Source organism: Chenopodium album, chromosome 5 (assembly GCF_948465745.1).
Source record: "Chenopodium album chromosome 5, dcCheAlbu1.1, whole genome shotgun sequence".
NCBI classification, from domain to species: domain Eukaryota; kingdom Viridiplantae; phylum Streptophyta; class Magnoliopsida; order Caryophyllales; family Amaranthaceae; genus Chenopodium; species Chenopodium album.
Window position 1 is genome coordinate 13,297,198 of NC_137838.1, and position 144,179 is coordinate 13,441,376.

The 144,179-nt window shown below is 33.8% G+C and overlaps 7 protein-coding genes across 7 annotated transcripts; 5 read left to right on the forward strand and 2 right to left on the reverse strand.

The window, feature by feature from the left end:
• Window positions 1-7,818: 7,818 nt before the first annotated feature.
• LOC145630480 (uncharacterized) lies at window positions 7,819-20,167 on the forward strand. The gene is made up of 24 exons (XM_081682741.1): window positions 7,819-8,117; window positions 10,200-10,257; window positions 10,636-10,724; window positions 10,800-10,855; window positions 10,938-11,013; window positions 11,270-11,336; window positions 12,505-12,571; window positions 12,799-12,865; window positions 13,888-13,971; window positions 14,340-14,381; window positions 15,335-15,487; window positions 16,491-16,568; window positions 16,676-16,744; window positions 16,870-16,935; window positions 17,026-17,154; window positions 17,457-17,513; window positions 17,887-17,976; window positions 18,091-18,156; window positions 18,501-18,569; window positions 18,789-18,893; window positions 18,986-19,111; window positions 19,311-19,369; window positions 19,486-19,522; window positions 19,629-20,167. Exons 1-24 carry the CDS (start codon window positions 7,869-7,871, stop codon window positions 19,869-19,871), a joined length of 2,202 nt encoding a protein of 733 aa, XP_081538867.1. The 5' UTR covers window positions 7,819-7,868; the 3' UTR covers window positions 19,872-20,167.
• Window positions 20,168-21,807: 1,640 nt separating this feature from the next.
• LOC145631937 (diacylglycerol O-acyltransferase 3-like) lies at window positions 21,808-23,704 on the reverse strand. The gene is made up of 2 exons (XM_081684170.1): window positions 23,209-23,704; window positions 21,808-22,681 (listed from the first exon to the last, which is right to left on the reverse strand). The coding sequence occupies exons 1-2, from the start codon at window positions 23,638-23,640 to the stop codon at window positions 22,010-22,012; spliced, it is 1,104 nt and encodes a 367-aa protein (XP_081540296.1). The 5' UTR covers window positions 23,641-23,704; the 3' UTR covers window positions 21,808-22,009.
• An 11,530-nt stretch (window positions 23,705-35,234) lies between these two features.
• LOC145631938 (uncharacterized) lies at window positions 35,235-46,384 on the forward strand. The gene is made up of 17 exons (XM_081684171.1): window positions 35,235-35,736; window positions 35,863-35,960; window positions 37,089-37,208; window positions 38,797-38,886; window positions 39,001-39,116; window positions 41,031-41,130; window positions 41,489-41,560; window positions 41,659-41,706; window positions 41,790-41,867; window positions 41,943-42,062; window positions 43,601-43,706; window positions 43,868-44,031; window positions 44,110-44,244; window positions 44,704-44,834; window positions 45,267-45,329; window positions 45,578-45,656; window positions 45,882-46,384. Exons 1-17 carry the CDS (start codon window positions 35,457-35,459, stop codon window positions 45,933-45,935), a joined length of 1,854 nt encoding a protein of 617 aa, XP_081540297.1. The 5' UTR covers window positions 35,235-35,456; the 3' UTR covers window positions 45,936-46,384.
• Window positions 46,385-71,780: 25,396 nt separating this feature from the next.
• LOC145630481 (protein TRIGALACTOSYLDIACYLGLYCEROL 4, chloroplastic-like) lies at window positions 71,781-77,406 on the forward strand. The gene is made up of 5 exons (XM_081682742.1): window positions 71,781-72,226; window positions 74,090-74,336; window positions 75,932-76,286; window positions 76,467-76,804; window positions 77,119-77,406. Exons 1-5 carry the CDS (start codon window positions 71,964-71,966, stop codon window positions 77,314-77,316), a joined length of 1,401 nt encoding a protein of 466 aa, XP_081538868.1. The 5' UTR covers window positions 71,781-71,963; the 3' UTR covers window positions 77,317-77,406.
• Window positions 77,407-78,280: 874 nt separating this feature from the next.
• LOC145630482 (uncharacterized) lies at window positions 78,281-81,332 on the reverse strand. Its single transcript, XM_081682743.1, has 6 exons — window positions 81,175-81,332; window positions 81,005-81,095; window positions 79,694-79,833; window positions 79,246-79,608; window positions 79,058-79,120; window positions 78,281-78,635 (listed from the first exon to the last, which is right to left on the reverse strand). The coding sequence occupies exons 1-6, from the start codon at window positions 81,235-81,237 to the stop codon at window positions 78,399-78,401; spliced, it is 957 nt and encodes a 318-aa protein (XP_081538869.1). The 5' UTR covers window positions 81,238-81,332; the 3' UTR covers window positions 78,281-78,398.
• Window positions 81,333-116,037: 34,705 nt separating this feature from the next.
• Window positions 116,038-119,848, forward strand: LOC145630483 (wall-associated receptor kinase-like 8). The gene is made up of 3 exons (XM_081682744.1): window positions 116,038-117,045; window positions 117,571-117,744; window positions 118,507-119,848. The coding sequence occupies exons 1-3, from the start codon at window positions 116,136-116,138 to the stop codon at window positions 119,691-119,693; spliced, it is 2,271 nt and encodes a 756-aa protein (XP_081538870.1). The 5' UTR covers window positions 116,038-116,135; the 3' UTR covers window positions 119,694-119,848.
• Window positions 119,849-139,870: 20,022 nt separating this feature from the next.
• On the forward strand, window positions 139,871-143,980 carry LOC145630484 (wall-associated receptor kinase 5-like). Its single transcript, XM_081682745.1, has 3 exons — window positions 139,871-140,878; window positions 141,815-141,985; window positions 142,592-143,980. The coding sequence occupies exons 1-3, from the start codon at window positions 139,978-139,980 to the stop codon at window positions 143,776-143,778; spliced, it is 2,259 nt and encodes a 752-aa protein (XP_081538871.1). The 5' UTR covers window positions 139,871-139,977; the 3' UTR covers window positions 143,779-143,980.
• The last annotated feature ends 199 nt before the right edge of the window (window positions 143,981-144,179 follow it).

Consider the following 144,179-nt stretch of genomic DNA (forward strand, 5'->3'; position numbering starts at 1 on the left):
ACTCCCTTAGTAATGGCATTTATGTAATTTTTTACCTTTTCTTTTTTTACACTTTTAACAAAATACCCTAAATCTTAAGGTTATTCTTTTCACTTTCTCTCTCCTCAGCACATCACTTTCTCTCTTCTCAGCACTTTCTCTCTCCTCAGCATCTATACATCAACAAATTGGGTAAGTTTATTACTTGTTAAAGTTTTTTTTTTTACCGATTTTATTGTTTTTTTTTTTGCGATTTTGCTGTTATATAATGTGTGATGATTACATTTGTTTGTTTAATTTTTTTTTTCCAAAATTTTTTTCGATTTTTTCCTGTTTTTCTTTTCGATTTCCAGATTTTTTCCAGATTTTTTTTTTATTTTTTTATTTTTCGAGTTTTCGATTTTTTTTCGAGTTTTTAGATTTTTTTTTCGAGTTTTTCGTTTTTTTTTTTTTTTTTGAGTTTTTAGATTTGTTTTTCTAGTTTTTCGATTTTTTTTTCGATTTTTTCCAGTTTTTTTATTTTTCAATTTTTTTATTTTTCCAGATTTTTTTTCCAGTTTTTTTTGTATTTTGTATTTTTTATTTTTCCTAATCATCTTTTTCCAGTTTTTTTTTATTGTTTTTATTTTCAATTTTTTTTATTTTTCGATTTTTTTTTGCTTGAGTTTTTCTATTTGCTTAATTTTTTTTGGATTTTAATTTCAGATTGTTTTTTTTGCTTCAATTTGTGTTTTTGATGATTAGGTTTTTGCATATTTATGGATTTTGATGATGTTGAACATAATTCTCCCTCCTCTGTTACTCATTTAGGTAATTTTAATTGTTTTAATACTTTAATTTCAATTTACTTATATGTTCTAAACTTTACTTACTTGCATGTTCTAAAGTAATTTTGTGAATTTATTGATTATGTTCAAAAGTTGTTTTAATGTTCTAAATTATTTCTGGTTATGTTCTAAAGTAACCTATTATGTTCCAAATTTTTCCGCTCTATGTCCGTGATTTGTTATGTTCTAAATAATTCAGCTAAGTTTAATTGTTTTAATGCTTTAATTTCAATTTACGTACATGTTCTAAACTTTACTTGCTTACATGTTCTAAAGTCATTTTGTGAATATGTTGATTATGTTCAAAAGTTGTTTTGATGTTCTAAATTTTTCATGGTTATGTTCTAAACTAATTCATTATGTTCTAAATTTTTTCACTTTATTATGTTCTAAATTTTATTATGTATGTTATAAAGTAATTTACTATGTTCTAAAGTTTATCCTTAATATTCTAAATTATTTTGTATGTTCTAAAGTTTTCTACGTATCTTTCTCTTTATGTTTTAAAGTTTATTGTTATGTTATAATATTTTCTTCATATTGTATGACTTTTATTGTATGTTCTAAAGTTTACCTTCTAGTTTTAAATTTTACTTTTTATATTTTCTATTGCAGTTGGTGTTATTTATCGTACTCCTGAGGTTGTTGGATCATTTAGCCCTGGTGGTACCACTAAGGAATGGATTCCAAGTGTTCCCGAGGAGTTAAAACCTCGTTTGGGGATGATATTCAAAGATCCTGAAGAGGGTCTTAGCTTTTACAAAGCATATGCAAATGCCGCTGGGTTTACTTCTAGGAAATCTACGACTACAAGGAAGAAGAATAACAAAGATATAATTGATTTTCAATATGGAGTTTGCAATAAGTTGTTTTTATGTTTTAAAATTTTGTGTAATTTTTTTATATATTTGTTTTGTATTCTTTTCAATTTATTAACATAATATCATATTATTTTTTTGTCCAATTATTCTTTAAAAATTGTATCCAATCCATAGATTGATCCACAAACCACCAATTTGAACCCACCGATTTCAACCCACCAACCTACCATTGACAAACCCCGCGATGTGAACATATCACCTACGAGGCTACAACTTAAAATCATGACGAATTAACATTCCACACCGAAAGAACGGAATTCACCATGAGAATGGGGTTGGATGAGTAGAAAAGAACAATTTTTTGCGAGTAATGTGAACCCAATTTTTTTTTTTTTTGGCGAATTAACTTTTTGATTGCATTTTTGGGAGGGTTTGCGGAGGCCAAGGCAAATTTTCCTAAGCATGTTTAATGAAAGATAAGGGTATAAAATTAAGTATTAATCAAGGAATAAAAAAAAAAAAAACAAATTCAACCCAATTAATCAACCACCACCAACCCAGCCACGACCACCAAACCACCGACCCTAGAAACCCAACGACCCCCAACCCACCGATTCCACCAGCCACGACCACCAGAAACCCAACGACCCCCAACCCACCGATTCCACCAGCCACGACCACCAGAAACCCAACGACCCCCAACCCACCGATTCCACCGGCCACGACCACCAGAAACCCACTGACCCCAGAAACCCAACGACCCCCGAACCCACCGACACCGAAACCACCAACCCAACACATCGGAACCACCAAAACCGAAACACCAACCCCGAAACCCACCGATTTGAAACCCATCAGTTTTGTAATTAGGGTGTTTAAAAAAAAAGTAAGGGTAAAATGGTAATTTTATCACTAAAAAGTTACTAAAAAAGGAAAGAAATGGGAAAGTTGCAAGTAATGTGGACCAGCCCAAAAAGGAAATAGTTGCAACTAAAGTGGACCGGAGGTAGTATAATGTATTTATATATATATATATATATATATATATCAAAAAAAAACTTGGTGAGAGCGACAACTAATTGAAGCTTAGAGTAGAAATATCTTTGTGTCGTTTTTGGAGGAGTTGGTGTCTTTAGTGTGACCTCATTCCTTTCCTCTTCCTTCTTCATTGTACGAAAGAAAAACTTAAGCTTATTCCAAATCAGAAATACTTTAGAACATTATAAAAATAATGTTTCAAATCAGGTTAATGTTTCAAATGATATTAATATTCCAAATGATACCCATGTTCAAAATAGTCATCTCCATATTTGTACAAAAAATGTACTATATATTGTTTTAAATATATGTCTAAAGATATAAACTTAAGATTTACACAATCATATATCAATTTTTGTTCAGCTTTGACCACTTTCTAGCCATCTTCATCACTCTTTTCCGTTCTTCATTTACTTCTGATGTTATAATCTTCCCACAATACTCCACTCGTAACCTTTTCATTTGCTCAAACTGCAAACAAAAAAAATACAAACACGTTAAAATTAAAATACACATGTAATTCAGAATATAATAAAAAATACTTTAGAACATTCCCATGTAATTTAGAACATTCCCATGTAATTTATAACATAATCAGATTAACTTTAGAACATAGACATCTAACTTACAACATAATCAGAATTACTTTAGAACATAATCAAGTAATTTAGAACATAATCAGATTAACTTTAGAACATAGACATTAAACTTAGAACATAATCATAATTACTTTAGAACATAATCAGATTTACTTTAGAACATAGACATCTAACTTAGAACATAATCAGAATTACTTTAGAACATAATCAAAGTAATTTAGAACATAGACATTAAACTTAGAACATAATCAGAAATACTTTAGAACATAATCAGATTAACTTTAGAACATAGACATTTAACTTAGAACATAATCAGAATTACTTTAGAACATAATCAGAATATGGAGATGTAATTAGAACCTAATCAATCATATGTCTTGACACTTACATTATCCTTCTCTAGCCCCGAATTCCATTGTTTTTGACATTGTCCTTCATAGGTTTCCATGTGCTTCAACAAAAATACTCCACAATCATGTTTGTTTGCATTGCTCTTCCATTTCATCTCAATGTTTCTTGTTTCGAAAGTGGACAAAACGGCACTCTTGTTATCAATTTCTTCATAAAATTCACCAAATGCCTTCAACTACAAAATATATATAAATTAACCTTGAAGAAGAAAGGAGGGGCAGTAGGCAGAGTAGAAGAGGCTGTAGTAATAGCCGTAGCAGCAACAGATCTATTGTTCGAATACACATACACAAAAAAAATTCAAAAATTGACATTAATTTGCAAAAATCGAACTAATTCGAACAAAAAAAAAATAATCGACAGATTTAATTTTTCGAACATAAATATTTCACAAAAATCAAACAAAAATAATTCATAAAAGTCGAACAAAATAATGAACAAAAATCGAACGAAATAATGAACAAAAATCGATCGAAATAATGAACAAAAATCGAACAAAAATCATTCGCAAAAATCAAACAAAATAATTCGCAAAAATCGAACAAAATAATTCGCAAAGATTCGAACCCTAAATTTGCTAAACTCGAACTCAAAATAATCAAACTCCATACGAAAAATACAACTCAAAAATCGCACAAAATAATACGCAAAAATCGACTCCTAAAAATCGCAAAAATAGAACCCTAAATCCGAACCCTAAAAATTGCAAAAATCACCAATTAAAACTGCAAATTCACTTGAACATCATGCTAATAATTTCATGAAAATTTGAACAAAATCGAAAAGAAAAACATACCTGAAGCGAAAATCCTTCAAATTGCAACTTCTATCAGATTTTTGGGGGTTTTAGGAGAGAGAAAATGAGAGAATCGGGAAGAAGAGAGAGAAAGTTAGAGGAGAGAGAAAAGGTTGGGAGGTGGGTAAGGGGGTTGAAAAAGTTGGACACGTGTTTTAATCTTAACCGTCTAAAACAACTTGATCCTACGGTTGAGATGGATTCTTATATATCTAGGGGTTCTTACCGGATCCCTCCCCTATATATATATAATTTGTTTATTTTAATTTGTTTATCATACATAATTTGTTTATTTTAATTGACACATTTTGCTTTGCACTCTATTCATTCAGTTCTTAAAGATTATCTTGACATCTTTTGTATTTAACTTTTCAAGTAAAAAACATAGTCATCAGAAATCTTTAGAAGATTTGATCAAAACCTATCTTTCAAATATCATAGTTTTATATTGTTTGTTTATAGCTAATTGAAGACTTTGTTATTTAGAATCATGAGTTTACAACACACACCTAAAAGAAGTAATGAAATATGCCAACAATAATATAGGAGAAATAATTTTTGTTTTGCTTATAGAAGAATTGTTGTTTTAGGTAGAGTAATAGTGGGTTTTTAGGAGGGGGTTTAACTCCACAGTGGGTAGTGCTATTGGTGATGGTGGCAAAGCTAGTGCAATTAGTAATGAAGGTGGGGTAATAAATAATAATAGAGAATGTAATTTTTATTTAGCATATATCCTCACGACCTTTTTGGGGTTTTGTTATTTGGTTTTAGTCTTTGTGTTATTTTCCTAGATTTGTAATACTTTTAAAGGAGAAAATACAAGTTCATATCTAATATCAACATAACATGTTAATATCACTTTTTTTTTTTTTGGTAAATTCTTAAGCAAAAATCTCTTTTCTCTCTCCTTTATCACCATTAAATCATCACTGGCATCGTCTTCTAACTACCGCACCACCACTAACACCATCATCCGACCATCCGACCACAATACGACCACCACCACCACTAATCGACCACTACACATCCATTAGTACCATTGGTATTGGAGGCTAGCTTAGTAAGAATAATGTGAGGGCTCTGTTTAGAAGAGGATTAGTGTTGTAGAAGTCAAGATCTTTGGATAAGGTGTATGATGGTTTTAAATCAGCAAAAGAGATTGAACCAACAAACAAGGAAAATGGGAAGAAATTGGCAAGATGGGAAAATATTGTACTTAGGAATCTTAATGGTGAAGAGATAAAGAGATAAAGGTTGAGGAAAGTGTGCATTTTCAGGGTGTTGAAGATCAGAGAATCCCAGTCAATGAAAAGAAAATGAACCGTGACTCAAGAATGGAAGGGTCTAAGGAAGAGAAGAATGTGGAGGCTACTGTTGATAAGTCAGAGGTTGAAGCTACCAAAGACTATTCAAATGGTAGACATGAGTTATATAATATGGGAGATAGATCTCCCATGGATGTTGACAACTTGAAAGGCTCTGATTCAAGGTGTTGTTCAAATTTTGGCCCTCATAGTTTTAAGGTGGCGTTCGTTAATCAAAAAAATTTATCTTGCTTGAGAATTGCCCGTGCAAATATAGATAAGTTGAGGTAAGAGATTGAGTTGTGGCTTTATCAACCACATTCATTGTCAATGTTGAAGGTCAGTACCTTCACCCCAAAAGATCATATCATGAATTCATGATGGAGACCCCCCACAAACATGGTTTGAGGGAAGCTGTGGTCTTTCACTCGATACCAACTTCGAGTGTGTTCCCAGATGATGACATCAATCAAAACATGTCATCATCAGTCAATGATAATAAAAGTTTCTCTGTCAATGAGGAAATAGAGCATGTTCACTCGTCGCATGAAATTCTTACAACAAGAGTGAGTATCAAGTTCATAGTCATGAAGTGAAAGATAGTAGTTTACTAGCTCCAAGGGGAAAGCATCAGTCATCCTTCATCATTCAAGAGCAAATTGAGGAGGAAAAGCTTCTCCAAAGCCATGACCAACACTCTCAATCATCAAAATAGGAGAGTTTGCTAGCTTCTCTGAATCCATAACCAACACTTTCAAGCTTGAGTTTGCAACCTAATTTTGCCTATACTATCATTAAATCTAGTTTTCATACAGGTATGAAGAGGAAAGGTGGTACGTTCGGAAATCTCTTCGATCATCTAAGGAAGAGGCTTAACAATAGTTTATGTGTTTTTATTTCTAATAATAAGTATTTTTGCGGTAGTTGTATCTCATGTAAGACTACATAAAATCTAGCAAGTATGACTAGAGATAAGTAGTAGTCTTGTGTTTTTTTTGTGCTTCCTCTGTTGTAAAAAAAAAAAAAATGCTAACATAGAATAGAGGAAGCCCTGGTTACTCAAAATGATAAACTTTTTTTGTTAATAAAATGGCAAAGAAGTAAATAAGTTGCCTCGTTTTCCGTAAATTGTATTTTTATAATATATTTTCTCTGACTTGCTAGCTGACATTTATGAATCTTAGTAACAGCAAAGTTAACGTGACAGTAACTTCTAAAGCAACATCTCTTCTTCATCCTTCACCTACTTACTGCTCCTCCATTTACTTTCACCATTCATAGCTAGTGAACACCATACCACTTTCACCACTACATTATCGACAATTTTGATCTAAACAAAAACCCTAATTGAAAAGGGTGAAAAGAATGGTATGGTTAACCATTAGTGGAAAGGTTCGAATTTTTTTAGAAATTGTACAACTCCAATGATTTGAGTTCTCAAGTAGTTGTGGGCTTTGTGGCCCACCTCCAATTGTCTTTAAAGATGGATGGTAGCTCAACTCGTATGAAGTAAAGAAGAGAGAAAAATTAGAGGAGAGAGGAGAGAGAAATTAAAAGGAAGAGAGAGAAATATTATGACAAATTTTACCTAACGTCGTCACCTAACAACGTTTATCTTTGATGACACTATTGCCCCTACTTTATCAGATGAAAGTACTACTTTGTCCATTAATAAACAACTCACGTTTCTCATTTTGATAAACTTGAATTTGCTCTACAGAATACTCCTTTTAAAAGTAAACTTGTTTAAACAAGTTGAGTGCGTCATACATACTAATGCTTTTGAGGTCATTTTTATTACTAGGGCGTGCCGCGAGCCATCAAAGTATTACCCTACACAGATTAGACATAAAGCAGAGAAAGAAAATGTCTAATCGTTGCACATAACCTGTAACGGAGGTAGTATTTCACTATTTGGGATAGCAAAGCATTTAACAGGGGTTACACTTTTGAAATGACAAAAGAAGAAAAAGACGTCGCAGTTTAAAGCGTCTACTTCTTTAAAACACTCTTCATTTGAATAAATGAACATTGCATAAACAACTGAATAACAGCAGAAGCAGAAGCAGAAGATAGTGAGAGAAAGTGTAAAAATGGAGTTAGATGAATGGGATTTGAGTGCTGAACAACTCGAATCCCTCGAAAAAGACGCTCTTCGTCAAATTGCTCTTCGCAAAAACTCCAATTCCAATTCCAATTCTACTACTAATTTTGCATCAACGACTACGACTACGACAACTCCTACCGTTTCCGGCGCTAATTCGCAGCTTCAGCCATTACCAAATTCTCTCCCCTCTTCTTCTACTCAGTCATTCAAGGATTCTTCGAGGGTTCAAACTCAGGTAATTAGTTTTATCCTCAATTTCTTGTAATTTTTTGGAGTAGTGGGTGTTTCAGGGTTTAATTGTACTGAATTTCGTTAATAAATTTAATGTTGCTAGCATGAAAAAATTTAGTTTAAATTTGCTGAATTTCCTTGATTTTTTTTTTTTTAATTTTTTTTTTGGAGTAAGGGGTGTTTGAGGGTTTAACTGTGCTGAATTTTGTTGAATTTTTTAATTTTGGTAGCATGAAAAAAAAAAGTTAATTTGTTGAATTCCCTTTAATTTGTATTTTTCTGTGAATTTTGGGTTTGTAATTGAATTTTCTGCTTTTTGGGAGAGGTGGGTATGAGTGAAGTCAAGATATTAGTGAGATGATCGCCCTTAAGCTCATAAGAGTTATGTTACTTATTGTATATATTTTGTTGTAATTACTCTTGATGAGTGTTATGTAATGTTTAAATTTTGTAGCAATCACTCCTTCTGTTGCTTTTTGTTTGTCCCATTTGATAGTACTTATTGATTAAACGAGGAGATTCATAACAATACTGTTTGAATAAGGGTTGTTTTGGGTTGTCGAAATTTTAGTAGTATATTTGTTATTTGAAAGGGTTATATAGATGATCATGCATGTAATTGTGAAAGAGAATACACTAGTTTGTTAATTATATACGAAGTACGAGTAATTGATTTTTGTGAATAGTTGGAATGGAGCGAAGCCTAGCAAGTAAAACTTTGAATAGCTTCATAACAATAGTGCTAGTAGAAATAGATATTTTTGTCATATCACCAGGTGCATCATACTTATAGGAGTTATAGGAACTTCTATACTAATGAACTTTCTTGTAAAGCTTCCTAATTTTGGTGGAATATCATGATGAGTTATCTCTTGAAATTTTTCTGGAAGAAGCAAAAATGTAGCACATAGTGAAAAAAGATGTTTGGATCCCTCAATGACATCAATGAAATTCTTGTAGTGATCGAGGTTCTTTGACCTTTTTTTTTTTTTTAAAAAAAATCAGTAAAATAAAATTTCAATGTATTTGTTGAAAGAGTATATACTCCCTCCGTCCCATAATATAGTTCTTGTTTGTGTTTTTTCACGGTATTTAAGAAATAGGAGGAGAAAGTGATAAAGCACATTTAATAAAAATGAAAAGTACAATCATAAACAAAAATTAGAGAGAGAAAGTGGAAAAAAGTACAAAGCATGTGCAAAATTCAAGGGTAGTTTAGGAAATACAATGAATAAAGTTAAAAAAGTAAGGGTATAGTAGACTATACATACTATCCAAAAATAGAAACAGGAACAACATTTTGGTTCTCCAAAAATAAGAAAACAGGAACTATATTATGGGACGGAGGGAGTACATGATTAGATGGATGCTTCATAGAACAGAAAATTGGATCTGGTAGAGATGTCATAAGTCATCTTTGACGAGGCTTTTTCATCAATATTAGACTCTAGGAGAGGGGAAGGTGTGAATTGTGTGCTAGCATATGTTAGTCTCTATCCATTTGTGCTCATGACAGACTGAATTGTAATACAGATTTTGGTTGTCAAATATGTAATTATGTATTTTACAAATGTAGAATGTTCGCATTAAGCTAAACTAGAATTAGTACTGTGCACAAGTAGAGAGAATAATGAAATGAGAAGACTTGAGTTGAGTACCAGAATAGAACATTGGGAAAGGGAAAGGAAAACATTGTAATCTAGAATGACTTGAGGAAATGTTGTAGATTATTCTATAGGCCTGACACTTGAGTTTGAATCAGATGAAAAAGGGAATGGTGGTGATGCATGTCTAATAGAATAGTAGTGATGGTAAAAAGCTGAGGATGGTTTATAGCTAAGTTTGATGCTACTAGGTGATGATTCCACTTTTCATTTTTCTTACAATGTGCGGTGGAAATAAAAGAAAACGTCTACGCTACCGGATGATAATTCCTCTTTATTCATATAACTATAAGGTGGAGAAGAAGAATGAAAAAGGGTAGGATAATTAGTATTTAAAATACTACTATTGTGCTTTATTACTGCTAGTTTCACCCTATCTGTTGCATAAGATAATGCACTTGTGTCAATCTTCTGATATCCAGGCGGATGGTCCTTCAGGGTCCAGAGTCTTGCCATTGTCCGTTGCACCAAAAACAGCTGGTGAGTTGCTATAAAAAATTCGTCCATGCTAATTCAATTTTGTTTCTCAAGCACATTTTCCACTTGTGATGATTTGCATGGGCTGAAACCTGAAAAAAACAATAGCTATGCTTAAGGTTCAGAGTTAAAGTTCTATGGTTACTACAAGGTGAATAATAGCTCAGTGCAGCAGAATTGTGCAAATCAATAAAGTACAAAGAGTATATACTGCCTAAATTACGCTCATAATGTGGCTGTGGCTTGCTGGAAGTGGAGTTCCACAGAAAATTATGGCTGTTTTATGTCACAACACGAGCTTTTTAATCTACAGTATATATGAGCATTTTACAGGCTTAAGAACATACTTCGATGTTGCTTTAATTCTTGATGTCTGATTAGATGACTCTTCAAAGGAGGAACCAAAGCATTCTGTCAAGTTCTTTCTTCATGCTAGTGGAAATATAGCTATCAGGTTTCCGTATAACCAGGTATGCTGGCCATTATTCGTCCCAGTTATTTGCTTCATTCTCAAGGTTGTATCTGACACTGCTATTGCTCACAAGGTTCTTATAAATGCTGTCAAGAAGATTCCTAAAGCTACCTGGAATGCAAAAGAGAGGTTTTCTCTTCTTCTTTATGTGTTTCACTCTTTTTAAGGACCTGGTGCTTACTTGCTCTATGATATGGTGCTGAAATGGCAGGCTATGGATAATTCCACTGTCTTCTTTGTCAACTGCTGAAGACATTCTCAGGGAAACTCCAGGGTTGAAAATTGAGGTGAAGTATTTCCTCTATGTCTGATGTATTTAGTGGCTGTTACAAAGTTCAAACTGTAAAGGAATATTGGTCTCGTGGTTCTTTTTGTTTCTGGCTTATATAAGTCATTAGTTTTTCATTGTTGTTCCCTTAGGTTAAAGGTGTCCATTAATAAAGTACGAAGTATATTTCTTTCACAATGGATATCTATTTAGAAATGCTATAAATAGGCGAGAATCAGCTAATTTTTTATGCACTTTCGTGTTGTGACTTCTAGGTGGAAAATCTGGACCCCTTAGTTCGGAGAGCTATAACTGCTGCAACAGCTGCTCCGGATCTTCAAGGTGAATCTTGATTGGCATTGTGCTGTGAAATGCTGTACTCTTTTTGCTCTCTCTCTCTCTCTCTCTCTCTCTCTGGTGAGAAGCATACTTAGTGGAGAGATGAGAGAAGCGTAATTAATGTGAGAAGCATCAGAAGTCCAGATACATTAAAAATATGTTACAGATATTAGCGAAACCACATTCTAGATGCATAACAGTACAATGCAGATGCATTAAAATTCTAGTTTAGCTACATCAACTAATCACCATAGGAGAACTGTCAGGATTCTTATTGCAAGGGTACAGCTAAATAAAAAATATAAAAAGAATAGTGAGCCCTGCATGAAGCTTTTGAACCAAGATAATCTCTCATTGAAGGAGGGTTCATGTGTCTTTCATGATGCCGTACTTTCCCAAATATTTAGCACAATTACAAACAAAATTGAGATTTAAAACCAATGTTCACCGGTTTCTGGTTGATATGGCCAGCAATGATTAACTTTGTTGACAATTTGACATCACATCATAGCCTATAAAATATATTTGTCCTCTTGGTTGAAAGAAAATAACTTACAGTATATAGGGAGAAAAGCCATTGCATGGTTTGGTGCCGAGTGAGTTTTAAAATTTAGATAATCTTTCATTGAAGGAGGGTCCATGTGTCTTTTCCTAGAAATATGGATGGGTTTAATCTTTTCAAATATATTATAGCCAACCATTTTAAAAGGTTTCTTGGTGACTTCAGGTCTTCAGCCCAATGGTACAAGATTACTTGCTGCATTAATATAACGATCATTGGCTCATGTAATTAACATCTTTCAACATATTTGTGTGAGTGTCATTGTAGCCTCTTTGTAGAATGTTTGTGATTGTGTTTGTCTACCGTCTTCTCATTTAGTAGGGAGGACAAAGGGTGCCGGTCTTGCCCCTGTTTTGAAGAAAATTAATGATTTTATCTCTGGTTAGTTTCCCCCTCTTGTTCTAGGAACTGGGTAATTGTGCATAAGATGATGACTCAAGGTATATTACTGCTTTGCTGATTTCAAGTGTAGAGAATGAGAAAATCTCTGTGGATTGGTTGTCTTTTATCTGTCTATGCACTGGAAAGACATTCTTTATCTTTTAGCTCATGTTTCGGGTGTTATTTAGTGCGCATTATAATAATATACTTAATCTTTTACTTTGCAAGATCGATATGACAATATTCCAAGCTATATAGAAACGAAGCTTCTACCATTTCAGCGGGAGGGCGTCAGGTACTTGCAGACTGTAGATGACTCTGATAATGCTCTGTGTAAACCTATATGAAGATATTATGTCCATGTAGTACTGCTTAAAGAAGGACCTTTTTCTTATTACAATTTTACAACAGCTTTGCCGTCTGTCTTTTTTCAATCAAGTTTCTTGCTCTTAGACCTGCTAAAGACCCTGTACTACTGTAGTAAGGAGCTGATTTCTGATTCATAATGCTATTATTTATCAGGTTTGTGTTGCAGAGGGGAGGTCGGGCTCTTATAGCAGATGAAATGGGTCTGGGTAAGACTTTACAGGTAATTGGAGGTTTCATGTAATTTGTGTGTGAACTCTGAAGGCTTGTAATTTGTATACAAACTGTTTTTATATGCTACTCTGAAAATGGATGAAGGCATGACTTGTAGTAATTCCATCAATGGGCTTTATATTTCTCAATATGCTGATCGCCTTAGTATAGCTCCCACTTTGACAAGATAATTAGAAGCAGCATTTGTTTTCAAGATTTGATGCCGATTATCACTTTTATGTGATGGGAACAATATTGTTGGTCATCGTGATAATTGCCTGAGTGGTGTATTGATTTCACTGATTGCTGTTTTCCTTTCTCATCTCGACCTAAATGTGCAATGTCCACAGGACTCTTAAGTTGTAGTATGCTAATACTAAAGCTGCCTGCCTTATTCACTAGATTGTTTTGACTTTTGAATGATGGTCCTTGGCGATATGCATCCGTTCTATTGGACAAAAAGATTATAATATGGTTTAATTCGTAAAATTAATCATTCTCTCAAGTTAAATTGCTAAAGCATTTTCATTGCTTTTATTTCCTTCACAATTTTTAAAAACTGGGTTATAAACTTCAGGGGGAGGGTAAACCAACATTCCCTGCAAGGACAAAGCATATCACATACCGTTACACTTTCCGAATACTAATCAAAACTTTGTTGTTTTAAGCTGCTGAGACAATGATGTCATGATGATACCTTTAATAAATGAATCTTTTATGTTGTCTGAAAGTCATTTTGAGGGTAAATTGTTATGCGCACATATTTGATATGGCCGGAGTCTGTTTAACAAAGGTTGAGCATGGATTTGTAATTTACATGAACATCAAGGTGCGCAAATGTTAGTGCATAGTTCAGTTATACATGTTTCATGTTTGTTATGGGTGGGAACTCTACTTTGATTACCGCATGGTATTGTTTTACCTTTTATTGTTTGAAAGTGAGCTTCCAAGCTGTGTTAACGTTGCAAAAATATAGAGTTAAGTGGTTGCTAATTATTCAAAATATTAATGTTTGGATGCCATTTTCTGCAGGCAATTGCTGTAGCCTTATGTGTCCGTGAAGCGTGGCCTGTTTTGGTGCTTACACCTTCTTCTTTGCGTTTGCATTGGGCTTCCGTGAGTACTATCATTGGTGTTTTAGTATAAACTGAAAACTGTATTGCACTGCAGATACATTCGTGTCTTCATCAAACTATAATAGCATATTATAACATACATAGAGCTTAACTACAACTACTGTAGCTACTGTATGTATGAATGTATAAATCCATATTATAACAACTGGATCTCTGTTTAAAAGCAATAACTTTTCTCTGTGGCAGCTATGACATATTCACAGAATTTTCATTTGTGTATGGTAGTCTTACTGCAATGGCCTGTTCTCACTTTGCAGTATATCCAACTATAATGTAGCTGCACTAGCCTAATGTAGGCGAACTCAAAACTGAGATCCTTTTTTCTATTGTGGTTCTTCTTATTGACAGATGATACATGAATGGCTGAAGATTCCTCCGTCAGATATTGTTGTATGTATACTTCTTATATACTTCTCTGAATTTTCTTGTTTGAATCTCCTACTTTTTGTTGGTGAGGGAGGTAGAGTATCCTGCAGCTGGTTTCTTGATAATTCTATGCGTTGGATGTTTGGGTCGTTTGCGCTTTTCTTTTACATTGAATAATCACATTTCAAGCTCTCAAAAGAGGCATTTGTGAATAATAACATCTCAAAAGTTATGCAGTGTTGGCCTGTAATATCAGGAGAGCTAAAGTGTGGAATAAGCTTCACCAGGTCTCAAACTCAAATGTTATTTAGGCTTCACTTGTTTTGGACATCATTTTGCCCTTGCAGTTTGAAACAATGTATTGGCTTACCAATTTTTGTAGATTTGGGGGGGGGGGGGGGTATTTTACATAAGTTTCAATTGGGGACATGTTGACTCTATTTCTTACAAAAACCAGTCCTACACTCTCTTCCTCAGAGGCTCAGAACTCAGAAGACAATTTTTCAAAAAAGGGACAATACCTGCTATCTACATAGATGTTATCCCACCCCTCCAACCTCTCCGTGAACGAGAGTGAGAGGAAGAGGCTTCCCTATAGGAATAGAAGGCATCAATGATACCTAAACTTGCATACTCTAATTTATGTTTTGGTGAAGATAAAATGAATTTCTTTTGTTTGATTGAAGATTCTTGTTCTCCGTGTCTGTATGGACGTATATGTGTGTATTGCTTTCTAAATTTGCTTACTTGTTTCTGATTTGGTTGAGAAGGTGAATTTTTCTTGTTTATTTATGTATAACTATATCATCCTATTGTTTCATCATTTTCATGTTATATTATGTTTTCTCAATAAGCTTGCATTTTTTCATCAGATTTTGACTGCTCTTTGGTTGCCTGTTATTGTTTGTGATTATCCTTGTTGGGGATGGGAAAATGTGTGCCTCTTTGTTTTGGGATCTGACTTGAATAATATGCAGGTGTTATTATCTCAATGTTCGGGATCAAATAGAGGGGGTTTTTCAGTGGTGTCCACAGCCAAGGGGACTGCTCGTCTTGATGGTTTGTTCAATATTGTTTCCTACGACTCTGTTCCCAAGCTACAGGGGACTCTTATGGCATCAGAGTTTAAGGTGAATATATCTGTTTTTTTTTTTTTTTTTGCGTATGTTGAAATATGATATATGGTGCCTTAATTTCATAGTATTCCCCTATCCTCCCCACTCACGCCTTCTTAAAAAAAAGCTTGCATGTGGTGACTATATTTTTATTTTTAGTTACTACGTATAAACTGTTACTCTTTGATGCACATGTGTACAAATTTTGTTAAAGGTGGTGGTTTTTACAGTAGTTTTTAATATGTGTTGGCAGTGTTGGTTTATTTTGCATCTTCTTCTTCTGTTTTTTTTTTCAATCAATGAGCATGGTGTTGCTGGAGCATGGGCATAGTAAAGCCATGAACTAAGAGAGCAGACATGAAAAACCAGTGTTATTTTTGACAGCGCAAATGAGCCTACAAACCTATTTAATCAACACAACAGGGTATTGCTTGATATTTCTTGGTGCCTAGGGAATGTGTTTCAGGAAAACCTATTTTAAAAGCTTGGGAAAGTTTTGGCAGATAAAAATCTAGTTTTCTGGAGTTGACTGATTAGGGTTTCATAAAGAAGTTTCTTGGAGATCAAAATCCTTCCTAAGCTTATTTCTGGCATGCGCAGACCTCTTAATTTACTTTTTGAGGAATGAATTGTAGTTTAGGGGAATATTTGCTTGTGACATTGTTTAGGAAAAGCTAGTTACTGTACATATTTAAGTAGTTTTTGTAAAGGGTTTTAGCACTATAGATACAAAGACTATGTATTGCACAATTCATTTGAGTGTACTAGTGATTGTGAGTCTCACTTTTGCTCATTATATCTGGTATTGGTTTCTTAGCTCCCTCTCTTCCCTCAGCCTGAAAGAATAAAATCATTGATGTGGAATTGGGAACATGTAAAGCTTTCTGCTACCCTTGCCTTTGATGAAATTTGTATTTTCTATTCTTTCATTATTTGTGGTTAATGAATTTACCTTATTATAAAAGTTCAATAAATAAATAATAAAGAAAGCACCTCTGGAATTTATGTATTTATGCAGGTTGTTATTGCAGACGAGTCACATTATTTGAAAAATGCTCAAGCAAAGAGGACAGCTGCCTCTCTCCCAGTTATAGGGGTCTATTTCTTCCCTTTAGATCAATTTTATAGGAAGAGCTGCATTTTACTCCCTGCCCGTGTTTTCTTTCTGTTTTTGACCTGTGAAACTTCTATGATCAATTTCAGAAAGCACAGTATGCAATTTTGCTTAGTGGAACTCCTGCTCTGTCAAGGCCAATCGAGCTATTCAAGCAGGTGATTCTCTATCTACCCATGCTTGATACTTTATCTTAATTTGGCTCTTTTCTTGTTCTATCGAGTTTTTTTTAGTTATTTTATTATCTTAGTTTTATAATTTATTTATTTTTATTTGGATACAGCTAGAATCCCTCTATCCTAGTGTTTACAAGAATGTCCATGATTATGGAAACCGATATTGCAGGGGTGTAAGTGATTCACTTGTTTGCTTAACACATGCCTCAGCATCCGAATTTGTTTACTTTGATGAGCCATGTAAATTTCTCCTTAATTTTCAGGGAGTATTTGGATTATACCAAGGTTCAAGTAACCATGAAGAATTGCACAATTTAATGAAAGCAACACTCATGATACGCAGACTGAAGAAGGATGTTCTTTATGAGCTTCCTGTAAAACGTAGGCAGCAGGTAATGCTGCTGTCTAGCCTGCACCACACTGCTGCAGTGCTGCCAATGCCTTTTGGTTTCTGATGTTTTTTGCCCATTTAATTAATTATGTGTTCAAAAAATCCTTTTGATGGATTGCTCATGAAGACTTCTTTTGGCTTTTCTATAGAAAAGGGGTTAAATTTGGTACTGGTGAATGAATTTTACATGTTAAGCTATATAATTCAGCTATATCTTGTGTATCCTTTTATTGGACTCTGATACAATAAATGATCTTCAATTTACTTGTAAATGACTGAAGGACCTTGCATGGTGATTATTAGGTCTTTCTGGATCTGGCTGAAAAAGACTTGAGACAAATTAAGGCGTTGTTTCTTGAGGTAATGCATCATTTCATGGTGTGAATTAGCTTTCAAGCTTAAATGCACAGTGATTATTTATTGTTGATTTAGATACTTGTCGCAAATGAATTTTGAAATTTTGGTAGTGTTGTATGTTACATTAGATGCACAAGGACTCCTCTAGAGCCTTGTGCCATCCTCCCCTCCCCCCACACCACCACCACCCCCCCACCCCCCCCCCCCCCCCCCCCCCCAAAAAAAAAAAAAAAAAAAAAAAAAGTACCCTTCCCAAGGACCCTAATAAGTAGTGAAGTACATTGTTCTTACCACTTCCTCTGTTTAATGCTTTAGCAATCAAGTGAGAAATTCCAATATTCTGAACACTGCAAAACTTTCATATCTTTTCTTATAGCTGGGGGTGGTGAAAGACAGGATTAAAGCTAGCAGTTCCAAGGATGAACAAGAGTCTCTCAAATTTACTCAAAAGGGTTTGATTAATAAGGTACATTTTTTGCTTTATTCCTACTAGGATTCATGAACACAGTCACATTTAGCTGCATCTTTTAGCTATGTAAAGTAACTCTATGTTTTTCGATCTAACCTTGCTATTCTACAGATATATACTGATTCTGCAGAAGCAAAGATTCCAGCAGTTAAGGAATACCTGGGAACAGTCATTGAGGTGAGTTTATTATTGAAATAAGAATAAATTAAAGGAGGGAAACAAGGATCAGGAATTTACAGGATTACTCTAAATTTATTTATTTTGCTAATCTGTGTGATTTTACTTCTATTTACACAATAAATAAAAAGATGCGTTATTCTTCAGTTTGTTTTGGCTTCTCTTCCATGAAGCTATCACCTTGTGGGTATTTATTCCCTTTGGCCATTTTCAAGTGTTTCGTTGTAGTCCTTTTCTTTTAATTTTCTCGATCTCTTATCCTTTATCATATATTGGGTATGTTAGCTTTTGTGATGATTCTTTCATATTGCTTACATATTTTCCTTTTGGATTAATTGAACCAGGCTGGATGTAAATTTCTAATATTTGCGCACCATCAACCTATGATTGAAGCAATACACCAGTTTTTACAGGTAAATCTTGACTCCTGTTTTCCGTAATTTATCAAATTCATTGGCCTATATTCCCCATTCCTTGGAGCAGGAGGATTTCTAATAGAAATAAAACCACAAGACCTCATTCTGAGGAGAGGGGGGGGGGGGGGGGTGGAGGCTCTTATTATGTACTTTGTATGTGCTATATAATTATATTTTGTAAGTTGACATGTTCTTGATTCCTGGTTGAACTTCCAGAAGAAAAAGGTTGGCTGCATTCGCATCGATGGTGGTACACCAGCAGCATCAAGACAATCTTTGGTTACAGAATTTCAGGAAAATGAAGCAATCAAGGCTGCAGTTGTATGACAACTCTTAACTTTTTTTTTTTTTTTTTTTTTTTTAATTTTTAAAGGCTAACTTGTAAGATTTATTTTCTTGTTTTTCTCTTTCAGCTGTCAATTAAAGCTGGAGGTGTTGGTTTAACTCTAACAGCAGCTAGCACAGTTATCTTTGCTGAGTTATCTTGGACCCCTGGTGACTTGATACAAGCCGAAGATCGTGCTCATAGAATCGGCCAGGTAACTAATTCAGCAAAGTAGAAGAGTTTTTTTTATTTTTTTTTATTTTTTATTTTTTATTTTTATAAATTCTCTGTATTCAACCAGCCTCACATTTCCTATAATAGTCAATATTCAGTTATTATTGCCTTATATCATTAATGTACTTTTAGAGCTAGCCAAAACTTCCTAATCATGGCCTTTTCTCCCATTCTGCTAGGTCTCTTCGGTCAACGTATATTACCTTCTAGCAAATGATACTGTTGATGATATTATCTGGTATGATGTGACTTGCATTATAATATGAATCTTGAATTTAGTAGAGTTATTAAATGATCAAATGACGATGATGCTAACTAATGTAGTACTTTTTTTTGTTTGTCTTTATATTGAAGGGACGTTGTTCAGAGCAAACTAGAAAATCTTGGACAGGTTTTGTTTTTCTGCCAATTGCATGTCTATTTGTATCTCCTTAGCACTTTTTGCTTCTTGTTGCTAAAATGAAATCTGGATTTGTAATTTTTCATGGACATATTAGGTTCTTGACGGACAAGAGAATACCATGGAAGTTTCAAGCAACCTACCAAGATCTAGCCCTGCAAAGCAGAAAATACTTAGCTCACACAGATCACCTTCTTCTAGCCCTCAGAAGCAGAAAACACTACACAGCTCGCCTACTTGTAGCCCTATGAAGCAGAAAACACTTGATGGTTACCTAAAACGATGCGGTACCCCAGATACAACTGATGCTGAGCCTAGTTTGAAACATCCGAGAAACTAATTTTTTTTTTTTTACTAACAAGGTTATGTACTATATATCTGTATAATTAGTCCTTTTGTAAATGTACATAATTCATGGCGACTTTGTAAATTGGAGAAGCCATCTGTTGATATATCTGTATCCGAGAACAAGCTTGTGCATCTCAGAACTGTACTTCCCTTCTTCCCCTGCTACTTGTCTAGTTTGGGAATTGGGATTGTTGAAGGAATGAGTTCCTTTTGAATTTTGATAACTAATCACACTAATTGAAGTTCCCATGTAATCACCTATTGAAAATTCATTTCTAACCACTCATTGTAATTTGAATTTGTCTTTTATCTCAAAACATCTCCATTAAATATTTTTTTTTCCTCCTATGTACTGATGATTCACATAGAATAATCATTTCTTTTTAATGTGTACGACGAGGGAGGGAATGGGGGATGTGTATATACTGGGTTTTGTGGGTAATGAACTCAAACTGAGATAGAGAACCTAAGCTAGATTTTGATTCAAACGGATCAAAACCAAGTGTGCTCAATTAAATGGATCGAACAAACAAACTTAGTTCATGTTTGCTGCAAAGGAAACCCAAAAGCTTTTTTTCAAAAAAAAAGATGCCTGTTTTTTACAGGACAGGGTTGCATTTGCCCCAAGGCCGCAAAAACTTCCTCCAAATAATGCCATTGCAGCACGGCATTGTCTTCCAGTGAGATGATCGAATCCACTATGTCAAGAACATCCGAACAAGCATCAAAAGAGGACTTAAGCAAACCAGTATCTGTTTGTGCAACTGTGCACAGGCCACAGGTGCATATATTAGCTATATTTAAAAACAAAATTAAATAAAGGATTTTTTTGTAAATAACCACCCCTAATTGTACCCTATGTTGATTTAACCACCCTTTTTTTTTTTTAAATTAAAAAATACCACCCCTAATTTACAAAACCAGTAGGTTTTACCACCCCTACCACTATTCCGACCAGTTTTCCGGCCAATTTTTGAGTTAGTATTTTATAATAAAAAAAAAATACAAAAAAAAAAAAAAAAATTGAAACCCATCCATGCCACCTCCGGTGGCGCAACAGCCCTGCCATCTCCGGCACCTCTCTTCCCTTTCCCGTCTCTAGCACTCCCTTCTTTTCCCGTCTCTAGCACTCCTTTCTGTTTCCGGCCTTATTTTCGGCCCCCTTCCTTTCCCCCTCAACAATTTCAACCCCCCTCCTTGTTTTAGGATAGTTTCGGAGTTAGGGTTTCAGGTGAGGAGTTTCAGGCTATTAGGGGATTACAGGGCTGTGGAGGGTGGCTTAGGGTTTCGATTTCAGGCGAAGGGTGGGGATACGAGTTTTAGGCGAGAGATTAGGGATATGTTACGGTTTTCAGGCGAGTGAATGGGGAGCGATTGGTGCTTCTCCGGGGGTTGTTCAACAAGATGTGAGTTTCAGGGTGGAGGAGGGCCCGAGGCTGGGGTTTTTAGGCGATTTAGTTTGCCAACAGTTGGGGGAAGATTGGTTGCCGACAAAGAGGTTGTGTTACTGTTGTAGTGAAGGCGGAGGGGGAGAGGGTGGTGCTGGTTGATGTGGGTGGTCCAACAGGATGGTGGCTGTCCCGGTGGCAGGAGAGAGGATGATTGCTTTTTTTTTTTTTTTTAAAAAAAAGTTTAAATTTTGTTATTTTAGACCAATAGGATAGTGACACATGAACCCTCAATCAGAAAACTGGCCGGAATATAAGAGGGGTGATAAATCTATAGGTTTTGTAAATTAGGGGTGGTATTTTTTAATTTTTTAAAAAATGGGGGGTTAATTCAACATAGGGTACATTTAGGGGTGGTTAATTACAAAAAATCCTTAAATAAATTAGAAATAATAAGTGAAAATTACTAGTGGTGAGTTGAGTAAATAATCACTGTTCTATTCAATTTCTAGTTTTCTCGTTTCTGAAACACAATCAATACACATTACCATGTAGTATATATTATACAATGAATTGGAGTTTTATGTACAATAGGTTTACCAAAAAGAAGAAAACCTTAATAAGAAATCAGACTCTCCAAAGTAATAATTCTACATTTCCAGAAATATTACAGCTTCATCTCAGTAGTCTCCTCTTTCAGTTCAGACACTGAAATAATACTTGTAATGGCAACAAAATTTCTTCAGGAAGAAACAGCAGCAACAGCAACGCGCAATTGATCCTTAGCCTCTTCCTCAAAGTAGTTTGCAACGATCAACTCCACGTCTTCTAAACCGACACCAATGTAGAGAGGGTTACTAGTTTTCACAGAATCAGCACCTACATTACCATTCTGAAGCCTGACATTAGGTGCACTTTTACACTTGCCCATGCACTTGCACCCTTCAACAACTCCCTCACTGCCTACTGCTCTTTGAAACTCCTCCATCAATGCCGGGGCACCTAATTTCTTGCACTTCCCGCCCATACAAACCTCGATCTTCTTCCCTATACTTTCCACTCTCGGCTGATGCAGTTTCAGAGTTTCTGAGTCTAGAACTTCAATTCCTACATCCTTGTTTAAGGTCAAATCAAGGATCATATTGCTGCACTTCTGCTCTGAGTTTAGAGGAAGTTGCTCACTCATAGATTGAGATAAGAGTGTGCTTGGTGTAGTTGTTTGTGGTTCCTCGATAACTGAATGAATCTCTTTTGTTTCAATAGGTTGAACAACAGTCTTGTTTTTCATATCAATCACTTCATCACATTCGCTGTCACTCGATTCCGAAGAGGAAGAGGAAGATTCACAATTCTTCATCTTTTCTTCTTCTGCTTTTAGAAGCTTCAATTGAGCTAACAGTGTCTCTGCTGCTTGCTGCAAATTTGTCCAAAAATTAAACCAATAAGTACAACAAAACAAAGAGAGTTTAATAATCAGGAATTTAATACAATGATCAATTGCTTGAGAAGTTAGAAAAAAAAACTTCTAAAACCCTTAATAATTCATTAGAATAACTGATAAAGCTACTTCCTTTCACAGCCTAGATGAAAAAAAACTGAAACCAATTAAACCCCAATATACAATCTAATTGCATATTCCTATTTAACTCAAACATATAATCGCACGCAAAAGGTCTTGTATACAACGAGTGTATTTTACACGTAAACACAATCACCTCGAATCACACAAAAGTTTACCCTAATCACTTCAGGACCGAATTAACATGTTACATTCAATACACCCGTGGTGTATAAGTTTTAGCCAAAATAAAATTATGTTCTGGATTAACGTATACACTTGTCAATCAAATTAACATACAAAAAACAAAATAAATTTAAGGCATGAACATATCATCAAATTAGCATAACAAAACAAATCAGAAAGAAAGAAAGTGAACTTACAGAAATAGTTCTGGATTTATCATCATCAACAGCAAAACCCAGATTATTATCAGAATCCAAATTCAACCCAAACCCTAACTCAGAAAAAGTCGACAAATCCTTAACCAAACCCTTCAACAATTTCATCCTCTTTTTCACCGGAATCCCATTCCACCCTTTTTTCCCCTTTCCCTTTTTCTCTCCACAAACAGGGGAAACCGAAACCCCAACTCCAACCCCAGAATTATAATAATCTAAGTGTCCTTCATCTTCAAACCCATGATTCCCAACTTTTAATTTCAATTCCCTCAAACTGGGTGTTCGATTCCCTCTTCTAAAACAAACTTCAGAATTCAAAAAACATGAATTTCTTGAATTCCCAGAAACTTTTCCAATCTGGGTAGTGTAACAGCAAGAAGAAGACTTGAAAACGACGCCGTTTAACACCGCCATTAATGATTTCTCAAGTTTTTAGGATTTTCTCTCTCCTGATTTTTCGAACTCTAGAACGGAGAAGGTGAGGGTTGTGTGTATAAGGAGGATTTATGGGGTACGTGGCGAGAGGTGATTGGTTGGAGGAGAGAGAAAGTTGAAGTGGGAGTCAAGTTTGTGGAGCGATTGCTGTTTTCTGTTAAGCACGCGTTAGCTTGTTCCCGCCATGCGTATGGGATGAATCTTGGCCGTTGGATTAGTTGTGAGGGATTTTAATGGTCTGAGATTGATCTGACGTGGATGCCATGTTGGTTGCCATGATGGATATTGTAATAAAGTTTCTATATAAAAGGGAAGGAAAAGCAAAACTGTGATTCTTATTAATTTTTTGGTTTTTTTCTTTTAATTATTTCTAATTTCTTTTACATTTTTTTTTAGCCCTTTCCCCAAATAATGCTAGCAAAACACCCAATTCCCAAATTACGGTCAATCTTTTATTAATTCCCATTATACCGTCCACGTAAGCTAAAAGAAATAAACCGATTTTTTTTTATCGGTCTAGCTATAAACCGCTACTTCTACTCAGAAAACAGCCACTTGAAGTAGCGGCTTTCAAAACTAAAAACCGCTAATTCAGGGCTTGTTTGGAATCAGTTTTGGTTTTCACTTTCCTTTTAAAAAAGACTAAAAACCAAACACAGGAAATAAGAAAAAGGTGTTTCCACTTTTCTGTTGTCAGTTTTCAAAATTATCATAATTTTATTAAGTTTATATAATTTTTTATTCATTATGGGACTCATATCATATACTTTTAGAAACCAAAAAACAGAAAACCATAACTATGCCAAACGAACCTTCAAGTAGCGGTTTATATCAAAACAAAGCATTGCTTTTTAACATGAAGACCAACCGCAAGTTTTAATTCTTGCTGTTCTTGCTATAAACTCACCACTACTGTATATTTATATACAATCTCCAAAAGCAATGCTTATTATTTGTCAAATTTATTATGTGAATTGAAATAATTACAAAATTAACTAGTTAATTAGGTAAAACAAAATTAGGGTATAATATGCCGAAAATGAGGAAATAATCCTTCATCTGCATATCTGACCCCTAATTTACAGCAGTACCAAGACGAGGTTGGGGGCGAAAACGACGACAGTAGGGTGGCAAGAAGCCAGCGGCAGTAGGGTTGTAGGGGAGGAGCATAGGTGGAGGTGTTCGTTCTTCGTAGTTGAGGCAGAAATCCTTGCTGGTTGAATAAATGGCAGGGGATGTTTATTAAACAAGAAACCGCTACTTGAGGTAGCGATTTTGAGTAAATATGAAGTAGCGGTTTTTCAATGTACACCGCTACTTGAAGTAGCGGTTTTCCATTCAAACCGTAAAACAATAAAATTCTCTTGAACCGGTGACGTGGACGGTATAATGGGAATTAATAAAAGATTGACCGTAATTTGGGAATTGGGTGTTTTGCTAGCATTAATTAGGGAAAGGGCTCTTTTTTTTTTCCCCCCTAACCGCTATCACCGTTAGCGGTTCTTCTAATTGAGGAAGTGGAAATTAAGAGGATTATGAGTGTGATATATTTTAACATAATGGGTGCGGCAATGTTACGTCATTCGAGACTCAAGAAAGTATCAGATAATCGTCATCTTCTTGCGATGAAGAACAAGTTTCAACCTGATGACAAGTTGGTGGTGGTTACGACAAAGGAGGAAAAGAGAGAAAGCTTAAGATTCTCGAATTATTTGAAAAATGCCCAAAAATCGAATTGGGCCTTTCTTATGTGATGCATAATTGTTGAAATTGATTATCTCATATGATTGTATGTTGAATTGTTAGTATATTGATAACATATGCATGTATTTTGGTTGAGAAATGAGCAAGTTGTGTTATGCCCAAGACCTTAGTACGAGTACTTCAATGGAGGTTCCACCATTGTTATACATATTATCAAACAACTTATACATATCTTCAAACAAGTTATACATATCCTTCATTGGCTGGATGATATCCTCTAATGGCTATCTGATATCGTGGTTGGATGATATCCTCTATTAACAGTATGATATCGTTTATGATTGTGTCTATGATATCCTTTTATTGGCTGGATGATATCCTCTATTGGTTATATAATATCATGGCTGGATGATATCCTCTATTCACTATATGATATCATATAGCCAATAAAGGATATATTATCCTGCCAGTAGAGAATATCATCTAGCTAGTAGAAATATCATCCAGCCAATAAAAGGATACCATATAGCAAATAGCGGATATCATCCAGCCAATAGAGGATATCATTCAGCCAGTAGAAATATCATTTAGCCGGTAAAGGATATCATATAGCAAATAAAGGATATCATCCAGTTAATAGAGGATATCATCCAGCCAATAGAAATATCATCCAGCCAATGAAGGATATCATATAGGCAATAAAGGGTATCATCCAGTTAGTAGAGGATATCATTTAACCAATAGAAGATACCATCCAGCCAATAAAGGATATCATCCCTCCAATTGAGGATATAAAAAATTCGCAGACACAATACCTTATCATATTTTAATTAGAAGAACCGGTAACGGTGACGGTGATGAGATTTCTTCACTAAATCAAATTTTTTTAAAAAAAAATATAATAATAATAATAATAATAATAATAATAATAATAATAATAATAATAATAATAATAATAATAATAATAATAATAATAATAATAATAATAATAATAATAATAATAATAATAAAGCTACCACCAAGCCTACATAGACACTATGATGGGAATTAGTTTTAAAACCGACGCAAATATAGAATTATTTTATCTTTAAGTAATTTTTAGGGAAATCGTTCCAAATACATTTCTATAATAATTGAAAATTCAAATATAGTCCATATGACTTTTGAGTACCACAATTTTTAAAATGGATGGTTGAGATTATTTGTTTTTTGATTAATTTTTTGAGTAAAAATAAATCACTTTTTTCTACCGAAAAAACTAATTTCAAGAATCAAACCACTATGGTTTCCAAAAAAAAAATAAAAAAATAAAAAAAATAATAATTACAACGCTCCCTACTAAAACCACTCTCCACCCTCTTCATTGTTCTAAAGAATCCATCACCATAAATTTCTTCATCATTATTCACAAAGGTTATTTAATTTTTTTTGGCTATTAAATTTGTCTATTTCGTTGTTAATATGAATATGATATATGTTCTAATTCTACGAATATTGTAAATAAGTTAGACAATTTTTTTTCAAAAATAAAAGTTAGACAAATTTTATGAATATAGTTTTTCGTTTTCAACTGTTGTACTAAAAGTGGAATTTTACTCTTGCAATTAGGTGATTAATTGGGTTTCAATTGGTTTGCCAATTGAAAATAAATTTTATCTTGTTTTGAAAACTGCAGCCTGCAAAGGGGTGGAGAAGAAGGTGCGGGTCGAGATTCAAGGAAAAAAATAATATAATTGTCTTTGACGATAATTTCTGGAAGTTAAAAATATATTTAAAGTAATTAAAAATAATATTTAATTAAAATTACTAATAAAAACTAATCAAAAAACAAATAATCTCAACCGTCTATTTTACAAAAAATTTCATAGTCAAAAGTCATGTGACTACAATAGAGTTTTCCCTACAATGACTTCCTCATTGTTTTACATGCATAAAAAAAATAAAAAAATATATATTAAAAAAAACTATGCCTAATAAATTGAAGGGCAACTAATGGAAGTATTTGGCATAAGGGGTAACTAGGTATTTAGATTGGCATGGATAAGGTGGAAGAGAGATATATCAATTAAAAACAAAATTAAAAATTTAATGATCACAATTGACGTGAGTAAAGAATGACTTTGCTCTAAAGTATCATAATTTTTCTCTCCTTTGCCCATGTGGTTCCTCCTTACTACAACTTTTTTTGCTCTCATATGCATTCTCTTCCCTTATTGATATTTCACTCTCCTTTTCTTAGTGTCATTACGTACATTTCCTCTATTAAAATAAAAAAACCCTTAGTGGTTTACACAAGTCCAATTTTGACAAAATTATCCTTATATGTACATTCTTCTATCAGTAAACAATTAGCATATGCCTTCATATAACAAATTTACAATGGATAAGATTTTATTTGATTTTTTATTTAATGTGTATATATTAGATTATTTGATATATGAGAGCATTAATCTCAAGTTTTTATAATCCCAAATTTCTTTTTATTTTTGAATAATCTTTAATTTGAAAAAGTTGTCTTGTCATATTACTCTCAACACCCAATCACAAATTTACATGTTACTACACTCTTAATCTATGTTATGATTAACATGTCACTTGGTTGTTCTTAATTTTCTTATACTTGTATATTACAAGATATTTTTATACCCTACTCTCCCAATCCTCTTCACATATTATCATCATGCCTTTTGTTACCTCCAATTTGTCTGAAACATTTCCATCACCATCTACTACTTTACCATAATAATGCCACAAATTGGTTGTCGGCTAGTTTGATTGGTTGTTTGTATTGGCTTTTTATTAGTTTAAAACATGTTTTGGTTGTTGGATTTTATTATTAGTAATTTAGGTAGTCAAAAGCCAAATACCTTATTTTCCAATAAAAAATAATTAATAATAATAACTATTAATTGTTAATTATTAATTATTAATTATTAATTATTAATTATTAATTATTAATTATTAATTATTAATTATTAATTATTAATTATTAATTATTAATTATTAATTATTAATTATTAATTATTAATTATTAATTATTAATTATTAATTATTAATTATTAATTATTAATTATTAATTATTAATTATTAATTATTAATTATTAATTATTAATTATTAATTATTAATTATTAATTATTAATTATTAATTATTAATTATTAATTATTAATTATTAATTATTAATTATTAATTATTAATTATTAATTATTAATTATTAATTATTAATTATTAATTATTAATTATTAATTATTAATTATTAATTATTAATTATTAATTATTAATTATTAATTATTAATTATTAATTATTAATTATTAATTATTAATTATTAATTATTAATTATTAATTATTAATTATTAATTATTAATTATTAATTATTAATTATTAATTATTAATTATTAATTATTAATTATTAATTATTAATTATTAATTATTAATTATTAATTATTAATTATTAATTATTAATTATTAATTATTAATTATTAATTATTAATTATTAATTATTAATTATTAATTATTAATTATTAATTATTAATTATTAATTATTAATTATTAATTATTAATTATTAATTATTAATTATTAATTATTAATTATTAATTATTAATTATTAATTATTAATTATTAATTATTAATTATTAATTATTAATTATTAATTATTAATTATTAATTATTAATTATTAATTATTAATTATTAATTATTAATTATTAATTATTAATTATTAATTATTAATTATTAATTATTAATTATTAATTATTAATTATTAATTATTAATTATTAATTATTAATTATTAATTATTAATTATTAATTATTAATTATTAATTATTAATTATTAATTATTAATTATTAATTATTAACTATTAACTACTAATCACTAATTAATAATTAATAATTAATATATTAATCACTAACTATTAATTAATTATTAATCACTAATCACTAATTATTAATTATTAACTACTAATCACTAATTATTAATCACTAATTATTAATTGTTAATTGTTAACCAGTAATCACTAATTATTAATTATTAATCAAGGATTAAAAAAAGTAATTTGTTTAATGAAAATCCAAAAGCCAAAACCAAAAAACTAATAAGACTAGCTTTTTGTTTTTGGCGGAAAAGCCAGCTAGCTGAAAAACCATTTACTAAACATATATTTTGGCTGTTTAACCAAAGAAAAGGTCAAAAGCCATGAAAAAGCCAACAAAAATCCATTTACCAAACAAGGCCAAAAGCTACTCCAAGTAGTTTTTTCATTTTGGCCATGTTTGGTAAATGGCCAAGTAGTTTTTTTCATTTGGCTTAAAAGCCAGCTTTTTAGCTAGTTGAAAAAGCCATTTACCAAACACAAATTTTGGATGTTTGACTAAATGAAAAAGCCAAAAACCAATGAAAAGTCATTTACTAAACACCATCTAATTTTAAGCACCATTTCATCACCATCTTATCGTATAACATTTTTATTCATTTGAAGAACAATTGGGATGGGATGAAGTATTATGTTTAAAGTAACCCAAAATAGATATAAAACTTATTCAAAATTAGAAAAAAGCTAATTACCCTAAAACTATTCGAGGTATATTACTATTATTGTTCACCACCTGATGTACATGTATAATTAAACATATGCATTGTATTTAATTAAAACATATGAAGTACGACATTATATTAGATCGTGAATATTTTCTTTTGGTGTTAAATTAGCTATAACCACTTGATATAATGTTGTATACATAATTATTAAAATTGTAATTCAAATCTTAAAATCTTACGATTTTACGATCTTGTATGACCACATGATTCGATTTACAATTCTACCCAAATTTACATTTTTCTCTTACAAAATATATATTGTCAATTATTGGCTTTTTAGTAAACAATACAATTATTTTATATCAATAGTAGGTTTTGAACTTATAACATAAGTATATAACCACCTTCGTATTTTCAATAACCATCTCCCCCTTCTCCCTCTTCTACTCCCCTAGCCTCCATTACTGAATTCTTGGGAGCTTCTACGAATTTACTAGTGCAAAGCCCTAATAATCTTTGTTATTTATGTGCTTAGTTAAATTTTTTGTTTTAGGTTTAAATAATTTCCCTTCCTTCTGTGAGTATTTTTCCTCCCTTGAAAGATAGAGTTTTTTCTCCAGAGCTTACTTTTATTTTATAGGATTTTATATGATGAAGTATAAACTTCCAACAACACATATAAGTATCTCACATGAAAAAAGAAGAGAAAATTAAACACTTCATAAGATTAAGGGGCTACTCATTTTATTGCCATATGGTTTTGGGATGGAACCTCCTTTGGCCTTATAAGGTGGACTTTTTATTTTTCTTCAATATGAGACACTTACATGTGTTATTTGGGCAACACTCTCCCACACATATAGGGTACCTTAAATTTCGTCGCATGTGATGTTTTATCGGCTAGAGTTCATTTTTTCATTAGATCTTTTAATTTTTAGGTTTCTATGCATGGAGAATGTGATTTGCATTCAAAAGGGTTTAGAGTTTTTCGATCCGAATAATTATTGCATGGAATCGAAATATGAAGCCTCTACTTGGAAAGATGCAAATTTGTAAAAACATCAGAAAACATTTCTCGAGTCAAGCTTGAAGTGGCGGAGACAGAGTTGTGGGCAATTTTCCTTAAAAGGTTGTTTCTCACAAATTTTCCTTAAAATTAAAAGGTTATTTCTTGCAAATTTTCCTTAAAATTACTAATTATTTGATAACCGTAAGCTCTCAAGCCGGGGGGGGGGGGGGGCACAACCCTGACCGCGTATGAAAGTTTTCTTGATTCTCTAAATATGCGTTTAACAAATCTTGATAATCATTGTAAATGTAGCGTGACTTATTATTAACGATTTTCCTTTACCCTTAAAAAAAAACTTACAAGTATAATATAAACACATTCAATGAATCTACATTCGATTATATATGTACCTTTCAATTTAAAATAGAATCTCAATTTTGATAACTTTGGTCATATAGAGTAGACGTGATTCAAACCTTAATGGACTAATCTAGTTAGGCATCAAGGGCCTGTTCACATTTACTTAGGTGAGCTGAACCGAACTAATTATTTATCCCTAGACTCTAGTGTATGTAGCTCTACCTACACTCTTTCTCAAACGATGCGTTTAGCCTCATACTAACCCCAATATCTAACACGCGTCATAAAACCTTCGAGATTGCTCGTTGACATTGAGATTTTTAGCAATTAATGATCTCACAATTGAACGCTCTCCAAACTATCTCCATGGTTCTGCATTCCTAAACCTCCGACGCTAGAATACTTCATAGTCGCCGATAGTCGCCGTCGGCGACGATGGCGGAGATGAATAATCGTGTGTGTGACTTAGAAGTTAGAAGTGTGTGATTTGTTCTTCAACTAGCTAGTCATTTCCATGGAAAATTCAATCAACAAATTAAAATTTCGTTGATTGAATTTCATTCCCATCAACTTTTGTGCCTCTTAAATTTTTAGTCTCTAATTATACTTTCTCTTTCTAATTGACAATTATCATAAGCACAACTGCTTTCTTTTTCTTTCACAAATTAGGAAAGAAGATTTATTAAAGTAGTTTTTTTTTTTTTTTTTTTTTTTATTTTTATTTATTTATTAATGTTCATTTTCATTTTGATAAATGTTCATTTTCATATTGATACATGATCATTTCATTTAATATATATTTTTTTGCGATATTGATATATACATGGTGTATGTTCACGTATTAATAAATGTTCATTTTCGTATTGATAAATATTCTTTTTTATTTTGATAAGTTAGTTATTTCAATTTTGATAGACATTCATTCACATTTTGTAAATAATGTGCATTGATTGTTACAAATACTTTTTTGTTATGTACAGTATGGAGTAGTAAGTAATTAAGTATATGTAGTACTTACTACTTAGCTTGCTTAGCTTGTATGTCACACCTAACACAAAAATATATTTTATGTAAGACTAAAAACGTGAGCAGAGCTTTAGATGTTTAACCACATATATTTCTTAATCATTAATTTTTATGCCAAGTTCTTTATCATTCCAATATATGCTCATTTATATATGAGTAGATGCTCATTTACATATTTTGTTGTTCATGTCACTTTCTATACTTTTTCAGGTTCATTTTTACGTTTGTTTTTTTTAAAAAAAATAATTTTTCATGTGTTATTTTTCATATCATATATGTATATAGAGCGTCAAATGTTCAAATTTACTATATTTAAACTACTTATTATAAATAAATTATTTGATGTTCTTATCAAAGTCTTGTGCTCATTCTCATATAGATACATAGCCACGATATTAATAGATGTATATTTTGAATTTTTAGTAGATGTTTATACAGATATTATTACAATTGTTCAATCCCATAATTTAAATGCACAATCAAGATATTTGTTAAGTTTTTGTTTGAATTTCATACTGACACTTTAATAAATGTTCATTCTTGTATAGAAATATTATCATTTAGAAATGGATGCATGTTCATTGTCATATTAATTGATACATGTACATTAAGTTATTGAGTTATAGATATATTGACAATACAGTTAAAGCAATAGCCATAGGAGAACAAAGTAATTGCACAACCTATAGTGTATCTATTAAAATACGAAAAAAATCTTTTTGTTGAGTGTTCATTTTCAATTTGATAAATGTTCATTATATATTAGCATATGACCATTCACATATTAATAGACAATCATTAGAGTTCTGATAAATGATATTTTCATATTAAAAATATGATCATTTCTATATTGCTAAATGTTCATTCATATATTGATGGTTTGTACATATATTGGCTAATGTTCATATTTATTCACTTTAATAAATATTTATCTAAATTTTTTATTAAATGTTCAATTTCAAATTTAATGATATTCATCCAAATTTTAATACTAGTTGAACTTCAAATGTTAATTACTTTCAAACATCCACATTTATTTATTTCGTATATTATAAATATATAATGACCCATTTATCCTAAGATATAAGTACATGTGCATTTTTAAAGGCAAATATGTATATATTAGAAGCTTATTATGTTCATCTTAGGGAAAGATGTCCCAAATTGCCAGCCAATTCGTCAACAAAAAAAAAAAATTATTAAATTAATACTTAAAAATTTAAATTCTAAGAGTGAAATGGATAAAGTAGTGATTGAGTTAGTGACACACCAACCTTTTATGGGATGATCTCCATCCTAAACACTATTCATATTAGGAAAGTAACATGTTCATAAATAAAATAAAAAATATTTAGAAATCTAAACAACTTGAAGTAATGATTTAACATTTTTTTTTTAACATTTTCTTGAACAATTGTATAATCCGAATATGTACATTTTTAATATACTAGGATGTTCAATTTAAAAGACAAATATATATGTAAATTTTGGAAGCTGATATTATGATTATTTCTAATTTACAAATTCCTTCTCATAAAGTTTTTAGAACTCCTGCAAACAACCTTTCTAAAAAATTTATATAAAAAGTATTGAATTTTTTTTTTATTATATACAAATGTTCATTTTCATATTAATACATGCTCATTTTATTTTTATTCATGATAATTTCATACTAAACAATTACATGCATTTTATTTAAATGAACATTTACATATATTTAAAGGTTCATTTTGATACTAAAACACTTATTTCATCATGTACTGTATTAGTTATATTTATAAAATTTATTATATTATGTAACAATGAACATTTACGCATATAAAAATGAACATTAAAATAATACATATTCATAATACTAAATCTTCACTTGCATATTATTGAATATTTTACAATTAGCATATTTTATTATTTTTATGTTATTAACTTTTAGATATGGAGTACTTAGTTTTTAATTGAAAGATGTTTTTTTTCATTGGTCAACGAATAAATTTGCAAGTGATACGTTAATCGCTATAGGTTATTTTAATGCTCCGATCCATAAAAAAATGTTCATTTTTACAACCATTAAAAAAATGTTCATTTAAAAAATATTAAATGTTCAATAATAAAAAGTTTGCCAACAATTTCAAAATTCCTCTGTTCGATATTCTAGCCCCATCACCAAGCCAAATCAGTTTAAGCTGCCATGCTTTCTCAGTGACAAATGATCCATGGTGGTGGTGATGTGATGGAATTTCATCTTCCACATCTACTTTTACTCAATCACTCCATGTAATCAAAACCTTCTTTTAATTCTCTACTTTCAATACGCTTACCGCCGCATAAACCACAACTACCACCATAACCACAACTGTTGCCACTAGAAGCACGGCTGAAACTGCCACTAAATTTAATTTCGAAGATCCGAGATTCTTTTTACAAATCGAGTGTTTTAAAGTGATCGATCTTGAGATTTTACTGGAGCTCATAGTGCAGACGAGACGAGTTATAGAATGTCGTCGAAGAAGAAGAGAATGGCGGTGAAATCGCCAGAAATGGACGGACTATGCTATAGTTAGAGTTGATAAAGATCGATAGATATATAATTTGGGGATAAGATGCGTTGATAGTTGCAATAATTTGTAAGAGGGGGATAAAGGATGGGAGAGATGTAGTGGGGAAGAGTATAGGGTTATACAGTGGGGAGGGGGTGTAGGGACTTCTACCTACCCTAGAGTCTAGGTAAAAATTTGTAGAACTGAATTGAGAATATTTTATGAGAGACGGAAATTAAAAGCTAAACTGAACTAAATTGATTGGAACTGAACGGAACTAAACTGAAATTAAAGTGAAGTGAACAGCTCCGTAGACAATAAATACTCCATTGTCCGTACTTCATCATTGACCTCTAGTCCACAATAAACCCACCATACTCATGCCTGAATTCTCAATGTCACATCACCTTAGATATTTTTTTATCATTATCAAAGCATAAGTAACAAATGCAACCAACAAAAGCATAAAAATCCAGAATTTAAAGAAGAGAACATTTTCAATTCATCTTTACCAAATCCCAATTATTCCCAAGTAATACTACAAATTTCAAACACTACTACTCCAAATCCCAATCTTTTTAGACTTTGAAACAACAATTTCTCAAATTTTCTGCCATTACCAAAAATAATGCAAACTCCATTGCAGTGGCAAACTGGTTCTTTCCAATTTACCAAGTTTTCCCCACTTACAACAATGGTGGCATCATCATCCTTTACTCCCATCTTTTCTCCGTTCACTGCATTTTCAGCCAACCCCAGAAAGCTGACGCCTTTTAGGTGCGTTGCCGGGGAGAAGGCGGCTGTTACGACGGGCCCGGCTTTCTCTGTCACGCCGAGTAATAAGTCTGATGTTGATTATTTAGGAGAGAGCACTAAAGGGGACTTTAATGTCAATTTTGACAATTTTGGTATGGAATCATACTGATTTAATTCAAGATTTTAGGGTGTTTGATTGTTTGTCTTAATGGGTTTTTTGCTGTTTTTGTTGTTGGATTATTGCTGAATTTTGAATTTTGAAATTTGGGGGTTTATAGGTGGTAAAAGACAGGCTGGTATGGAAGGTCCTATTGAGGAATTAGCTAAATTGGAAGCTGATGAAGCTGAGAGGTTGCTTCGTGACTTGGGAATTCCGGTAAATGTTTGCTCCTTTGTGTGTGTATGACCTGTATGTGTGTATGTGCGCGCGCGTGCTGTGTTGATGTTTTTGTTAATTGCTGTATTATTTTGTGTGGGAGGTGGGTGAATTGCATGATTTCAAGTAGAGTAATTTAGTTGGGGAAGTGATGTTTGTGCAAGAAACTCGGGTTTTTGATAGCGTGTGCATCTATAGGCGCATTTGCCTTATCCTGAACCTTAGAAAGAAAGAGAAGAAAAGGCTGCATAGTTATGATTGTGCATTGCAACTTGGCATATTGGCAATTCTCTGAATTGAAGGTTTCCAAGCTGACAGTAAAGTTTATATTTGTTCTTAAACAAGAGTTTTCCAGGTTTGATAAAAGTGTATTAAAAGGTCATGAACAACATGTTCATAATGTTTTTGAACCTGGCATGTCTAAGAATTGGAGTAGGAACCGGAAAGGGGGCAGGTAATCTGATTTGTAGACTTCTTTTTCTGTTTTGGGAGGAAGGTAATCAGATTTGTAGGCTTGTTTGTTCTTTTCCGGGAGGAAGGATGGGGTGTGGAAAGGGGTAAATTTGAGAGTTACATGAACTTCATCCTTGTTTACCTTTTCCGAGATATCTGTTTCTTCTGAATTTAGGATACAGTAGGTGCTGCAAAGCGTTAGTTACCCATATGATGTGTTATGATGATGCTTGGAAGCATTTTCTAATTCCTATTGCCATGGACTTTTAAGCTCTTGTCAGTAGTTTATACTATATTTGGGTGAGAAGAATCTTTTTATTTCATGGCTTGGGCCCTAAGCCTTTTTTTGGTTGCTGCATGGGATATTGATGCGTATCCCTCTTAACATACCTAATATAGTGTTCATGTAAAATTGTTGTTACTGTACTAGTATTGATATTATTGACTTATGAGACAAGTATTTCTGTGATATGCCACTGTTTATTTGTAGATATTTTTATAATTCATTGTCCCAAGTACCCCTTCCCCTCTTTGCTAAGTTTTCCCTTGTCTTCATCATCAAATTTTCTCTTTCCTGGAATTCTTAGAGAGCTATTGAACCATGATTTCAAATATTTGTTGGAAGGTCTTACGGTGCATTGGTGCCTATAAACTTTCTCTGTGGTTATTTTGCAGGCTCCCTTTTCTGCTACACATTCTCCTCGTGGTATATTTTGCACGCGTACATTGAATCTTCGGTCAATAAGTGCTATTGGATATGACATGGACTACACCTTGATGCATTATAATGTCATGGTACTCTCTACTAATTTAAATCATCTTCTGCGCTCTTAGTAGAATTAGCTTATCAATTTTGAGATGTTTTGTCCACCTCAATTGTATGTGGTTGTGGAATTGCATTTTGCTGCAAATTACTATGCGTATGTATAATGAGCATTAGTTGCATCTTAGTTAGCTCTTATAGTTATTTATATTTCCTCACATCTGCTTGTACTGTTACAGCTCTTTAAGGGTTTTTTAATTACTACTTCTGGTAACCTTTATTATAGTTTACTTAGTGAGCTTCTCTTTCTTGAATTTTCTTTTTGGCTTTTTTTTTTCCCTAAAATGGGCTTTGTTATCAGTATTTAACTCGTTAACAGTAAACCATGTACTCTTACACCTCTCTTGCCAAAGCTGGGATCCATTCTAGTTAATTTTCAGCTTTAGTTGACTTCTTAGGCAAGTTTATAGAAAATTTGGGAGATAATTGGCCTCGCCTAATAAACTTGCTTCTTCCTCTCTTTCATAATCACAACACATGGAATTTTGCACTATTCACACAAGCTCCTTTTGTGATTTATATGTTAGGAAAATATAGTCATGTGGGATCTTGTTAGATTTGTGTTAACATATACTTTCGAAATATCAGCTTTTTTTTTTTTGTATTTTTTGCTAAAAGGTAATTAAAGAAATTATTGGCACTAGCAAGCGTGAAACTCCCAACGTTGCATCAAAAAAAGAGAGGAGGAAGTAATTTTTTATTTGGAGTGACTAGCCTCTCTCAAGCAATCCCCCATTTTAAAAAAAAAATATGAGCCACTTCATTCACATGGGGCATGTATGTATACTCTGGCTCTATTTGTAAAACTTTGTTGCTGCTGTATTCTTAGGCACATCCAAGCTCTTTTTATTTCTTTGCTAGCTTTCCTACGTTTGGTGATCAACACTCACATTTCTGATCAGGTTGGGGCTTGTGATGGTTGTGGGGTAGGGGTACAACCTATCTGTTTCTTAGAGGAAGGAACAATTTTATTGAAAGGAACATATTCATATTCTTCCATTGCTAATTCCTTGAGTATCAAGCTATGCTCTTAACTGCATACAGTAAACTACATTTGGCACAATAATATGAACTATGGAAAATATATGTTTATGTGAATGATTTTGCATAGGCTTGTCTCCATTTCTGATTAAAGAAGTATGATAAACAACAATGTACAGGTATTTTATCAAGCCAATTACTGCTTAATAAAACATGCTCTTACAAAGCAAAAACACACTCCCACATATGTACATGTGGCCATGTGTACATACATACATAGACACACACTGAGAAATGTGGAGTGTGGTTGGTACGGATATCTAATCTAGGCAGCAGTTGGGATTTTGTGGAACATCTGAACAATAATAGGTGAAGTCACTCTTTCAGTTCTTTGGGTGTTCTATTGTGCTTCAGAATTAGGGGTGTTTGGATGCCGAGCTTTCACTGATAGTATGGAGATTGAATAGCATATACTTCTTATTTGGCATCAAGTTTTGGCTCAACATATTTTTGCTAGACCTTTCCTTGTATCAAATTGATAGTCAGCTCTAATCCTACTGTATGACTTTTGTGCTCTAGGCCTGGGAAGGGCGAGCGTATGATTATTGCATGGAGAACTTGAAGAATGTGGGGTTTCCTGTTGATGGTCTTTCCTTTGATCCAAACTTGGTAAGCCTTTTTTTGGTTATGCAGAATAACAGATAAGCTATTATGCGTGATACTAATCAGATTGCATCTATGGATTGTGTGCTTTGGCTTGCATCATCTTTTCGTTCTTGCTAGGTTATCAGAGGCCTTGTCATAGATAAAGAGAAAGGCAACCTAGTTAAGGCAGATCGGTTTGGTTATATAAAGAGGGCTATGCATGGAACAACAATGCTATCGACAAGAGCTGTGAGGTAACCACAAACTTTCCTTGAGACTGTTTCTGTTGAAAATTGAAATAGTTTTGAATCTGTCTTCTTTATTCACTTGATTGGAAGGGATTGAGAATTGGTGTTAATTTTGTTTCTTTTTTCTTTTATTGTTACTTCCTCCGTTTCTTTTTACTTGCATCACTTTCCTAAAACAGAAGTTTCAAATTAGTTGCATCACTTTCCTTTTTAATTAATAAACTCTTTATCTCTCTCTTATCACATGGGTCCATTTTTTATTATCTCATCTCCAAAAATTGCCTAGGAGTTCGCAATTTGGAAATGTGAAGCAACTAATTTGGGTGGGAGGGAGAGGGAGGTTTGGGTAGAGAGGAGGAAGGGGAGGAATGGGGGTGGCTTTTATATACATTTCAATAATAATGTATACACTGCACTACTTTGTGAGGAGTGAATACTAGTTTTTTATTTTTGTTTTTTGAAAGAAAGGAAACCTCTTTAGAGCAACGATTTACCCATACTTGCTCAATACCAATGGCCACTAGCTTGGTGAGGTGGTGGGTGCAAGGCACTCGCACACACCACCCGTGATGTTGGTTTATAAAAGAAGGCAGAAACAGAATCAGCAATTGAACAACAACAACAACCTGATTTGGCCAAGGCACAAGGAAGCAGAGGACCGTTGATGTGCAGCAGGGGGACAAGATGCTTTAGTCTTTTGTTTGTATTGAAATAAAGTAGTTAGATGCCAATAGTAGTAATGGTAGTAATTAAGGCTTGTTTGCCATTTATATACATGTATTGGTAGTATAAGAAGTAGTAGTCTAGCAAGTGAGAGATCATCCAGAAAATTGTAAGTGAAACTTGGAGAGTCATGGCCTAAAGCCATGGAACCCCTTTTGTAAGCTTTGAGCTTTACTATCAATCAAACGCACAACCTTACGCTTATTCACACTTGTACACGCTAGTCCGTTGCAGTGGGCAGCATGATTCTCATCCCTATTAACCTGTATCCACTTAAGATAAGTAAATTTTTTTGCTAAAAATAGAGAATATCCTCAAGAACTAAATCTAGATGTTCTATGACAAAGATAGAGCTTTAGAGGTGATTCACAATAACCTGGCTATCAGACTAAAAAACTACCTTCTCCGTTCCTTATCTACTTGCCAAGTTCACAGCCATAGCCTTGCATTTCACTACCTCAGGCGGGCATCTGGAACTTTAGATATTAGTATCTTTGACGGGGTTCTTGTTTACATTGTATGAATGAGCTACTGCTGATTAATTTGAGTCTAGATCTTATCATATAGTGATGTCATAGTGATGTTTCAAATAGCCTTTACTTTGTGGCATAAATTGCAATCCTCCTTGCCAAGTGCTAACTAATGTTTGTGGCCTGCTACTTTGAAGTACTTGTAGAAGCTACTGATCAATTTGTTGGCCATAGCTTCTTGTGTTCTACCTTTGAAATTTAAACTCAAGTGTTGGGGGTGTTGGGGCTAAGGATCTTCTCTGCAGGTTGGACTACTATGTTTCTGTTCTTGTTCGTGGCTGTTTGGGATTGTGTGGCTCTTTAGACTTCAGTTCTTATAAATTGGCTGCAATCAGATTAGCTCATAAATAATTATGAAATTATAAAGACCGTGTACAAAGAGCTTAGTGCGTATTTTTTGTATCTATATAGAACTGTGTTTCTGTTACCAGTAGGTAGTTGGTCATGGTTGATTACTTTGAGATGCAATCTACTTAGATTTTGTGTATCCATTTCTAATTGATAAGATGCTAACTAGCGTACCTAGAGTCGAGGTAGAGCTTATACTGGCAAGTGTATGTTGCACACTGAAGCTACATATTCCCTGTTGTGGTTTCTGCTAACTATATTATGCATTATTCTATGATGTTTTTGATTTTAATGGTTTTTATTCTTCCATGCAAGGAAGTGAAATATACGGGAGGGAGCTGGTTGATCTAAGGAATGAGAGTAGATGGGAATTTCTTAATACACTCTTCTCTGTTTCAGAAGCAGTAGCTTATATGCAGGTTTTCAATTCTCTCTGATCTCAACTGCTACTCTGGAGTATATTTCTTTTTTGATTGGCTCCTGCCAAGTCATTATATTGATAAGACCAATCTTTTGTATGCAGTAATTACTTTTTCTTCACTTTGCCTCTTGACTTAAGTTTTCATCCTCTGCTGTCCTCTTGATTAGTTTGCTAATATTTATGTCAATATGTTGCTTGTTGGATACTTCAATACGTGAAAATATGATTCGTCTTTGTAGTCCTTTGTCTCTCTAGAGGGATGAGCAGTGTGCCAATAGAAAGATGATTTATTTTTCTATGATATATTTGTAGCTATTAGTTTTCAATTTGTTGATTGAAAATATTTTTGAATGCAGCTGGTTGACAGGCTAGATGAAGGTGCAGTTGAAGCTGCGATTGGTCCACTTGATTATAAGGGGCTTTACAAGGTAATATCCTGCTTAATTTTGTATTTTCCCCCTTTTTACTACTAAGGCGATTTATAATAATTTTTTCACATGTTTGACACTTAGTGTATTTTTTACAGGCTGTTGGAAAGGCCTTGTTCAGAGCACATGTCGAAGGACAACTTAAGGTGGTCATGTTCCTGTTCATCTATTTACATCTTTCTGAAAATGGCTATAGAAATTTCAGCTGAATCCGTAAATTTCCTTGCAGAGTGAGATTATGTCAAAGCCTGAACTCTTTGTAGAGCCTGATCCAGATCTGCCTTTGGCTCTCCTAGATCAAAAGGAGGTATTGGTTTTCTTAATTAAATTTTATTACCCATTGTGAGTTGTGATCTAATAATGCTCTACTTAATTTAATCAGGCTGGTAAAAAGCTTCTGCTGATAACCAACTCTGATTTTCATTATACCGACAAAATGATGCGACATTCCTTCAACCGATTTCTTCCTAATGATATGGATTGGCGAGATCTTTTTGACATGGTATGCTTATTTGGGACATACCTTTGTATTTTGCTCTCTTAGTATTTAATGGTGCTATTGCACATAACTCCTTGAAAGTTTTGGATAGCACTTGCCTTTCCTTGGAAAATTAAGCCTTTGTACTCCAACCATCTTTAGTTCTTTACTGTATATGTGGTTGACTGTTGACATTTATCCAACCCTGAAGAAATTGTCCACTAAAGAAGTGCTTGTTGAAATGCTGATTTTTATCGAAGCTCTAGATTTGTATTATTTTTGCTTCATTTTTTTCAGGAGACTATGTTTCTGTGAGACTAATGGTGTGTTCTATTCACCCGATTTTCAGTTATAGAACTTAACTGAACATATATGAACTTATTAGACGTACTTTAGCTGTTTCTATAAGGCTTAGGGTGTGTTCTGGTCATCCGATTTTCAGTTATGGAACTTATCTGAACATATATGATCTTATTCTAACATATATTAGTTGTAAATTAAACTTGCCTTATACTTGGTTGTGTTGTGTACTCATTTTTCCTACCCTTCCTTTCTAAAGACTATGACCAAATTTTCCATGCACTATGGCTGAACATTGTGATATCTTTCTCAGGAGCATAATGTATCATTTTTGCTGCAGGTTTATTATATCCTCTTATGGTTTGATGCTATTATATTTAAAACATGTACTTCCTCCCTTTCACTAAAATAGCAACAATTTGACTTATACGCTATTTACATACTTTGTTCTGACTAACTTTTGTGATTTATATATAGTCATGTGGGATCTTGTTAGATTCTCCTCAATTTATACTTTCACAGTATCAAAATTTTATAATCTTCACTTATTGATAATTACAGATATTAGTGATTGATATAATGCATTGGCAAGCATGAAGTGAGAAGTGTTGCAATTTTAGTGAAATGGAGGAAGTATTAAACTAAAAATGACAGCTTAAGTAATTCGTAAAACTGCTCCACCAAAATATGTTCTGTCCTATTAAGTCAAATTTCAAAATTCAAGCTAAGAGTATATGCCTTCTTCGTGGTAGAATTCATAAACCCGTAAGTGTCCTATTAATTAAGTCAACCTGCAAACTAAAAATATTTTACAACCACCCACCAAGAGAACACAAGAAAACTAAATGTTTTGATGAGAAAGCTTCTAGGCAAATTGAACTCTTGAATAGTGGGTGAGCGATGATCAGTGGATCTTTACTGTCTAGATCTGTGAAAAAATAAACCTGGATCTTCTCCAGTGAGATGGTAGTTGATGTAGTGATATATATGAACCTGAAATGCAGATTGCAGCTTTTTGTTAAATTGTACTAGGCTGTAAAGCATAAACTGAAACTGCAGAACTGGATGCAAATCATGCTGCGTAAGTATACTTTGGTGCAGTTGGTTTGTGGCTTAGGCCATACATTTCTTTCCTCTAAGTAAATTGTTCAATTTGAAATTATTGCTTGAAATGCTGCTGTGATGGATTATCTTCTTTGTTTGTGATAGAGCTCTATCATAAATGTGTTCTTTCGTAACTTTTGCTTTATTGTCCTCTGAAGGTGATAGTCTCTGCCAGAAAGCCAGAATTTTTTCAAATGTCACACCCAATGTATGAAGTGGTGACTGGAGAAGGCTTAATGCGTCCTTGTTTTAAAGCATGTACAGGTGACGTGTACACTTTATTTTGTTATACATCCTGATAAGTGACATGGATTTTTTTTTTTCCTTAAGTTGCAGTATATAAATTGTTTGAATATGATATAATCTCGTGTATTCTATATATATTTTTTATCTAACTGCTTGGTAATATTTCGCTATGTATGCAGGGGGTCTGTATTCAGGTGGTAGTGCCCAAATGGTTGAAAGCTCTCTTGGTGTTCAAGGAGATGAAATATTATATGTTGGTGACCATATATATACAGATGTAAGCCAATCCAAAGTTCACTTGCGGTGGCGTACGGCATTGATTTGCCGAGAACTTGAAGATGAGGTTAATATATAAAAAGTCCCTGCCTTTTTTTATTTATTTACGATGACAGCTTAACTGATCTAAAATTCTCATTTGTAGTATACTGCATTGATTGGTAGCCGAGCTCATCGAGCCTCTTTGATAGAGTTGATAAATCAGAAGGAAGTTCTTGGAGATCTTTTCAACCAACTTCGCCTTGCTCTTCAGAGGCGAATGAAAGATCGACCTGCTCAGGTATCTTTTCGTCTTTATTTGTTGCAATTTTAGCATTTCAAACACCGCTTCTTTAAAAAGAGGGAGGAACATGGTTAACAAATAGCTCAATAAGGGAGAAGGGCTTACACGTTGTGGCCAATCGTTGGGTGGGTGAATAAGTGTTCTAGAGTTACTGGATATGCATAGCTGATGACTTGATGTCATTGGTGTTCTAAATGTTTCTTGCAAACTCTTGCAGCTTCTATGCTAAAATACTCACTGCCTGAACCCAGCATGGGAAAAAAAAAAAAAAATCCTGTGCATGTTTTTGGCTCTCTCTGGGTTGCAACTATATAATCAATTTCAAGTGTAATTAAGGATACTTTGTTAATTAAGGATCATGATGAAGTTGAATGCCCGGAAATTCAGGCATGATACAAAGTAAAACCTTTATCAAATTATCAGTCTTATTCTAACCATAAATTTATGGCCTTGCAGACATTTGCTGCAACCAAACTGGATGATAAAGAACTCACAGAAAGCATGCAGAAGCTGCTTATTGTCATGCAAAAACTAGATGAGAAGATTGCACCGATGTTGGAAACGGATGGAGAGCTTTTTAATAAAAGGTATAAAATCTCAAGAGCTGTAGGATTTAGTCATGCTGTATGTGGGGTTGGTCTTGGTGGCTGCTGGCTGATTAGGGCTTACTGTATTGGCCCAGCTCACCAGCGCAAAAAAAGAAAACAAAAGAATCTGACAAATGAGATTTAACCCAGCTTGTTTCAGGAAAAAAAAAAAAAAAAAAAAAAAAAAAAAAGAAAAAAGAAAGAAAAAAAAAAGAAAAAAGAAATAAAAAAAAAGAAAAAAAGAAAAAAAAGATGTAACCCAGCTTTCACGATATGCAAATTGGTTGTATGATATGATTCCTGCAAACATATTAGCTTGACTTAAGCCTTCACTCATTGAAATAGTGCTATTAGTCCATGCCCTTTTATACTAATGCAAGCGTATTTTTCGGGACTTTGACATGAAATTAACTTTTTAACCCCTTGAATCAGGTGGGGTTTTCTTTCTCGTGCAGGCCTTTGGGATAAAAGCCACTTAATGAGGCAAATTGAGAAGTATGTTTCTCTCCCTGTTGATTTTTATTTTTAATTTTTTCAATTAAACTGGTCTATTCCTGGGGGAGAGGGGTGAATAAATGTTCCTGTCCATAGGCTTTATTTTTGTAAAAAGATGGAGGTTTTTTTTTTTTTTTTTTTATTTTTTATTTTTTATTGTTATTGGGGCAGCTGTTGTTCTTTACTTCGTATCTTGTTGGCTTTAAGTGGGCTGACTTTCATGTTCCTTGTTTAATTGCCAAATACAGATATGCTGATATATATACATCTAGAGTCTCAAATTTCCTTCACTACACCCCGTTCATGTATTTCCGCTCACAAGAACAGGTAATCCTTTATTCCTTTCCCGTCTGTAATATGTTTTGCTGTGTTTGCATGTTTGATAATCCTGCATTCCTGCTGATTTGTCTACTAAACATTCTTTCGAGCTTTCAATTCAGAGTGGCTTTTAGCCTTTTACGCAATTCAAATTCTCTGCAATATTTGGGACTATTTTCTTGCAAATGTGTCCTAAGAAAACGTTCTGATTTCAAGTATCCCTTTTTGCTGCAGAACCTAGCTCATGATTCCTATTCTTTCTATTGTACACATTCTGACGAGGAATAGAACAGCATGTTCTCATTGTAACAGTAGTATCCAATCTGACCAAGAACTTGATGCACCTTTGCTTTTTACTAGTTATGGAAAGCGACGTGGAAAATGTAGATGATGTAACATTATTGTATCCATTCATATCAGATATTGGACAGGCAGCCAGTCATTATAAGCTTGTTAGTGCATGAATAGGTCGGTCAGTAGCATTTGGTTATGGCTTTAGCACATAAAATTATCAGTTCGATCTGTGTAAACTATAGCTCTTCTTCTTTCCATTAGTTCTGGCTCTCCACATAAGTTATAGATCGATCTGCATAGATTCAGCCCATCTTTATCTCCATGCCTGGCCCTGTATGGGATCAGATGTTCAGTCCTAGAAAGTAGTATTTATTCACTAATCAAATGGAGCTGCACTCTTCTGATATAAAATTATACTTGAATAAAAGAGGGAGATTATATGATGGCCGAGTTTTCTTTAGTATGGCTGCTAGTTTGCAACTTCCACAGGTATAGTCGTGATGGGAGTTGCTCTGCGGGTGCTGTAATATATATACAATATCTAAGGACTTTTGTTTATAACGTTTTTGTAACACAGCATGTCGTTTTATAAGTTTACTATCGCAAATTTTATCTTGTGTAAAAGAAATAGGCTTGCACACACCATTCACCCTACTGAAGTTCGGAGTTCGGATACTTCTATAAGTCAATTCAATTACCTGGTGCAATGGCTCATAAATTGGAGGAGAGATTCCATGGAGTCTCTTTCTTGCCATCGTCTCTCAAAGTCTCAATTCCGACGGTTAATTATTGAAGTTTTAAGCTTCCACACTAAGTCATGGCTACCAATCTCAAAAATTAGAGTTAAGAGTACAATTAGGTACTCAATTCTTCCTTTTTTCACCTTTTAGGTACTCAATTTTTTTTGCTTTGCTTTTGGGTACTCAAAGTGATTTTCAGGTGAACTAACTCATCACTAACCATACCTAATTAAAAAATTAATATTTTAAAAAAAAATTCTTAACTTTGACTCATAAATTAGCCGTTATTACTCTATTTAAAGGGGGCATGAACTTGGCCAAAAAATGCCATGAAAACACCTGCAAAACACTAGTAGCACACCATGTTTTCTTAACAAAATTCATCCAAAACGATTTTCCCTGATTCAATTTCAATAATAATAAAAAAAAAAAAAACAAAAACAAAAACAGCAACGTAGAAGCTGTAGCAGTACACCAGCAACAAATATCATCAAAACAGGTTCATTCACCATGTCTATTTAGGCACAAATTCTTCAACAAGGTTTTCCCAGATTTTTTAGAAATAATAATAATAATAATAATAAAACAGAAACAGAAGCTGCTGCTAGGTTCTTCCCCTGCTGCTGCTAGCTTAATCCAACAACAAACAACAACAAAGCAACAAATTTAACACAAAAAACACAAGAAATCGACATCATCAATTTGTTCAAAAAAAACCCCAAAAAATCGAAAACCCTAGGTCGCAAATAACATTAAGAAATGGGCAAAAAATTCAAAATTTATATCAAAATATCAACATAATCCATGAGGAATTGAGATTAGCTCAAAAAAATGGCGGCTTTTGGTGTCGTTTTCCCCATAATCGAGCCCAAACTTGCTCGTATTTTTCGACAATTACGCAGCAGAATTTCCAGAAAAGGAAAGAATAAAGGGAGCAAAAAGGGGTAATAAAGAATAAGAAAGGGAAAAAAATTAAGGGTGACCCACGAATTTTTTTAATCGGGTGGGGCCCACTTTCTCTTAACTAAGGTACTGAATTCTTTAACCAAAGGTACTGAATTCTTAGGCTGATTTATTTTTTTTTGGCCGGAATTCTTAACTCAGTACCCAAAATCAAAGTAAAAAAAATTAAGTACCTAAACGGTGAAAAAAGGAAGAATTGAGTACCTGAATTTGTGCTTAACTCCAAAAATTAAGTAAAGGTAATTTTTTATCTTGTTTGATTTATTAATGTAAGGACATAAGGTAACTTCTTGACATTGCATTTTAAGATGGAGCTGCACTCTTCTGATATGAAATTATACTTGAATAGGAGATTAAATGTTTTTTTTTTTAATTTTTTTTTTTTTTTGAGGGAAAGGAGATAAAATAATTTAACCATTATTAAATTGGAAAATTTGGTAAAAATAATCTCAACTTTTGTTGGTTCGCTCAAAATAATCTTAATTTTGGATTATTTCTAATAATCTAAACTTAGAGGGTTATTCGCTCAAAATATTCCCATGTAACTTGTTAGAGTGTTTTTTTTTTAGGTACACCGTACACGTTTCATCACATGATTTGTTGAAAAACTTATAAAAAAAATAATAAACTTAAAAAAAAAACCAAAAAACAACCTCATCCACCACCAACTTCCCAACAGCTGCCTCCTCCCACCGCCCGATCTCTCGCCCTAATCGCTTCCGCGCCCAAAACCCCTCACCTCCGCGCCGACTTCGGCGCTGCCACTCCCCCCTAAACCAACAAAACTCCCACCGAAATAAACCTTCTAATTGGCTCTCTCCCACTCCGAAACCCTAGCGACTAGGGTTCTAAGGGTGGGGATGGCCGTTTGGAGGGTTTTGCGGTGGGGCTGGGTGGTTTTAAGGAATTCGGGTTCTAATAATGGTGGTTTTGTGGTCGGAATAGGTGATGGTAAGGGAGTGGAGTGCCGGCGTCGGCACACTAGAGGAAGGGTCTGGACGCCGGTGTGGGGATTTCAGGAGGCGACGGAGGTGGGTGGTTCCGGGAAGATCGTGGCTGGTGGTAGGACATTGGTTGTGGGTGGGGCTGGGTTTTTGTTAATTATTTAAGTTTTTTTTTTTTAAAAAAAAATTTAAGTTTCTTTCTTTTTTATTTTATTTTATTTTTATTTTTCAACCATTCATGTGGTGACACGTGTCACCGTAACCTGCTATAACAAGTTGGTGATCGGTTTGGACCATTTTAAGCGAATAAAGCTCAAAGTTCGGATTATTTAGAAATAATCCAAAGTTGGAATAATTTTGAGCGAACCAGTGAAAATTGGGATTATTTTTATCAATTTTTCCTGTTAAATTTGTACTTACTAGTTACATTAATAATTAAACACCATCATTTTTTGTTTTTTATAAAATAGTCATCTCATTAGCAAACATAAAATTTATTTGGAAAATTCAAGAAAAGGAGATTGGGATCGGTCTGATTTTGCTCGAAACAGAACTGAACTGGACTAGCAAAACCAGTCCAAAAACCCGTACCAGATTGGTTTGGACTGATTTTTTATTTTTTCAATACTATTGATACTATTATATCCCTACCTTATAAATATATAAGAAAGCTATTATGAATAGTGTATGTACAATCATATCCCTAAAAAATTTCTTTTACATATATATTTGCCCCTATTTCAAAAGTCTTAAAGTTATCTCTTGAATCACCAAAGATGATTAATTATTTGTGTTTATTAATGTCTTTTTACATATTTGCCCCTTTTGAATTTAAAAGCCTTAAAATTGTATCTTGATTACCAAAGATGATTAATTATTTGTGTTTATTTCAATATTTAAAGCATTTTTTAGTCTCTCCATTTTTTTTTTTTTTTTTTTTGGTTTTCCCATTTGGAATATAAAGAATAATTAATACAAAATATTCTAAATTAATTTTAATATATGGAATACAAAAATTACAAAGAATTAGAAATAATAATCCCAACTTTCATCGATTTTGGAAGAATAATCCCAACTTTCGATTATTCTGGAATAATCCGAACTTTGGGGGTTCCTCTTTTTCTTCAATCCCAAACCGGTCAACGAAAGTCAATGACCTATTATTTCAGGTCACTTGACACATGTCAAGTCTTGATTGGTCAAAAACTTAAAAAAAATAAAGAAAAACAAAAACAAAAAATTAAAAAAAAACCAACAGCCTCCCATTCCCCCACCAGCCTATGCCACCTTCGCCACCACTTCCCCCCACCAGTTGTACGCCGTCGAGTCTCCCCTCCCACACAGAACCGCCGTATCACCCCTTGCCACCTAGGACCGCCAAATCGACGTTTTCCCCCCTCCCCGAAACCCCCTCCCACAACCCCCCATAACCACCAATGAAACCCTTCCCCACTGCCAAAAATCCCAAATTACTCCTCCCACCACCTCGAAACCCTAGCGGCTAGAGTTTTCGATGGTGGGGGATGGGTTTTTGGTGATTTTCGAGGGTAGGGGAGGTGGTTTGAAGGGGTTTTCGAATAGAGGAGGAAGAAATTTAATTTCAAGGGAAAGAGTGGTTGCCGGAAAACGAGAAAGGGAGAAGGAGGGAGGTTGGGGGATCGCAACACCAGCTCATAAGGAAGGGAAACCGGCGGAAAGGAGGGGAACCAGCGGCGCAGGGGGCGGGTAATAGCAGCAGCCGGTGGTTTTTGGGGTTTAGGTGGTGACTGAATCTGGGTTTGGGTTTTATTGGTGGTCGGGGTTGGGTTTTCAGGGAGAAGTTTTATTGGTAGTTGCGTAGGGTTTTGGGGACGGTGATGTAGAGCGGACGCTGGAGCGGCTACTCTACTGGTGGGGGAGAGACGACGGTCGGCGAGGGAGGTGGCTGGCTGGGCGGGTTGCCGAACTGGCTGGGTTTCAAAATGGGTGGGTTTATTTTTTTTTTTGTATTTTAACCAATTAAATCGCAACACGTGTCACTTAAACACAAAAAAAAAAAAAAATCAACCCATTCAACCGGTAACCGGTATTTGGGATTGAAGAAAAAAGAAGACCCCCAAAGTTCGGATTATTCCAGAATAATCGAAAGTTGGGATTATTCTTCCAAAATCGATGAAAGTTGGGATTATTATTTCTAATTTTTCCTACTATATATTAAAAGGCGTTCCTTTTAAAGGAAGGATTTGGTAACAAAATAAATAAACTATGGTTTAATCTAGATTCGAACCCGTAACCTTCAACAAATAAAGGTTATACACTTACCATCTCAACCAACTTTTATTAGTGTTTTAAATTTCATAAAATTAACATTATATATTTCTTTCAAATTAGAGGTTATTTAATTTATTTATTCTTCACAAGATTAGAAAAAAAATGCATATCAGGTTAAAAAAAACCGCAACATCCGAGACAATGCCCGAATCACACACTAGTTATACAAACAGTTGAATATAATTATCAAATTAAAGAAGTACAAAGTACAAAGTACAAACTAGCAATTCGGGGCATCGCCCGGGACACACACTAGTTATTGTATGATGACTTGTATAATTTATTCAATTCGTCTCAATAAGTAACTATAAATTTACCAAGCCAATAAATATAATAAGTTTCAGGTAAATATGCACAAGGCATAAATGCCACCAATAATGCGCATAGGAATCCCTAGTTATAATAAATAAATAAAGGAAAGCGATTATTTAAGGCTTATTTAAAACGTTTAAAATGAAATAATTGATATGTCCATTTTATATAGTTTTTTACCCCCATCCCTTGGTCATATTAAGGAGTATTTTTGGCTCTATGGAGTCACTTTTATTACTAATATGCGTTTTTTAGTGTTTTCGTAGATTTGATATTGTTTTATAGAAAATTGCAAATTTGGAGTTTTTTTCCCGGACTTAATGGAGCCACTACGAGCATTGGAGTCGGAGCGCGTTAATATGACCATTTTTAGTAGCCCAAGACCGATCAGAGTTATCAACCCGGTGATTAAGGGCTTAACAAAGAGTTCGAGGCATTGGACCGAGTGGTAAAGACCCAAAGAGAAAATCCGGATTAAGCCAAGAAACAACCCAATTGAGAAGTCCAAGTTGCCCGAGAGCTCGCCCGACGAGTAGGCCCTCGCTCTGAGGCGCGCCCGTCCGGGCAAGGCATATGGAAGTGAGGCACCCTCCGCCCGGAGGCGTGCCCGACCGAGCGCGAGTGATGGATGCTCCCAGCGAAAAGGCGGGCCCGACCAGGCGAGATGGCACCTGACCGAGCGCATGTTTTTAAGTGACGTTTAAGCGTCTTTTACTTCGCTTAAGCTTAGGATTTTCTAGCTTAGTATAATACGCTTTTGTTAAGCGAGTTTTCATTACGTCTTTTTGAAGGAGTTGTGTCTTCGACAAGTGCAATTACTAGATATATCAAGGATCACTATTATGGAGATAATAAGTTCGTTCTCTTGGGGCGTCATCATCTGTTGCTAGACTATGATATATAGATGATCTTTGGACTAGTCAAATAGTCCAAAGCCCGCTAGAATGGATCCTATGAGGTTACACACAAGGGTATTGGGTTAAGCAAGTTAGAGGCCTCATGAGCATTTAACTAATCATGAAATAGATTGGGCTAGCATAGTTAGATTAGAATTAGGTTTTGGGCTTTTGACATGGGCTCTTATTTAGAGATGAGATCTAAAAATAATATTTATGCCTAGGGTTGTTTAAAAAGCAGTCACTCATAATTCACACACAGTGTATTTTGACATCAAGGCAACCAATCCCAAAACCCTAATTCCTCTCTCTATCTCACGGCTATCTCTCTCCTCCCCTCGTCCGTACGGCCGACCACCCTTGGTGGCGCGTGTGGTGGTTCGTTTCTCGCTCTTCTCCGTAGAAGGTCAATTGAAGGGTTCAATTGCAACTAACTAGCATTAGTGGAGGTCTTAATCTGTGCCCGTGGACTAAGTAGAGGAATCACGCTTGGGGTTCTTTATCTCCCATTGTTCTTGCTCGATCGCACGTGGAATCACGCTTAAAAGGTACAATTACATGTTCTTTATGTGTTATGCATTAGATCTTGGGATTAGGTACTGTATGAATATGATTCATGTTTATTTCTGCAATTAGTACCTATAATTCCCTACAGTGGTATCAGTTAGCCTATTGCATTTATGCATATTAACTATAATTTTTTTATAGTCCACAATTTTAATTCAATTAGGAGGGAGAATATTTAATTATGGGTCAATTATTATATTAAATGTGATTTAAATCTTGAAATTGATTAAATGTGATTTAACTCGCTCAAAATAGCCATAAAAAGGATCGAATTTTGCCCTATTGAATTTGAATATTTTCGAACCCTAACCCTAATTTTAAGATTGAATGTTGATTTAATTTTAATTTTTGGACTGATTTGATTTAATTATAATTAAATTGAAAAAAAATAGTTTTGAGGCCGGCAGCCGCGGCTGGGTGGCGCAGCCACAGCGGCTGCCGGAGGCAGTCCAAGAGGAAGGGCGGGGAAGGCAGCGGTCCAAGGTGGCTGTGGGCAGCAACGTGAAAGCAAAAGTTGATTAAATGACATTATTCTTCATGCATTTCATATAGAGTTAAATAGTTAATTAAATGAGATGGGAGGTACAAACCCTCTAAAAGACAAGTATAGAGGTCCAATAAAATCTCTTATTTTCAATATGATTGAATATAAGAAAGTGATTGAAAATCTCTATGATCAAAAGTTGATCAAATGACATTATTCTTCATGCATTTCATATAGAGTTAAATAGTTGATTAAACTCTAATATGAATAATGATTGAATAGACTTAGCAAAATCATGAAATGTGCTTAAAGTAGTTAAGCAAAGCATCATTTTGAACCTAAGAGAAATGTTCTAAGTGGCTTAAATGGTAAAGGTTTAGGAATATATGAGGATTGCATTAAGAAGTCATAGGCCAAGAAATGCAAACAAGTTGCTACTTCTTAAACCTAGAACTACTTACATGCTAAAAGTTGTTATGAACAGCAAATGTTTCAAATTAAATGGACCAATTCCAATTGATTAGAAACTACCTCATAACAGTTGGAAGGTAAAAGAATGAAAATGTTCCAAATTTAAGAAGTATATTATAGAAATTGATTTAGCTCATTGCTACTTCTTGGACATATGATGTCTTGTTTAGTTCTCTCTCATTGAGAATGAGGTTGAACTAAATGAAGAAGTATGGCTAAAGGAGAAATAAATCTACAAGTTTAGAAGCAAATGTTGCTACTTCACAAGTAGAATCTACGAGTCTGGAAGCAAAAGTTGCAACTTTACAAGTAGAACCTATATTTCACCTTACCTTGTTATTGGCTATAATTAAGTAAATGTTATTCATTCTTGCAATTAACAAAACACCATTCAATGTTAGTAGTGACTAAGCATCAAAGATTCAAAAACGTGGAATAAATGTTATTCTGTGCTTCATTGAGTCATAATGTGTTTTGAATTGCTAAATAGGTTCAAAGTTCTATATGATAGAATGATAGGTTGCGTACACCTGTCAAAAATAAATTCCTAACAAAACCAACTAACAATGTAGTAGGGTAAGTAGGGTCGAATCCACAGGGAGATGATATTCAATCTAACCTCTAAGAAATTGGAGAAACTAAACTATGTCACGAAATTGGGATAAGGAAGTAGTCAAAATTAAAATAAGAATAAAACAATTGATAAAAAGACCTAGGGTTGTGGTTCACCATTATAGTTCTAAATCTATCAAATATCAATAACAATTCAATCAATCAATTATCTAGAGCAATTGCTAAGCCTACGGTCGGGTCTTAACACTCTCAATTCAACATATGTAGTTCGGTCGCTAACATAATCAGAATTGCTAATTGTAGGTAAGCCTCTAAAAGTAAGATCTTTCGATTCAAACTCTTATTAACAAAAATTAATCAAACAATTGATCAGGTTGCAAGATTAACAATTAAACACTATCAATTAGAGAGATCAATAATCAAAATATTAAAATTATCAATCAAGATTCATAATATAAACATGGATTCCCAAAGCCTAGAAATAAACTACTCAAACATGGATGAAATAATTAAAACTAGATCTAAGAATAAAACATAATTAAAAATAAGAGATATAAATAAAATACCTCAATGAATTGAAATAATAAACCCAAGAATCATCCATGGAAGAATTCATGGAGATGCCATGAGAAACTAGGGTTCAAGAGAAAACTCAAAAGAACGTAAAATAAAAAAAAAAGCATAAAAAGGCATAAGGGAAAAATAATATCCCTTGAGTATTTATATTATCCTAAAACTAATCTAAAAATAAATTTAAAAAAATAAGAAAATAAAGATTACATAGGTTGAATTATTATTGGATGATAAAAGATGACGTGGCATAAAACCGCAAGCAAAGTCGACAACATGAGCACCTCATGGGCTGCTTTGGCTCGCCAGAACCTGCGGGCGTAGGCTGGTGGCTGCGGGATGGCAGTAGCTATGGCTGGTGTCGAGTGGTCGCGGGACAGGGGCGCAGCAACATCCCGCGGGTGGCTGACTGCATTGCTTAGATTCAAACGTCTATAACTTCTGTTCTAGGAAGCTTCTTGAGGCGTGCGACCTATCATTGGAAATAAATTCAAGTCTAGTTTCCAACGTAATTTGAATCGATTCAATCCGATCTGTAGAGCTCAAGTTATGATCAAAAGAGTGACCAAATGTCTGTTTTGCCACTTTGTAAAACATCGTTTAACTTCGTTTCTAACTCAAATTCAATTCCGAAAAGTGCATAACAACCCTTGTGGATTCTATATTCATTCCTCATGCATATAAATCTCAAAATCAACATCCACGAACGTGGGATCTTTGATTTATAAACTCAATTAATCGACTTCCATCCAAATATCATCCGAATCAACTCCAAACACTACGAAAGCGTCCAAATGTCTATCAAATCACCTGAAACATTAAGAAAAACACAAACGGAGCGTAATAGAGTACAAAACAAACAACTTATGTATTTACGACCTAAAAAGCGACTAAAAGACCTAAAAAGCAACTATAAACTTAGCATAAACGTGCCTATAAAACCTATATAAATGTGATTCATCATAGAAATAATTAAACATTTCTATATCTGAATTGTTTCTAAAATGGAAAATAATTCAAATGAAAATGAACATTGCATGCGAAATATCCAAAGGGATGGACTTTCAATATCATTAGATTATGAATCCATTGATATATGTAATTATCATTCTAATTTGAAATTTTGAAAAGTAACCATTTAGAGAAATGATGATGTGAACTCAAGGTCGAATACGTATCGATGTAAAAAAAACCAAAGGTTCAAAGGCTAGAGATGGACAATGAAACTTCATTTGTGATACGATCACTACTTGTGCTTAGTTGAAGCATAAGAGTGAAAACTTTGAAAAGTTCAAAATGTTCAGCATGAAGTTCAGTATCAACTTGATAAAATAATGTTTACATTACAATATGATTCTAATTGTGAAAATTTAAGTCAGGACATGTACTTGGCAATATATTCAAAATATTGCGATAGGATCGTAATAATGAGAATTTAAGCCAATACCTTGATAAACATCCAAGAGTTGTGAAATCGTTTTACGAAAAACTCTGAAAGAAAACCTTGTGAAGTGTTTATGAAAGGAGATATCAATCTATATGAGATATATTTTGATAATGGATGAAAATTACCTATCTTCCAACCATTGTTCAAGGGATATACTTTTAAGATAAGCTACAAAACTAAACAAAGAAACATAGGTCAAATCAAAATGTAGCAAAGGTTTCATATGTGATATGGATAAGAAAAGTTCTTATAAAGTCTTTCTACAAAGCAAGGAATAAAAGTTGTATTAAATCGTTTACTACACGATCAATTCCTATACAGAGCACGGGGTACTACTACACAAATCATACTTAGCACAAAATGTTGTTGCTCAAGTAGGTGCCCTTATGGAAGTTGTTCCAAAAGGTCAAGTGGGAGTAGTATAAATCTTGAAAGAGTTCGAGAAAAGCAACAAACAAACGTGGTTCAAACCATGATTGTTTCACCCTATGCTAAATGTGCCTCCTCAAAAGGCAAGTGGGAGTATAAGAATCTCAAAAAGTTTGAGAGCCTTGAAAGAGTTCAAGAAAAGTGATTTCGAAAATCTTGAAGAAATTTGAGAAATAATCGAATAAAAGCAACAATATGAGCATGATTCACCTCATGTTACAAATGACAACGCGTGGTCTCATTAAGTGTAATGGGAATAATAATCATGTGTCGAAGGTAGTACATTCTAAGTGCACATCCTCTATTGTCGTTTCTTATTGAAACTAAACAAAGTTGTTGTATGAGTTTCAATTGTTGCATAAAAACCCACAATGATGACTAGCATATGTAAAACTTAGCCAAAGAAATATGATTTCATATTGACTAAGAGTTTTGAAATATTTATTTTGGAACATGATGATTATGCAAGTAACAAAGATGATTTGACAAGTTATAACTCCAAGTGGTTTAAAAACCAGGAAATCTAAAATAGATTCTTAGTCTGTAAGCAAGTGTATGACACTTGATAAATTTGCCTAATTGGGTGAGACCCATTATAAGCAAAGCAGACAAGAAAGAAAATGTTTTCTAAATAAAGCAAAGACTTGTTAAAGGTTCAACATATTCATAGTATGACTATGACTACGATGAAACCTTTACATTAGTCATCTTGCAAAGATCTATTAGAGATATTTTAGTGATTACTACCTTATATTATGAGATTCGGTAGCTGGATTTCAAAACACTTTCTTGAAATTGTTCATGAAAGAAGATTTGTATACGATACAATCAGAATGGTTTTGAAAAACAATAATCCTATGGATGCATAAAATATCCTTAATGGATTGAAGTTAGAATCATGGAGTTAATGTTCTTAATTTTGTGAGTTAATCAAATCGTTTGAGGTTCTCGTAAAATGAAGAAAAGGTCTTGTGTGTACAAGATGTTTAGTGGGAGCTATGAAGTCTTCTTGGTCTAGTATAAAGAGCAAATTATTCATTGCTTGAAGAGTCAAGTGGTGGGTAGTGCATTTTGTATGAAAAACCTTGAAGAGGATGATGAGTACATTAGGGATTCAAGATCTATAGAGATAGGTCTCGAAGGATGTTTGAGTTTAGTTAAGAAGCTTATATTGATAAGATTCTTATAAGGTTCAACATTATATTGAAAGGAGTTTCAATCCCATGTAACATGACACGTTGCTTAATGATTCAATGCTTTGAGAAAGGTTGATGAAATTAAGGTTTTGAGTGATGATCCTCATGCAATATGCAAAGGATGCATCATGAATGTCATGGACTATACTCGTCTATTTGATTCACGCGTTTTAAAAACAAGTGATGATAGATTTCAATCGAAATTCAATGTTACGTTGGAATACAAATTAGAAATTCCTAAGTTCCTTGTATAAGGACGAAGGAAAATCCTTAGTGAATGGAGATGAATATGATTATTAAATTTAGAAATTGCAAAATTCATGTTTATGAGAATGTCTCATGAACTCTACTTACTAAACCCCTTCCATGACCAAGGTATGAGATTCATACTAAGATTCTTGGATTGTAGCAAGTTATGTAATTTGAGTTGTGTATGTTTTGAGAAAACATGTCACATAAGTAATACATTAACTTGTAGAATTATGTTTATCAATTGTTTCAATCTTATTTAATTATGGTTTTTTGATATTAAATAAAATGTCCAAAATAATTATGAATTGATGGGCTCATCAGGTTGATGACCTGGTGAATGGAACCCCACAGGTGAACTAAATTCATATATTATTTAAGTTCCTAGTTCGGAATCATTAAACTGGACATAAATGATTTCAATTAATGGACTAGCATGTTAGATTGATTGGATAACGCAGTTTCATGGGCTATAGGAGCGTAGTGAAGCTCGGTCAATCACATGGGTATGCATGAATGATGCATGATTGAACTATAGACCTACTTTGAAGTTCAAGTATAGAGCTTCCGAATACATTAGTGGATTCCTTTGACATAGTGGAACATTGATTTCATTCAATTGATGTTATGGCTGTGGTGCACTCAAACGTCTGCCCGTAACTAGAGATTATAAAGGGTGTGTTCCCGGTCACTTCTAAAGTTGAGTGGGAGCTTTGGTTGCCATAAGATTTGATTGAGTCTACCTATTTAATTAGGAATGTGTCTTGGCCCCTTGAAGAGGGATAATTCAGAAAATGCATGGCCGTGCTCAAATGCATTACACAGTAATCATTTGTTCTGTGAATCTAACTCAGTTTTTCAAGAAAAGATTTGTAGATTAATATGATCACGACATGAGATGCAATCATATTATCAAATCGACACAAATTAACTTAAGAAATTTGAATATTGCGCACTTGTCTCAGACAAGTGGGAGATTGAAGGAGTTGTGCCTTTGATAAGTGCAATTACTAGATATATCAAGGATCACTATTATGGAGATAATAAGTTCGTTCTCTTGGGGCGTCATCATCTGTTGCTAGACTATGATATATAGATGATCTTTGGACTAGTCAAATAGTCCAAAGCCCGCTAGAATGGATCCTATGAGGTTACACACAAGGGTATTGGGTTAAGCAAGTTAGAGGCCTCATGAGCATTTAACTAATCATGAAATAGATTGGGCTAGCATAGTTAGATTAGAATTAGGTTTTGGGCTTTTGACATGGGCTCTTATTTAGAGATGAGATCTAAAAATAATATTTATGCCTAGGGTTGTTTAAAAAGCAGTCACTCATAATTCACACACAGTGTATTTTGACATCAAGGCAACCAATCCCAAAACCCTAATTCCTCTCTCTATCTCACGGCTATCTCTCTTCTCCCCTCGTCCGTACGGCCGACCACCCTTGGTGGCGCGTGTGGTGGTTCGTTTCTCGCTCTTCTCCGTAGAAGGTCAATTGAAGGGTTCAATTGCAACTAACTAGCATTAGTGGAGGTATTAATCTGTGCTCGTGGACTAAGTAGAGGAATCACGCTTTGGGTTCTTTATCTCCCATTGTTCTTGCTCGATCGCACGTGGAATCACGCTTAAAAGGTACAATTACATGTTCTTTATGTGTTATGCATTAGATCTTGGGATTAGGTACTGTATGAATATGATTCATGTTTATTTCCGCAATTAGTACCTATAATTCCTTACACTTTTCATTAGTAAAAAAATCTCAGATTTTAGTTTTAAGCTTTTGGTTAATACTCTTGTTCTCTCTTACACTCTTAGTTTATGCAATTCATTATTTTCGTTTATTTTGGTAACGATTTTCCCCCTTTTATGTTCAATAATTTAATTGCTTTGGTTGATCATGTCTTGTTTATTTGCTTTGCTTAGTTTAGATTTTAATATGTGTGTAGGGAATAATTTCAAGCCTTTAAAAATCCCACTAGCTCGAACCCCACTGTGATCATACACTAAAGTACGGTGGCGTCCAAAAGGGAAGAAGATAGAGCAAAAGAGTCGCCAACAAGTTTTTAAGGAACTTGTAAATCATCACGAGGTGAAGGTTACACCCCTTAACGATCCAAGAGATCGTCAACTCCATAAGGTCATGAACCAAATAAGGGTCCGGGGATGAAGGTCCAAATCCAACCTAAAAGAGATTGAACCTGCCCTAATAATAGGCCTCTACTTTATTCTGATCATATTCATGTGCGCTTTCTGACTAACATACAATCAATAGATTAACCCTAAACCTGTTTAATCTATGTTGGTTGAATTTAATGCACAAACAAACTATTATTGGCGATCACTTGAATTATAATCAAAGTTAACCTAACAAGATTATTAATTATCTTATTAAGCGTGATTACAAGTACCAAATTCCCTTTAACATGCATAAAAAGGCGTGATCAAGCAATAAATATAAATATAATCAAGCAACATAATAAATAATAAATCATTAGAATAAACATGAATAATAATAATAATCATCAAAATAATAATAATAATAAATTGTAACAATTATAATCATAATCATGTTCATGTTAATATTAAAGCATAATAAAAATAGCAAGACCCTAGGCATGATACTAACAAGATAAATAACAAACCCTAGCATGTCACTAAGCGATAAAAATCAAATCTTTAGCCCTAACATGATACTAACAATCATAAATATTAGGAAGAACATAGGAAGCATCATAACAATCATATTTAATATTATAACCTTTTCCCTAAACATGATATTAGGAATCATAATAACAATTTAAACATGATTTTTACATCATAATATCAATAAATCAATAAAGTACTTACTTTGATGCCTCGTACCTCTTTCTAATAACAAAATACACACGTTAGTAACTTCAAGGAAAATAATAAACAAACAATTAAATTAAATAATTTAAATAGAGATTTGGGACCAAACCCTCAGAAATTAAACCTTTCACATCTAGGGCGAAGGCAACTTCGAATATGGCTAGGTGTTTCTAGATCTTGCGAATGCGGAATTTTGTATGTGAAAACAATAAGAAAGAATTGAAAGAATGAAAGAACGCTAAAGAATTAATGATTGTTGAGAATTTGTGAATGAAAGATGATGAATGATGAGAATTGGTGAATGAAAACGGAGTTTTTGATACGATATTTATAGAGAAAATCAGCCAAAAAAGATAATTTAACAAAATAGAGTCTGACGCACGCAAAACAAGGTTGGCGCCAACCCTGGCTAGCTGGCGCCAGGCACAAGTGGCTAGCGCCAGGCGCCAATGGCTAGCGTCTGGCGCCAAGCCTGGTTCCAGGCGCCAATGCCTGGGGTTGGACGCCAAACTGGATTTCAACGCGTTTTCAAAAATCTGATAAATTTCCTGTACTGGAGGATAAAATAATATAATTTCTTCAAAAATGCTATTTGATTTTGATTAAAACTCTGAAAAGTCAACTTATCAATGCTAATTGAATTAGGAATGAAAAAAACCTTCTAGAAGATTCTAGAAGACCAAAACCATTCCTAATTGCATTAGGAATGATAAATCATATTAGGCCCTCCCCTAGATCATTGGGCCGCACATAAAGCTCAAACCGGGCCCAGTTTAGTAAATTGGCCATAATTTCCTCAATATTCATCGGAATTGGGCTTATAATATATCGTTGGAAAGGTCTTTGTAAGCCCCATCCAACTACACTACTATTGGACCCATATCATGGACCAACCAAACTGGATTGACTGTTTTCTTAAAATTAAGTTTTCAAAAACAGAGAGAAGAGAAAAGAAATAAAAACTTCCCGCAACACTAGACCTTTCCACACTTTCGTTTCATTCGATTATGATTCGACGTGAAAGGTACTCATCACTGGGTTTGGTTTTGGGGAGACACAAATGGGTGTCTACAATGTGTGAGTAGTTTTTTTAGGTTATGGGGATCCATAAATAATGTAAAAGGGTAATTTAATATTGTTGATTGTCTATGCTTTGATTGATTTCCTATTGATTAATTTAATGCTTTGCAATTATATTAGGTTTGGTTTAATTGTATGAGTTATGCAATATTGATTCGAGATTCGAGAGATGAAAATTGATGTTTAGACTTAGTTTTAATAAGCAGGTTAATTTATAAATAGTTAAATCAAGATTCGAGAGATGCGATTTAATACCGGTAGATTAATTCCGTGATTGTAATACGTAGCGAAAGTCCTTTATGATCTGATTGATTGATGCATTGATAATTGATTGTTGTGATTTACCCTGAAATATTATTTATTGGTGAACTTATACCCTAGCCTTTGATTTATTGATTTCTCCCTCATTTAATTTGCTTTAGTTTTCTCCTTACTTAATAATTTAGATTATATCAATTATTTAGGAATAGAAAGACTTCTTTCCCTATGGATTCAAACCTACTTCCCTATTGAATTTAGTTAGAGGACTTAGGTAATTCTTTTGATTAGGAGATCGGTACGACTTTATCCTGTCAATAATTTATACTACCTTTGTTTCTTATTATGTTCAACAAAGGAATATTTTATGTCTCACAAATAATACCCCTTTGTTGCACATAATAAGAAACGGAGGTAGTAGTACAATTCTTTTTTAGCATATAGAATATAAACAAACTAAACATTGCTAATATTTTATTAATAAATTTAGATTTTAAATAAATGTTACAATCCAATATCAATTTTAAGGTGTTTTATAAAAGAGCACTGTATTATCTTATTCATGAAAAATTGGCGCAGTTTATCGGATCTACTCGCAGATACAATTTTAATGAAACTAAAAACACTAGTGAAAGTTACAGCAAATTGGAGTAAATCGAATATTAATTTTTTAGATTCTCGAATCGGAGAATGAACCAGTTTCTTCAGTCTCCACTTTTTGTATCACCTTTTTTGGAGTTTAGAAAAGAAACGGGGCAGAAACAATCAAAGTCTCGTATAATCCAATAAAAAAAACAAAAGCAAAGAACACTTCCTCCACTTATTGCGACAGAACGAATTACTAGCTTAGTATTTAAAAAAGGAAGAAAAGAAACCACTTTCTTCTTCCTTAAATGTGGATGATCCTTGTGTGGGAACACTCACTTCTTACAAAGTGGTAGCTGAACCAGATATTGAACACTATTACGCCTCAATTTTGTAAAGTTATTAAATAGTAATTAATTAAATTGAAAATCACGTTACTAGCAAATATAATTAGATATCTTTATCTTCCAAAGTTTTTGGATAATGAATTAAACAATCTAGAAATATTATTGAAATTAATGGTGTATACAATTTTTCTCAATTTGATTCACATAATATTAGCAGACATAAAAACACCAACGAGAGGTGACTGAATTTTGTATTGACTCTGTATTCACTCATTATTAAGGTATAAGTGCTTAATTAAAGCGTAAAATGAAGTATAAAGAAAAATGCAAGATAGAAGATAGAATGGACATAATTATTTAATGTAGAAAAACCATGTTATATAAAATACAATTATCAAGCACTGCGAAATTAATAACACACTATTGAGATTTTAGAGGTTTAGTGGATTAATACAAGGAAGATGGTATTGAGTGTGCAAGTAAATATATGGAAGAAATAGTTTTGTTTTGATAATGGCCAAAGCAAATGTTTAGTACTCATATATATAGTGAAGTTTAGGCGGTGAATTAGAGCTCAAGAAGTGTGCAAAAGCTTCTACTATTTACTGACATAAGACGACTCTTGATGTTTTGAAAAGAGTACACTGTACACATTGTCACATACTCCAAATAAACAGTCACTTTGGTAAATTTAGATTGGTCGAAAATTTAGCCCCATTTTGACCCACCTTAAAAATTTCTGTTTTTTCACCGAATGCACTTGAACTTTTTAAAAATTCACCAAGTACACTCAAGTTTTTCCAAATTCACCAAATACCACTGACGTTTGTTAATATTCACACCATGACCTTAAAGTATCCTTGACGTTAAAGTTCCGTTAACAATAAAATATAATTCACCAAATGCCTTAACTTTGTTAAATAATTACACAAAGTACCCTTATTTTTGGAGGTACAACGTCTAGTTTGAAATTAAGGAAATTAGCCGTTAGTTTTGAATCTCACTCTTTTTTTGCATAAATACTCGATACATATAGCATCCCTTTAATTTGCTTAACCACAAATTTCTAACACCATGAGTTATCAATCTAAATCATCCTCCTCAATGTATGAGTACTTTTGTGTAAGAGTTGCAAACAAATCTTGTTGTTGTAGGAGAAAATTTGCAGTAAGAAGTTATGAGTTCGTTAGCCCACGGACTACCCCGGACTGCTTACTAGGGTGGGTATAGATAGACTAATTGTCAAGCCGCATAAAAGGGGCTTGAGTTTGCTATATATTAAGTCCGTTGGACAAAATATGAACTATAAGCCCGATTCGTTTTCCGTCCAAGCCCGTAAGTAATCATCTCTATTTCATTTGGCCATCTTTTTCTCCGTTGCGAGGTCTGCAACACTTCTTTTTATGAATAGAAGATGTTTGCAACTCTTATACTAAAGTACTCATGATTTAGATTGATAACTCATGGTGTTAAAAATTTGTGGTTAAGCAAATAAGAGGGATGCTACGTATCGAGTATTTATGCACAAAAAAAAAAAGTTGAGAATCAAAACTAACGACTAATTTCCTTACTAGATGTTGTACCTCCAAAAATAAGGGTATTTTGTGTAATTATTTAACAAAGATAGGGTATTTGGTGAATTAAATTTTATTGTTAACGGAACTTTAACGTCAAGGATACTTTAAGGTCACGGTGTGAATATTAACAAACATTAGTGGTATTTGGTGAATTTGGAAAAACTAGAGGGTATTTGGTGAATTTTTGAAAATTTCAAGGGCATTTGGTGAAAAAACTGTAAATTTTTTGAAAATTTTCACTTTAAAATATTTCAGAATTGAAAATTTAAATTTCAAAATTCAAATTTGAATGTCAATGTATATGTGACACTGAATGAGAGTTGAAGTAAGGTGTCATTTAAGGAGAAAGAGGTGATCCAAAAGGGGTAAGCGACGACGGTGGATGAAATCAAGAGAGTGATCGAGGTGGTTTAGAGAAGAGTAAGGAACAACGGTGGGAGGAATCAGAGCCAAACTATGGCGGGGTTGAGCAGAAGAAACGACGGAGTTCAGGTGGTTGAATGTAATGGGTCTAGTGATCATTTCAGCAAAAGAAACTTGGGTTAATTATCTATTTGTATATTGTTTTAGTATGAAAAATAAAGTTGAATTTTATAGTTTTTAAATGCATTGAGTTTTTTTAGTTATTAAGTGTCATTAAGCGTGTAATAATTTATTCATTATGCTTTTTTTTTTTTACAAGATTTATTCATTATGCCTTATGCAATGTTTTTTATTAATAAATCACTTAATTTAAACACAAACTATTGGGTGTGGGCATCTGCACCAAATGTTTGTGTGTCCGATCTTCAAAGACAACGACAACGATGAAGATGACAATGATGGCAATGGTGGATGACGACAACAACGATGAAGACGACGATGACGATGATGGCGATTGAAACCCTAGATTTGATTTAGTGGTGCGATTTAATGAAAGTTGTAGGTTTTCGGCTGGTGTGTAATCCCCCGTATTGTTTTAAATATTTTATAAATGGAATTTTATTTTATTTATAATATTTATTTGTTATTTTCCGGAATTTAATTTCAAAAGTTTCAAATTATTAATCTGGATCGAAAATTATTTGAACAAATTATTTTATGCACCTTTATTGTACAATTTATGTCCAATCAAACAAGCCTAACCCATTTGTTTACTTAATTGACCCATTATTTTTATGAGGCCCAATCTTCCTATTTACCCTACAATTCTCTCCTATAAATACCCCATGAATCCCCAAAAATTTCCCACACAAAAAGGTTAGTCTTATTTTCTCCTTTGTTTTATTAATTTGTGTAATTATAATTATTGATTTATGGGTTTTGATTTAATTGTTTGAAATTAATTTAATTAGTATCAAATTGTATTTTGATGAATTTTCAGATTTTATAAATGTCATGATTTTTCAGATTTTGTAAATTTTATAACCTAGGGTTTTTAATTATTGAAAATCATGATTTTAGGGTTTTTATGAACAATTAATTTAGGGCTTTTATAGTAATGATGTTTTGAAATTTTGGTGATTATAACTAATGATTAGTTTAACTTAATTCCAGATTATTTTGAACATGTAAATTCGTGTTTTTAATTTTTAGATTTCCGTTCATTAATATTAATCCCGTTTTAATCCCGGTCAGGTTCTGAACTCATCCGATTTTGATAAAAAAAAGTACAGTAATCCATGTAGAAACAACGTTTTAAGAAAGAAATACTACCTTTGGTAGTGAGCACCACCCTCTCTCGGCCAAATTCAGCCTCTAAATATGATTTTCGGGCAGTTTTTGATTTTAACGAAGTTTTTTTATGCTTAAAATATTATCCTTGAGTTTGATTAATAAAATTAATTATGTTTAAAGTTAATTAAGCATAAATATATGTTTTTATTGAAGTTTTAAGTGCTGGAAATAGTTTCTTAGTACTACTTTTGATGTTTTATAAAGAGGGTTTAATCCCCAATTAAAAAGGGAGATTATTAGGGGTTTTTAAATAATTTTAAGATTTTTATTAAACTTTAAACTTGAAGGTGATTTCTAGATAGTAAAGTGACATACCAATTCTTTTATTCAAGGTACGTACAAGTTACGAAACCTTGCTTTTAGGTGCATGTTTAAGGACGGATCGAGAACTTAGTATCATGTATAGGGATGACTGAGTTAAATTGTTTGGTTATAAATTTTGAATTTCGTATGACGTGCACTATTTTATATTGCAAGTATTATTTGTGCTCTAATTATGCAAGGTGCGCTTAGAGGCAAAGGTATGTGATTGGTGTAATGATTAATTTATTACTCATTCATGATTATTGAAATAGGATGAGTAAAGGAAGAATTCAAGTCTTATAAGACGAGGTTAAGGTTTTGGGGTGCCTTATGCACTCAAGGTGTTTATACACCGAGGTAGTTAAAGGAATAAATAATAAATGTTGTTTGTCACTAATAAATCAAGAATTGAAATTGGAAAGTTGTTTTACTTGATTGAATTGATATTGGATTGATTGTATTGTTTGCATATGAGTCATCACCAAGTCTAAATCTGTAAATCACGTAAAGTGCAAGATGGGTGAGAAATAAAACTCTGGATTGGTGCACTTCTGGAGTAATGACAATCAGGGGTTGGGGTACACGGGGTATTAGCCGTGTACTTTTCTCGAAGTCGTCTGATCTACGAGTCTCTTATTTCAAATATTTTTCAAAACTAGGAGTTAGGTGAGATCTCATACTAACTACGGTAACGGAGTCGCGCCCGTGGTCGTTGGATGTTTATTGATGTTTCCGAAAGGAGGCATGGGGTTTTCTTTATTGATGTTCCAAATAGAGCATGGGTTGGACAACCTTGTCTATTGCTTAATCCAAAGAAATAAATAAAATAAGTTTGCTACTATTAACTAGTGAAGTCTTAATAAAATTGATAATTGAGTCGTGTGTTGAGTCTATAATTTAATGATGCATGATGATTGATTATTAGTAGCATGTTATGGATTTCTTATTTGTTTTGCAGCTTGTATGTACTCAGCTTTGCTGATTGCGTGTTTTGTGTGTCTTTCTTTTGTCATGGCCTTTGCCTTTCAATGACCCTGTAATGATCCAATCTTTACACTTGTAATATTGGGGAGCAGACTCATCACAGGTGTTTACATAGTTTGGACTTGCATCAAGGTGGTGGGATTTTGAGTGTAGAGTTAGTTATTGTTCGCAATTTATTTCTTTTCATAAGTTTGAATTTATTTAAACTCTGGTTTTATTTATTTACTACTTTTGTTGGGTTTTGAATAAGGGCCTTAATGGTTCCAGCTTATATCATTTAATTTGGTTTTGGTTATTGGTTTTGAAACTTATTTATAACTTAGTTAGTTTTTCCGCTGCTATGTTCTGATAAAGCCTTAACGTTTGAACACGTGGCGGTAGCACGCCAGTAATTCTCTTGAATATTGTTCGGGGTCCTCACAGGTTTAAAGAGAGAATTATTGAGGTGTTACATGGTGGGTTCGGTGGTGGTGGTTGTGGTTGGTGGGTGTGGTGGAGGAGGAAATTAGGGGGAAGTGAGGAACGAATTGAAGGAGAAGGAGTGAGGGGATTTGTGAGGATTTCTTATTTTCACGTGAAAGAGAAAGAGAGGAAGATGGGAAAGAGGAGAGAGACTGAAATAAAATAATATATAGGCTTATTTTCGGCTATTGGCTTATACATTTTGAGTTTTTGACTTATACATTTTTGGCTGTTAGCTTATATATTTTGGGTTCTTGGCTGATACATTATTCATATTAGCCATTCAAATGAATATATTAGCCAATTGATGTCTGATATCAATCAACATTAGGAATATATCAGACATTAATAAAAAAAAAAATGTATCAACAACAAAAAAAAAAGAACATGTCAGCCAACAAGAAGAATATATCAGCCAACAGAAGGAACATATCAGCCAACAAATGAAGCATATCAGCCAACAAAAGGATGTTTCAGCGAATTAAGGCAAAGGGCAAGCCAACAAAATAAATATAAATGCCACAAAATAAAATACACTTCCTCCGTTTTCTTTTAGATGCAACACACACTTTTTCACAGTATTTAAAAAATGTGGGGTTCACATGATATAATACACTTTAAAATGGGATGAATGGTTGTTAGAAGTGTAATTTAGTGGGTCATGTGCTTTAAATAAGGGAAATAGTATAGTTTTTCCCTAAAGTAACTTTCCCTTTATAGTGTGTTGCAAGTATTGTGACATTTCCTTTTTAGGGAAGTGTTGCAAGTAAAAGAAAACGGAGGAAGTATAAGCTAACAATTAAAATATACATATCAACCAACAAAATAAATATATCTGCCAACTAAAGAAACATATAAGCCAAATGATGTCTGATATCAGCCAAAAAAAAAAAAGAAAAAAAAAACATATCAGGCAACAAAATGAATATATTAGTCAACACAAAAACCATATCAGCCAACAAATGAAATATATCGGCCAACACATAAAGCATATAAACCAACAAGTAAAACATATAAGCCAAAAAAAAAAAAAAAAAAAAAGCCAAGGCATGCAGGCGCATGGAACTTTATGTGTGGACGTTCACACGCAATAGCTTCTCTAATTTAAATTAAATCATTTATTTTGATATATTAAATTAACTCCATAAGACATTTATTGAATAAATCACTAAATTTACTAAAACACTCAATTGAATCTTTAACTCCATAAGACAGAATGAATAAATGCAAAAACTGTGGTGCATGTAGAAATCATTAAACACGTTTTTAATATATTTTGATTACTCCCTTTGTTGTATAAGTGCTAACGCACAACTTTATTATCAATTTTTGTAATTATTTATTAGTAAAGAATATATAATGAAAATTACATTACTAAGTACTCCGAACTATTTTACATGATAACATATAATTTATATTTGGTAAATAATATAATCAAAGTAAATATATGAATAGTGTCAAAATCAAACTGTTGTGATTTTTATAAAACAGAGGTAATATAATCAATCAATTACTCTGCTTAGTTTAAATTAATCACAAACCGTAGGCATTGATCAAAGTTTTAGGAAAATGATAGGGTGAAGTTGGATTTACCTCATTTAATTCAGTAGTTCGAAGTAATCACAAACCATTTGAGTTGTCATGACTCATGATTGATTAAGTTATTTATGATTAATACTTCTTCTATCCCTTTTTTTTTTGCACCATGGATTCACTTTTTATGAGAGTTTTTTTTGGGTCAAATGGAGCAAACAATAAGGAATGGATGAAGTATCATTCTGTGTCTCACTCTCCTTAATTTTTTTTTTACCTTGTATCAATTAAATAAATTTATTAAAGTTTTATGTCCATTATATATATATTCACAAATTCTTATATGTGGATGGCCCCAGATTATGGGCTTATTTCGTTAGTACTATAAGGGCTACTCGTTCAACGTTACAAGGATTGCTTTGTTAATGTAATAGGGCCATAGGGGTTTCTCTTATTGAGAAACATGCTGTTGAAACCAAGAAAAATAATTAGATAATTACAAACTTCACTAAGACAGATTCACCATACTTGAACTATGAAGGATTCGATCACTTCTGAAATCAAAGACATGTTCTCCTTTGGTTATGCCATGGTTTGGGACTCACTGATTTAAAAGCGAAATACGCCACCACCAGTACAAGTTTCCTAGTGGCGCACGCCCCCCCAAACTTTACACAACGATATATGTGATTCGTGTAGCCAAACTCGAAGGTTGGAATTGCTCAAGAACAGTTCAGATCTCTAAGGGTAGATTTGTGTTTTTGTGTTTAGGTTGCAATGATAACAAATCATCATCTAAATCATCATCTTTATATAAAGGCTAAGAAGTACTCTCTCCGTCCCATAATATAATTCATGTTTTCCTATTTTCGAGACCCAAAATAGTGTTCTTGTTTCTATTTTAAGATAATATATAAAGATCATTATATCTTCACTTTTTTTAACTTTATTCATTTTACTTCCTAAATTACCCTTAAATTTACACATGTCTTTTACTTTTTTCCAGTTTCGATCTCTATCTAACTTTTGTCTATCATTGTACTTTATTTTGATTAATGTACTTCATCAACTTTCTCCTCGTATTTCTTAAATACCGTGAAAAACATAAACAAGAACAATTTATTAGGACGGATGAAGTAGTATTTATAGGAGAAGAAATAACAAAGCCAATAATAGCCTTCCACAGTTCCATGCAAAGCTCGCTCTCGCTAGTCCCTGCCGCAAATGCGAGCGAGCTATTGCTCGCTCGCACGCGAGCTATAGCTCGGCCTTGCCGCAGCTCTTTTGCCTTGAGAGCTCTAGCTCTCTTGCTAGCTCGGCATTGCACAACTCACTTGCCTTGCGTGCTACATTGCTCTTGCTAGCTCCTTGCACACAACATCACTAAGACTAACAATACTCACTTAATAACACTCCAATTTGCATTATAAGTATAACTCCAACAACTTTGTCAGTGTTTTAAGGGTTACTCGATAAGTATTACATCCTTATAGGGAAAACTTAACTACTTCCTCCGTGTTTTTTAAGTGTTACACTTCCCATTTCCGGCCATGTTTTTAAAGTGCTACATTTTCTTTTTTGGCAAAAAACTATATTAAAATATTATATCTCTCTCCTTTTAGGGTCCCCACCCAAACTCACTACTATTTTTTTATTATGTCTTTCCTCTCACATTCATTACTTTTCAATAAACTATTAACCTCACTATCTTTCTTTTACAATTGTTTAATACTCCAACTACCATACTTACCTCTTATTTTATTTAAGTCAATTAAATTGCCTAAAACTATGTGGCGGTTAAACTGTAACACTTAAAAAAACGCAGAGGAAGTATAAATATTACTATGTTCTTTTATAAGCGGTCACATGATGTGGTAAGCCGCTCACAAAACACGCCGTTTCGACTATTTCGAGAGAGTATTGAGTTAGACATTTTAAGTGGAGTTGATTTTGTCAACTCTATCCCTTAAAACAAAATATTGACGGATGGCTAGATTGGCTACAATAGAATCGAGCAAGCTCAACTGCACAAGTAACTAGCATCACTCTCTTCCCCTGTTCCTTTGAATTTCACTCTCTTCTTCTTCACCACTCCAAAAATGCCTTCATCTCTTTAAACTCTTCTTCTTCTCTCTTTCTCTCTCCTGCTATTATCAAAATCCACAGGAAAAAATGAACAGATTAAGATGGGTAATGGAAGGAGGAGAATTCTGGGAATTGGATGTATCAACACCCATTACAATGGATGGTGTGGCCCGACCCTTACCCAATGATGGCCCACTTCCATTGGGCCTTTCAAGGGGTACCCGGCTTTCCAGGCCCAAACAGATCGATTTCTTTCAGAAATTCATGGCTGCACTTGTTGTTCCTTCTTTTTCCGCCGGCAATGGTTTCTCTATTCAACGTGCTCTCACTATTCCTTCTGGCAATGACTGGTAATTTTGGTTTCTACCCACTTTTTGTAATTTTGTTATTGTTCTTAATTTATGGGAAATTTTGGGTATTTTGAATAATTATGTTGAGAACCAGAATCATGGAGTTTTTGTTAATTGGGTTTTAATTGGGGATTATTTTTATTTTGTATATGAATTTTGTGATTTTTACTATTGATTTTGTATTTAAATGGCTATGTTGTTGGATGAATTTAACTTCTGTATGAAATTGTAATGAGCATGAAGTTGCATTTCTTAATTATTGTATTTTTATGTGATTCTTTTGCCCCTTTTAGCTGTGGGTAATGTTGGTTAGCAAAGAAGGTTTATAGGGTAATGTAGACGGATTTAATCGAGTTCGAAAGAAGCCCCAGCATTCCTAAGAAAATTGTTGAACTAATAATTTTTATGAGCAATGTACATTGTGTGGAGGAGTATTAGATATTAGATAGGAAAGGAGGGAAAATGGTGGCAAAGCTATTGATGTCAGTGGAGAAGAGTTGTTCGTAGATCTTCGTGTGATGGTCTGATCCAGTGTTTACTTACGAAGGGAGAATAGTTGGAAGAGTAGGGCTGAGCAACTGTGGAATACATATCAACTATTACATTTCTAGTTTTCCTAGTGTAGAACAATGGAATATCTAGGGAATTTGATTTAACATTTAAGTACAATGCTTATGTACACTTTATATAGCTCTGAATTTGGTCAATTGTTTCGGTGTAACCTGATGTCCTTATGTCTTCCTATCACTGCTTTGCCATCTACAGATCATTTAATGATTTATTTTTTTGGTATGAAGTGGAAGTGGTTGTCCTAATTTGGTTCCTTTATCCTTCCAAAGTTCCAAATACCAAGAATAATATATGTTTGCATGACCTTTGATGAGTTAAAGTAACATCAAATGCAGTTGTATTAGTTGTGCACTTGTGCTTCAGTTGGGAATGAAAATAATCACATTAACTAGCCAAGGATAGTAATGCCTGCTGTAAGTGTGCATTTGTTAAAGGCTAGTAGTACGCCTACTGGCCATGCAATGCTCATATATTTATCTCATTTTATTTTTGTAGTCTGTGTCTCATAATATCTTAGCATATTCCGAGTAATATGTATGCCTGCACTTCAAGATGTAACCATAAGAGAAAGTCTTGCTTTCTTTTGTGTTCTGTACTAGCTTTCTCAGAGTAGTGCCATCATGGTTGAGCTGTAGGTCAACTTATTTTCTTTCTTCTAATGACTCTTTTTCAATCATGCGTTCCAAAAGCCTGATGCCATGTTTTGCAATTTGGGTTCTTTCTGTATCCTGAGAGTAGTTTGTCCTTCAATACTTCATTCTAGGGTCCTGTTGCAACTTGCCAGCAACCAGCCAAAACAATTCAGCTTGTGGAAGTATAAGATATATTGAGTCAACAGTAGTGCATGTACAGTACTAAAATGCTAGTTGTAAGTGATCCTTGAAATGTTTATACATGCATTGTGTTTCATCAATTTTTGAAGTAAAAGGCTTTTTTCAGGTCCGATTCCTAGGAACTGAATAATATTCTAAGCTAGTTTGCCGCTGTGGCATTTCAAATCCTAGTTCTGTGAAGCTCTTTGATCTATTAATTCAGAGCATATCTTAAACTTCAATTTGGTTTGAGGTCTTGACTCTTGAGACTTCCCTAGTTGTGTGAAAAATAAACCAATATATGGACGGATTTAGTTAGAGTCTATTATAAGATTAAGTGCATAGCTTTCAGAATCTGAAGGAATTATACATGCTTAAAACAACCTGTATTTTATGGCATAGAAGCTGCTTAGTAATTGGCTTGTATGCAGAGTAAGCTCAACTCTGCAATCTAATTGATACATATGTCAAAGATACGCAGGTTTACCACTTTGTTGGGTCAGTTCAACTTGCAACAATTTGTGTCTTCCGTCAGAAAGGCAAAGTTAGAGGAGCGCTCAGAATTATCCTGGCTGCAAACTATCGGAAGGCACTTATCTGAGAAATCGTTTTATGCATATGGTTTTTGTTCAGAGTTCCTTGTAACACCTGAAGATAAACTGCACTTTTCTTATGAAGCAAGAGGTGACAGGAAAACTGCTCGGAAAAAGGCAGTTTTTAATCATAAGGCAAGTATGTTGGCCTTCTAATAATGTTTGAAGCTTTTTTCCATTCCTTATTGTCTTATTTGTTTGGCATTTGGAATATGGTCTATCATCTCTGAAATCTTTTGATTTCCCTACATATTATACTTTGGGGGACTCCTTACAAGAACAATGAGAAGGAACTTTTCAGGAGAGGGAGAGGAGATCTATGTCCTGCTTATTTTATGCTCTTTATCTGTATCAATGCAATTAGAATCTCAGTAAAAAAGGCTTAACCTTCAAATTAGGTTTCATGCAAAATCTTAAGAGTTTTGTTGTGAAGAAAAGGGAAATCTGGCAAAGCCGCAAAATTTTTGAAATCAAGTAAAGGCAATAAAAAATCTTGATATAGGATCTCTCTCTCTCTCCGCAATAATTGCAAACTTCTACCCCAAATCACGATTAAGTCTTCAGCCTTTTACCCCTCTTTGTATTCAATAATTATTTGATTGTCTTCAGGAATTTAAATCTCTAAGAAAGCTGGCACTCTCCAGAGTCCAGATATTCCAAGTTTTTTCTGTTTTTCCCCCATCTCCAGTGGCTGTCGATTCTTTTTGCAAATTTCTGTATGTAGACATTAGACAATGAGGCTGATTTTTTCAGTATCTGCGGCCTGCCCTTTCTATGTCCTTTCTTCCTTCATTTTCTTTATGGTTTGATGTGAAAGAAAAAGAGGCATGGAAGTGAATAGAGCCAACAGAGAAAAAGGAAGGATGGTGGACCTGGTCAGAAGTAGGGTTCAATTTATTTTTGGGCGTTGAAAATATTAAGTTCAATCTTTGAGCTTCAATATTTTTACCTGTTCTGTTGGTTGTTATTCAATCCCGGGGGGTGGGTGGAGGGGAGATCTTAAATGTAAAGATATTACATTGTAAATCACTAAGATATTACCTTTAACTCATATAGTGGTAGACTGGTAGATTGCCACAGTGGGAAATCAGTCTTGCATTGGCAAGAATGTATGTAATGATAATTCATGTATTTCACATTATTATAAAAGCAAAATTATCTTGAGAACCTTTATGTAAATTGTTAAACCATCATAGGTTTTTAAGAAGTAAATATGTAAAAATCAGTTTTAGACATGCCTATTAAGGAGTGTTAGAAACATTAAGGGAGGAAGACAGTATTTGAGATCATTTTGGAATCTTTCAGAATATATCCAAAATTTTGTCAAAGAAAATTTTGGTCAGTAAATATTCTAGTAACTTAAATCTGTGATGTCAAGTTACCGATGTGTTCTATTTGTGAGTTCTGGTTGTTAAATATGGAATGTGGAAGCATGGGTTACTTATAAAAATTTTCTTACTTTATGGTATCATATTATATTTAGTAGAAATATTCAAATATCCCATGTTAAAATGGAGTTACACGATAGCTCACTCTTTAACAGATACTTAGATGTAATGTGTCAGGTTACTTGGTCTTTCTACATTGAATAGTATTTAATCAGCACCTGGATAACAATGTGTCTCATTTCTCTAGGCATCAAAATAGAATATTTATCCTATTATTATTCTTGGCTTGAATAATTGTTTCCTACTGAATACTGATATATGGTATGTATATTGATTTTACAGTTTCCTCATCTTGATTTGACAATGGAGGGAGTTTGGCCTGGACTTTATATTGACAAGTATGGAGAATACTGGGAAGTACCAGTTACACTGGCAGCTGATCTGGCTTCTGTCACTTCTGACTCTGGTGCTAGCTACCACTTGTGTTTGCAGCATATATCAGGTTTGGCGATGCCAGTTGAAGGGAACAAGTCCACTGAAGTTCCTGCCAATTTACTTCCTGGTCTCTATCTTAAAAGTGCCTTTTCCTTCAAGAAGAATATAGACTTCTGGAGAAGTGAGGCAAAGAAGCTAAAATATGTCCAGCCCTATGATTTTTTTCTATCAGGTCCCCATATCTCTGGCACAGGTCTTATTGGTAAGTCATAGCCTTTAACTTTATGCTTCCTTTCATATTGTCTGAAGCGAATAATCTGGTCATCAGATGTGACAGATTATAAATATATATTGGGACCTTGATCTGTGAAAACTTGCATGGCAGTTCATCTTACTTTTTGGATTTATTGTGTTTTATGTGTCCATCTGCTCTTTCCTTCAGGTGTTGTCGCAACTGCATTGGTTGGAGATAACTCACAAAGATCACCATTGGATGATCAGCCAAAGGATTATAAGCGCTTCGACCTTTATGCATCTATGGGGAGATCTGCAGTCCTTGCAGACTTGTTTGCGTCTTTAGCATTCTCAGCCCAGTATGGAAACTTCCAAAAGAAGGCTTTTGATCTTACACAGATCCATGGCCGGTTAAATTTTCCTTCAGGTTCCAAGTTCTTTTCAGCTGCGACATGTTTGGCCCAAAACCTTTACAAGTCTGAACGACCATCCCTTGAAGCAGTACAGGCGGCTTGTCCGAATGCCACATTATCTCTTCAGCAACAGGTGTGCAATTTGTTACAGAGATGTTTGTGCTAATTCTGTTACAATGCTGATTTAGTCACAGACCTCTCAAATGTATTTTGCTAACATATTTAAGTTACTCTTTCCGTGTCTAAAGCTGAAATAACTTGAGCTAGTGTGTATCAAAGATTTCAAGCATATTATAGTTCTAGTCAGCTAGGCTACTGTTATTGTCGCAGCTTTTCTTTGTTAAGTACCAATTCCAATTTAAACTTTGATCCTACCACTGTGGAATATGCACTCTCTCAATTCTCACTTACTGTACTGATTGAATTTCTGTGTTTCCTGCTTTGCAGATTGTAGGACCCTTCAGCTTAAGAGTTGATTCAGAACTTGCTGTAAATTTAAAGAACGAGGGATGGAAGGTAAATTTGGACAATCCTGTAATTGCAATCGAATATGCTTTATATTTACTTGGCTCTGCAAAGGCCGTTGCTTGGTATGCACCAAAGCAAAAGGAATTTATGGTGGAGCTTCGGTTGTTCGAAATATAAATCTTCCTCGTCTGTTAGACATCTTGAACTCCCGATTGTATTGACTTTACAGTTTTGGAATGAAAAGCAAGTGGAGCTTTCTTTTGGCAATTTTTTTGGGTGAGTGGTCAGAAATTCATAGTTTCAAGAATTATATGAACAGTGATTGGTATTCAAAAATTGGTCTGGATCAGGAAAAAGAACCGGTCCAGACCAGTTACTGTAGAGAACTGATCCGATCTCCAAATAGAAATAATTAATTTTCTGGTCTCTGGTCCGAACTAAAATCCATCAATATGTTTTAAAAATAACGATAAGTTTTTATTTATAATATCAAAAATAAATTAATGAATACTTAAGAAAGCATAAAATAAGTCCGGTATAGGTTTTGGACAAATTATATCGATCTGATCTAGATTTGGTCAGAGCATAACCGCATTCGTTTCCAGGTCTTATTTTCAAATTTCAGGTCTCTGATTTTGAATTGAGCCTACTTGTGATTGTATTTTAAGTTGCACTTGTAAATTTTATTGTCTAGTTTGAACTCCGGGAATTTTTGTTTATTGTCTAGTTTGAGGATGGTTTGATCTCCAGAGAAGCTTTAGGGGTAATCTAATAAAGATACTTCGATTCAAGATGGCAAACAATTATTAAGCGTTACAGCAAAGTGGAAAGATTCAAATACTACTTAGATGGTTAAATGTGTTTGGGATGCGCAAATGAAATGCTTCTAGAGTTTTTCATCAACCGCAAGGATGGATTTAAATGACCTCAGAAAATGGCACAACCCTTTTCGTCCTCCCCCCTCCTCGCTCCCACACAACCCCCTTTCAAGCACCCAAGGACTTTTGCTGGAGAATGAAAAGTTGTTGAAAATGCAAAATGTTTGATGGGCTGAGTGGAGACAACAGGAGGTCGGATAGGAAGAAAAAGATGGGCATAAATCAATATCTACTCCGTATATCTCACATGCATCAAGACTAGATTGAAATTAACAGCCTTGCTTTTACTCTAGTAGCTCATTGCTCAAATCTGCCATGTATCAATGGAATGAACAAGTAACAGGTTATTCTTGTACCTATTCAGTTGATGCAGCAAATGTGCTAATAATAAGGAAGTTTACATTTGCTTACAGTACTACGCCTACCCAAACTAACTGGAGGACAGTTCGATGGAAGCTGCAGATGCTCTTCATTATAATTAACTGATATTAGACTAAGCCCGTGAGGTGGTGCAGATAAGGCATATTTAGCCAATTCTTTACGATCTCTTGTTTCCAAGATATCAAGGATTATATCAGGTGGAATTGCCTCCCTTCCAATTTGAAGCAACAACGCAACCTTCAATAAAGAAAACAAGTAGGTCAATAAATTACTACAGCTCCTTTAGAAAATACACATGTCTAATAAACAATGGAGGGATGATAATCCTATTGCCGAGATGAACAAGAATCCAATCTTCGGGGGGTTCTATGCCAATTGTTACTCCCTATTTAGGCAGGAAATCCCTCAACACTAGTATGTAAGTCAGGCAGCATGTATATAATGCCCTTGAGACTGGAACTTCTTTGCTTATTTCTAAGATGGATTCATCAACCCTCATAAACAAGGGTGAGTCTACATCATTTTGTGCTGCTATCATCCTTGGGCAATCATTCAAAAGGACATATTGACAAATTTAAAGTTCTCAAACAACCATACAATACTACATGCTCATCAATGAATAGAAGAGTTAACAAATGACAGTTAAGAGCTTATCATACCATGTTTCGAACTTGTCTATACAAGAAACCTGAGCCTTCAACTTCTAGCTCCAGAAGAGGTCCCTGTAAACCAACAAAATGTCTTATGGAGTAAACTTCAAAAACCTTCGATATAAATACCAAGACATTTGATAAAGACATAAAAAAACCAAATACATCAGTCTACTTAGGTCAGTTTTGACAATTACCCTTTCAGTGACATCAAATCGGGATATAGTCTTGACAGGATCCCGTACTCGGTCATTACGAATTGCATTAGCAAAGGCTGTGAAGTCATGCTTTCCAATAAAATACTTTGCAGCCTCTGCCATGACAGCAACATTGAGCTTATATAAGCTATGATATGCATAAGTACGAGCAAATGGATCCATGACAGCACCATTATAAATGCTGTAACGATAAATCTTTCCCTTTGCAGAAAAACGGGCATGGAACAATGTTGACGCAGGGCTTAGCTCCCTCACACGTATGTCAGATGGGAGAAGACCATTTAATGCTGCATGAACTTCATCCAACGAATCATAGTTGAAAGGTGTGACAAAATGTGCAACCTGAAACTTTCTATCAAATGTAAGCTTCCATTCAACTTAGGCCGTCTTTTCAATCTCCTTAGGAATAAGAAAGTGAAAATCAGACCTGGCCCAAAGCATGCACTCCAGTATCAGTCCTGCCTGCACCTACTACATTTAGATCCTTCCGGTCTAAATTTGTGATTCTGATCAAAGCCTTTTCTATGGCACACTGTACTGTAGGTGGTGATGCTTGATATTGCCACCCTGATACAACACAACACATGTTATTTGTCAATTTCAAATTAAGTACAAAGTTTTTTCAAGGTAAGAGATAAAATAAAATACTTTATAAGCCATTTCTAAAGAAACAGCATTTATTTTGACATAGCCATTACAAAAATCCTAAACATCATCAACAAACTTGGGTTTTCTAAATTATCAGCTCAAGAGAGATATAAGTAGGGTAAACCTTTATTTATCCTACTGAGTTGCATCATCTAGGAATGCTCTAAAACACAATCTGGATCAAGTTGGACGGTTGCAGGTTGCAGCGAAACACAAAGAATAGAATAATTTCACATTGCAATTATTAAACCCAAGAAGCAAAAGTATTACATTTGTGAGTGAAATCAAAAGTCACTGCAGTTTGTCATCTTCATACTTCAGTACAAATGCTATAACACAAGAACAAACGCTTCCCACCACGATCAATCTGTACAGCTATTGTGCAACTAAGTTAGTGACTCAACTAGTTGAACTTTTCATGGAAGAAATCCCACAATGCAAATCAATGTTGAGATGCATTAAGGTAAGGAGATTCCTCCTAATGAGTCAAAATAACTATTTATATTTGGTTCGTTCTACACTTCTACTCAAATTCCAATGAATATGTCAGATGAATTTCAAAAGAGTCGAAAAATAGGAACTAAAACAGAATAAGTCTTTCTATTAACATATTGATCCACTTACAACGGAACATCACATCCCTTCCAATGGTGCTTAAGAGAGTTAAATGAAATTCCTCTGAATTATTTTCTAACTAAAACCATCCTGTTCCACAATTATGCAATTATCTATCATTTCTTTTGTATAAAAGATTTTTCTAATTTTCCAGCAAGGTAGGAAATTCAATTAGAAAATACAAGTTTCGGTACTAATTAGTTTTAATCCGGGTTGATCGCGTCTAATCAGGTGTAAACCTAAGGTGAAAATCAGGGTTAATCAGGTCTAATCAAGGAAAACCCTCCATTTATAGTTTTTGCAAATACAAATACATTCATCTTTCCATGAATTTTCAATCAATTTGCAGACTTTACAAGATAAAAACACAAATAATAAAGAAAAAATTATCATATAATTTATCTATAGAACAATACCATAAAACTGTAATTAAATAATGAAAGAGACAAATTAAGAGCAAATGAAATCTACTAACCAGCATAATTGGTGCCATCATAAGCAATGAGAAGGCGCCATTTATAGGTTGGAATTGTCGGGTTTAAAGGCAAGATTTGGCAACCTGAAATCTGGTAATTGGGTCGTAAGAATTTCAAACAGTCGAGAGAAGAAGAGAGAGAGAAAGAAAGAGAGAGAAGTTGGTGTTACCGAAGAATTGGAGGAGGAGTTGAAATGAAGTGGCAATGGCGGAGTTGTCACTGCGAAGCTCATTCCCTGGTCGGTCTAAAGGTGCGACTTGCGACCCAAGCAGATAAACTTCCACTACTCCACTAGTACTTGTATACCCTTTTTCTTCTACAAAAGTAACCATTTTTTTCACAAAAGTGACTCTTTTGTTTCACAAAAGTGACCCTTTTTATTCACAAAAGTGATCCTTTTTTTCACAAAAGTAACCCCTTTTATTCACAAAAGTGACCCTTTTTTTTACAAAAGTGACCCTTTTTTTTCACAAAAGTGACCCCTTTTATTCACAAAAGTGACTCTTTTTTATTCACAAAAAAGTGACTTTTTTTTTTTTGACAAAAGTGACCTTTTTTTTCAACAAAAGTAACTTTTTTTTTTCACAAAAGTGACTTTTTTTAACAAAAGTGACATTTTTTTCAACAAAAGTGACCCTTTTTTTTTCACGAAAGTGACCCTTTTTTTTCACGAAAGTGACCCTTTTTTTTAACAAAAGTGACTTTTTTTCACAAAAGTAATTAAACTACATATGCAAAACAGAGTATCAAAATCAACTAAAATAAACACAAAATTAACAATAGTGACCCATATTTACTGAAGTAGGAGAGTGTTTCAGAAGACATGATAAACCGCCTATTATCGGCCGTTGAGAGCTTGAAGATGATGATTGCGAGCTCGTTGAAGGAGATCTACCGCTGAGATCGAAATAATAAGAAGATGAATGAGAATTGATTGAACATGGATGCGGTGTAGAACACACGCTACTCGGTGGACTCGCATACAGCGCAATCGTTGAAACCGCCATTAATGGAGCTCAAAAAACTCAATTGAAACCGAATTTTGAGCTGAAATTCAAAGATTCTTCTACTAATTTTCAGATTTTCGAGCTCAATATATACAATGAAAAGATTGAAATTAGGTAGATCTAAGATGACTAATCAAAAGAAGATTAGTACAAATCTGAAAATATGTCAATGTGATGCAAAGTGAGGCAAAATAAATGCAGGAAAAATAAGAGAGGTAATGGCTACAATATCGCCATTCAATAACTATTATTGTAAACCGGCTTTTTTTGAACTTTTGTGTTGTTTAGGATGAGTATTTGTGATTTTTTTATTGCTACAGTGGTATTTTTAATGTACCATTATGCTTACAATGGAATTTTTAATGTATTATTGGAGTATAAACTGTTTTAATGGTACTATTTATAGCTATTATAAGTATCAGTAGTACAAATATTGTACCACTAGAAAAAAAGAATTCACCACTCTTTTTGTCATATAGCTGCTATTTATTTGGCATGTAAATAGCAGCTATGCGCCAATACTTAACTGGTCATGTTCGTGTCAATATTAAACGGGTTACTCGGTAATCTTTTATTCACTTATCCTTACTATGAAGTAATAAAGACATTATGGACTTGTGTGGCTTGGTTGTTGGTTGCTTGTTGTTTCCTTTGGCTAGTTTTATTTGTTGTTTCTGTTGGCTTTTTATGATAGTTGTTTAACGATTGACTCTTAAATAAATACTCCCTTTGTTTTTTTTTTTTTTTTTTTTTTTTTTTTTTTTTTTTTTTTTTATATATATATATGCATCAGTTTGACCATAAATATCTTTAATTGTGTATTAGTAAAAATTGTAACAAAATTATATTATGAAACTAGACATTATGACGAATCTAATGATATATAATATAATATTATTTATTCATTTTTTAGAGGTGAAAAAATTAAGTCAACCATGTGAATAGTGCAATTGTCAAAGTGATGCATATAAAAAAAAACGGAGGGAGTATGTTTGGTCAAATTGATTGTTGGGATAGTAATGTAAGTCTAGGTATAAAAAGGCATCTGCCAACGTAAAAAAAAAACTTAATTGTTTTTGACTTTTGGTGGAAAAGATATTTGGTCAAGTTGATTGTTGGGATAGTAATGTAAGTGTAGGTATGAAAAATCAACCCCCAACGTAAAAAAAAAAAAAAAAAAAAAAAAAAAAAAAAAAAAAAAAAAAAAAAAACCTCATCGTACTAGCCAAACGAATATTTGATCACATGTAAAAGCCAAAAGCTAAAGAAAAAGTCAATTATCAAACAAGTCAATAGTTTAATACATAATAAACTAATTAATATTCATATTAAAAATTATAAGATAAATATTTTATTTTTGTAAATAAAAGACTATAATAAGAGATCATGGTGGAGGTAGAGTTGCGTGATAATTGAGGGTGGGTGACTAAGGGCAAGTCTAGACTATATATTGGAAGAGTTAATAAAATTTGTCCACCTGAACCAATCCGTTAAAAGTTTTGGACAACCACCCCAATCTGTACCTGTATATGAGATAAGATGATCAACGTTGGATTTGTACAAATGGAGACCAAGAGAAAAAGTTCCCTAAATGTAGCATATGATACGCTTGAGAGCACTCATATGCTCATTGTCGGAGCATGCATATGAAGACAGATCTAGTAAGGCACTGAAGAGCACCTACAAGACTACGATACTTAGGGCCTGTTCTCTTACGTTGAAATTCGGTTCAGTTCAGTTCAGTTCAGCTCCTAATTTCCTTCTCTTATAAAATATTCATTTCAGTTCAGTTCAGCTGAGTTCAGTTCAGTTCAGCTAAGTTCAGTTCAGTTCAGTTGAGTTCAGTCAATGAGAACAGGCCCTTAGTCAGATCATCATAAGGAGCATCCTTGGTGGCACTAAGTTTCGACTTGGTGTCAACAGGAGTGGGTGATGAGTACGGCATTTGGCCTGGACATATATTTCGGCACGTTTGATAACATTTGCAGCATACTGTTTCTGAGATATAAGAAGACCATGGGCATGACGAGTGATAACAACACCCAAAATAAACTCAGAGGACCAAAAAAGTGGCCAATGCAAGCATGAGTACTTGACCCCACTTGAATGAACCACCAATAATTGAATGAAATTTTCTTCCGGGAGGCGGATTCACCATGCATGGTGCATCCACCTCCTAAACGCATGTTTTTTTTTTTTTTAGAAAAAAAGAATCTCTGTTTTTTGGATACTATTAATTACTTGATTTTTGGATCTTCTTTCTATATATATAGTGTCTAAACTAGGAAATTTATATTCAGACTTCAATTTTCAAATTGAGTGAATTTGTAGAGAGAGAAATAGGGAGAAATCAAACTTTAAGAGAGAGAAGCTAAAGAACATGGTCAATCATGGCGAATTTCGACGTGATTCAGATCGCCGTTTTGCGTTTGATGATCAAGATGATGATGATTTTGGCGAGACTGAAGACATTGTTACAGAAGGAAAAGGTAATGTAGTTTTATTTTTTTGTAATTTAATTGAATTTCATGATTTTCTTATTGATTTTATAATTTCGTTGAATTTGATTGAATTGATATCTTGAATTATCATTTGATTGAATTAAATTATAATTATTTTTCACAATGATGATTTATTGCATTGATTTCTTGAATTATTAGTTGATTGCATTGATTTCTGGAATTATTAATGTATTGCTCTGTTTTTTTATTTATAGTTTGTCACGTTGAAGATGATGAAGATGATGTTCTTTAAAATTAGCACACATGTTCATTATATTATATTTTAATGTTCTTTAATGTTGCATATAATGTACATTACATGAATCTTATATATAATGTTGTTTTGTTAACCAATGTACATTTATATTAGATACAATGTTCATTATGTCTCTTTCTACACCAATCAAATTTGAATATGATGCTCATTAATTTTGGATACAATATTCATTTATATTTTGGCTAATGTTCATTTAAGTTGACTATAATGTTCATTTATTTTGACTACAATGTTCATTTATTTTGACTATAATGTTCATTTATATTTATGAGAATCCACAATTTTATTAATTGCTATGTACAGGCTTTACAAAATCTACTACTTCTGAGCTACTATTTAGAAAAATAATGTCAGACAAAGAAGCATGTGATTTGTACAACTCATATGCTTTTAAGCATGGATTTGGTACACGCAAAGCACTTAAAAAGACAAGGGAGGATAAAAAGACAATTCGAATGCGAACTCTTGTTTGTAGTTATGCTGGCTTTAAGAAAGTGAAGTCTGATTCTGTGTACCAAAAAAAGGATTACCGTACCGGTTGCAAAGCATTTATCCAGTTTGATGTTGATAAGAACACTGGTTTGTATCATGTTGTCAAACATGAAATGGAGCATAATCATAGCAGGGTTCCCGTTTCAAAGAGGCACTTGATAAGATCTCATAGAAAGGTTGGTCGACATTAAAGAACATTACTCATATAGTAAAAGAACAAAGTACTGTATTTTAATGTACATTGTATTATTTGATAAAGAACATGTATGTGATAATGTTTTCATTACAGGTTTATGAGGATCAGATTCAAATGGTATCTACCTTGACTGAAAATGGTATTCCTATTGCTGATGCGTATCGTGTAATAAGGAACCAAGTTGGCGGTGAAGCTAATCTTACCTTTCTTCATTCAAAGAGATCTTTACGTTGCATTAGCTAGTGAGAAAAAAAAGAAGTTCGACGGTTGTGACACAAAACAGCTTATTTGTTATTTTAAAGAAAGGAAGGCTTTGGAGTATGACTTTTATTATGATTTTGATGTTGATGAAAAAGGGCATCTTCAGTCATTTTTCTTTCGGGATAGCAGGATGAAGGTTGATTATGATGCTTTTGGTGATTTGCTAGTCCATGATACTACGTATCGTACTAATAAGTACGGTATGATATGTGGTCCTTTCGTGGGTATGAACCATCATAATAAGAATGTAATGTTTGGTATTGGATTTCTCATCAATGAAAAGTGGGAATCTTTTCAGTGGCTCTTCAATACTTTCTTAAGATCAATGAATGGCAAACATCCAATTACCGTCATGACTGACCAAGCTGCATCAATGGCCAAAGCTATTAGGATTGTATTCCCTAACAGTCGACATCGATTATGCACTTGGCACATTGGTGAAAATGCCAAGAAAAACATCAAAGGACTAAGGGCAAAGGAAGGCTTTACTGACTTATTTGACATTGTCCTAAAATACACTGATACAATTGCAGAGTTCGAACATTATTGGACAAGGTATGTCTTTGAATTGTTTTTAATTATTTTGCTCTATTTTTTTTTTAATTTATAAGTTCATGTTCTTTATTTTTATTGCAATGTTCTTTACTTATAATTTCAATGTTCTTTATTCAGTGTTCATGTTCATTAAAATTTTAGAGTATGTTCTTTTTATTTTATAGTATGTTCTTTTTATTTTATAGTATGTTCTTTTTTATTTACACGTATGCTCTATTAAGAAGTATTATATATTCTTTTCAGAAATAATGTATGTTCTTAGTTCAGAAATTAATAATGTATGTCCTACCTGCTGTAGTTTTTTAGTTGTGAAATATGTACTTTATAAATACACAATATGTTCATTTTGATTAAATGGAATGTTCATTTTTAATATGAATGATGTTCTTTATTTTATATGTTCAATATGATTACAAAATACAAATGCAATGATAACAAATGGCTCAGCAATCTGCATAATATTAGAGAGATGTGGTGTCCTGCATATTCAAAAGACTTTTTCAGTGGAGGAATTCTTTCTTCTCAAAGGAGTGAAACTACAAATAAATCCGTTTCACGTAGACTTCATTTTACTCATGGTCTTTGTGATTTTTACAAGTCATTTATTGAGGTTGTTGATGAGTGGAGGAGCAAAGAAAATGACAAAGACTATGACAGTATGACAGGGAATCGCCATTTAGTGTGGGCTGATGTGGGTTTGTTAGAGCATGCTAGAAAAATTTACACCATTCAAGTTTATCTTCAATTTGAAGACAATTTTATAAATGGTGTTCCATGTATTGCAAAGGTTATTGCAATGCAGTCTCCACTCTTTGAGTATTATGTTGGACATCCAAAAAAGGACTTGATTATGCATATAGTAACTTTTGATGAGTCGGATGCTACGGTTGAGTGTACTTGTAAGAATTACAGTGAAGTTGGATTACTTTGTAAGCATGCTCTTCGTGTCCTACATCTCAACAACATTACCTACATTCCTAAGAAATACATTATGAAAAGATGGACTAAGGCTGCTATGTGCACAAGGGTGGATGATCATGTTGTTGAAAAGTCTGGGGTGACCCCTTCAAGTGTTTGGAGATTACAACAAGTAAGGACTTTCATTCGATTAGTGGGCAGCATGATTTAAGTACACGTAATGTAATTGAGGAAGCCATTGCTGAGTGTACTAGTAGAATTGAAGTCTTGTTGAGAAATGATGACAAGGAAGTAGGACAAGGTGAAGAAAACACAAATGGACAAGCTGCTACACAATGCTCTGAAGTTGACAATTTATTGGAGCCTATTGATGTGTTACAAGCTGGTAATGAAGAACCGGCAGAAGTTGCTGAAATTTCAGTTGAAAATGAGAAGGAATCCACCGTCAAAAACCCCATTAGTACGAGGAAGAAAGGACAAAGGAACACCCGGCTTAAGAGCACTCAAGAAAAAATATGCAACAAGTTGAAAGGGCAAAAGATTAAGTCATGGAAGAAGAAGAGTGCAAAAGGTGTATCCATAATGAAAAAGAAAGCTCAGAAAACAATAAAGGTATATTATATTTCATGATAATAATGTCTTTTAAATAATGTTCTTTATACCTATTCATTATGTTCTTTGTATTTGTTCACAATGTTCTTTGTATTTGTTCATAATGTGCTTTTTTAAATAGGCTACCTTTATATTTGTAGGAGTCTTTGGCTGTTCCCGAAGGAAATATATTGGCTCATTCAGAACTTTTTGGTGGTTCAATAGAGTATTTCGAACTTGATGAATATTTTGGAGTGCATATAGCCCCGGTTATAGAGTAAAAGGTATGTCTCTTTCCTAATAACTAATTAGTTTTAATTTATTTTACATTTTATTATTTAAAAGTCTATTTACTAATTAATCTTGGTTTACATTTTTCGTAGGCTTTGTCAACAGCGTTCGAGTATCAACTTTTTTTTTTTTTTTTTTTTTTTTTTTTTTTTATAGTTTACATAAATCATTTTTATAACAAGATACTTTTATCACGGACACAATACATTTCTTTGATTTCATGTAATAATTCCTTTTACACAATATAGTACACATTTTTTTTTTGGTTTTTTATAATTACTTTCATCTATAAATAAAATTCTTTAGTTTATAATTAAATTATATATATCAACGGACATACAATATGTGTCAACATATATCACAACAACCGATCATAAATATAAATGAACATGACAACATAAATTAAAGAACATATTGTTATAAAGTAAAGAACATATTGTTATAAGGTAAAGAACAAACTATAATCATATAAAGAACATACTGTTAAAGTATAAAGAACATACAGTAAAAGTAGAGCATAATGTTTGGGATAAAGAACATAATATTTCAAATAAAGAACAACCACTAAAATTATAATACATCCAATTGTACATATCAATAAGTTTGTTATAACTTTGGTTTTTAAAAAACAAAATGTAGTTCATTCATCAAACTAAATTTTGGATGTATTTGGATGCAACATAACGAACTTCTGCCCTCATCCTGTTCATTGCATGACTCATCAACTCATACGCATATTGCATCCTCAACTTCTTCACAGGTTCATACTGAAATTTGATAAATATTTAAACCCAAGTTAATAATAAATAAAATTATTTTTCAGAACTATACACAATAAGTAAGACATGCTTACATTTGAGGGTTTTAGGCCACAATTCCATCTCTTTTTGTCGTAATAGCACTCCATATGCCTCATTGCGTATATGGCACAATCAACCTTGTTTGTGCTTGTCTGCCATGCCATAGTTAACAAAGACACAGAGAAGTTTCGAACCTTCTCATGACCCTTCACTCCTTTAGTCCCAAGATAAGTTGCATACGCGTTCAACTATTTTTCCAAACATTGAAAAAGAACATTCTATAATTAACAAAAGAACATTACTTAATTAAAAACAAAAGAACATCACACAATCAAGAAAAGAACATTACATTAATATGACAAAAAATAAATTATAACCAGCATATCACATTGTTATTAAAAGAACAATATATAATTATGCAAAAAATGTTGTAAAAATTAAAAATCACTTACAATTTTCTCTGCGTAGTCATGATACTTGTCATTTATTTTGACACCTTCTACAAGAGGAATGTTGTCGATGTTTTCTAAGCATTTTTTTTTATTTTCATGTTGATGCAGAAAATGTAGAAGTGTGAGGATGCATACACCGGAAAGAAAACCTGACAGTTTGATAATTAAAAAACCAACATCAATATAGAAAGTATAAAATTTTTATTTAAAAAAGAAAGAACATTCAATGAGGCAAACAAAGAACAACAATTGAAAAAGAGAAGAAATTTTTTAATAAAGCTTACCAATTGGAAGTTACTAATGTCTTCAATCACCATTGCTTCCAAATAAAACTTTAGTGTTTCCAAGAACTGGTTAGTTCTATGTTCCAAAGTGATATCTTGACTACTATCATTATATCCATCATCCATACACAACCAATTTTGCATAAATATGCACATATAAGCATGGATAACATTCAAGTTAACTGTCAAGCAATTGGAATGATACTTACAAATGGATGGTTGGTGAAAAATAATCTATTCTCATTTCTCTCAACATTCTTGTAGTTCAGAATATTTGCCCAAGCATCTACCACCTCATTGTATACATATGTATCACTCAAAAGTGTCTGAAATTGTGTGCGGTTAAGCATAGTTGTACCATCATCATACAACAAGTCACTGGAAAAAAGAAAAAAAAAAGAAGTAATCATCTTATTAAAAAGAACATTTACACAAAACAAAAATAACATCTTAATAAATCATCTTAGTGAACATCAAATGTCTTAATAAAGAACATTATCTTAATTCAGATAGAACATTGCCCAAGATTAAAAAGAACATCCAATATCACTAGAATGAATACTTACTCTCCTGGATAATCATTTGTAAGGACAAATTCCAGCATCATATGTTGTTCTTCTTCTGAACCTTCCAACAAATGTGAATATTTAACTAAATATGGAGATTTGAAGATCAAAGGCAACTTCCTTTTTCTCTTTTCAATTCTTGGTGATTCATCACTACAAAAACACATTTTACAATTCAAAATCAACATACTAGGAATCAAAGAACATTATGTAATAATGTAAAGAACATTATATTAATATTTAGGATTAATATATACCCTTTAACCATATTTCCTTTGTTTTTTATCTTCTTTGTTACATCCTCTGACCCATCTTTTTCTTTAGTAATTGATCCCTTCATTTCAAACATAAAGATCATTTAATATAACATATAATTATATAAATATATATACATATTAAAAAAAATCATATAAATTGAGAAAAAACATACCTCCTTTCATAAAATCCTTTTTCCTTTTCATTTTGATTTTCATTTTTTTCTGCAACACCTACTTCATTCTCTGACTTTGTCACTTCCTCTTCATTATTCCTTTTATCGTTAACCACATCTCTATAAGAACAGCAGAAAAATCATCATATATAAAACTAAATAAATAAAAATATAATTAAAGAACAAAAATACATGAATAAAAAGAACATTGTAGATTGAAGGTACATGAATATACCTCTGTAAGACATTTTCAGCTTTTGAATTCTCAACATCAGCATCGTTCTGAATTTCTTCACTGATTACCATGACAGACATCATATAGTATGAAAAAAGCATCAAAATAAATACTGATAAAACTAAGGAACATTTTATATTAATTTAAAGAACATCCCACATATAACTAAAGAACATCCAACATTTCACTAAAGAACATAATAGTACTAGACTAGATATCATAATACAAACCACCAAATAACACAACACTGTTTGATACATTCAAGAAACATAAATAGAATATTACAAACCAACATAAATAAAATACAAGCACAACTAAAGTACACTAACAAAGCACATGAAAATATTACATACCACCAACATAAATAAAATAAAAGCATTAAGGACAATAGTTTACCCTGTCTTGTCCACATTACTTTTTCCTTCATTCAGAGCCTTGTCAACAACATTAATCTCTAGTTGTTGCTCTTTGAAAATGTCATAGTCAATTGCATCAAACTCCATTTCTGGTACCTTAACATCAGCTGATCCTAAACAGAGCTTCAACTCTAGATCAAATGGCTGCTCAGACATCCCATAAGTTGTGGGTGTAGCCACTTGACTGAATACGAGAGGTAGCAATATTGGGGATTGGATTGGTGTACTGATGTACTGCTCTTGCTGTTGTTGGTTGGTTGATTTGTCTTCTTCAACATGGTCGTTTGGCTCTGGTTGTTGTTGATTGATTGGCTGGTTTTCTTCAACATGGTTGTCTTGCTTTATAAAATTCATAACCACCTCATCAATCATTTCTCCAAACCAGTTAGCTCGAAACAAGTCATTGTCTTGACTAAGTATTGAGATGCCCTCCCCTCTTTCAATTTCGGTCTGTGGTTGAAGTTCTGCTGACATCTTGTACCCACAACACTTTGACCACATGGATGTAACATTGTTCATTGCGTTCTCTTCAACCAAAGGAGAAGAGTAGAATTTCTCTTCCATCTTCAGCACATTTGAGAGATTGACAAAATCAGCTGCAATTCTCTCTGTTGCTTCACGAAGCATTTTGTTATACTCCTATAGATACATTATAAAAGTACATGAAGTTGTTATAGAGATAATATGTTACTATTATATAAAGAACATTGTATATATTATGAATGAACATCATGAACATTACTATCAAATAAAGAACATTGTATATCATATGAATGAACATATTATTAAGATATAAAGAACATTGTATATCTAATGAATGAGCAACATATAAATTATAAAAATTAATTATATGAAACAAATATTAATACCTGAACATTGTTTGGAGCAGTCTGATGGGTGTTGTTTTGTTGCTGTTGTTGCTGTGGTTCTTCTTCCTTGTGCTGTTGGTTCTCAATATTTTCTTCTACTTGCTGCTGTTGTTCTTCTTGGCCTTCAATCATCAAATTTTGATTCCTCGCAAAAATTGGAAGTTAGATTCTATCCAACAATGTTCCAAGCCCAATTCCTGATTTAATCTCAAGCTTGACCCTATCTTTGATTTTCTTCCCCTTCCACACCTTGATGAGTGGATGCTCTCTTGGCTCAATCACGTTCTTCTTTTGTAAACGATCAAAATAACAAACCTAGTTTCTAATTACCAATATATCATCAATGAAATTTAAAAATAAAAAAAATTATAACCTATACAATATAATTAATATATTATAAGTTAAAAACTATGTATTAGTCTTACCATGATGAAAGGAAGTGGACCATAGAAATATCTGCCTATTTCACCATTCACATAATCTGTAGCATCAATTAAGCTTCCAATGGTATAGTCACACCAATCATATTCAACAATTCTATTGCTCTCCTTGGCAGTGTACAAAAACCTAAACAAATAACATTCAATATTTTTAGAAAGAACATTCAGCCTATTCAAAAAGAACAATCAATATAAAAGAAAAGAACACACACCATAATAGTAAAGAACATTGCTAATAATAATAAGGAACATTACTAAAAAGGAACTAAAAAACATAGAGTACATTTATAAATGAACGTTCCCCAATAAAAAAGAATAAATGTAAAAGAAAAGAACATTATACCTTAGCAAAGGTTGTTTGTTGCTTGTGCTCTTGATGCAACAATTCACAGCCAAAACTAAGAAACTCCTCTTCCATCCATCATCAACACGAGTATTAAGCTTTGCTAATGTATTGGCAACTTTTCCCAATGTAGGAATTATGCCCCTATGATATTTCTTGTAACGACTACATATCTCCTTGTACAAAGGATCTTCAGGCTTGGGCTCAACAATTTTCTCACATGGAATTCCATATACACAATGGACATCCTTTGCATCAATTTCAAGTGCTCTGCTCCTATCACACTTTATATACACTCCATGTGTTTCAAATTGGGATATCAACATTGCAGAAAAGGATGGTTTATATCTTGGAAAATCTAGATGAAGAAGTCCATCAAAGCCCATGTCTCTAATAGCTTGCAATGTGTCATCTTGTTCCTGTATACTCCTTACCAAAACCATCATAGGTTGTGCAGATTGCCTTGTACTCATTGGGTCGATGTCATCAAAATCAGAATCATCATCTTCCTCTTTATCTTCCTCATTAGTATCACTTGCAAGTATAATTTCTTTCTTTGCCCTCTTATTAAGTGGCTGCCTCACTTCTACAATCGTTGAACCTCCTGGTACTTGAGAAACTGATTGAGAAGCACCTTTTTCAGGTTGTTCTTTAACCGGGAAATAAGGCTCACCAATTGGAGCCCTTCTTTTTTTCAAAACAATTGATTTCTTCTCTTTATGCTCTTGTTCCTCAACTTCTACAGGAGCTTTTCCTTTCTTCTTAATTTTCCTATTATATATGTAGACTATTAGCATATCAATATAATATAGAATATCAACAAAAAAAAAATTATAACATAGTATTTGCTTACTTTTTTTTTGTTGCTATTTGTTTAAAATGGTATTTTTTCTTTGCCTTTTTTAGCATCTTCTGTCTGTGATTCTTTTTCTGTTTTAGGCTCCTTCTTTTCCTCCACTACATGTTCCTCAACTTGTCCTCGAGATCTGAATATACACATGACATAAAAGTAAAGTACATGAGCAACCTTACACATAGTTAAAAGAAAGTTAGACACTTGAAATGAAAAAGTATACACTTGAATGAAAAAGTATACACATGAACTACCAAGCCCACTCATTTGTCATAATATATCCATTGCCCTTTGACTTGGCAACTTCTATTATATAGCTTCACATGAGGTAATATATTGGCTAAAGAAAATTCTTGTTGATATGATAGTTACGAGTAATATTTTATGACAAGAGATGCATATACGAAGTACTTGATCTAATCTTGATGATTCAGGCCTCATAAACCTTTTTCTATTTTCTACTAGTTGTGGCAGTTTAATTTCCTCTGCGTGAAGTTCAATTCCTCATGCTTTTAGAGTCTAGAAGAGGAACCTAAGTTGATATTTTTTTTTTACTTACGAATTAATTACTTATAATTCATAGTTACATAAAGTTAATTAGTCCCATGCTAATCCAAAAAGTATTTGTCGGACTGAAACTCCCTACAAAAACTGCGTAGTTCTGTCCAACCAAGTAAAAAGCACCAAAACCCTGGCCCCTATTTACCACCCCTGCCCCGCTCCATATCACGCTCCATATCACTGCTATTAGAATATGTTGCTCTTCCTTGTATGTGCTTATAAAACAATGATTGAAGAAAATTTATAGTAATTGAATAAAATGCACATACCCTCCATCCACCCACCCAATGAGATAACTACATAATGGGTACTACATTAGCAATATCCTAGTGCCTTTAATGATGCTTGTTTTATACTGGTTAATATGGTACTACTTAGCAACAAATAAGGAACAACCGACGAGACTCTACCATAACTAGGCTACAAAAATGTGTGTGGTTTGCTGCCATAACAAGCTGAACAAAACCAAGCAACCCAAAGAACTAATCATAAACCAAGCAACCCAAAGAACTAATCATAAATTACATGTGAACATTGCATAAGCTATCAAAAAACATTGCATCAACTAAATAAAGAACATTAAATACATCATCTAACAAAGAACTTTTCACCATCTACCAAAGAACATTGTAACATCTAACAAAGAACATCTTATTATCTAATAAAGAACATTGTATCATCTAATGTAAATAATATTATGTACAAAAAAAAAAATTCCAACTAAATAAAGAACAATAAATACATGGAGAATAAACATCTACACTTTTTTAATCCAAACATTAAAAAAATCCAATCATACGAGTAGATCTATAAAAAGCAAAAAAAAAAAAAAAAAAAAAAAAAAAAAAAAAAAAAAAAAAAATCTCTTAAAAAAATATAAAATTGAACTCACCTTGAACTTTCTGTAACTATTTCTTCTAGAATTTTAGGGTCCACAATAGTGTTTGGATTTGCTTTCTTCTTTGAATTTGTCCCTTTCCTTGTTCTTTTCTCCTTCAATAATGAAACTATTGTACGGTTTTCATCATCATTCTCATCACTTTCATTTGGTTTTTCTCTGCAAAACCATAATAAAAAAAAATACAAACCAAAAAAATAAAACAAAAAATCGATTTGAACTCAAAAATCAAACCAAGCACAAAAAGAAAAAAAAAAGAAAGTTGCAAAAACTACTTACAGTCGAACAATTTCGTCAACCATACTTGAACAATTTCGCACCAACAAGTTCGAAATTCACCAAAATAATCTTAGGGTTTCAAGAATTTGAATCGGTTTGGTAGAGAAAACTTATAGAGAGAGAAATATTCTAGAGAAATAAAATTAGAGAGAGAGAGAGAGAGAGTATAGTATGAAATGGTAAAAAAAAAAATTACTATGTTTATCTTTTTTTATCTTTTTCCTTTTTTACAAAACTTAAGGTTAAAACAACTTATGTTCATTAAAATTGAACAAAATGTTCTTTTCTACTACCATGTACCTTATTACACAACGTAATGTACATTCCGCGTTTTTTTAGAAATTGAAGGCCTGCGTTTTGTTAACAAAGCAATGTCGTTTTGCGGCGGATGCACAATGCGGATCGTGCATCCGCCTGCACCAACCACCAATTACACATATAACAGAATATAAGCAATGTCAATAACATTCTTGTAGATAAATATATAAAGAGTAACCTAATGGTAGGAACGAAATCAGCAAACCGTTAGTACCAAGCACGAGGGGCATGTTTCAACTTGTACAAAGATTTCTTCAAGCACACACATGATGTGGATAATCTTTGCTATAAAAACCCATAGGTCGATGCATATATACTGTTTTATTGAGATGACTATGTAAGAATGCATTCTTAATATCCATTTGGTGAATGGGTCAAGATTATTAAAATATTCAAATTAAGTTTACATATGAGTTATGAGTATGACACTATTTGAATTTGAACATATATATATATATATATATATATATATATATATATATATATATATTTATTTATTTTGAAAATAAACATTAAAATTTTACTATTTGAATTGAGCATATATATTTTTTTTTTGGAAAATGAATATTAAAATTTTAAATATGAACACGACAATATTTTATACTCCCTCCGTTTTTTTTAGTTTGCATCACTTTCCTTTTAGAGTTGTTTTTTTATTTGCATCACTTCTATGTATAGTAACTTTATACATACAATATTTTATTATTTCTCTCTCTTACTTCAAACCTCACTCAAGTTAATTTATCATTTCTCTCTTTCATGGTCCCACTACTCTCTTTCACATAATTTCACTTTTATGGTCCCACATTACTTTTACCACAATAAATTATTCACCCACTGACATTATTATATAATATAATACCAAATTCATTCTTCTAAAATTCGTGTATTTGCAAGTGATGCAAATAAAAAACGAAAATAAAGGGAGTAATGTACATCAAATTTTTTTAAAGGGGTTAGGTCATGTTCTCTTTAGATTATTTTCAGTTCAGTTCAGTTCAGTTCAGTTCTTAATTTCCTTCTCTCATAATATATTCAGTTCAGTTCAGTTCAGAATAGGCCCTTAGTCTGCTTGACATAATTCAAAAGGAGTTTGTAATAATAAATGAACCTTTAATAATAATAAAAACTAAATGTGATAATTATGTTCATTTTTATTAGGAAAAATTTGCAAATAATAATACAACCTCTGATCCGTTCTTTTTTAATAACACAAGTTTTGGATTATTATTTAATATTACAACCTTTTGGGTGTCAATCTATAACACTTATAAATATGTAAAGTTTAGTAACAGTAATTTTTGGTGTTATTACTCTAAAACCCCTGAATTCAATTGATTGCCGATTTTGCCCTTTATTGCTTCTGTGTCAGCCAGCTGTTTAACCGACCCTTGCTTATTTCTCTCTCTATACTCTCAACTCTCAAGTCTTCTATCTTCTTCTCCTCTCACCTCTCTGTCTCTCTCTCTCCTCCCGTTTCTCCTCTCTTGTGAATTCGATTCATCCAGTTTTGGCCCGCCGTCTCCGATGCTTCCGTTCGGTCTGAGGTTGTGGTTTAATTTCCTCCATTAAAGCAGCTTCTTGAGGTAAGATCACTATCCTTTATAATCATCTAATATCAATTTTGACAATCTAGGGTAAAGCTTTTACGTTTCTTGGTTAATCTTCTTAATTAAATTTCTTAAATTCGATTGATAATTCCAACTATTTCTAATTTCTTGATGAAGGAATGGTGCTGAAAATCTCAATGATTTTCGCTCTTTTCATTTTGACCCAAGAAAGGGAAAAAGAGGAGAGAAACTGCCATGAACGGCGGCGGAGGTAATGGTGGTGGCGAAGTTTCTGCCATCAATTTTATGAAGCTCATAAACTTGTAAGGTATTTTCTCTCCTTCAATTTGATACGGTTGAATAGAAATATGTAAAAATTGCTCATTTCTGGAAAATTAGGATTTAATTTTTTTTTTTCCGGGCTTTTGCTCAAATTCTTTGATTTAGATGTTTGTTTTTTTTAATCATTTCTCGATATAGCATTTCATCGTTAATCTAATTAGGTTCTTATTGTACTTGGATTTGAAAAAAATCATCAAGTTTGTTTGAAAATTTGAACAAATTAGGGTGTATTCTTATCCTTTCTCGACTTTATACAGCCCTCAAACTAAATTCAAGCAATTGGAAAATTTTTTTTTTTATGGAAGTCTGGGGTATACACGACAGTGGAGCAGCAACTACACCAATTCCAGCTACTCGAAATTGCTGGTGATGTCCCTTGCTCACTGAGCTTGAAGTTGTTGCTTAAAATATTCGCAGGTGAGTGAATCTTTCAATCAATACCTCAAGAAAATCTCTTTTATCAACAATAACCTCGTACTCTTTCATCTCACTCCTACTGAATCTGTTAGTAATCTAGAGTCTTCTACTTGATGATGAAGGGAGATTATAAGTACTTTTTTTGAGTTTTTTTGTTTTTTGCTGTTGAGTTATGAAATTATGAGTGATTTTTGGGGGTGGGTTAATGGGTTTTGTGTGTTGGTTGTAGTTGGAAGCAACAAGAAACCAGGAATTTAATCAACGAACTCCACAATTTATGAATATTGAACTTTTATTGATCTGTGCATTTTAGTTTATTGATTATTTTTCTCATCTTTTATTTGTAGTTGATTTGAATTCATTTTGGTGCTTACCTTGAGTGCATTTTTGGTGATTTTAAACATCAATCATTTTTTAAATTGCATTTTGGTGATTTTTGAGTCAGATTGGGTATGAGTTCTTGCGTCTAACCCCATGTTTTGATAGTGAGTATTACCGTTTATCTACTTGAGTATAATTTGGATTTCTTACTTACATATTATTTGTTTTTTACTTAAACTATACAAGCATAGTCTGATCTAAGGTAGAGAGTGGTGTGTAATGCTATTGAATTTCGAACATAGCTTCTAATTTTACACTTTTGTCTTTCCAAAAGTGGAGGTACTACTGTATGTCCTTGTGTATCTTTGTATCTTGTTTTTGCCAAAGTTAATATACTCTTTATAGAAATTATAATCTCATTTACTCTCCTATAGCTTGTTGTTTGATTAAATATGCTAATACTATGAATGATTTTGACTGTTCGACCTTTTCCAAGTAATACTATTATTTATGAACAATGAAAGCATAATCTTGTTTTACAATGTCACGTATGAAATGGATTAGAGTGCTCTATATGATTTTCAACTTATTCACCAAGGAAAAAGAACAACTTATATTATTGTATAATACAGAGTACATTTTATTATATCCAAAGATGAGATAAACCTGCAGGCTTTAATATTACTTGGAAAAGGTTAAGGGCTACCCCATAATACATTTCTTCTAATTATACTACCTTGTTCCTAGATGATTGATAAGATTATAGGAGCAACAGAAGCCAAAAGGAGTAGGAGAGAGATATTTTATAGTATGGACATATATAAGAATATGTTTGAGAGTGAGTGTTATAAGTGGGGCTTTTGTAAGAAGTCCGAGAGTGTTTTAAATGGGCTACTAATGATAATAGGAAACACAATCAACAAAAAGGAATGTAGCCTATGTAAGTAGTACAAATTAGTGAGGGATTGGTATTGAAATGTGGTGAAAGTATGAAATAGTTTCTTACTCCCTTTGCTCCATACCTTGTTTTCTAAGGCTATTCTCAGTTTTTCCCTCAAAGGTTGGAACCCAAAGCCTCTTATCCATCTCTCTCTCTCTCTCTCTCTCTCTCTCTCTCTCTCATATACGTAGGTTTGTAGCTTTGGGTGCAGCGCAATAAATAGACCGAGGGAGTGTGCTTTTTATTATATTTGCGAAATTAATGACCGGAGCTTGCAGGAAAGCTTTAGTGCCTTGTATCTTGAACCAAGGGGCATACACCTCATAATGATATGTCAGCTTTCTGTATTCTTAAGGGTATCATATATATTTTATTTATTTAATTTTTTTTGGCATTTTCTTTGTCACCTTATGTTGTTAGTATTAGGATCTTTGAGGAAGAATGTTGAAGAAGTCTCAACCTCTCAGTGTATGGAAGTACTATCTTAAAATGAATAAGAGTCTATTTAGTATGTAATTATAATTCTTAATAATCAATGACTTCCATTTTTGCAATGATGCAATTTGACACGTATTCTAATGGTGTCTATCTGAAGCTGATAATTTTGACAATATGCCTGAAGTGTCAGAGATTTAATTTTTTGTATGAGGGTATTTTAGCATGTACACAGTACACTAAGTATTGTTCCTTTCTTGTTTTTCTGCAGCTACTACATTGACGAGCTAGCATCTGGTTGTTCCCTTTTGCTCTCTTCACGTAGCTTTAAAGGTGAACTGTTTGAACACAAACCCTTTGAGAAAAAAGCTGTTTTGGGGTTTGGCATTCTAAATGGAATATCCGTTGGACTATTTAGTTTCAGCTGACTATTTAGTTTTAGCTTCGGTTTCAATTCTGCTGGCTTCTATAAGGTATGAAACTTGCTAATTCTTCTAATCTGTTGCATTGGTTTTTTTAGAATATACTGAAGTAGAGAAGGCTTGATGTTTTATGGGTCATTGAGGTCTGAAATCATTCCCTTTTCTTGAGTCCATATGCTCAAGGTTTGTAGTTTAAATGCTTGTATAGCATTATAGGACCTTATTTTTTCAAAATTTTCTAGATTGGTTATGCGTTTAATCATGAATTTCGGTCCTTGTTATAAGTTGTAAAGCACTTCGCAATTTCTTGCATTTTTCTGTTAAAATATAGTTTCTGAAGTTCTTTTATTTTGGTTTTATGTAGATGACAAAGCTTCTAAACATGGGCACGGGCCGTGGCGGCACGGGCCCGGCACGACTCCGGCACGGCCCGACACGGCACGGTCGCCGGCACGGCACGGCGGCCCACCTGTGGGCCGTGGGCCGTGCCGTGAACATATTTGTGGGATTTGGCACGGGCACGGCACGTGGCACGCCGGACGACACGGTGGCCGGCACGTGGGCCGGCACGGTGGCACGACCCGGCGGCACGGCATGTGGCACGGCCGGGCATGGCACGGCACGACACAAGCCTGGCTCGGCACGGCCCGGCACGACACGACCCGTGCCAAATTACCGTTGGAAAACTAGCCGTTTATGGCCATTTTCCAACAGCTATAAACGGCTAGTTTTCCACCCCTTTTCCCACCCAAATTTCCTATAAATACCTCATATTTTCCTCCAAAATTTTCACAATTCATCAACTCATCTCTTCTCTCTTATTCTCTAATTTTCTTACTCCCAAGTCCCAAATTCTCAATTCTCAAATTCCTACAAATCCTACAATCTTGCTCTCTTTTGTGAAAAAAAAATAAAAATTCCTACTCTCTTATAAATTTTACATTTTTACTATTATTACCTTTATTAGTCTACTACCAAAAAAAAAAATTGTTATATTTACATTCGGGAAATTATAAATTCGGGAAATTATAAGTTCGGGAAATTATAAATTTGGGAAAGCATTGAAGCGTCATTGTAAGATCTAACTCAACTTTATTTTAATTTGTTATTGTTAGTTGTTAATCTTGTTATTATTATTATTATTATTATTGTTATTGTTATTGTTATTGTTATTGTTATTGTTATTGTTATTGTTATTGTTATTGTTATTGTTATTGTTATTGTTATTATTATTATTATTATTATTATTATTATTATTGTATTCTTGGAAGTTGGAACTACTTAATTATATAAAAACTACTTTCTATTTTAATTGTGGGTTATTTGGATTGTTGAAATCTGTCTAAGGCGGGACTTGGGCTCTGGACAACGTCGCTCCTAACCTCTCCTACCTGGGATCTCATTGATCCAAGTAATCTACTATTATTATAATTATTTTTAAAAATTTAATTTATATAAAAACTACTTACTAATTCTTATTGTTATTGTTATTATTATTGTTGTGAATTGTTATTATTATTGTTATTGTTACTTTGTTATTGTTATTGTTATTTGTATTATTATTATTATTGTTATTGTTACTTTTATTGTTATTATTATTAATTAATCATGGCATCAAACCCGAACGCTTCCTCCTCCTCTAGAAAAGCCAAGTCAAAACGTAGGGAATCACCAAATCCAAACACTTCAATGCCTATGCCCCCCCCTAACATGCCCTTTCCCTCCCCTAACATGCCCTTTCCAAACACTTCCACCCCTTTCTTTCATCCCCAAAACACGGGAGGGCAAGAACAAATGGATGATATGGCTCCTTGGACCCAATTTCAACAAAGCCAATTTCAACAACATGAATTTCCTTTTCCTCCTTCCCAAGGTAGCCAAACACAAGCCTGCAGGTCGAGTGAACCATCCACCCAAATGCCCAACACCCAAAATCCTAACATATTAGAGTGGTGTACTGAAGAGGATTTTGCTCAAACCAAAAGAAAGAGTGAAGTTTGGTCACATTATCAATTAAGTAAAAATGGACAAAAGGCTAAGTGTCGGACTTGTGGTAAAATTTACTCGGCCGATACCAAGGGAGGGACGGGACACCTTAATAGACATACAAAAAAATGTGGTGGACCATCTAGTGATCCAACCCAACCCAAAATTTCTCAATTCCATCCACAAGGCTTCATTTACAATTACGAGAGAGATAGGGATGAACTTGGGAGAATGATTGTACATGCGGAACAACCTTTTCTTTTCGCCGAAAATGATGCCTTCAACAACTATATTAACCGAGCACTACAACCAAAACACAAAAAAATCTCCCGAAAAACCGTTCGATCTGCTGCCATGAAGAGTTATCTAGAGTACAAATTGAAATTAGTAAATGAATTAGCTAATCTTCCTAGTAGAGTTTCTTTAACCGCCGATGCATGGGATGGTGGTTACGGACTCCACTATTTATGTGTTACTTGTCATTGGTTAGATAATGAGTGGATGTTACAAAAACGCATCATTCATTTCAAAATGCTTGAATACCCTCATACCGGTCTTAACATTTCACATCATTTAATGGAAGCCATTGATGCATATAGTCTTAGGGATAAAATCATGTCAATGAATTTCGATAATGCAACTTCTATGACATATAGTGCGAATTTGGTCAAAAACCAATTGACCGATGTTATATTAGATGGAGATGCACTTCATGTTAGATGCATTTGTCATGTTCTTAACTTGTGTGTGAAGGATGGAACACAAGCAATTGGTCCATTTTATCACAAAAATAAGGAATGTTATTATGTCTATTAATAGCTCTAACATGAGATATCAAGAATGGAAAGGTTTTTGTAGGCAACAACGGATAAAAACCATAAAAATAGCACCGGATTGTCCAACTAGGTGGAACTCCACCTATGAAATGTTGAGTCGGGCAATCGAGTACAAGGTTCATTTAACACTTTTTTATAATATGAAATTTCCACAAAATGCTTTACTAGAAGATGATTGGGTTAATTGTGAAAAATATATGCAGTTTTTACAATTACTATATGGTATGACACATTGTTTTTCTTCTGTATATAATCCTTGTTCTCATTCTTTTCTTAGTAATGCATGTTTACTTGCACAACTTTTTGCGGAACACCGATCTCAACATGTTTATCGTGGATATCTTCCATCCATGGAGGAAAAATGGCGTAAATATTACACCGATATTCCTATGATTTATATTTTTGCTTCTATTTTAGATCCTAGGCAAAAATATGATGACACCTTTTTATTAATTGATATTTATTATAGTAACATGAATTTTGAAGATGATGTTGAAGCTTTTAAAACTAAGGTGACAAATGATTTTTTTTCTTTATACTCCACCTATGAAAGTAAATATGGAACCGTGTCTCGATTTGCCCCTTCTCAAACATCCAAAAATGTAAGTAAACGGGCCAAAGGTTTATTTGCACAAGCTGCTAACATGATGTCCAAGTTTTCAGGTACGGAATCATCATCAAGTAAGAGAACACAAAGCGATGTTTCGGAGTTGCAAATGTACTTAAGTTACGATTTCATGAAAGGCATGGACGATGAAGAGAAGTTTGGCCTCGACATCCTCGATTGGTGGAAATCACAAACCGTGAAACATCCAATTTTGTCGGCAATGGCTCGTGATATTTTTGCAATCCAAGTCTCCTCCGTTGCCTCCGAAAGAGCTTTTAGTGCGTCGGGACGAGTTTTAGACGATAGAAGAACAAGACTAAAACCCGAAACACTTGAAATGTGTGTTTTCTTCAAGGATTGGTTGGATGCCGAAACTCGTTCTCAAGATCGTACTTATGCACAAAACGACGACGATGAAGGAACGTCGACTTCTTTTAGTTCTCATACTTCTCAATCAACTCAATTGGCGGATGAACTTGAACCTCTAGAAGACGAAGACGAAGATGAAGACGAAGGCGAAGACGAAGACGACCAATAATAATTACATGATTACATATTTACATTATACACTATTGTATTATTTTTGTATTATCGAACTTCGTATTCCGTATAATAAATGAAGTTATTCAATATTCATACACTATTGTACGATATTTAATTATCATTACTTATTTTGTATTATTGAATTATCGTACATTCGTACCGGCTACCGTCATATAATAAAATAAGTTATTCTTCAATTTTTTGTGTTTTCGGATTATCGCACTCGTATTTTTTTTTATTATATGTATTGTTGTTTTTTGCTAAATTAATAAAATTGTTTTTATTTGTTTAAATAAACTTAAACATAATTATTAATTAGATAAATAATTTATATAACCTAAATTAAAATAAAGTTGTTCAAAAAATGAAAACAAAATATATTAACATTAACATTTAACATAAACATAAATTAATCACATATATTAAGTTGTACTAAAAAATATATATATCGTTTAATTCGTTTTTTTTTTCATTTATTAAAAAAAAAATAAAAAAAAAATAAGCTGGCACGGCACGGCCCACGGCCGTGCCGTGCCATGGGCTGGGGTGTGCCAAATTCAGGCACGGCACGGCACGGCCCGCCGCAGAGCCGGCACGGCACGGCACGGGCCCCACCCCGGCACGGCCCGCGGCGGCACGGGCACGATCATCTCCTGCATTGTCTTTCTGGAAACCGTCTTTTTTAAGAAGCTATTCAGGTCAGTAGTAGCAATGATAGCATCTTAATCTCTGGGTGAAGTTTGACATTTCGTTTGTGATATATAGATGATTTGGCTTCCATAGTTATGAGAGAGTTTTAGTAAATATGAGTAATAATTATGAGCTTGCCTCATTTTTGTAATCAATTTGGCATGAAATTCATACAACCTCTTATCATTTCTGTCCTAGCCACTTGGTCACTTGGAAGCAAAGAAAATTTGCTAATTTACTATGATACGATCATTTTTTAGGGAATAGGCTTCCTAATTTCAGTGAAGATGCAACACTATTCATAATTTACTATGATATGATTCATTTTTTTAGGGAGGAGTGGAAAACCAAAGAGGACTCATGAAAGATACATTAAGCTGCAAAAACAAGGGGAAATTGTGAGCAAGCAGAGAAAGACTTGGGTAAACTCTGGGATTGTATTCTCACCTTTGCTGTCAAGTACTTCTGTATTGTATTCATTGTATGTTATGTCTACACTTCTTATAGAAGCAGGAAACTCATCATGATTAAATAGGGATATTAGATGGTCATACAATTAAATAAATTGGGTTAATAATAATAATATCTTCAGGGTGGTTTCTAGAAATGGCATAGGAATGAGTGAGAGAAAGAGAGGGGAGGTTGTGTATATCTTTTCTTGGCATACTGCCTTAGTATCCCAAACTAATATTATTAGACTTTAGTTGTATTCTTCTACAACAATTTAATCCCATAGATAACATGCAAGGCAAGTATTAATTGAAATCGTAAATAAAAAATATCTGATTTTGAATTCTTTGCTTGTATCATGTTGCTATTCTAATTTCTTCGTATCATGGTGCAATTTTTATTTTTATGCGTTTATTGGTAGTTTGTTGAGAGCCATTTGGCAAAGAAGAGTGCAAGAGGCAATGGCACAACCGGTGGAGGTGGTTCAACGTAAGTACTTGATTGTGTCAATTTATTTATCATATTTTTCAACCTTAACTGTAATATAGGTTTTATTAATGTAGTATATACAATGTGTTTTCGTTATGTTAGAGAAATGACTCATTCTTTTAAAACTTAAGCTTGTTTGTTCACATAAATTTTTCAAATTGTGACTCAGTGTTAGAGATAGTGATGTTCGTTTATTCGTCGTTAGTAGTATAATTCAAGTTTGTTTAAGCTCTTTTTGTTTATATAAACATTCAATGCTTTAAAAGCCTTAGTAAAATCTAGGAAATCAGATGAATTTGTTAAGTGGGTAATACTTAATCTATCACATTTAATTTGTTTTCAATAAGTAGAATTCAAAAGAGAGGTTTGGAAAAGGAAAAGCGGTGTACACCCTTTATAAAGTATATATAAATTAATAACATTATAAATGTATAAATTAACATGTGCAATTATTAAAAAAAAAAGGTACATTATATAGAGATAATAACACAATAAACAACATTCCCCTGTTTACATACGAACCTAAGAATTATACTCATTTAGAGGTATTTGGGTAATATAAGCCTTTCAAGATAATAACACACAAAATTATCGTACACTGATTACATATCATGTGAACCTAAATCAAACTTATTACGTGCATTTTATAATCTTCAAACAACGACACGCAATTAACATCAACTAAATTACATATCGTAGCGTTGGGGGGGTGCGCGCGTAGCGCGCGCACCAACAACTAGTTTTGAACAAAACAAAAAACCTATAACCTATTAAATCGGTTACCCGTGACACGTGTCAGTATGTATTCGGTCTAAGTATTAAATTTTAATTTTTTTAATGATTAATTTTAGATTTAATAATTAAAATAATAAAAAAAAAGGTGGACCCCTTTTAACCCAACTACCACCACTACATCCCCCTTCCCCGGCGAACAAACCATCCTAATTCAACCTTAAGCAACGGCGCCGACCAGTCCCTCCCCAGTTCCCTAGACACGCGAGCCACCACCCTGACGCGAACGCCACCACAATGTTATGGTTGATGGGGTTGATTTTTGAAACGGGGGAAGGGGAAAGGGGCGCTTTTCGGACAATGGAAGGGGAAGGGGGTGTTTATCAATGGTCTGGGAATCGAAAGGAAAAGGTCGGGCAGGTATCATGATGTTTCGGTGGGTTTAGTGGGATTAGTTTGGGTTTCGTGGTGGTTGGGAAGGGAGTCAGTTTCGTGTTGCTTTTGGCGGGAGCGGCGGTCTGGGAAAAGGAAAAAGGGAGTTGACGGGTGCTTTGGTGGTTTTTGTGGTGGCTATTAAGGGTTAGGTGGTGGTGGTTTAAAGGGTGGTGGTGTTTGACCATCATTGATATATGAAGTAGGAGGAGAAAAGTTTTTTAAAAACAATCCCTCAACAAATGATTAAGCAACATATGTTCCATGAACTTGTAAAAACACGTTACCAACCGGTTTTTGCCTGTTAAAAATGAACATTCTCAAAAGGTTGTAATATTAAATAATAATCTAAAGATTGTATGATTAAAAAAAAAACGACCAAAGGTTGTATTATTATTTGCAATTTTTCCTTTTTATTATAATAAGGGCCTATTCATATTTACTAAGATGAGTTGAACTGAACTGAACTGAAATGAACTGATTGGAGCTGAACTGAACTGATTGGAGCTAAACTAAACTAAATTGAGCTGAAATGAATATTTTATGAGAGAGGGAAATTAGGAGCTGAGCTGAACTGATTGGAGCTGAACTCAACTGAACTAAAATTAAGTAAATGTGAACATGCCCTAAATGTTCATTTTTTAGGTATTTATTTTTTTACTATGTTTATTTTTTTTATTATTAAATGTTCATTTTTTTTACGTGTTTATTTTTTTATTACTTATTGTTCAGATTTTGAGGAATGCTCCACATATTCTAGATGCACCAAGTATTGTGTCTATACGAGTCAATATTTAAATCGAGCTTTTTTACGAATCAAATCAGATCAGATTGGCCGGGTTAGTTTTTAATGAAAATTAGATAATACACCCGGGTGCACCCCGGGTGGTGCACCCGGGTAAACAAAAAAAAGGCGGAAAGAACATATAGTGTTTGATAAAGAACATACCTATGTTTGACAAAGAACATACCTTTAATATGTTCTTTGAGTGTGATCAGTGTGTTCTTTCAGTAAAATTATATGTTCTTTACATTATAACTTATGTTATTTAACATATGTTGATAAACATATATGTTTTTTTGAGTTTAATAATACAAAGTATGTTCTTTGAATTTGGCGTGTATGTTCTTTGAATTTGGCGTGTATGTTCTTTAAGGTCGTAATGACGTCCAAATTCTATTTTTATTATCATATGTCATATTTAAATTACTTTTATTATCGTATATTCTTTGAGTTTGATTAGTGTGATATTTAGGTATTAACTATATGTACTTTACAATATAAATTATGTTCTTTTAACATATGTTATTTTGAAATTTGATATTGAAATCTTAAATTATTTTTAATTGAAAATAATATTAGAGTAAAAAAACTAAATTATTATGGGAAGTTGAATTTTTTTTGGAGAGATAGAAAACTATTTTTTTGGGAAATGATATTTTTGGTAAGGATTTTTTAAGAGTTGATCAACATTGGCATGACTCGCTTCCCGACCTGATCCGGCCCGAAATAGGGTGGGTTTGGGCAAACCTAAAAATGCATTTTTAGTTAAAACTCGAACCGGGTTCGAAAAAAGCCCAAAAACCTGCTACTTTTCTACGGGTTTGGGCACGAGAAATTATGATATGGCCCGACCCTACTCGATTTTTTATCACCTCTAAATTTTTTCCGTTAATAATGTGTAATTTTTCAGAAAATTTTATTAAGTTTTTATCTCGTTCTTTTTATTATATCTTTATGTTCTTTGGTAATGCATGTTTTTGTCAAATACAAACATGTTCTTTGTCAAATACATATATGTTCTTTATGAAACACAGGATGTTCTTTCCGCCTTTGTTTTATTTACACCCGATGAGCACTATACACCCGTGTGTATAAACCACGGATTAGTTTTTAATACCTCAAAGTGAATGGGGTCGTCAATTGGTTGTAGCTCATTGAATTTTCAAACTAAACTAGTCTGACCCGCTTGTCAGTACTTTAATAGGGCCCCTTTTTACAGCTTAGTAGAATCATATCCTTTAATTTTATTTTGTATTTATTTATTTGCATGGATGAATACTATAGGTACTCCTCTGTTATCTACTCGGTAGTAATTTTAATGATCCAAAATAATACACATGTTTCTGTTCACTAATTGACAAATATTGTGACATGACACAAAGAGAATGAATCAAATTGAGTATTATGATCCTTCAAACAAAGAAAAAAAAAAAATTTTGACTAGTATGAATGCCGTATAATATGGTTTCAAGACGCGATGATTAAATTATGACTACCTAATCAAAACCTATCAAATGGAAAGAAGGGACGTGTACATCACTAGTCTTTAAAACTCCTTTGTTTCTTTTTAATCGGTTCCTATTTAAATCACAGCATTGATATTAATTATTTCATGATACTAAAACTAGTTAAATCATTAGATTTCATATAATTATTCTTCCTTCTATAATTAATAAGATTTCATGTAATTATATTTTTTCTTGTATGTTAAAATTTTCTTAAAAATTCCTTCGAATTATAAATAAGTTTAGAGATTCTAAAATGTAAATAAATAAATAAATTAATTAATTAATAATCGGATAGGGACATTTAGTAACTTTTAGTTCCAACATTTAAAAGTCCAATTCAAGTGAGTCTATTCTTTTTCTACAAGACAAATAACAATGCCGGGAAGACTCTGCCTTGACTGTGAGCCAATATTAATATGTAGTTTTAGTCTTGTTAATTCCTAAATGTTGAAATCTAGTAATGCATCCGAATACTTTGGTTTGTGATCCTTTGTGCTTTATCCATGTTCAATCTTGTTAATGCCTTCCTTCATTACCTCATCGTTAAGCGTCAAAACCCGATCTTGGTTATATGTGAGTTATAGAGCTCTGTCTCGTGGTTGCTTGGGCGCAGGCTGCGGCCGCGGGGTTTGGGCGCGGGTTTTCCCGCGGGTGGGCAGTTTGTTTGAGCTGCCATAAGAGGCCGTGGGACATACCCGCGGGTTTTTCCTGCGGGCGCGGGTTTTGTCGAGTGAAGAGAGGCGGTTTGAGTGCTTTGTTTCCTTTTTCTTTTAATCTCCTCACGTGTATATATACATATATATACTAACCAGAAATTATTATTGATTATTCACTCCTTGAAACCCTAAACACAAAACACAAACCTACCCTTTGAGATTTGAACAATTCTTGAGCAATTCCAACCTTTGAATTTGGGTACACGAATTGCGGAGGTCGTTGTGTAAAACTTGGGGGGCGTGCGTCACTAGGAAATCTGTACCGGTGGTGGCGTATTTCGCTTCTAAGGCAGTGGATTCCAAATCACGGCACAACAGAAGGAGGTCGGATCTTGATTGATTGATTGTAACATTTTGTTTGTCTTTGTTCTTGATTTCAACAAGTATTTTTTCCAACAATTTAGAAGCGAAATATTTATTATTAGATCTGTTGATATCATGAATAGCAATTCTCAATCTCGTTTATACCTAGATCTGTCTAAGGTTGAGTCTCTTGATGGAATTAATTATAAGAGATGGTCACAAAGAATGTTGACTGCTTTTGAACAAGTAGAAGTTGATTATGTCTTGTTTAATGATGTCCCAAAACCTATCACTCAGACCAATGCTATGATTGATATTCCTAGTACTCCTGTCGCTGGGAATAAAGAATCTGTCCCTATTCAGACTACTTCCTCTGTTATTGCTAATGAATCTGAAATCAAGAAATTTGAACGTGATAACAAGTTTGTTAGGGGTCATCTTCTGAACCACATGAAAAATAACATCTTTGATTTGTATATTAAAGTCAAATCTGCCAAGGAGATTTGGGTGCCTTTGGAAAAGAAATATGGGGCTGATGATGCCGGGAAAAAGAAATATGTGACTGGAAACTGGTTGAATTTTAAGTTGGTTGATACGAAACCTATCATGGAGCAAGTCCATGTGTATGAAAATTATGTTGCTGAAATTCTTGCTCAAGGTATGAAGATGTGTGAGATCCTGCAGGCTAATGTGTTAATTGAGAAATTACCTGAATCTTGGTCTGATTATAGAAATCATCTCAAGCATAAGAAAAGAGATCTAACTCTCGAAGAGTTGGTGAGTCATATGAAAATTGAAGAGGCGAATCGCCTTAAGGATTCAACCCCCAACCCGAAAAATGAATTGGCTGTGAAAGCAAATCTGGTAGAACTCAATTCTGACAATGAAAGGAAACCTGACAATCGTGACGGCAAGGGAAAATCTGGAATCTACAATGGTAAACTCAAGCCTAGAAGCAAGATTGACAAGTCCAAGACCAAATGCTGGAACTGTGACAAATTGGAGCACTTTGCTGTGAACTGCAAGGTTAAAGGCAAGATGGATCAGAAAAATAATGGTGGGAAGAAAGGAAAATTTAAGAATCAAGCTCATCTAGCTGAGGATGATGATGTTATTGCTGCGGTAGTACATGAGGTCAACTTGGTAGAAAATAACTCAGAGTGGATTGTTGACATAGGAGCCTCCAAACACTTTTGTGCCAACAAGGATCTGTTCGCTACTATGGAGGAAGCCAAGGAACGTGAACAAGTCTACATGGGGAACTCTAGCAGCTCTGAGGTGTTAGGGAGAGGAAAGGTGATACTTAAGCTGACTTCAGGCAAGACTCTGGCCCTGCACAATGTACTGTATGTTCCTTCTCTTCGCAGGAACCTTATTTCTGGTGCTTTGCTTAACAAAGTAGGAGTTAAGTTAGTCTTTGATGCTAATAAACTTGTACTAACCCGCAATGGGGAATATGTTGGCAAAGGGTACCTAATTGGGGGTCTCTTTGTCCTTGAAATTGTAACTGAATCTTCTATTTATAAAAATTCTACTTCTGCTTATATTGCTGAGTCCTTTGATTTGTGGCATGCTAGATTGGGTCATATTGGTGCTGCTAAACTGAAACGTATGAAACGTTTAAATTTGCTCCCAAATATGTCATTAAATGGACTAGAAAAATGTGAAGTATGTGTAGAGTCTAAGTTTGTGAAGAAACCTTACAAGTCTGTCACAAAAAGGGAAACTACATTGCTAGAGCTAATTCACTCTGATTTAGCTGACTTTAAGAACTTGGAAAGCAGGGGTGGCAAAAGATACTATGTTACTTTCGTTGATGATCACTCTAGATACGGCAAAGTTTATCTTTTGAGGTCAAAAGATGAAGCTGAATCCAAGTTTCTTGTGTATAAGGCAGAAGTTGAAAAACAACTGGATCGAAAAATTAAAAGGGTTTGATCTGACAGAGGAGGAGAGTACGGCTCAACTTTCCTTAAGAGGGTGTATGAAACTTAGGGCATTATTCATGAGGTCTCAGCTCCGTACACACCACAACAAAATGGGATCGCAGAGAGGAAAAATAGGACTCTGAAGGAGATGGTGAATGCTATGCTCTTGAGTTCCAGGTTGCCAGACAACATGTGGGGAGAAGCTGTACTATCAGCAAATTTTTTTTTGAACAGAGTTACCCATAAAAGGTTAGACAAGACTCCATACGAGTTGTGGAAAGGTTACGTCCCGAATCTGAGTTACTTGAAAGTGTCGGGGTGTCTAGCAAAGGTGGGATATCCTTCCTTCAAACGGTCGACAATGGGTTTGAGAACGTTTGATACGGTGTTCATTGGATATGCTGAGAACAATGCTGCTTACAGGTTCATGAGCCTAGGCGACAATGTCATAAGCGAGTCTCGAGATGCAGAGTTCTTTGAACAGGTGTTTCCTTTGAAGAAAAATGATGCTACTAACAATGTTTCTTCAATTCCTTTGTCTACAAAGCAGGTTGAAACTTGTCCCAGGACTGAAGAATTAACTCAACCTAGGACAAGTAAAAGACAGAGAACAGAAGCAACTTTTGGCCCTGATTTCCTTACGGCGTTCCTAACTGAAATGGAAGGTGAGGATGGTCTAGATGAGGTCATGGTTTGTCTTCAGGTTGTAGATGAAGATCCCAAAACGTTCGAAGAAGCTATGAGTTCGGTTGATGCAAGCTTTTGGAAGAAAGCAGTAGATAGTGAGCTTGAGTCCATCATGCAGAATGGGACTTGGGAACTTGTTGACTTACCAAAGGGAAGCAGACCTATAGGGTGCAAGTGGATTTTCAAGAAGAAAATGAGGATAGATGGCACTGTAGAAAGATTCAAGGCCAGATTGGTGATTAGAGGGTTCACTAAAAAATACGGCATTGATTATTTCTATACTTATTCTCCGGTGACTAAGATTGCTACTATTCGTAATTTATTTGCCTTAGCATCATCATTTAATTTGTTTGTGCATCAGATAGATGTCAAGACAGCTTTCTTGAATGGTGATTTGGAAGAGGAAATTTATATGGAGCAACCTCCTGGGTTCGTATTTCCTGGAAAGGAGAATAAGGTATGTAGGCTCAAGAAGTCCTTGTATGGACTAAAGCAGGCACCAAAGCAATGGTATAAAAAATTTCATAGTACCATTCTTAGTTTCGGTTTTGTTGTCAATGGTAGTGATGCATGCGTTTACTCTAAAATGTTTGGTAATCATTGTGTGATCATTTGCCTGTATGTGGATGACATGTTGTTATTTAGTGCTGATTTAAGTGCTATAAGTGAAACTAAGAAATTGCTTTCCTCTAAGTTTGAGATGAAAGATTTGGGAGAAGTAGATGTGATTCTTGGTGTTAAGGTTTTAAAGACCAAGAAGGGCTATTTTCTGAATCAGTCTCATTATGTTGAGAAAGTGTTGAAAAAATTTGATTGCATTGATGTTGTGTCTCTGAAAACTCCCTATGACAGTAGTATAGCTCTAGAGAAAAATCAGGGAAAAGCTGTTTCTCAAGAAGAATATGCTAAGGTAATAGGGAGCTTGATGTTCTTGATGAATTGCACTCGCCCAGACATTGCATTTGCTGTAAGCAGGCTTAGCAGGTACACTCATTGCCCAAGTGACGCTCATTGGGTAGCTTTGAGACGTGTTCTGAGATATATTCGTGGAACCATGAATTGGGGTTTAGACTTTGTAGGTCGTCCTTTGGTTCTAGAAGGGTATTGTGATGCTAATTGGGTTAGTTCTAGTGATGAAGTGAACTCTACTAGTGGGTATGTTTTTACTCTTTGTGGTAGTGTTATATCATGGAAGTCTACGAACCAGTCATGTATTGCCAGGTCTACAATGGAAGCAGAGTTCATAGCTTTGGATCTTGCTACCCAAGAAGCGGACTGGTTGAGAAACTTATTGGCTGACATCCCTTTGTGGGGGAAACCAACACCACCGGTCTCTATGCATTGTGATTCACAGGCTGCTATTTGTGTTGCTAAGAATAGTGTCTACAATGGCAAGAAGCGGCACATACATGTTAGGCAGAAGTCAGTAAGATAGTTTATTGTGAATGGGGTTGTCTCTTTGGACTACGTCCGGACAGAGAAAAACCTAGCTGATCCTTTTACAAAGGGACTATGCAAGAGAATGGTGATTGAATCATCAACAGGAATGGGTTTGAAACCTTGTGTTGAACAGATGTAAGCTTTGTAAGTATTGATTAAACCTTTAGAGTTTTATGATATGAATAAATCCTGATTTGCTGATTATTGTCTTATTGAGAAATGTTAGCTGGATTTATTGCTTATTGCTATACTTGCATTTGATTGAATCTAATGACTCTTTTGAGTGGTTGTTAACCAGGTAGATTCAAGAAACAGGGTGAGTTTAGCCCTTAATACCTCTATCCCGGTAATCAAGAGTGAGGAGTGATGGTGGTCTTAAGTGGCTTGGATTGTCAGCTCTGAGACTACTTGAGTAGGGAATGTGAGAGGTACCGAAGAGATGAGGTTGGGTTTAGCCCTTAATGCTACGCCTAGTCCATGGCTCGCTGAGCATGATAGGTGCACCGAAATATTGAAAGAGGATGAACTTAATTGTTCTTAATGTCAAAACTCCGATGCATGAATAGTCCTTGAATTTGCAAAGTATTGTGAGTTGCACATATTTGCATGAATAGTTCTCGGATTTGCAGGAGTGTGTGATGTGGTTCACACGGCGACACCTGCGTGAGTACGAAGAGTGGCGCCCTTCTAGGGAGAACAAGTATGGTTCTCTTGAAGTACTCATTAGTTCCCAAGAGTAGCCAAATTTTGCGGAGCTGCTTAAGCTCTAAAGTCAAGGTATGTGTATACAAGGTCCCTTCCTCGCTCCTAGGAGTTCAAATCTTAGGATACTCACTAGGGAAGTGTTGAAAACCTTGTGCACTAATGTGTTAGTTCAAATCTTCGGATACTAGCATTTAAGTACTGAGACTTTTATTTACTGTTCAGATCTCATGTTGTCGAATCCGTATGCATTAGTGGGGGATTGTTGAAATCTAGTAATACATCCGAATACTTTGGTTTGTGATCCTTTGTGCTTTATCCATGTTCAATCTTGTTAATGCCTTCCTCCATTACCTCATCGTTAAGCGTCAAAACCCGATCTTGGTTATATGTGAGTTATAGAGCTCTGTCTCGTGGTTGCTTGGGCGCTGGCTGCGGCCGCGGGGTTTGGGCGCGGGTTTTCCCGCGGGTGGGCAGTTTGTTTGAGCTGCCATAAGAGGCCGCGGGACATACCCGCGGGTTTTTCCTGCGGGCGCGGGTTTTGTCGAGTGAAGAGAGGCGGTTTTGAGTGCTTTGTTTCCTTTTTCTTTTAATCTCCTCACGTGTATATATACATATATATACTAACCAGAAATTATTATTGATTATTCACTCCTTGAAACCCTAAACACAAAACACAAACCTACCCTTTGAGATTTGAACAGTTCTTGAGCAATTCCAACCTTCGAATTTGGGTACACGAATTGCGGAGGTCGTTGTGTAAAACTTGGGGGGCGTGCGTCACTAGGAAATCTGTACCGGTGGTGGCGTATTTCGCTTCTAAGGCAGTGGGTTCCAAACCACGGCACAACAGAAGGAGGTCGGATCTTGATTGATTGATTGTAACATTTTGTTTGTCTTTGTTCTTGATTTCAACGGGTATTTTTTCCAACACTAAATACATACCACAAAACACCTAATTCTTACCAAAAATTGATCTCACTATTCAACAAAATAAAAAAGCTTCTGCCCCTTAAATTATTTAATCTAGCTTAAGCATGGGTTATTCATGTTATGCTCTTCTACTCTTAGTTTGTGTGTGTTGGGTATTGCCAACGCTCATCACCGGAGACGACGACGCAGCGCCACCCCTTGTAATCAGCCTACACTGCTCAGCTAAGTGTGAAAATTTGAGCATTCCTTACCCTTTTGGTATTGAAGAAGGTTGTTACTATAAACCACCAAATAAGGAAACATCTTCCACCTTCAAAATCAAATGTATTAATGCTACGAACCCTCCAACACCGATATTATTGGAGATGGAGGTACTGAACATTTCAGTACAAAAGGGTGAGTTACGCGCCAAATCACGTGTTTCTTACGATTGTTACAACAAGAGCAGTCGATTACGAGTTCACAGTTGGTCTGAAAGGTTCAACTTGGGAACATTTACACTATCCAGCCCCGAAAACATATTAGTTGCTATAGGGTGTCAAACCACTGCCTCATTTTCGGGGTTTCGAGTTGGATTACCATATAAAACTGGATGCGGCAATACTAACTGTGTGGATGATTATGTGCTTGACGGTGAATGTTCCGGGGTTGGGTGTTGTCAAGCCTCGATTCCCTCTGGAGTTAATAACGTTACAGTGCAAGTAGACGGTCCTGGCAATGGTAGTACTGTGAATAGTATCTACCCGTGTAATGCTGCATTTCTTGTGGCAAAAGATGCGTTTATATTTAATGAAAATTATTTGGAACGGTCTATGGAATACTACCAAGCCTTGGCGATTCCTGTAGTATTCAATTGGACTGTTGGACGAGACAATTGCTCTGTGGCGAAAGCGGATCGAAGCTGTTTATGTAAAGAAAACACAGAGTGTTATGATCCATGGCGCGAGTTGGGGTATCGCTGTCGCTGCAAAGATGGTTATTCTGGCAACCCTTACCATCCTAGTGGATGTAGAGGTATAAACAAGCAATGTCCTTTTCACTTCTTAGGCTATATTTGTTCATCTAATTTTGTCTAAACTTATACTTCGTAATTAATTATTTTGTCAAAATTTATCTAAAATTGTGTACGGGATATAAATTTGAATAAATAAATGGATTTTTTTGACTTTTATTACAAAAAAATAATCACAAAATTGTTTTTTACTACCAAAAATTTTAAAACTTTTATTTTACCACAAAAGAAAAATTAAAAATTGTTTTTTACCACTTGCCGTCAAAAACTTAACGGAATTTTTTAAATTCTTCGATTTTCATACCAAACTCATTGTATTTAGGGATTCGGGGGGGCATTTTAGCCATTTGGATGAGAACAAAGCCTTACTTGATGAGAACAAAGCCTACTCAAGAGTCTCTACAAAAATTTTCTAAACAATCTTAATTTCAATTTAATCATGATCAAAGATAATTTTCTTTGCTTTTATTTACTCCGTATTTGTTACACTTCTTGTATAATGAGTGTTTCAATTTGCATTTCATTAGACATGGACGAGTGCAAGCAAGCAAATGATTGTGAGAAATCAGAGTATTGTATTAACACAAATGGAAGTTATCATTGCAAATGTCCGAGGAGGTACCACGGAAATGGGACCAAAACCAACCCTTGTGTCTCTAATAGAAAACCTTGGTTCATCACAGCAGTTATGGCTACTGCAGGTATGGAACAAACTCTAACTGCTCATACAAATTTGTTGAAAATATTAAATATAGGTGTACCACTGATAATTAAAACTTAAGCAGATGTATTATTGATAAAAGCCCAAACTTGGAGTGTACCAATGATAATTTTCCTAGATTTTATTAGGTTCATATTAGCCCTCTTCAAAGTTCAAATTACTATCTCTCTAGCTTGTATAGCGAGTCAGAGTCTAAGGGGTTGTTTGGTTGACAAATAAAAACATGGGAAGTTGGAAATCCTAGGAATTGAAATTCTTTAGAGTTGTTTGGTTGACAAATTCATGGGAAGTAGAAATTCCCATGAATTTTCACTTCCTACAAAATGGGGGAAGTTAATTACCTAGGGGGACCTAGGTAAGTGGAATTTCCTATGGGAATTTCCATTTCCCTTAGTTAACCAAACACTTTTTAGAATTTCAAGTTCAATTTCATGGGAAATTAATTTTCCAAGAAATTTGCAAATACTACATTCAACCAAACGATCCCTAAGCTAAGTGTAAAGTGACATGGCTTTGGAGTTTAGAGCATAACATGGCCTCTGGTATGAGATTGTAAAACAAGTGAATTATGTAAATAATGACAAATAACTAAATAAACATTTAAGATACTCGTAATATAATTGTTCAAACACTATTTATAAGAGTTCTCTCAAATTTTTTAAATAGTAGAGATACAAGGTGATGAATTACGATTCGCTCTGATACTACTCAAAATCTGATATACACCACTCATAAATTGCAGGCCTTAGCGTAATTTTTGGATTGACACTTTTGTTACTTTTTGGGTGCTGGTTACAATCAGTGTCCAAAAAAAGAAAAGTGATCAAGCAACAAAAGATAAATTTTGAGAGAAATGGTGGCTTGTTGCTTCAACAACAAATGTCTTCAGATGAAGGAGTTGTAGAAAGGATAAAAATCTTCACAGTCAATGAGCTAGAAAAATCCACTGACCACTTCAATGAAGATAGAATACTTGGACGAGGAGGTCATGGTACAGTTTATAAAGGAGTGTTGAGTGAAGGAAAAATTGTAGCTATAAAGAAGTCTAATAAATTGGAGGAAGGCCAACGAGAAGAATTCATCAACGAAGTGGTTATCATGTCACAAATTAATCATCGAAACATATTGAAGTTATTGGGATGTTGTTTGGAGACCGATGTACCATTATTAGTATACGAGTTTATTCCCAACGGAACGCTTTACCACCATATTCATAATCCAAATGAAGAGTTTCCACTCACTTGGAAAATGAGGTTACACATTGCTTCTGATTCAGCTGGAGCACTTGCTTATTTGCATTCCTCAACTTCTACTCTCATCTTTCATAGGGACATTAAGTCTTCAAACATACTTTTGGATGAGAAGTATAGAGCGAAGTTATCAGATTTCGGGTTTTCAAGATCTGTGGCTATTGATCAAACACGTGTGGTTACTCGTGTCATGGGAACGCCAGGTTACTTGGATCCAGAGTACTTTCAATCTCACCAATATACGGAAAAGAGTGATGTTTATAGCTTTGGTGTTGTCCTTGTTGAGCTTTTGACGGGACAAAAGGCATTACGTGCTGCATTTGAAGAGGATCGAAGTTTGATTTCATGGTTCCTTTCGCATATGGAAAACTCTAGCGTGCTTAATATCATAGATTCTCAAGTCCTACTAGAAGGTTCAAAGGAAGGGTTTTTAGCCATTGCTAACCTTGCAAAACAATGTTTAATCTTGGATGGAAAGAGAAGACCAACCATGAAAGAAGTTTGGTTAGAGATAGATAGGATTTTGTCTCTACATATGCCACATACAAATGATCTTAACAAGCCAAAACCTGAACAAGTGATTGTTGGAAGGAGCAAGAGTGCGAACTCAAGCACATTTTCCTTAGGAGGTAGGGTATTAGATTCTGCCGAGTTGTCTCTATTGTTTAATCCTAGATGATTTAGATTCCTTTTGCCTTTGATAGGGTGATTAATTATTCTTGAACTTTTTATGACCCTTACTAAATGGATATTTTATGCTGTAAATTACTCTTGAAATTTTCAGTTCACGACTCTTACTAAATGGATATTTAATATACTTGTGCTATAAATTACTGGTGAAATTTTTGTGACTTACAAATTACGGAGTAATTAAAAAAAAAAAAAAAAAAAAATCACTACTATACATTTATATACAAGATCCGTATCCAAGGGTGTAGCAGCCTTGTTTCTTTCTAATCTGTTCTTGATTTAATCATGTACGTTTGTCATTGCACAAAATTATTTACAGCATATGACTATTCTTTCTTGAGAAAATTGTGAAAAAGGACCTTTTAAGTGGTCGTTTTATTGAAAAATGACCTTTTAGTGAAAATTTGTGAAAAAAGACATTTTAAGTTACATTTTGTTTATATGGGGTACTTGGGTGAGCTTGCGACCTTATATGGTGGTCAATGCTGGAGCTCCGACGTTGACTATCACATGTTAGTCACATGACTTATTATTATTTTTTTTTTAAAAAACCCCAAATTTCCCTCCTTTCCCGACCTAACCAATGAAAGAACTGGGTCAGGAAAGGAGGGAAATTTGTGGATTATTTTTGTTTAAAAAAAAAATAATAAGTCACATGACTAACACGTGATAGTCAACGTCGAAGATCCAGCATTGACCACCACGGAAGGTCACCCAAGTACCCATACAAACAAAATGCAACTTAAAAGCTCATTTTTCACAAGTTTTCACTTAAAAAGTCATTTTTCAAAAAGTCGACCACTTCTCTTCTTTCTTTTATAGTTGTATACTTCAATACTTTTAGGTTAACATAATTTAAAAATTCCTTCAAATTCAATCATAAATTTGATGATTGTATAAAATAAATTAACATCATACTTTAACTTCAACCACTGTACAACTTAAATGACACGTCTTATGCTTACAATGTTTGGTTATATGAGTTAATCTTATTTATAAACTTGAAAATTTAATGTTTAATTTTATATATGTATATTAAACAACAGTATATAATAACAAAATTTAATTTAATCTCATTTATGTACTTAATTAAATGTAACTAATTAATTTAATCTATGTTTAAATAAATGTAACTAATAATTAATTTAATCTATGTTTATAATTCATCACTCTCCCATCAATGTGAGAAAGTTGGTAAAATCAATTTTCTCCTTTTATTTTTTATTCAAAAACAAAATAAAATAACCAACAACTAATTAATCAACAAGTGGCACACTAAGAGGAGAGGTTAGGTAAGGACCACAAGGAAAGGGGGGGGGAACCAAAACTTGATCCCCAAGGCTTCCCCATAACCGGCCACATGCTCCCATCACCCCTAATCAGCAACTGCCACGTGGCACCCCAACCTTGGGCACCAAGGCGTGCCCAGCTAGCGGCCTTGTGCCTTGGCTTGGCCTGTTGCGGCTGCTTGGTAGGGTGTGCGCTGCCTCGTCCAGCAAGCCATGTACACAAATGCGGGCTGCTGGTCGAGGCTTGCTGCTGTGCTTGTGCTAGCACACGCAGCCCAGTACGCCACGCTTGCTAACTGGCTGCTGTTGGGTGGGTTGTGCTTGGCGCGCCAATAGCGATAGCCTAGCCCACCTACCCCGCACATGTGCGCAGCAAGCCACACACGCATATGCGGGCTGCTGTTACTATGTGCGTGGCTTGGTGCATGCTAGCCATGTGCACTTAGCACAATTTGCCCCTAGCACTTGGTTTGCTCGGGGCATTCCACTACAAGAAAACAGCAAAATTGCGACGGAAAAAGTTCGTCGTAAACTATGTAAATTCCGTCGTAAAAGTGGTTTACGACTGAATTCCTTCGTAAATGGTTGTCGGAAAACCCTTTGTAGGAACATGGCCATTTTACGACGGAATTTCCGTCGTAAACCAACTTTACGACGGAAATAATATCGTCGGACTTGGAATTGGCCTTTGATGAAGTTCCGTCACAAACTTCCGACGGAAAAAGTTCCGTCGCAAAGCTAGATTACGACGGAATTTTCCCTCGCAAAATATAATTTGCGATGGAATTTTCCCTCGCAAAATATAATTTACGACGGAAAATTCCCTCGCAAAATATTATTTACGACGGAATTTTCCGTCGCAAGTTATTATTTCCGACGGAAAATTCCGTCGCAATGTATATATTTACGACGGATAATTTCGTCGTAAATTATATTTTGCGAGGGAAAATTCCGTCGAAAATTATATTTTGCGAGGGAAAATTCCGTCGCAAATAATATTTTGCGAGGGAAAATTCCGTCGCAAATAATATTTGGCGAGGGAAAATTCCGTCGCAAATTATATTTTGCAAGGGAAAATTCCGTCGCAAATATGTAAATTACGACGAAATATTCCGTCGCAAATTGTATTTCCAGCCCAAAACAAATTTTTGTAATTTTCTGCATTTTCAAACCTGAATTTTTTTAATGATAAATCGACAAAAAAAAAAAAAAAAACTAAATATTGAGTCCTAAAATTGTTGTTTTAAAAAAATTAATTACCGACCTACGAAATTAGGGTTATGTACATATATATATTATAATTATGTCCTAGTACAAAAGATAGTCCACATTTTGGTATCTATACCAAACAAAAGCTAGGTTAGAGTGATTCTATGCTAGACTAAAGCTAAGCTACGCAATCGCCTGGAAACCCTGGCCTGCTCCACCACCACCCGGGTCGTTCCTAGGGTCTCGATGCTGAGGATGAATGGTGGAACATGAGTCGTTGTTGTTGAGACGACTCATCATCTCATCGAAACTCTCCTTGTATCTCCTCTCCATTTCAGCCATTTGGGCTTCCATTTGAGTTTGGAGAGTTTGCACCCTGTGTTCCATCTGGTCTTGCATTTGAGAAATGACAGACGGCGTGTATTGCTGTGAAGAACGGGAACCTCGACCCTGTTTGCCATAGTAGAGCTCTGCACTTTGGCCAAGTCCCTTCACACGCCCCTTCTTATTGCGCCCACCCACCGACTCCCAGTACAACTCATTGGGACTCTTCTGAATCCCCTGACTCCTTGTTTCTTCGAGCTTCTTCTGGTAGGTGTCCTACAAAATATTGAAGATAAAAAAAAATATTGTTAAAAAAAAACCAACAATATGGAGTTATATCGCATACTTTTAGGTGCCTAAGGATAGAAATTAAGAAAATTAAGCACATAAGTCAATTTTCAACCCTCACTCATCCAAAATCATCCATATTTGGGCTATATCGCTAAAACCATGCCTATTTTCTAAGTTTTCAAGTAAATGGACTCGTTCTTTCTTCTAAAATTCCAATATCAATTGCTTTTAACTGCCTAAGGATAGATATTAAGAGAAATAAGCACATAAGTCAATTTACAACACTAACTCATCCAAAATCATCCAAATTTGGCCTATATGGCTAAAACCATGCCTATTTTCCAAGTTTTCAAGCAAATGGACTCGTTCTTTCTTATAAAATTCCAATAACACATACTTTTAGGTGCCTAAGGATAGAAATTAAGAAAATTAAGCACATAATTCAATTTTAAACCCTCACTCATCCAAAATCATCCAAATTTGGGCTATATCGCTAAAACCATGCCTATTTTCTATGTTTTCAAGCAAATGTAAGGTTTCTTTCTTCTAACATTCCAATATCAATTAATTTTAAGTGCCTAAGGATAGCAATTAAGAGAAAAAAGCACATATGTCAAATATCGACCCTAACTCATCCAAAATCATCCAAATTTGGCCTACATGGCTAAAACCATGCCTATTTTCTAAGTTTTCAAGCAAATGGACTCGTTCTTTCTTCTAACATTCCAATATCAATTTCTTTTAAGTGCCTAAGGAGAGAAATTAAGAGAAAAAAGCACATAAGTCAATTTACAACACTAACTCATCCAAAATCATCCAAATTTGGCCTATATGGCTAAAACCATGCCTATTTTCTAAGTTTTCAAGCAAATGTAAGGTTTCTTTCTTCTAACATTCCAATATCAATTGCTTTTAAGTGCCTAAGGATAGAAATTAAGAGAAATAAGCACATATGTCAATTTTCAACCCTCACTCCTCCAAAATCATCCAAATTTGGCCTATATGGCTAAAACCATGCCTATTTTCTAAGTTTTCAAGCAAATGTAAGGTTTCTTTCTTCTAACATTCCAATATCAATTTCTTTTAAGTGCTTAAGGATAGAAATTAAGAGAAATAAGCACATATGTTAATTTTCAACCCTCACGAATTTAAGGATATTTCATTATACAAATACATACGCACCAAAGTGTGGAAGGGTCCAACTCTAGCAAGTCATTAGGATGCGGGTCCTGTAGCTCCTGTTCCTGATGCTGCTGTTGCTCTTGTTGCCCTTGTACATTTCTGTCGATTTCTTGAGAGGCCCCCAAATCATGTGCCTCCGCTTCCTCCATTGACTCATCCTCGTCAACACGTAGAACCGGAGATTTTCCCTTAGACTTTCTCCTCTTGGACGTTTCTCCTTTATTTCCTCCTCCCATGATGACCACCTGAAAAAGTTGTTAGTACCATAATCGCACATTGTAAATTCATAAATTAGATCCATAAGACATTAAAATAATAAAATGAGACCAAAAATGTAATGCAATATTACAAATCCGAGTAGTCATTAAAAACTAAACATTCGAAGACAATAGTAAAAGGAGTAACTACATATTCTCCTCTTCATTACTCTTATCACTACTACCACTATCATTATCACTATCATTATTACTATCACTAGTGTCATCTAAAAATACATCGATGTCCTCTTCTTCGTCACTGTCACTGGAGCCAATGCTTTCTTCTTCTTCTTCATCGCTTGAGATAATAAAGCCATCGTCATCATCATCATCACTATCAAGTTCATAGTCTGGAATGTCATTTGGTGGACAAAGCGTTGCATGTACTTGTGGGGAAGGACCCTGCAAAAACTCTAAATCCACCGGAGCATCAATCACCGACCTTGCTTGAGTTCTAAATACAGCCCACCATTGAACCCGATCACGTTTAAGGCTAGGGTAAGATGCATAATACACTTGAGACACTTGGTAAGATAAGACAAATGGATCATACTTGGGATACTTCTTAGTATGATTTACTTCGACAAGCTTGTATTGTTCATGAATGTTCATTCCTTTACCACAATCCATCCAACTACAACTAAACAAAATAGTCTTGTACTCTTTTTCGGGACCGGTGTAGATAAGTTCAATTATGTCGTTTAAAATGCCAAAGTACTCTCCACCGTCCTCACTAGAGACACACACCCCGTAATTCATCGTAGATTTGTGTTTGCCATAGGACTGTGTGTGGAAATTAAAGCCACCGACAAATATCTGGTTCCAAGTTCGAACACGCTTGAAAGGCCTCATAGACAATGTTCGCAACACATCGGAACTTGGTTTTTGTTCTCTCACCTATAACCGTTACGAATACAAGCGCCACACTAATTGAAATGAAATATATTATATTATATTATATTATCACAAATTAATCGAGATGCAATGTTCGAAAAGTATTATCACCTTGTGATGAAACCAATCAGGGAATTCACTTTCGCATTTCTCCATGACATCTTCTCGACGCAAATAAGTTCGAGTACTAAGAATGTAGTCCTCAAACTGCCTAATAGATTAATGACACATGGTTAATCATTGCAGCAATTATATTAAATTTAAGGGATTTTCAAAAGTTTATCGTAAACATATATACCTTTCGTATTCACCAAGAATGTCGGTATTTCTTAAAACGAACAAATGAGCACGTTCGAGTTCCTTGTCATCTAAATACCGAGTTTTACCCAAATTTGACACACGACCCTTATCCACCGTGAACAGCTCTGGGATTTCATCGTTGTCAGCCGGGGATTCCACATCAGCATTCACATTTCGACCTAGATCTCGTGTTTTTGTGTCAACTGAGGGCTGAAAGTAATTGGAGCAGAAGTTTGATATCTCTTCAGTGAGATAAGCGTTGCATATGGAACCTTCAACACGAGCCTTATTACCAATTTTTCGTTTCAGGTGATTGAGGAACCTGTAATTATGTTTATGTAGCCGTAGAAGTATAAGTAACGGAAATCAATGAAAGAGATGAAAGTAAGAGTTGAGAAAGGACCTTTGATTTACCTTTCGAAAGGATACATCCACCGATATTGAACAGGTCCACATAACTTGCCCTCATATGGCAAATGAATTGGTAAATGCTCCATGGAGTTGAAGAAAGATGGGGGGAAAACCTTCTCAAGCTTGCACAGGATCTCAGCTATGTTTTTTTCCAATCGCTCCATGTCGCTAACTGTAATTGTGTAGCAACATAAATCGCGAAAGAATTGGCTTATCTCTGTAATTGCATTCCATATATGGGTAGGGAGCAATTCTCTCAAAGCAGTGGGCAACAACCTCTCCATGAACACGTGACAATCATGACTTTTCATTCCATGTAACTTACCTGATTGCAAATCAACGCATCGGCTCAAATTGGAAGCGTAACCATCAGGAAACCGCATCTGTTTGACCCACTCACACAAAACCTTTCTCTGAGCCTTGTCAAGAGCAAATGGAGCCTTTGGCATGAATTCTTTTCCTCTATCATCCTCTTGAAGATGTAGCTGGGGCCGTTTACAGTATTTAGCAATGTCATTCCGAGCTGATGGGGTGTCACAAGATTGCTTTTTCACGTCCATTATAGTGTGAATCAACTGATCAAAAAAGTTTTTTTCAACGTGCATGACATCTAAGTTGTGACGAACAAGCAGATGTTTCCAATATGGAAGGTCCCATAGAGTGCTTTGCTTGAACCACCCTTTTTTTGCATTCTTGAGACGTTTCAGTGCCTCGGGGCCATCTGTTGCTTTCGGGAGGTTTTTCACACATTCCCAAAGTTCCTCTCCTCACATGATGTGAGGTGGTGAACCTTTTTCGACTTTGTTTTTACAAAATGCATTTTTACTATTTCGAAAAGGATGATTTGTCGGAAGGAATTGACGATGGCAGTCAAACCAAGAAACCTTACCACCATTTTCGAGCCAAAATGCTTTGCTTTTCTCCATGCAATATGGACAAGCCTTCTTACCGGTTGTGGTCCAACCAGATAACATACCATAAGCCGGGAAGTCACTAACGGTCCATAGGATGGCTGCTCGAAGATTGAAATTTTGTTTTCTCGAAATATCGTAAGTATTTGCCCCAACTTCCCACAACTGTTTCAACTCGTGTATGAGCGGCTGCATGTAAACATCCAAGTTGCCCTTAGGGTTTTTAGGACCAGGAACGAGTAACGAAAGAAACATGAACTGTCTTTTCATACACATTGACGGAGGCAAGTTATAAGGGGTCAAAATGACAGGCCAACATGAATACTGTCCCCCAAACCGACCATGTGGAGCAAATCCATCCGTACATAGGCCAAGTCGAACATTACGAGGTTCAGAGGCAAACTCAGGAAAGCAACTATCTAGGTGTTTCCACGCTTCACTATTGCTAGGGTGTGCCATTGTGCCTTGAACTCGAGGATTTTTAGCATGCCATGTCATTTCCTCAGAAATGTTTTTAGTTGCAAAAAGCCTTTGCAACCTAGGTGTGATAGGGAAATAAAATAGAACATTCAAAGGCACTAAGCTACCTTTAGAAGTCTTCTTGTATCGGTCGCTGCCACACACCCTACATGTAGATAATTGAGCATCATTTTTCCAAAACAACATACATCCTTTCGGGCATGCATGAATCTTTTCATGGGGCAGCTCTAACCCCTTAACAATTTTCTTGACCTCATAGAATGTCTCGGCCATGTGGTTGTTGTTAGGAATCGCTTCATTAACCAAAGAAGCAAATCCATCAACACATCTGTGCGGCAAATTATACTCACACTTTAGGCTAGTGATTCTAGAAGCCATCTCTAACACAGATAATGAACTCCCTTTGTACAACGGTTGTTCGGAAGCCCTTAACAAATCAAAAAATGGCTTGGCTTGTGCATTAGGCTCCTCCTCTAATGAAACAGGTGGCTCTTCGGAATGGCCTTGATCTTGAGACTGACCAAAGGCATCCAAAACCATTTCACGATATTCATTTGACTCCCTTCTACGAGTTCCTGGAAACCCTTCCCCATGACACATCCACTCGTAGTAATTAGGTAAAAAACCGCTGCGATACAAATGAAGTTTGACCGTATCTGGATCCCAGAGACGTTTGTTTTTGCATTTAAAACATGGACACCTAACTTCATTCGGGTTGCTACTCTCGGGATGATCTTCCACATATTTAAGGAATTCATCTACCCCCTTCAAGAACTCAGGATTAATAGAATTCCCAACCTTCCTTTCGTACATCCAGCTACGTTCTTTTCGTTTCATGATTACAAGTTCTACACAACTAACACATATGCCATTAATCACATTAGTCATAAAGCACAATATATATTCATTATAGATCAAACTGTTATGGAAATGCAAATGAGAAGAGAAATGATTTCCAAGGGTCCTTATCACTCCAACCTAACCCATCCTTGTACGTTCAATCTCACTAGTGAATGTATGCCAGAATTTCAATTCTATGGAAAATCCGGCAGCATCTCCCTACAGTTCCCCGAGTACACAATATAGGCGATTAGAAACACCTATATATGTACCTAGAGAACATTGTAGAGAAATGACAAGCAAGGATCTTCCTTAGAATTAAAACAAAGGAATACATTCACCACCTAAGTGAGAATAAACGTACAAGGACAGTCCCAACCGGGGACTATTCAAGACATACTCCTAATGTGTATGCCTTGAACGGGTATCTAGGCATATGATTATGCAAATGATTTTTTTAAAGATATTAAAACTAAATGAACATACAAAAAATTATACAAATATATCATAATTGAACTTAACATAAACAAACATATCATAAAACCTTAACATTAATATAAACAAATCAAACCAAACAAAACCAAACTAAACTAACATATCATAATATTAAATATAGTAACATGCATTATAAAAAATTAAACTTAAGTAAGAAACATTATATTAAACTAAACAAAACTAAACTAGATTATAATGAACTAAAGTAATCTAACATACATCATATTAAACAAAACAAACAAAACGTACCTAAAGTTTCATAATATTAAACTAATCTAATATACTTTAGTAAAACTAAACTAAATTAAACCACATTATATTAAAATAAACTAAACTAAACTAACATACTTACAAAAAATTAAACTACACTAAACTAAACTAACATACTTACAAAAAAAAAAAAAAAAAAAGTAACTAAACTAAACTAACACACATTATATTAGAATAAAATTAACGAAACTAAGTTATGTTAAACAAAACCAAACCAAACTAACATATATACGTTATATTAGGGTTTGTAATGTGACTAACCTTTAGATCTGCACTTCTTTTTGACAATTAAACCAATTGTACAAATCCTACATACAAAATATTTTAAAAAAATAATTAAATTAAATAAATAAGGGTTTATTATTAAAAAAAAAAAAAAAATTGGGGAAAGGACAACTTACCAACTGCTTCAGCCACGGCGAGGGAAGGGAGGAGGCCGGAGGTTGCGGTTGTGGTGGTCAAGGGAGGCTGCATTGTGGTGGTTAATAAATCAAATCATTATTACTAGTAGTAGTGCCGGAAAAAAAAAAGAAAAAAAAACAAAAACAACTTACTGAATTTTAAGGGGGAAGTGGCGTCGCCGGAAATAACCACCACCAGGTGGTTCAGTCACGGGTAGGGGACGGAAGTGCGCCGCTAGGCTGCATTGTGGTGGTTTTTTTGCAAAATAAAAAAAAAACTAATTTACGAAGGCAACACACTTACCTAGACGTGGCGGCATCGCCGGAAACCACCAGCGCCGTTCTTTCTTCCTCGACGGCTCTCTCTTCCTCCTTCTCTTTCTCTTTCTCTTTCTCGTTCTCCTCTCTCTTTCTTTCACCCTTCTTTCTCTCTTTCGTTCTCGGCGGCGAGTGTGCGTCGACGGCCGGTGTCACAGTCGCCGGTCACCGTCGCCAGTCACCGTCGCTGGAGATAACGCGCCGCCCTCTTTTTCTCTCTCCTTCTCTTTTTCTCTCTCCTTCTCTTTCTCTCTCTGCTGCTTCAATTGCTCTTTCCCCCTTTTTTTTTAGGTCGAGCCAGATTGTTAATTTTCAAAAAAAAAAAAACCCAAATTTTGCGACGGAAATAAATTCCGTCGTAAACATAATTTTCCGACGGAATATTCCGTCGGAAATTTATTTTTACGACGGAATTTATTTCCGTCGCAAAATTTACGACGGATATAGCCTCGTAACTCAACTTTTCCGTCGCTAAATTGCGACGAAACAAATTCCGTCGAAAAATGTGAACTTTGCGACGGAAAACGGAGTTCGTCGCAACAATTTCGTCGCTATTTAGCCTATTTCTAGTAGTGTTCCGATGCTAGGGGTATTTTGGTAATTGTCGAATAATTAGTTTGATTTTACTGTCTCGTCTTTTATTAATTCGACTGGACTTGTGACGCTCGGTTTCGACACTCCTTGCTTGATTTCCGACGTCTAAATATTTATTACTCAAGCGACTCATTAATTCCTTCTGAATTAATTCGTCGTGTCGGATCGTTAGTTGCTTGGGTGTGACCCGAAAGGTTCAGTCAAGATTAAGTTGTAATAATAATTATGCATTAATATTACTGATCGGAAGCGACCTCCACCTAGGCATTCTGATCACTTGAACATATTGAATAAATAGCTTTTGAATAGCTCCGAACCCTCTATCGGAATAATACACTTGTTCGAAGGACACCATTCCTATCAATCATTACTAGGAAATAGGGGTAAGCAAAAATTCGGGTACCTAGAATTGGAATCAAAACCGGTTAGGAACTAGGGGGTCCGGAATTAGAATAGGACCCGGTGGTTCCAATTTCGGGTAATAATTTAAAGAACCGGTTGTAATTGGTTTCAATTCTAATTCTCAATTTTTAGAATCGGAACCGATCGGATACCCAGTTATCCAATATATATTGAGCTAAATCTACTTATATATATATATATATATATATATATATATATATATATATATATATATATATATATATATATATATATATATATATATAAATATATATTTACATACATATATATATATATATGTATGTATGTATGTGTGTATATATATATATATATGTATGTATATATATGTATGTATGTATGTGTGTATATATATATATATATATATGTATGTATATATATGTATATATACAACTATACATATATATATATATATATATATATATATATATATATATATATATATATATATATATATATATATATATATATATATATATATATATATATATATATATATATATATATATATATATATATATATATATATATATATATATATATATATATATATATATATATATATATATGACCAGGTTATAATGAGAACCAATCCTATAATAGGAACTAGCAACTAATCTGGAGCGTCAGATCTAACACAAAAGGCGCGTAATCTAACGACCCAGAAATGTTCAAACTCATTTAATTCAATTCCCCAAAATAAGTGCACTTTCTATTCTTTCTTTCTCCTCTATCATTTTCTCTCTTCTCCATTACAACGGCCTTCGAGCTTTCTCTACTCCATTGAAGGGAGTTTCGTGCTTTCACTACTCCATTGAAGCGCTTCTTAGCTTTCTATATTCAATTGAAGTAGTTTCTCTCTAAGGTAAGATATTTATTTTGTAGAACACCGATTTCAATTTCATTACTTTTACATCCAGTATAGTCGATTTAGGGTTCTTCAAATTCTGAAAATTATATAGCATAATTAGAACAATTTGTTGTAAATTCATCAGTGGCGGAGGGAGAGGGGTACAAAGGGGGACAACTGTCCCCCCACTTCCAAAAAAAAAAATCAGCTTAATATCGATTAACAGATAAGTATTATTTCATGTGAAAAATTATCTACAATAACTTAGTTGATGTGGTGGTAAACCACCCACTATTTTAACTAGACAACGCAGGATCAAATCCCATACCTATATTATCTTATGTTTGAATTCGTCAAAACCCATTAATAAATATTTATAGATTTGACACTAATGCAAATACTAATAATGTACCATTAGAGGAGAAATAATTAGTTTATGATGTTAGATTTCATTAATAAGTTTTTAAGATTTTGTAAAACTTTAATATTTAACTAATTATATGTGTTCAAGTATTGAACATTTTTCCAATATTTTTGTTAAACTATACGATGTTCATTTGTCCCCCCGATTTGAAATTTCTGGCTTCGCCACTGAAATTCATAAGATCTTGCTAAAATTTGAAGTATGCTCGTTGAATGTGATGAATTTTGTTCGTATAACTTCTGCAATGACCGACAATTATTCGCTCGAGATGCAAATTGAGTTCAAAATAGGTATAATTGCGATATATGATTGTGAATTATGTGTTGTTTAATTGTTTACGCAAAAATTGCGATTATTTTAAATAGTTAGCTGCTTGTTAGCCATAATTGCTCTGTATAATTTAGTTATTAGAATTGAAGTTGAACCTAAGCTAGTGTTTCTTGCTTACATATTGTGCTTAAATTTTAAATTAAACGATTAATGTTTCCTACTATTATTTCAATTGTAGATAAAAATCCAAATAGAAGTAAACTAATTCTTTTTTAAAGTAAATTAAAAATGTAAAACTATCTATACATATGAGCAATCAAAAGGTTCAAGTCAAAAACTCAGCTCTTGTTGAAGATGCTTCGAGTAGCCGGGGTTGTTTCCATTCGCTTCATAATATGTCGATACAGAGCGATCTGTTGAAGTTCTCGATGAATCATGGTTATGGATATGTGTTTCCTGATTGTCCTAAGAAGGTTTTGAAAGAATACGTAGATAAAAGAGTGAAATATGGGAGTTTGGCAGTGTATAAGAATGACTTTAAATTGCAGGATTTGGAGGAAAAGTGTAATGGAGTTGTTATTGAAGTGCCTTATATTGATGAGGGTCTGACTAAAGCCAAAGTTATGGATATGCTTCAAAGGGGAGTTTTGTTGCACTGGAAAGCTTATATTTGTACTGCCTGCTTAGAATCTGGTGGGCAGTGAGGGTATGATGAGCCTAATTATCAGTTCAACTATATATGTCCTGATAAAACCGAACCTTTTCAATGTGTTCAGCCTATACAATCTTCCCAAAGTGCTCTGCTTGTTCATAGTAAATACTTCAATCTATGTGTAGTAACTTGTTAATAATGTGGCCATGAAGTACCTTTGTAAAAAAAACTCCTTTGTTGCACTCACAAACTTTTTTTTGTTCTTTTCTTGCAAACACTGAATCACTGATGATATGTTATTTTTCTTGCAGAAAAGAGGCTTCGGCTCATAGATAATTTATTTTCTTCCGATTACGTTTACAATAAAATACCTTTACTAAGGTTGCTTCTATATTCTTCAAATTACTTTATAGTTGATACAATACAATGTATTACTTATCATGATTTCCATTTTCCTTAAGAGTAAAAGATATCATTATTTGTTTAGTGTGCTCTGATGTAAATGTTATATGTTGGGTTGAAAGAAAATGATCTTTTTCTTATTGTGGTTTTTAGATTTTATATTATTGCTTGCTAGAAATATAACTTGTAGTTTTTCTACAGTTGTGTTTGGTTCATCATTAGGGGCTGTGGTTTTGATCGCTATTATTGTCATTTATACAAAAACAAGGCAGCGAATAAAAATATTTACCACTCTGTGGACTAAAGGAACTGCAAAAATGTGGAGGCTTTTCTAAAAAGCTATGGATCTTTTGCCCTAAAACCTATTAGCTCAAGTGGTCGAGCGCTATGCGGATGCATAGAGGTGTAGGTTCAATTCCTACATAGGTTGTCTCTTAAAGTAAATATTAGACACTCTAAAGTAATTCAAAACATCTCAAAAGTAAATAAAATTAGCTCTAATGTATACAAACAAAAGAGGTATTTTTATTATCTTTGTAACTTGAGGTTAACTCAATCCTATATTGGACACACCTGCTCTAATTCCAAACACTCGTTTTGATAGATCAATATGATAAAGTTAAAAAAAAAATCTCAAAAGTAAATAGAAAATCTGAAAAAGTACATTAATATATCTCTAAACTAAATCAAAACTAGGTTAGATCCCGTGCCATGCACGGTTTTTTTACTCTTTATTATGGTGTATTAATTTAAAATTATATTTAAATATAGAATAAATAATTTGGTCCAAAATAAATTTTTTGTTTTATTCCAAATTAAGCAACTTAAATTTTTTTTTTATCCTTTATGATTGCATATTGTATTTTTTATTCAAGCTTTCTTATATTTTGAACCCTAATGTCATATTATTTTTTATTCTATGCTTGATAATTTTTCATTTACTAATTAAATGTTAGCTTGAACGATACATGTTCATTATTTTTTACTATAAATAATCATACATTTAAAAGTAATTGTTTATAAAGGAATTTAGATAAAGATATGGTTAGATACCAAGTTGCTAAATATATTACGGAGTATTTTATAATTATTTTTCTTAATTTTTGGAAGAAAATATTTGCATATATTTTCTACGAATTTTTTTAAAAGGTTTTTTTTTTAAAAAAAAAAAATATACTAAGGACACACCAGAAGATGACACGTGTCATTGCTGGTGTGTCTTTTAGTATATAGTTATTGATTGATTGATTGATAACTATGAAAAGAAATCAAAAGTAGAGCAACATATGTAAAAAGTAAATCATAATTAATCAAAAGTAAATACAAAATGCTAAAAAGTAAATCAAAATATCAAAAAAGTAAATACAAGTGAATAATTTCAACATTAAAGTAAATAATATTTACTCAAAAGTAAAATAGAAAAACTCAAAATTAAATATTAAAAATAATATATATAATCTAATTGTTCGAAGTGCAAGTAGAACCTACGTGGGGTTCGACCCCACATCTTTTGTGCACTTGCACAATGCTCTACCTATTGAGCTGGCTGGTGTACATTAAAGCATTCGATATAAGGAAAAATTAATTAAAAGTAAATAAATATTATTCAAAAGTAAACCGAAGTACATCAAAAGTAATAAACAACAAAAATATATAGAGTATATGCTCAAATTTCAGTCAAAGTGAGCAACTACCATTCCAAATATTCCAGGTTATCAATAAATAAACCTACGTGGGATTCGAACCCACATCTTTTGTGCATGTGCACAATGCTCTACCTGTTGAGCTTGTAGGTTAGTATATACATTAAACATTCAAAGAAAAAAAAAATAATTCAAAAGTAAATAAAAATCTTTTAAAAGTAAATTTAAAAATTTATACAGTACATGATGCCAAGCCTTGCTGGTGCACACCAATTCCAACCTGATTAGCAGCAGAGAGATGCGCATCAGTGTTAACTTTCACAACCCCCGGCTGCTGGTGCACACCAACTTGCATTCAGGGCAGCCTTATTTGTCACAGCAGGCTTGAATACTTGCATAGAGTACTCTCTATAATCATGCAGTAGCTTGGTATAATTAAATGCTAGACTTACATGACTAGTCACAAGGTCCTGGTAAATACTCTCATCCCTGCAAAACCAAGCAACCCAAGTCACAACACATATCAAACTTAGTTCTTTTTTCTCCACCTTATGTGCGAGCCACTATAGACGCTCAGCAAAGGAGCTTGTAGGCGCATCATTCAACGACTCCACATAATTACTATGCTCCCATGTCCCAAATCAATTTTGCATCCCGACATTGGAACAAGGCATGAATGAAAGATTCACTTGAAGCTCCACATATCTAACAAGTGCAATCCGTTGTGACATGACAATAGTGTAAGCTCTGGGTCTGCATATAGATGGTGTTAGCCAAGAAGAACAAGTTTATCTACTCACATTAGGTTGGAATTCACCTGCTTCATATTGAAAAGTGTAGTTTGCTACTAAATAAACCATGCGCACACAATTATATACCAAACTCAGTCACTAACATCAACTCAAAAGTAACTACCATTAACTCAAAAGTAATCACCATTCAAAAGTAAATAAGACTAACTCAAAAGTAAATAAAACTAAATAATAAAATTCCTCTATGAATTTCACAAAACTAAATAATAAAACTCAGAAGATGTGCAGGAATTTAATAACTGAAATATTTAAACCAATGTTGACCTTCTCATCTGATTTTAATAGGACCTTGCTGAGCAACAACCTGTGTGTTGAAGTCGCAAAACAACCTGTGTTTCACTCTCTTCTATAAGATTAAAATAGCTAGCTAGATAAGTACCTTGCTAAGCCATAACCTGTATTGCAGTCGCAAAAGAAATATAAAGCTAATATCAGCAACAAGACAATATCTGCAGGTATTTAGTGAAATCTTTTGGACAAAGTTGCACCTGGGCAATGGACAATAACCAAATGAGCAAAGACAACATAGAAACTTCAAAAATAGTGGCTAAGACCAGATGAAATTTCCAGTATAGAAGCCTAGGACAAAAGTATCGATAAAAGCCCTAATTTTAGAACATCAAATACAAAACCCCTAAAATAAGTCAAAGTTGAAGAAAACCTCAATCGAACAAATAAGAAAAATAAATCAAATTATACAAATTCAAACTAATTATTATTTCCAATAGACATAATGTGAAATTATAACAATAATAAATCAAATATATGTTTATAAGAAACGCAGACAAAAATTAATCGAATAAAAATGGTGAAAACCTAACTTCACACTCAAATCAAACAAACGCAAATAGATAAAAAAATTTCACAAAATCACAAAAAGTATAATAAATAAAAAAGAATTACCTCAAACAATGACGAAAATAAAAAAACCACAGCAAAAAAATTGATCAGCGAAGAACAAAATCCCGATTTCTATACAAGAGAAACGAAAATACAATGAGATTTGAGAGTAGAGAGAGAAAGATCAAGAGAGGAGAGAGAAACAAAAGAACTGTGAAAAGAACATGAGAAAGGTCATTCAACTGGCAAAATTACCAAAATTCCCTTAATGAAATTGAAAAAGACGGGTGAAACACAATCCGTCGGATTGAGAGCAATCAATGATCACGATGAGTTCCTAGTTCCTATTATAAGTAGGTACTGGGTGAAACCAATTCCAATTCCTGAATTTTAGGACCCGATTGTACCGATTCCAATTTCGATTCCAAATTTTAGGACCCGGTCCCAACCAATTCTGGGTCTGGATCCTAAAATTTTGACCGGGTATCCGATTGCTCACTTCTACTAGGAAATATATATGATCTCGTCACGTGTCACCATTACTAGGAAGATGATATACATTATACTTTAACTTCAACCACAACTCCAATGACACGGCTTATGATATGCTTACAACGTTTTGTTAAAAAGAGTTAATTATAGGAATTCCTTAATTATATTCATAAACTTAAAAATTTAATGTTTAAGTTTATACATGTATATTAAACAACGATATATAATAACAAAAACAAATCTCATTTAATTTCTTTGCTCATATATAATTCATGTAGCTATTTTAAATACGTAACCCAAAATATGTAGCATAACAACTGAAAAACGAAGTAAACTAACAATTGTAGGCCGGATATTGGATAAAGGATAATACATTTTGATGTTCAATAATGATTGAAAAAATATTTTTTAAACTGTTTGAGTACTTAAATAATTATAACTAATTTTATCTATTTTTATATTACATCGTACAATTTTTATTATAAAAACTCATTTTCAATATACATATACTGACTCCAGGCATTGCTTGGGCCAAAAACTAATTAACAAGATAATAACTCAATAATTACTTTAGTTTAAAAATCATCTTATTTGAATATCGAATTTAGTCAGCCTGGATCAATTTCAGCCAAACCCAAAATTAAACGAATTTAAATTTGAATTGACTTAATATTACTTAATCAACATTATCCCAATCAAACTGAATCGAACCAAAATCTACTGAAACATAATCTACCCGACACAGAGTCATCCGTCATAAAATTAACCTAGTCAAGCTGTTTTGAACCTGATACAAATTTATTTGAACTGTATATAAATGAACAGACCAAATGTTTATTAGACTCAAACACGACCATGACTTAACAAATCTTGACCCAAAATTGACCTAATTTGAATTATTATGGGTTAATTAAAAAAGTAACCTTGATTCTTACAAACACGACCCGTTGTGTCTAGGGCTGTTCATCGGTCCAAGACTGGACCGGACCGGACCAACCCGGATAAGACCGAAGTCCGAAAATTAGAATTTTAAGAACCGAAGACCGGACTGATTAAGTTAGAACCGAACCCGGACCGGACCGAAAGAATCGGTCCAAAACCCGAACCGGACCGTTTTGAACCGATTTAAGAATTTTTTTAAAAAGAATATTAATTTTTAATAAAGTCAAGGAAAACACAAAAAAAAATATTGGAAAAACGATATTGTAACGTCATTTTTGCGTCTTTTTTTGTATGTGTAGTGCAAAAAAACTTATAAAGTTAAAGTATTCTAAGCTTATTAAGGATAATTTTAAACGTTATTTAAGGTTTCACACATATTTTTTATAAAAAATCGGTCCGTTCCAAAACCGGTTTTTATAGGGTTTTGGAGCGGACCAGACCGAAGACCGGAAAAATGAATTTCAAGACCCGAAGACCGGACCGATTAATTCGGTCTGGTCCGATCCGGGTTCGGTCCGAGGTGGTCCGGTCCATTTTTTCGATCCGGACCGATTTATGAACACCCCTAGTTGTGTCAATTGGTTACTTAAATTGACATCCCTACGTTTCAAATGGGGTCGTCAATTGGTTTTAGCCTTTTGAAAATTCAAACTAAACTATTCAAGTCCGTTTGTCTAATACTTCAATAATATCCTATAGTTCATTTATTTATTTTTGTATGGATGAAATGTACTCCTATGTTTTCTATACTCCTCCCAGTCCTCCGTATTAATATTTCTGATCCAAAATCATACACATATTTTTTTTTTTGAAAGAAAAAATAATAAACATATTTTTATTCACTAATTGACTAATATTGTGACATGACACAAGAGACAAATAATCAAATTGACTAGTAATAATGCCGTATAATATGGTCTTATAAGAAGTTGATGGTTAAATTTTTGTTGGTAATAAAGATACGAAGTATATCAGATGGAAAGATGGATGTACATCACTTTCCTTTACTTACACCCTTTGTTTCTTATTAATTGATTCTTTCTTGTATGTTGATAATTTAATTTTTTTTTTTAAATACTACCTTCGTTTCTTAATTCTCAAATGAACCTAGTTCACACTAATTTATTGTGAACCACTAACATTAGAGACAATATGATTGTTTTATTAATAAGAAAAAAGGTCACTATATTAAAATTAAAGTTATTATGTTGAAATTAAAGTTCGTGTGACATTATAAAAGCTATAAGAGATTAATTTTTTTTAATGCAAATTTTAATATAATGGTCATTATGAATAATAAAGATCACTATGTTAAAATTAGATCATTATTCAACATAATGTTGTACTTTGAATTCTTAATAACATTAAGGGTCACACAAGTTTTAAAAAAGATTATTATGTTAAAAATAAGGTTACTTTAAAAAAATTAGGGGTCACTATGTTGAATATAATATCAGTTACGTGTGTATAAACCTTAGGTCCATAATAATATTATTGTGGACCAGTTCCATGAAGATTTTCTGCCTTTTTAGTTGACACGTATTCAGTTTTAGGAATTTTTTTTAATTGACACGTTTCCTTTTGAGATAACTTTTTTACCTTGTATTTACAATCTACCCCACTTGTTTTTTCATTCTCTCTCACTCTCTCTCCTCTGCTTAATATATATGTCTAAATCAAACACGTTAATTTAGTAGAAACGGAGGAAGTAGATTAATAATAATTAAAAAAAAAAAGGCGATAGAGACATAGCATAACTTTTTTTTTTTTTTTTTTTAGGAAAGACATAGCATAACTTTTAGTTCCAACTTATAAAGGTCCAAATAAAAAAATAAAAAAAAATGAGTATTTTTTTTCCACAATACAAATTATGTTGACGGGAAGACTTTGCCTTGACTCTGTGAGAGTTCTTATACAAGCTATTTGCTATTAACTCCTAAATACTTAACAAAAAACACCTTATTCTTGGCCAAAGTATTGAAATCCCTTACAAAAAAATCCTATTATTTCACTATTCAATAAAATTATTTAATCTAGCTTCAAAAATACTCACAATAATCATGGGTTATTCTTATGCTCTTCTACTCTTAGTTTGTCTGTGTTGGTTGTTGACAACGCTCATCACCGGAGACGACGAAGCAGCGCCACCCCTCGTAATCAGCCCACACTGCTCAGCTAAGTGCGGAAATTTGAGCATTCCTTACCCTTTTGGTATTGAAGAAGGTTGCTACTATAAACCACCAAATGATGAAACATCTTCCTCCTTCAAAATCAATTGTAATAATGCCACTAACCTTCCAACACCGCTACTGTTGGGGATGCAGGTACTGAATATTTCAGTAGTAGAGGGTGAGTTACGCGCCAAATCAAATGTTTCTTACGATTGTTACAACCAAACTAGCCGAGTTCACAGTTCGTTGGAAAGGTTCAACCTGGGAACATTTACACTATCTAGCCCTGAAAACATATTAGTTGCTATAGGGTGCGACACCACAGCCTCATTTTCGGGGTTTCGAGTTGGATTAAAATATAAAACTGGATGCTCGACTAACTGTGTAGAACCAGATGATGTGATTAACGGAGAATGTTCCGGGGTTGGGTGCTGTCAAGCCGCGATCCCCTGTGGGGTTAACAACGTTACAGTGCAAGTAGAGAGTCCTAGCAACCGTAGTTCTGTGAATGGTTTTAACCCGTGTAATGTTGCATTTCCGGTGGCAAAAGATGCGTTTATATTTAATGAAAATTATTTAGGACGGTCTATGGAATACTACAAAGCCTTGGCGGTTCCTGTGGTATTCAATTGGACTGTTGGACGAGATAATTGCTCGGTGGCGAAAGCGGAAGGGAGCTGCTTATGTAAAGGAAACACAGAGTGTTATGATCCGATGCGCGAATTGGGGTATCGATGCCGCTGCATAGAAGGTTACTCTGGCAACCCTTACCATCCTCTTGGATGCACAGGTAAAAAAAAATACTTAGACTATAATGTGGGAAGACTTTTCAATATCTACAATATTAATTAAATTTAAATAATAAATTTAATAATAGATTTAATAATAGTACTAGTAATAGTAATAATAATAGTAATAATAATAATAATGGATTGAACTTAAATTTGTTGAACTAAACTGAAATTTGTTGAAATAATAATAAGGTTTTCATAACGGAACTACATAACATACAGGGCCTAAGTTAAGTTCAGTTTAGTAAAAATAATTTCAGTTTAGTAAAAAAAGTAACTTTAAATAAGATATGGACTAAGGCCCTGTTCTCTTCACCTTAAAAAAAATAATATTAAGTAAAAATAATTTCAGTTCAGTAAAAATAAGTCCAGTTCAATAAAATTAATTTCAGTTCAGTAAAAATAAGTTCAGTTCAGTAAAATTCAGTTTTCTTAAAGAAGAACTATAATAGAAAATCAGTAAAAATAATTTAAGTTCAGTAAAATTAATTTCAGTTCAATAAAATTAAGTTCAGTTCAGTAAAAATAAGTTCAGTTCAGTAAAAAATAATTTCAGTTCAGCAAAATTAAGGTGAATCAAACAGGGCCTAATAGAAAATCAATAAAAAAAAATATTTCAATAATTCCAATTTAGTTAAATTAGTTTTACTTCAGTAAAAATAATTTAATTTCAGTAAAAATAATTTTATTTTGGTAAAAATATTTTCAATTTAGCAAAAATAAGGTGTAATGGAAACCTTATAATAACTTATTTAAACTCATCTTAATTATTTATACTATGTATTATATTGTTTGAATTTATTTAATATAGTGTATAAAAACAACTTTTTTCCCTGTTATTATTAATTAGGCTATGTTCACTTAACCACCATATTCACATCAATATTCAACAAAAATAATTATATAACAGATGATATTGATTTGCATTTCATTAGACATTGACGAGTGCAAGGAAGCGAATGATTGTGAGAAATCAGAGTATTGTATCAATACAATTGGAAGTTATTATTGCAAGTGTCCAAGGAGGTTCCACGGGAATGGGACCAAAACCAGCACTTGCATCTCTAATAGAAAGCCTTGGTTCATACCAGTTATGACTACTGCAGGTATGAAACACATAACTGCTCATACAAATTTATGTCCTTAATTATTATTATTATTATTATTATTATTATTATTATTATTATTATTATTTTAATGTGGGTTTTTATGAAATCTTGATCATCACATACATTGATTGATTATATATTAATTATTAGGTTGATTCTCTTATGATAGACTTTAGTTTATTACATGTTATACATGCCTTGAAAATATTTTAGCCGTCTTCAAATATCATGATGTCTTTAGCCCGTTTAGCAAGTAAGAGTCTAAGTGTAAATTAACCTGGCTTTGGAGTTTAGAGCATAACATGGCCTCTGGTATGGGGAATACGCCTAAAGGACCACAATATGTTGTTTTGGGCTATAGTTCGAGAATATAAATTAGTGAACCACGTAAATATGTGTGTTATTTTATTTTGATCTTTACATAGTCTTCTACATTTGTTATAAGTGGACCACTATAAACAAGAAATGAAATAAACATAAGCACATGCATAGTTTTGGGGTCTAGGGTGGCAAAGAAGGTGCATATAGTCATATACTCTTGTTTATGTTTAGATTTTGCTAAATTTGTTGCATTCATAATAGTGACAACTTTTTATGGCGTAGGTCTTGGTGGTGGCATCATAATGTTGCTTCTGTTTGGGTTTCTCTTGCACTTTATACATGGTCAAAGACAAATTAAAAAAATGCGAGAAGTTTTTTTTCGCCAAAATGGGGGTTTGCTTTTACATGAAAAGCTCTCTGAACGACATATAGATGCATTGAAAATCTTTACTATGCAAGATCTTGAAGTAGCGTGCAACAATTATAGTGACGAAAATATAATTGGAAAAGGAGGTTTTGGAATTGTGTACAAGGGAATTTTGCCAGATAATCAGGTTGTGGCTATAAAAAAATCTCTCAAGGTAGATCCAAACCAAGTTCATCAATTCATCAATGAAGTTTTGGTTTTATCGCAAATCAACAACAAAAATGTTGTTAGGCTACTAGGTTGTTGCTTGGAGAGTGAAGTTCCATTGTTGGTGTACGAATTCATTAACAATGGGACGCTATATGATCACTTACACGATGCAGTAAAAGCGTCCATGCTTAAATGGCAAGTGCGTGTAAAGATTGCATCAGAGGTTGCCAATGTGCTATCTTATCTACACAACACAGTCTCAACACCGATAATTCATAGAGATATAAAATCAATGAACATTCTCTTAGATGAAAGTTACACTGCTAAGGTAACAGATTTTGGAGCTTCAAGATTGGTTCCCCCGGACCAAAGCCAACTTGCTACCATTGTGCTAGGAACTCGAGGATATTTGGATCCCGAATATTTGCAGACAAGTGAACTAACTGAAAAGAGTGATGTTTATAGTTTTGGTGTCGTCCTAGTGGAGCTATTGACTAGGAAAAATGCATTTTCTATTACTAGGCCTGAAGCTGAGAAATGCCTTGCTATGCACTTCCTCCTCAAGATAAAAGAAGGCCTATTGTTGGACATTCTTGACATAAACATAGTGAGTGAGAAAAATATTGAGGAGATACATCAAATGGCCAATCTAGCTAAACGGTGCTTGATGTTAAAAGGAGAGGAAAGGCCTGCCATGAAAGAAGTTGCAATCGAATTGGAGACTATCAAAAGAAAGGGATTCCATCCATGGAACGATGATGGATCAATCCAAAAAGATTGTGGACCTTTTATCACTGAAAATTCGAGATTTGACCATGGAGGTTGTAGCAGTGGCATTGAATCAAATTCATATGATTCACACTTGCTTTCATCTTTGGAAAGTGGTAGGTGATCAATTATAAATTCTTTGGAATCTTTATGTCTTTGTAAATTTTTTTATAAGTGCAAGATTATAGAGTAAATAATCTTAGTGTTTTTAGTTTTTTCTAGCTAATTAGGTTATAGCTTTTATGTGTGGGTGCAACTTAATTACATAAACTCTTATCTGTATTATGTATCCTCTTTTATAAATGAAAATGATAAGATTATTAGAATATTGTCAAAGTTATTACTAAAACTAGGGGTGTCCATTCGCTTTTCGGTTTGGATTTAGCCCAAATCCAATCCGATCCGAATTACTTAGCAAATCCAATCCGATCCGAATTACTTAGCAAATCCAATCCGATCCAATCCGAATTATAATTAGGGTTCACTACTAGAAAATCCGTCTTTTATGGACGCTTTTTAGGCTTT

Coding starts and splice junctions, on each gene's coding strand:
- LOC145630482 (XM_081682743.1), bottom strand. CDS start 81,237: ATGAGCTTCGCAGTGACAACTCCGCCATTGCCACTTCATTTCAACTCC. Junction 81,096..81,174: donor ACTCCTCCTCCAATTCTTCG/GTAACACCAACT, acceptor CCCAATTACCAG/ATTTCAGGTTGCCAAATCTT. Junction 78,636..79,057: donor ATAGACAAGTTCGAAACATG/GTATGATAAGCT, acceptor TCTTTATTGAAG/GTTGCGTTGTTGCTTCAAAT.
- LOC145630483 (XM_081682744.1), top strand. CDS start 116,136: ATGGGTTATTCATGTTATGCTCTTCTACTCTTAGTTTGTGTGTGTTGG. Junction 117,046..117,570: donor CCATCCTAGTGGATGTAGAG/GTATAAACAAGC, acceptor GCATTTCATTAG/ACATGGACGAGTGCAAGCAA. Junction 117,745..118,506: donor AGCAGTTATGGCTACTGCAG/GTATGGAACAAA, acceptor CATAAATTGCAG/GCCTTAGCGTAATTTTTGGA.
- LOC145630484 (XM_081682745.1), top strand. CDS start 139,978: ATGGGTTATTCTTATGCTCTTCTACTCTTAGTTTGTCTGTGTTGGTTG. Junction 140,879..141,814: donor CCATCCTCTTGGATGCACAG/GTAAAAAAAAAT, acceptor GCATTTCATTAG/ACATTGACGAGTGCAAGGAA. Junction 141,986..142,591: donor ACCAGTTATGACTACTGCAG/GTATGAAACACA, acceptor TTTATGGCGTAG/GTCTTGGTGGTGGCATCATA.
- LOC145631938 (XM_081684171.1), top strand. CDS start 35,457: ATGCAAACTCCATTGCAGTGGCAAACTGGTTCTTTCCAATTTACCAAG. Junction 38,887..39,000: donor TTTCCTTTGATCCAAACTTG/GTAAGCCTTTTT, acceptor CGTTCTTGCTAG/GTTATCAGAGGCCTTGTCAT. Junction 39,117..41,030: donor CTATCGACAAGAGCTGTGAG/GTAACCACAAAC, acceptor CATGCAAGGAAG/TGAAATATACGGGAGGGAGC.
- LOC145630481 (XM_081682742.1), top strand. CDS start 71,964: ATGAACAGATTAAGATGGGTAATGGAAGGAGGAGAATTCTGGGAATTG. Junction 76,287..76,466: donor CTCTGGCACAGGTCTTATTG/GTAAGTCATAGC, acceptor TCTTTCCTTCAG/GTGTTGTCGCAACTGCATTG. Junction 76,805..77,118: donor CATTATCTCTTCAGCAACAG/GTGTGCAATTTG, acceptor CCTGCTTTGCAG/ATTGTAGGACCCTTCAGCTT.
- LOC145631937 (XM_081684170.1), bottom strand. CDS start 23,640: ATGGCGGTGTTAAACGGCGTCGTTTTCAAGTCTTCTTCTTGCTGTTAC. Junction 22,682..23,208: donor ATAAATCCAGAACTATTTCT/GTAAGTTCACTT, acceptor ACAAATTTGCAG/CAAGCAGCAGAGACACTGTT.
- LOC145630480 (XM_081682741.1), top strand. CDS start 7,869: ATGGAGTTAGATGAATGGGATTTGAGTGCTGAACAACTCGAATCCCTC. Junction 18,570..18,788: donor CAATACACCAGTTTTTACAG/GTAAATCTTGAC, acceptor TTGAACTTCCAG/AAGAAAAAGGTTGGCTGCAT. Junction 19,370..19,485: donor ACTGTTGATGATATTATCTG/GTATGATGTGAC, acceptor TTTATATTGAAG/GGACGTTGTTCAGAGCAAAC.